General features: G+C 34.0%; 1 protein-coding gene across 1 annotated transcript; it reads left to right on the top strand.

Annotated features, from left to right (window-relative positions):
- The first annotated feature begins 61,611 nt into the window (after positions 1-61,611).
- On the top strand, positions 61,612-130,543 carry LOC129229534 (lanC-like protein 2). The gene is given in 11 exon segments (XM_054863855.1): positions 61,612-61,700; positions 80,140-80,247; positions 81,735-81,855; positions 98,908-99,124; positions 100,065-100,191; positions 100,193-100,216; positions 104,877-105,023; positions 106,991-107,173; positions 114,753-114,929; positions 116,468-116,540; positions 130,247-130,543. Coding segments are annotated over 10 exon segments (1,242 nt in total). The 5' UTR covers positions 61,612-61,700; positions 80,140-80,154; the 3' UTR covers positions 130,327-130,543.
- The last annotated feature ends 13,636 nt before the right edge of the window (positions 130,544-144,179 follow it).

The following is a 144,179-nucleotide window of genomic DNA, read 5'->3' as shown; positions in this document are numbered from 1 at the left end:
AAATCCCGACTAGGACTAAGTGAATTTTACTAAAATTTCGTTTCTACTGTTTCCCGTATTTTCTCGAATCTTCTATTAATTTCTGTATCTTTCCAAGTCTGGAAAGTTCCAGCACTTTCTCAAGTTGTAGATGTAACGTTCATTCGTGGTTCTGAATAAAGATCTCGAGTTGAGACTAACGAGTATTCGCTTCATTTGGCTTTCACATTGCCACGGAAATATAAGTTCGTTGCTTGAGGCACCTGGGGCCCTGCCCCTTATCCTCTGGTGTGGTATGTTGATAGTTCCTCGGTTGGGGCCATGGCTTTATTTTGGCGCAGAAGATGGTTGCGTGGATGTACGAGAGATGTGGCTTCCTCTAACGGGAGTACCATAATGGTTAGCCGAAGGCTCTTCAAAGTAAATTTCAACTAAAGTTCTTCTTTATTTAAATAAGTTTAAGTATTATTTTTTTTTTGCTTCCTACATATTTTTTTAAAGTTTTATACTTTTTTTCCCCGTGGGGGATTTCTAGGCTATTTGAATGAATAAAAATAAAATAAAATTAAGACAATGATAAAATGTTAACAAGAAATTTAAAAAGAAAATAGTGAAATGAAAATAGATAGGAGCATGCTCCCAGCCAGAGTGTAGCACAATAACTAGAGTCGAAACGAGGTATGAACCCGATAAGGGATTCACTCACCCCGTTTCGAAATTGAAACTAAGCTAGCAGAGCGCGAGGCCTGCGAGAATTTGCCGGATCCAATGGATCGTAATTTGGAAGGTTGTTAAGTAGTGGATTGCCAACGCGGGGGATGTTGTAGTGAAATCTCTTGGCGAGCTTTTTGCAAAAGTTGTGGAGCGTCGGGATGCCAACCTCTTCCACCAGCTTGTCCGTACGGACGTAAAGGCTTTCACATTGTCTTCGCTATCTTCATCTACGCGACAATAGGAAACTCATTGTTATAAAAGTTTGGTGCCATATAACAGTAACATTAATAGTAATTGTAATGATAATTTTGAATGAAGGCTTCTCTGAAGCAAGCATCAAATTTCTTCAAGGGATATTTCGATAATGGGGAATCTGGCGCTGTCGTCTCATTTTTGGCGTAAATAATTTTATTTTAGTAACCCTGCTGATTTATAGTAACCCTATGTGAATTATCAAAATCTTCCTTTCTTCAGTGATATTGCTCCATAGTAGGGGTAAACCTAACCTGGAAGCGAGGTGATGCACTGATTAGGATCTGCTTAGCCTTCACAATGCTACCATTAGGTTTGACTCAACTACTCTGTAGTATTTTTATCGTTATCATCTATGCCGATAACAGATGATCGGGGCTAAGTAAGAAAATACAGGATTGCATCATGAGCAACTTAGATGCTGTGGAATGTAAATTAGTTAGGAAAAACGTAATACTTAAATGGTTATAATTAAATTAACTACGCATGATTTCCAGAGAGGAACAAAGATAAGTTTTTAGTGCCAATCGCTTAAAGTTTAACGCGTGTCAATAGTTTTTTTTTTTTTTTTTATTATGGAGCATTTTTAAGAAAAAAATGTGAAGTTTCGTGATGGTAACTTCTTATTACTTCTGAAATACCTACATTTACACTAAAAAGAATGAAATAAAAAAATTTTGAAAAAAAAAATAGAACCGACTTCAAAATTGCTCTAAAAAGTGAAAAATAATTTTATTCTTTAAACACCATCGATAATGCTTTTAAACATAATTTTTGAAGTTGGCGCAAAAACGATAGATAAAATCATTCACAGTCATAACTCAAATACAACCATAAATTTAACCAGGACCAGTTTCTTCACTATCACATACATTATGCATTGATGACAGCATATTTGAATAGCGATATAAATGTTTCGTTCGTAACTTAGGATGCTTTTTCTGAAAAAAAATATGAACGAAGCATGGTTACACTGGATTTTACGTTTTGTTTTTGCGCCAACTTCAAAAATTATGTTTAAAAGCATTATCGATGGTGTTTAAAGAATAAAATTATTTTTCACTTTTTAGAGCAATTTTGAAGTCGGTTCTATTTTTTTTTTCAAAATTTTTTTATTGGGACTTCCCCCTGTCCTAAAGAGTTCTAACTTTTCATAAGCTTTCCGCTTTTTAGCATACTGTTTCATGTTCTTGTACTTGTTTTTTAGTTGTTTAATGGATCTTTGGGGAACAGATCCTACTGCATTATATTCGTTGGCCCCTCTGGCCCACGTGTCTTCTTTTTGATGGTTCGCCACAGTGTTAGTAGCCTTGTTTTCTATAATACGTTTAAAATCATCCATGGTGGATATTAATATTTCCATTTCATTGGCCGAGAAATTACATTTTGTCTCCGTCAGTGCAGACATGATGAAAAAGTCCACAATGCTCACAAGCAAAGTGCTCACGAATTCGTTGAAGAACTGAATTCCCGCGAGGTCCGATCGTCGGATTGTAAACAGTGTCACGTGAGGTAAAGCGACCAATAAAAGAAACTCTTACAACTACGGCTAGAAAATCCTGCGGTTCAACTATTAATGGTTGGTGGATAAGAACGGTGGATTATTCGGGATCGGACGATACTTCAATCAGGGAATTATACCGATAATAATCCATGATGGAGAATATGGGAGTTACAGGATTAGCGATTTCAGTTCTCGCCAAGTAAAGAGTTCATTATTAAGCGAGAAAACTGAATTTTTTGTTCAATTAAAAATGCTTTTTATAATTCCAGATGAACTGACATGAAGTACAACAAACTTATTACTGAATTAACTCATTATACCTTAAAATTATGCAGAAAAATTCACTTTTTGTGTCATTAAATGACAGTAATTGCACACTTGGCTAACACAGTACAGGAAAAATAATTTAAATAAAATTAATATACAGTAAAAACCACATCGAAAATTGCTCACATGTGAAAAGTAAAACTTCCTCCTTTGACAAATTTGTCATTACATATATTCATAAATTATAACGAGGATATTAATATTACGTTCCAGAATATGCTTCACAACAATGCAAAAATAAAAACATGCTTTGGTGTAAAAGTTTATGCAACAGTAAATTAAAAGAAGTCTTGCATTTCTTCAAATCCTTCTTTCTAAAGTTATTGTGACTCACCTGTGTAAGGTAATTCTCCAAGCAGTCCTGATTTTGAATCTGTTCATCATTACGAAAAAAAAAAAAAAATCTTTCTATTAGCTCCACCTCCATTTGTTATCCACCATGTGTTTAAAGGCATGTTGGGTCACGATCCACCCTTTAACCTCTAACGGGAACCTTTCCGGGGGCTAGTCTCCGAACCTCAAACTTTCGAAGAACTTGATATCTTTATCCTATTAATTAATGTGGATTGAATTCTACTTAACTGCAGATAGAAGGGGGTTTTTATGGAATAAAGTTCTGCTGTTGACACATTCAAATAGGTATTCATTAGCCGGCAAATGTCTCAGTATTTTTTTGCAGATGCTGGCAGTTTCCCACTTAAGATCAGTTTGCGAATCATGCCACCAATCCTGTTACTCATACCTGTGCAGAAAGTTTGACACTTAGTTTTGAGATTGGGAAGAGGTGGGGGGAGATAAATGTGTTTTGAAGCCAATTTGACTAGCATTCTCACTCCGTAATATTCCTTCGTGGTTATATCAAACAATACTGCTTCTATGTGTTTTTAGCCTGCAGTGTGCTGGTTACCGAAGTTTGCTGGGTATTTTTGTAAATTATTTTGGATATATTTCAGTAAATGAGGTGGATCCGAAATAGCATATACTTTCCTGCCGTTTACAAAGAAGTATGGCTCTTCTTTGCACATTCCCAACTCTTCCCAATCTAGTTTCTGGTTATGGGAACCTAAATCACGCACTGTTGTTACAGGCTCCCTACCAAAGTTTTGTAATTTGGTAATTCCTTACTCAAGCAACACTTTCAGTTCTTTGGAAGAAGCTGCTTCAAAGAAGAAAAAAGCATTCGGAGTTTGCTTTCAATTTTTTTCTGAGACCCTTAGTCATGAACATTAACGTAAATAGTAAAACATAGTTAAAGTGAGTTCCCTGTATTTTTCTCTTAATAAGTTCCTAACAAAGAGTACGCTTTATTTTTTTCAGCATTTGTATTTTTTTAAACAAAATGTGTTTGGAAAGTGTCAGGTTTTTGGAGAATCGCTCGTAAGTTAATTATTATGTTATTTGGCATCAATATGGCAATCAATAGGTGTCATTTGAAATCAATAACAAGCTTTATGCTTTTATTGATTTCAAATGACAAATATTTTAAACGCAACTTACTCATTATACCGAGTCCACTTCAGAAGGTAATGGATTTTGCCATCAATCTTCTTCTTCTTCTTTTTTTTTTTTTGATTATTTCTTCCACTTCATATACTTTTTTTGGCCGTCGCAGTTCTGAAAGAAATCTTTTGTCGGAAAAGCGTGATCAATAAATACATTTCTTATTAACTATTTAATTAACTATTAATATAAAGCTGAAGAAGTTGTTTAATTGAACGCGCTAATCTCAAGGACTACTGGTTCGAATCTAAAAATTATTTTTGTGTTGAATAGTCCATTTATTGAGGAAGGCTGTAGGCTATATAACATTACGCTTTGACTAATGGGAGTGGAGCAGCAATGAGAAATGTAATGAAAACGAAAAAATTTATATCATTATATAAAATGCTTGGAACGCCGAATATACGAAATATACGAATATTTTTGAAGTAGACCGTGCAACGCCGGGCAATGCAGCTAGTTATTACTACAGGAGACCAAAAGCACATAAAAAATAAGTTAATAAAAAAGTTTCCTCTTTTTTGAATGTTTTCAAAATAGAGGAAACATTTTTTGAAACAGTTCAAGATTTTTGAGACAGTTCCCCTAGATTTTGAAACAAAAGGCAGATTAAAGTGCATAATATTTTTTTCCCGGGCCGTGTCTCTTTTGCTGATCAACCTTAGTCTAGTACTAATTGGGTATTCACACTACTGGCTTTGAGCTTTTTGGAAGATAAAGGGCATAATTCATAAACTCACAGCTACACATCAAGCAAAGATTTGAGCAAAGTCCAAATTTGAATCTGCAACTAGGGTCAAGTTTTCAAACACTCGGTACAGCAAAGATCGGCAAACACAGAAGCTTAAATTGAAATGTGAACTATCGTTTGCCTTTCAATGCATCAGGTTTGTTTATAACTTTCTGATTTTTTAATTCATCACTTTCTTTTAATTTTGATTTGCCGGCAGTATTAATATCATCTGCTTCACAAGCAGTTGAAACTGTAAAATGATTGCCATAAAAGGATCGTTTTTTTTTTTTGTTTTGAGCGATCTGACTTAGACATAGTAGAAAGTTTCTAACCGGATTAAGATGATAAACTATAACAAAAATTAGTAATAAAGAAACAACTATTAACATATATATAAAATTAAACACATATAACGCTTCACGACAACAAAAATAACAGAACTAAGAGCAGAACTAATTGATTATCAAAGCATTGTGAAAATATCAACACAATTAAAATTATTAATTTTGTAAATAGTTCCACATCCATTCAAAAAGCTACGCTGAAAAATTATCAATGCAATTATTAATAATCTTTAGAAAAAATAAAACCTGGAATGCATTTAATGATATCTCCTGCAGTAACGACGGAACACGGTACGAAACCTTGAAATAACTGCAATGTTTACATTTTGTCGGGGTCTTTAAATTGAACTTCCGGTTCTCGCTATACCACTTCCGGTACATTTAATTGGCTATAACTTCGTTTCTAATTATCGCAAAGTCAGTAATGAAATATTTTTGGATTCATAAAAATCCATTCTTTTGGAAAATCGATTTGACAATGGCCATTTTTCGCCATTTTTCCACATGTCACAGCTTTTGTAGTACTTGGATAGTACTTCGGCGTCTAATACCTTTCCTGTCAAATCGCCAATAACTGTGCAAACCCCAATTTTCGATGTGTGTCCCCTGGTTTTCCAGGTTCCATCCTCGCTAATGGCTACTTCTGTGGATGTCGAAACCGTAGAATCACTCGTATCTTGGGCGATAGTCGCAATCACTTCTTCTGTTCCTGCTGTCCTCATCCATCGACTTTTCCGCTGCAGCTCTCGACGCAATGCGTATTCGATTCAGAACTAAATCGTAGGATTTACGAGACATCGGACGAGGTAAATAAATCCATTATAGAGCAGATTGTCGAAAGACCTGCGTATCCTTACCCAATGCAACTCATACACTGCTCTTCTGTTGATTTCTGCTACATTTTTTCTGTTTCGCAATCATCGGACAGCTTCTAAAAGTTGACAACTGTTCGCAATTGCTGCATGAAATTTCAAACTTGGAAAACAATCCAACAATTAAAACTTCCTAAATTTCTATATCACCACCACATATTTTGCAGCATATGTGATCGGTTATTTCTTCGATAAATGCAGAAATGGCAATAAGTCTATATATATTAAAAGATGTTTGTGTCTCTTCATACAACTCGTTTTTAACAGACATTTTTTTTTTTCGCATATGCACAAAGCGGAGTGAAGCGAACAAAGCTGATGAATTTTTAGCTTTAGTATGTGTGATATCTTTTGAATTTATGCTTTCTTGGTCTTTTACCAGAGTCCCCCCCCCCCCGTGTCCGTTTACCTTGTCGTGGTGGGGGGGGGGGGCTTGCGGTGTGGTGAGTTCGGGGCGAGTTCTTGGGAGGAGTAGTGAACCCAAGGTTGCTCAAACAGAATATCGGCGGGAGGGGATTTTTCTCCCTTCCTTCCCTCATCACACTTACCAAATGCGGACGAAAACCCCTAAGCCAAGGTGTGTCAACCGTGCCTATGGCTGCGTGGTACCGGGGGTAGTCGGTGCCTCAAACGGGAGGCTTCAGGGATAGCAGGCGAACCCTGTCGTACGCAGCCTTACCTCTGTGTAGGGGGGCTACACAGGGGCTAGACCCCACTTTTCCCCCTAGTTCTCTGGTTTTTTTATGGATATAAACACAAAGAACACTTCTCCCCCTTGTGGGGAGCGTCAGACTGAATCGAATAGCACCGCAAAATTTTTTATTATCAAACGTTCTGATCCTAATTTAAATTTAACAAAAGTATCTCCTTTTCTCATCAACAAAGCCCTCGTTAATCAAATAGGGGAATTTCAATCAGTTAAAAAATTGCGTAAAGGTGAGCTCCTCGTCGAAATAAAACATCAAAAACAAACCACATCCATTATGTCTGTCAAACAAATAGGATCCTATCTTGTAACCGTTACCGAACATAAAACCCTTAATTTTTCCCGAGGAATAATATCAGAACCTGACCTTCTCTTTACACCCGAGGAGGAAATCTTGGAGGAAATGAAGGACCAAAACGTAAGTGCAGTAAAAAGGATTACAATAAAACGCAATGGCGAAATGATCAATACTAAACATATCATTCTAACATTTAAAACACCCGTCCTCCCTCCACGTGTTAAAGCTGGCTATCTCTCTTGCCCAGTTCGCCCCTATATTCCAAATCCGCTCCGGTGTTTCAAATGCCAGCGGTTTGGACATTCGAAAATTGCGTGCCGTGGTACTGACACCTGTGCCAGGTGTGCAGAGCCCGGTCACGATAGTAATACATGTTCTAAGACCTATAAATGCGTAAACTGCAAGGGGGAACATCCTTCATACTCCAGATCATGCCTAAAATGGATCTCAGAAAAAGAAATTCAGGTGATTAAAACAACACAAAAAATATCCTATCCAGACGCAAGAAAACTGGTTGAATCTCGGCACACCTACAACAGGCCTTTCATATGCAGCAGCCATCAAAAAGGTATTTAAATCTGCAAGCACAAAAACAGATGCAGAAACTGAAACCTCAACTAATCCCAAATCCGTAAACACAACCAAATCAAATAAACAAACTAATAGTCCAAAATCTTCTTTTAAGAAAACTAACCAAAATCAACAACAAAAACAAATACTGTATCTGTTAATGAAAACATTCCAATCGCACAAAATTCGAAAAAACTAATTGAAAAAAAGAAAATTATGCAAACACGTGCTAAAATTGGGGTGGCCACTAAACAGAGAGGCCCCCAAAATATTATAATTTTAAAAAGGAGGACTTTTTGCTTTCCAGCAAAAAAGTCAAATTGACTAAATCCCAACTACTTCCTCCCCAAGAGGAAGACGAGGATGTTGAATTTGAAGATCTTCCGCCATCCGACGATGAAGGGTGGACGGACCATCCTCCTTCATGAGCCGCTCCCTCTTCTTCCGGCCGTTCCTCCTTCCTTTTTTATCCATGGCCCTGAGCATTCTTTCTTGGAATTGTCAGAGTTACTCGCATAATGTCACGGACATCAAAGATCTTGTCGAATATCACCAACCGGCCATATTCTGTCTGCAAGAAACATTCCTATCGCCCACTGATAAACCGAGGTCGAAAGGTTTCGACATATACCGCAAGGACTGCTTGTCAGGTGACCGTCGTTGTGGAGGAGTGGCTTTGCTAATCGCTAATGATTATGCATCTAGCCAGCTCAATATCAACACATCCCTGCAAGCAGTAGCTGCGCGCGCTCACCTTCACTCGCTGTTTACAATTTCTACTGTCTATATTCCACCTTCTTACGACTTGAGAGGCGTGGAATTGCAAACACTTGTAGATCAACTTCCTCTCAGATACATCATCTTGGGGGATTTCAATGGCCATAATTCTCTTTGGGGGAGTCCCGACTCTAACAGTAGAGGTTTAACAATAGAGAATTTTATCGAGGACAATGATCTTTGCATTCTTAACAACGGCGAAAACACTTATTTTCATCTTCCTACCCAGACTTACCACGCCATCGATCTCGTTATATGTTCACCTTCTTTTCTGCCACTTTGGGATTTCCAGGTGGAGGGTGGTCTCTACACCAGTGGCCATTTTCCGATCAAGATAACCTCTACTGCACGCTGCGGCCATCAGCAGCATCAGCAAGCCCGACTTCGCATTGATCGAGCTGATTGGGCAGCATTTACCCAGTTGGCAGAAATTAAATCTGAAGACGTGATTGATATTGATATCGATGTAGCCGTAAGCCGAAAAACCGACATAATATTGACGGCAGCGAACGTTGCAATTCCAAGAACCACTAAAGGTAGGATCAAATTCCCTAAGCCTTGGTGGAACTTCGATTGTCAGGAGGCTCATAAGGCACAAAGAAAAGCATGCAGCACTTTTCGTCGGTATCCGACCACACAAAATCTTGTGGCACTTAAACGAGCTCGTGCTGAAGCTCGGAGGATTCGACGAAAAAGCCAGCGGGACTCGTGGAAGGCTTATGTCAGCACAATCACGACGTCCACCCCCATCTAAGACAGTGTGGGGTAAAATCAAAAAAATTTCTGGCAACTACAATACGTCTTGTGCTCCCATTCTGGAGAAAAATGGTCAACTTTTGTCGGATCACAAAGAGGTGGCTAACTGCCTGGCGACTCATTTAGCAGAAGTCTCCAGTGCAAATAACTACTGCAAAAAATTTTTAACTATCAAATCACGCAAAGAACAAAGAGTTCTAGATTTTAATTCAAACATTTTTCATCAATACAACACAAAATTTACATTTCAAGAATTAGATATTGCTTTACAAAAATCAAAAAACACATCCCCTGGCCCTGACTAAATACACAATATTATGTTAAAAAACCTAAGCAGGTCTTCATTAGAAAATATTCTGAGACTATTTAATAGAATTTATTCTGAGTACAAATTCCCCAAATTCTGGAGCCAAGCAATAGTAATTCCTATTCTTAAACCAAACAAACAATCTGATAAACCCGAGAGTTACAGACCTATAGCTCTCACAAGCTGCCTTTGCAAAGTAATGGAGCGGATAGTAAACGCCAGGCTCATGTACATTTTGGAGTCTTGCCATCTGATATCTTCATATCAAAGTGGATTCAGGCGCGGCAGATCTACCATAGACAACCTACTGCTTCTCGAAACATCAATAAGAGAAGCATTTCTCAAACGAAAACATCTTGTGAGCGTATTTTTTGACATTGAAAAAGCATATGACCGTACCTGGAGATATGGCATCCTCAACACCCTGCACGAGTATGGGTTACGAGGTAATCTACCCATCTTTCTCTCTAATTTTCTTAGAGATCGAACTTTTCGCGTACGTGTCAAGTCTGTTTTGTCAGATACCTTCACTCAAGAAGGAGTTCCCCAGGGAAGTGTACTAAGCGTAACTCTTTTTGTAATAGCAATCAACAATTTAATCGAACAACTGCCTCCCGCTGTCAAGGGTACCATGTTCGTTGATGACTTTCAAATTTCTTTCTCTTCATCGAGCATGAGTATCATTGAAAGACAACTTCAAATCGCTATAAATAAAGTATCACAATGGGCAGAGGAAAATGGCTTCACTTTCTCTGCTCAAAAAACCTTCTGCATCCACTTCTGCCGTAAAAGAGGGCTTCACCCTGATCCAAGTCTTCTCCTTAACAATCAACCAATAGCTGTAAAAGACCAAGGAAAATTCCTTGATCTCACACTTGATAATAAACTTAAATTTATACCGCATATACAAGAGCTAAAAAAGAAATGTTTACTGAAATTAAATATCCTTAAAGTCTTAGCGAACACTTCTTGGGGTGCTGATACAGAGTCTCTGTTAAGAATATACAGGGCTCTTATACGCTCGAATATTGATTATGGATGCCAAATTTATGGCTCCGCGGCAAAAACCTACCTGAAAAGTCTGGATCCAATACATAATCAGGCACTGCGCATCTGCACAGGAGCATTCCGAACCTCACCTATCAACAGTCTCCATATTCTTGCTCATGAACATTCTTTAAACAATAGACGCCTCAAACTTTCCTTGAACTTCTTTTTCAAAACAAAACCTTACACTGATCACCCTTTACACCTTCATATTTTTAATCCATCTAATGTTGTCTTATTTCTTCATCGTCCTTCTGCAACCCCAACGTTTGGGATCCGAATGCGCCAAGTGCTCTTAGATTTGCAGCTGTCAGATTTAAATACTCTTAATAAAATAGAACTAATTGAACCATGGTGCGAAGTAAATATATCAACCATCAATGACCTGGCTAAATTCCCTAAAGAGACTACCTCTAATGCTGCTTACCAGCAAATATTTTCTGATACAAAATGTAAATATTCTGATTACCATGTCATTTTCACTGACGGATCAAAAGGAAACGAACACGTCGGCTTTTCTACAATAGTGGATGGTCACGTTAGGGCAGAAAAATTAAACCCATCTTGCTCTGTATTTACTTCAGAAATAAAAGCCATATCTACATCTCTCCAATCCATAACCCAATCCAATTACAAAAAATGGGTGATATACACTGACTCAAAGAGTTCAATGGAAGCCATCACTCACTGCAACAATAACAGCCACCCTATTGTCCTTCAGTCATATCATTTATACAAAAATCTTATAAAAAACCAATTTCATGTTCTCTTCTGTTGGGTCCCTGGTCATGTGGGAATTGCAGGCAATGAAGCAGCCGATTCAGCTGCCAGAGCCGCAAGTATCCTGGTTGATGACACGGTCCCTTTTGACGACATTAAAAACGTAATTTCTGAATGTCTTAACACGCATTGGCAGCGGTCCTGGAATCTTGAAACACAAAATAAATTACATTCCATCCAGCCCTCGGCTAAAGGTTTCACATCTTTACAACTTACCAGGAGACAACAAGTATTACTAGCTCGACTTCGCATTGGTCACACAAGGTTCACTCACAAATACCTCTTATGTCGCGAACCAGCTCCAACGTGCAGTACATGTAATGTGAATCAGACAGTGTTACATATTTTAAGTAACTGCCCTAATTTTAACCAAACACGTTTTAAATATTTTAATAATTTTAACCCCTCTTTGAAGGAGTTGCTGGGGGACCCACCCCATTGCAATTTGTACTTCTTCCTCCAGGAGATTGGATTCTCCCTTTTAATTTAGTGTTTGTGCCGTTAAAATGTGATTTGTCTTTTTCTTGTTATTCAAGGTGTTTTATCCAACATATTATTTCATACGTTATTTAAATGTTTTTTAATGTCTACTTGATTTTTATTACTTATTTTAAACTACCTATGTTTATAGCTCTCACCTGAAAACACGCTTACTCCTATACTTATCTATATATTTTATCCCAAAAAAAACGTTTGGCGCAGTATAGCCCTGAAGGGCTCTTGCGCCATAAGAATTAAACAAACCAACCAACCAGAGTTCCTTTTTGGTTTATTTGATCTATCCATGACTTCAAACAGAAATTTCAGATGCTTTCGAAAAAAAAAAAAGTACACACTAAAGATTGCAAAATGAAACTAATATCTTAGTTTAAAAAAAAAGTTTTAATTTTATGTCGGCCGCGAATCTCGAACAGTGAACAACACTTATAAGAAGTTGAGTTGTTCACTAATTACTTTATATTCAAATATTTAAACAACTGTTGGGAATAGTAAAAATAATCCATAACTCAAAAAATAAACTTAGCAGACGACATTCATACCAAAACAAATATCGTTTTATAAAAAACAGCGTTACTCCTTCGAAAATTCGAATACTTAAACGCGGTTTGCTTTAAAATATGTAGAAATAGTGTGGCTTCGCTATAGGACAAAAATGGAAAAATCGGTATTTTGAAGGCTTCAAGCCCTCTTCAAAGGCCTTAAACAATGTCTGCAATTCCACGCATCTCCGGTCATAAGAAGGTGGAATACACATTGCACACACTGTGACCAGCTAGGGAAAGTGCACACGCGCGGCTACTGCCTGAAGGGACGTGTTAAGATTGAGCTGGCTATATGCGTAATCATTAGAGATTAGCACTGCCACTACTACAGCTGAGAGTGCTTTACAGTCTCCTGTCAAGCAGTCCTTGCGGTATATGTCAAAACCTTTCAACCTTGGTTTATCAACGGGTGATAGGAATGTTTCCTGCAGACAAAAAATGCCGGCTGATGATATTCGACAAGATCTTTGACGTCCGTGACATTACGCGAGTAACTCTGACAAGTCCAAGAAAGAATGCTCAGGTCCATGGAGAGAAAAGGAAAGAGAAACAGCTTGAAGAAGAGAGAGTACCTCATGAAGGAGGATGGTCCGTCCACCCTTCATCGTCGGATGGCGGAAGATCTTCAATTCGACATCCTCGTCCTCCTCGTGGGAAGGTACTTGTTGGGTTTTTGTTAATTTCACTTTCTTGTTTGAAAGCAAAACATCCTCTTTTTCAAAATTATAAAATTTTAGGGGCTTTGTTTATTGGTCACCCCAATTTCTGCGCGCGTTTGCCTGATTTTCTTTTTTTTTTTGACAATTTTTTTTCGTATTTTGTGCGAGAGATTTGTTTTCATTTACACTACCGGTTGCAGTATTAACTTTTTAGCACTTGTTGATTTTGACAAGCTTTCTTAAGAAAAAAGTTGGGGCTATTGATTTGTTTATGTGATTTGTATGTGTTGACAGTTTTAGTATTGAAGTTTCAGTTTGGGTATATGTTTGTGTTCTTGCAGACTTAAATACCTTTTTAACGGCTGTTGCATATGAAAGACCTGTTGTAGGGGTGCGAGATTCAACTAGTTTTCTTGCTTCTGAATAAGATTTTTTTGTGTTGTTTTAATTACCTGAATTTCTTTTTCAGTGAGCCATTTTGAGCATGATTTGGAGTATGAAGGATGATCCCCCTTACAGTTTACGCATTTGTAATTCTTGATACATGCAGTACTATAGTGACCGGGTTCTGCACACCTGGCACAGGTGTCAGTTAGTCCTGGCCCCACAATATAGTCCCGTAAAAATTTTTAGGTCCAGAGAATTTCTCTTTAGAATCTTGATCTGTAGGTGTTCTAAATGCGAGAATATCTTGGGTAGACATGTTGAATCCTGCGCGAAATAATTTTACAGGCCATCAAAGATAGCAGCCATTTTGGTTCACTTGCTCATTACGTTTTTCGCAACGGGCGTACCTACAACTTTAATTTTAGTTTTGAACTGAGATTTTTGGGGTGTAGAGAGTCAATTAATGTAATAGTACGTTATAAAAGCCGCTCTGGCTATTTCCACAATTTTTACGTGAGATATCTCTGACGTTTGTTGTTGATTATTCTGGTTACTAAAAAGTGTGCAAAAATTAATAAATAATCCAAAATGCTCATTTTAAACTCGTGTTTATCACATACTTGTTTCTTCAACTACACAATAAACGAAAAATACAAGATTATTTACTTTTATTAAAGGTTACGATCCGTTTTTGCATTGCATGTTATTGCACTACGACGGACGTCTGTATCATTTGATGCCGCAACCACTCTTTTTGAACCATTTTTATCCGCCCAGTCTATGTGTGGAAAAATTCGTAGATCTGCATCTTATAATCAGTTATTCTAATTAAGCTCTTCAATGATCTGTCTCAAATCTCTTATGAAAAGTATTGCAGATTGCTTGTTAAACCGCTAACAATAGCTGAAAATGTAGCATTTTGGACATTTCTTCTCTTTCCTTGCGTGCTAGTTACTGTAAATTTTTCTTATTTGATACTGAAGACCAGAAATTTTCTACCTGCATAGGTACTAATGTTTTTCTGTCAATTACAGCAAGATTTGTTGTGCAATTAGTTGGTTCTCTTTTTATCCTTTCAGATTATTTCACAAAATGCTGCAAATAACTATCGAACACAACATGAAGTTCATGAAAAGAGCATACAGAAATGAATCCGTGCAGAACATTGCAGATAACTTCGCCAAAGGTTTTCTTTATTTAGCGGACTTGTGACATGAAATATATAACGAGTGCAGTTTTTATTGGGGATACTTTGCTAATTAAAAAAAGTTCTGGCAACAGATATTTCTGTAATCTAGCTTGGTAGGTGAATCACCATCACCAGGGGCGTGAAAAGGGGGAGAAGAGAAACCTGTTGACCCCGACCTGAGCCTGAAGGGGGGCCCAATATTTTTAAAAGTAGGGGTGAAATATATGAGTAAACAATATGGAAGGGGGCCCGGAAAAGTCATTTGTGACGGGTCCCAAATTTCTGTGCACGCACCTGACAATCACATAATCTTTTCGTTGGAAACAAAACATGAGCTAAAATATTTTTAATGCATTCTCCCCTTTCTTTCGCTATTTCCATGTCTCTGCACCCTTGTTAGAGTGGATTCTTTCCCATTAACTTAAAAGTGATATTTTATGAAGAACTGTGTGCATGGTAGGTTGACTTTCGAAAGCACATTAGACAATTTTTAAAACAAAATGTATCCGGTCTAAACTCCCGGTACTGTTCTAATCAATGATTTATGATATTCATGATGCTGAGAAGGCGAATCTTGACACTACCATTCACAAGTCTTTTAGTGGGAAAGCTGTCAAGTTGCCCTGTTTCAGAAATCTCATAGGGATTTATATGTTGATAGATAAAATCAACAAGTCTTTTGACATTTTCATCAAAATACTGGCTACGATTGCCTATAAAAATAATGATGCGGGACACTCTCACAGTGATCCATTAAGTGAGAACTAGTAAGACCACGAAACACATTGCATATCATTAAAGTTTCATGATACTCTAAATGCCACTCAGCAACTGACTTTTTCTCGTCTGCCTTGCAATTTCTCCGACACTTTTCTGTGACCATTGAATTGTTTCTTCCACAACTTCACCTCTGGTTTCAAAGAATTGAATTTACCATTCTATTTTTTAACAACAAATTTACCTTGAATAAATTTTTTCTACAGGTAGGGACACTCATTTTCCAGCACCCTTATCCTCTCTAAGTACCATGTTGCATATAGTAGATAAATGATGCAATCAAATATACGAAAGACTGGAAACAGTAATTCAACAGTCTGAATGTATTGTTTGTAATTTTCTTCGCGATCATCAATAATCAAGTGTTTTACAAGTGATACCAGTGAACGAAACACTTCCAAATACCTGAAAAGTTCCGATTTGTCACTACATCCCTTGACAAAATCTCAATCTCTGTTTTCAAGCTTTCAATATTTGTGCGTAGCGATTGAATCATTATTTGACTTTTTTCCTCATCCTTTGATCCAATAGCATCCTGAACCATCTTTACTCGCTTAGCAGAACTTCTCTTGTAGTCTGAAATCAACATTTTATAATGATTTTCTCAAGATTCTCAATGATTTTCTGCAGTCTTCACGGCTTCTTGTGAGCTAAAAGCAGCAGCAAGTACTTTTGGAGATAAATGTCTAGAAAAAACCAACAAAGGTTCTTTTTTTTTTTTCGGAATCACAGAAACGAATGCTTTACGTTGTTACGAGAAATAATTTTATTTCATTAATATAAACCAATGCATTTTCATCTGCATTGAGCATCAATTCTTTTATTTCAGAAAGAATAAATCCATGCCCAGAAATTAAAAGAGGCTTTAATATTTCATTTGCCCTTTTAAACAGTTCAAATTTTGAGGATAGATGTTGCGCAGACGGTGTATTGGTTTCTCGTTCATGCTTTCGATAAGAACTTAAACAGCATGGATATGCATATAAACTCGCAGCAGAAACATTCATATCACTGTTTCTGTCAAAAACTTCGTCTTGATTTGGATCTTCTTCAGTACTTTCTGATTTTTCTAAAACATTGTTTTCACTTTCAAAATAACTTGTCTGTGCATTTTATGTTCTACCATTTTGTTAGCGTTTCTTCTCGCGTGTATTTCTTGTAGCACTAGTTGCTGCAATGACACACTATATTTTCTTGCAGCATTTTTCAATATTGCGTCTTTGCGTATTTTAGCAGCTTCACGAACTCGTTTTTGTCGGAGAACATAATTTTTCTCTTGCTTCCTTTTGACAAACTACATATTCGTTTGTCAAAACTATCTTCAACAGTCTTCCATTGCCCACTAAAACTTTCTGAACTCAGTTTAGAAATATCAGCCATTGCTTAAATAATTATTGTCACAGAAAAACATGAAAAAAAGTTTTTGGAAATGTGAAATATTTTTACTTGAAAACAATTACTTTGATAGCAGACGATAAATAACCTTGAACAGTGGTGGACCGAAAGGGGGGGGGGGTGAAAAAACCCCTATAGCCCTTGGTTTTAACATGAATGCACATTTTAATACAGTAGCTTATGCATATGAAAGGGCTGTTTTGATCAACAAACCCCTTCATAAGGTATTTTTGATCCAAAAATCCCCGCCAGAAGGTATTTTTGATCGAAAAACCCCCTCCAGAAGGTATTGCTGGCTGCGCTGGTGACCTTGAAAAATATTGATTTACACAAAAGATTTTACACTTTAAAATTGTTTGGTTTCATTAAGAGTTATTAATTTTTGTACACTTTTTAGTAACTAGAATGGTAAACAAAAAAACGTCGGAGATATCTCACGTAAAAATTGTGGAAATAGCCAGAGCGGCTTTTATGACGTAAGTATTACATTAACTGACTTTCTTAACCCCAAAAATCTCAGTTCAAAACTAAAATTAAATTTATAGGTACGCACGCTGCGAAAAAACGTAATGAGCAAGTGAACCAAAATGGCCGCTATCTTTGATGGCCTGTAAAATTATTTCGCGCAGGATTCAACATGTCTACCCAAGATATTCTCACATTAGAACACCTACAGATTAAGATTCTAAAGAGAAAATCTCTGGACCTAAAAATTTTTACGGGCATACATTGTGGGGCCTGGAATATAATAGGCGTGCCCCCCCCCCCCAAGGGCAAGGGTACTTTAAGGATCGCAAAGACGCCCTCAAACAGCAAGAACCCCCACAAAAAATAAGAAAAATACCCCTCAAAACACCTCCCTCCCTCTAAAAATTTCAATGCCGTAGTCTGCGCCATGACCTTTCCTAGGTGGGCACCCCTGGTGTGAAAAAGTTATGCATTTACTGTCTGACCACGTATTGTATGGAAAGTCAAACATCCGGTTTACAGGCGGAAATGAATGCAGCTATTAGTTTTTAGGGATGTCAGCCTTTGCATAGTGATTAGTGATGTTCCGGATATCCGTATCCGCGGATATCTGAAGGAAAATAAAGATTTGTATCCGTATCCGTTACTTTTTGACGGATCTTAAACGAATCATTTATATTCTGAAATTTTTTAAATACTTGAATAAAAGACTCTTAAATTCCGTTTAAACTAGGTTTTATTCCCTATTTAAATTATAAGGTATCATTTCAGAAGCCAATATGTACCCACCCCCCTTCTTGTTGCAAAAAGGAAGGGGAAATAAGTTTTAAAAGTGTATCAGTGTATCTTTTTGTGGCATCGTAGCTCCTAAACTGATGAACCGATTTTGATAGTTCATTTATCGTTCAAAAGGTGACTTGATCGAAAGTGTTCTTAGCTTGGCCTCGTTTTTGTAGAACTTTAATTGCCACAGATATTAATTAAAAACCGATTTAACGTTTTTCACAATTATGGTAGTGAAAATTTACCCGTACGTTAAAAATGTTAGCTCTAATTGGGAGAACGAAGTTTTCTGCGTTTGATATTTATTTGAAACTTCTAGCTTGTATACAGTAGGAGCTATAATCTTGTTAAGTAAATTTTAAGTGCAATTCTAAGCCTTTATATGCGTGATTGGTAGCGATTTCATTGTCGGAAGATAAGGAGAAAAAGCTGTGATTTAAACTTTTTACTTGCTGTCACTTCATATTTGTTAACAAATGTGTGTTCTGACCCACGAAATTCATCTTAATATGAGGTCGACTCTCTGGGACATGTTTTGTTTTTTTAATTTTTAATTAAATATTAGTTTTTGTTATTGATTTGAGGTTTCTGTTATTCTTCATTTTTGTTTTTCTCGGAATCCTTCAAAAAAAAAGTGAGACTAAATTCTCTATTTACTGTTTGTAAAGGTGTTCCCGGCTCTGTATTTGGTCGGTTCGAAAAGTTCGGTGGAATGGGTCAGCGCTGCATTTATGCTGAAATAAAATAGGAAAAATTATTTCTAGCCTGTCCAGTAGCAGCTTTACACTCTTGCTTCTGTATCCTACATCTACCGAGTAAGCTAGAAATAATTTTTCACATTCCATCTGAGCAATTAATGCAGCGCTGACTCATGACTTCCAACTCTCCCTCAATTTTAGCGGAGATTTCTTTAAAGAGTAAATCATAGTCATGATTATTTTTTTGCCGCAGTTGACATTTTATGAAGAAACTGCCATTATTCTGACGGGAGTACCTTCGTAACAAATTTTACACTTAGATAATTGAATTGGGGGAGAGAAAAAAATGGAGATCCGTATCCGTATATCTTGACACTAATTATCCGGATCCGTATCCGTATCCGCGGATCTACTTTTTAACGATCCGGCACATCACTACCTTTGCAGATGTATGTTATCCTCTAAATTAAGCAGAGTCTCACTGAAATGAGCTGAACACGCGCATCAAATTATTACTTTACCCCCTTATTCAGATAGAATCACTTGCCCTGGCCGTTTGGCAGTGGAGTCATTTCCAAAATTTTAAAAGTATTTTTTTCTGAAAGAACATGCTTAAAAACATAGGATCTGACCATTTTTTAAATAATTTGTTTAATATTTTTAAAAAATTACTTAAATCGGAGCGCTTTCAATGTTTATGCTTCTGTCCGATGACATCACAAATGATAAAATTCCATTCTGTGTTGCCATTCACAGAGCAATATTTAATTCGCATCTTTACTCACGTGTATTGGCAACGATATGGTTGATAGCAAGCGTAGAGCGCAATTTTAATTCGCTTCTTAATTATCACAACGTGGAATTGCGGTAGAAAGATGCGGCAAAGTGCATCATTTATGACGTCATCAAGACCACGACTTGTTTCAAAAATTGGACATTTTAAAAAATTAATTAAAAAATAACTGTTGGGAAAATGAAAGTAGTTTTCTGGGTTCATGTTTTTCTTTGAGCAATCACGATTGCTTATTGCTTTCATTTGACTGTTTTGGGCGTGCTATCATTTTTCCCACCTGCGCGGCGCCACCCTCTGCCAGCACCACCCGTCGCGGCGGCCGGCCTCACGATGCTGCTCCTCTAGCGAAAACCGTCTCCAGGTTGCCGTCCATATCCTACACACACACGCATACATACACGCACCAACACACACGCACACACAAACACATACACGCACCAACACACAAGCACACACAAACACATACACACACATACACAAGCACCACCATACACACACACATACCCCTACACACATACACACACGCATGCATACAGACACCTACACATACGCACAAATACACACAACTGCTCACACATTCATGCCTGCACACAGACACAAACACATATGCTTACACACACACACACACATACACATACCCCCCCCCCACACACACATACAAACACACACTCGTGATTGCGAAAAAACATAATTTGAATTCAAGATGACAAAATTCAAATTAATTTTTTCATTATTTTTTTTTGCTTATTCTATCAATTTCCTTGACAAAAAGTACTATTTTTGACTGAAGGAAACAACTCCATTCCATACAATCCACGGTTGGAAGTGCACGCTAATCAGAGAAAATGTGTTAATTTAAAAAAATATATATATTAAGTATTGAAACTTCAATTTGGTGTGTGAGAAATGCAGTTTTGATTTGGGAAGTTCAAAACATTTTTTTTTCATGAAAAAGAAGTTCCCTCTAATCTCAAAACCCGTGTATGCAAACATAAGTTCCGTTGTATAGTATAGGCTTTAACAACGCTGATTTTATTGTTTGTTGTTTCCCTATAGAGATAAGTGCTTTTGCTTCCTACTTGCATAGGCTTCAAGAATGGTCCCCTACCTTTGTTTTTTTCATTGAGAAAATAACGTGACTGATCCAAGTTATTTCAAACCAACTTTTAACAACTTTTTGACAAAATAGTTTTTTTAATGAAAAAATATTTCTCATTTATGTAAAAAGAAAGCTAATATACAGGGTGGTTATAAAATAACGTGAGATGTTCATAGCCCTCTGAGCAAGTGAAGGATTGGACGAAACAGCCAAATTTCATGGGCGTACATTACAAACCATGGGATTTCAATTTCTATAATTAAAAAAAAAATAGTAACAAAAGTCACCACCAGGAGAGATTTTGGCGCTGTAAAAGTGCACTATTTGAAAATACAGTCGACTCCCGCTACAACGCAATCCGACTTACGCGAAATGGCTATAACGCGAATTTTTCACCATAGAAGAATTTTAGGCCTAACGCGAATTCCCCACCCGCAACGCGAAAATTTTCGGAGGGGAATCGTGGTGTGTAAGTATTGGCTTTGTTATTGGCTACTATATATTTTTCTTCCGTGAATCATCATCCCTTTCGCATCACTGGAGCAGAAGTTCTCACACCGTACTAGTCTGAACATCGCTTATATAAACAACTACCTCCTTATTTTCCATTTATTATTTTTTCATTTTCAGTGAGAAAGTTTTTGAAATATAATGACACCTAAAAGCGCTGTTTCATCTATGATAGAAAGAAGAAGTGGAAGTTCAATTGAAGAAAATCTAAAGCTTCTTAAAAAGCTGAATCTCAACTAAAAAAATGCATTGAAGGTAGCACGATTATTAGGTATGAGTGAATCTTCCATACATACAATTAAAAGTCAAGAATAGGAAATCCGTAAAAAGTTCACCGAGTAACATCTTAGTAAAAAATGCAAAAATTGATGAAAATGGAAGCTGCTCTTGTATTGCGAATTAAAGAAACTAGGAAGAGGGGTGTTTGCCATAGATGGAAACGTTATAAAAGAACTAGTGAAGCAACTGTATTTAAAAATATATTAGAATAACGGTTTGGTCACGCAGTATAAATCATTATCATCTTCACTTTTTTAAGTTACAAATATCATTACAGGATCTATGTTCAGTACAACTATAATGCATTTGCTTTTCTTACTATATATTGTACGTACCGTACACTAGTTTGTTTTATGTCTTTCTTTCCCACTGATCATTGATTTTGTGCATCGTAGCAGTAATTTATGCTGAATAAAACGGTTTTTTTAAAAAAAAATATAAGGTAAACATTCAGTTCTTTATGTAAGAAACAGTAATGTATAGTTAAGAAATGGTTTTTTAACAGTTGAGGGGGTGTTTACAAGTGTCTAAAATAAATGGTTTCGTTTATAAAAGTTTTTACGCATACCCTTTTCCACAACGCGAAATTTCGACTTACGCGAGGGGTCTTGGAACGCATCCCTCGCGTAAGTCGAGACTCGACTGTACTGAAGAATTAAATGCCAAAACATGCAGCACGAAGTTTTTTTACAGCAAATTTTTATTTTAATCAAATGAGGTTCAATGAAACCAAGAAGGGATTTCAATTTGTAATAAGAGAAGAACAATACTGAAAGTCGTCACAAACACATTTCGGCGCGGCAGCAAGGAATTCTTTCGTGGATAATATTCGTGTAGGATGGTGCTCCACCTCATATTGTGCTTTCTGGTACTGAGTGTATAGCGGCTTAGATTCCTTTAATAGCAGTTTTATTTTAGTCATGCATTTCCTACGGTATGGTCACCGTGGTCCCCAATGTTTCACCATGTAACGCTTGGCCATGGGGATATCTTAACGGTGTTGTGTATCTACGACATGTTCCCGAATCTCAACTTTGAAGACTTGAATAACGTTACAGGTAGGAGAATTCCCCCTCCCCCTGAATGTGTGGGAAATAGTGTGCATTGTATGCAGTACTTGGAAAATCTCGATGTTAGTCATGTCGAACCTTATTCGTAAGTAAAAATCTTATTTTGAGAACAAAATAGATCCATATTTTGTTAGTTGCCATTTAATCCTTCAATATTCACTGTAATACATATTTCGAAAGCCAAAATTTCCCCCCTGCTGGCGATTTTTGGTACTACATATTTTTATTTCAGAAATCGAAATCCCATGATCTACTGTGTGCTCCCATGAAATTTGGCAATGTTTCGCCTGACTATAGGGCTCTAAAACACCTCTCGTTATTTTATAACCATCCTGTATATCACCCATTCTCTTAAATTGTTGGTCATTAATTTCAAGAGAATTTTGTTTACGCTGCGTGGTGGGAAAAAAAATTAATTTGAACTTTGACATCTTGAATTCAAATTATGTTTTTCGCAATCACGAGTGTGTGTATGTTGGCGTGTGTTTGTGTGTGGGGGGATGTGTATGTGTGTGTGTTTGGGTAGTTGTGTGTGTGTGTGGTGTGTGTATGTGTTTTTGTGTGCAGATGTATGTGTGTGTAGGTGTATGTGTAAGTGTAGGAAAGTAAATGACGCAACCTGGAGACTGTTTTCGCTAGAGGAGCAGCATCGTGAGGCGGCCGGCCAACGGTGGTGTTGCAGAGGGAGGCGGGGGGGGGGGGGGATTGAAATAAAATCATAGGAAATCAAAACAGTCAAGTGAGAACAATAAGCAATGTGATTGCTCAAAAAAAGACATTCAAAATGATTTTTACGCAGCGTAAAAAACGTAGAAGAAACCAATTTTAGAATTCAATTGCAATAAAAATAGCCAAGGATGTAAAATTTTTGAATCCAAATAGTACAAATATGACATTATGTAATAAAAAATGTTTACATTCAGGAAAGGAAATACATTACGTAAGAAAAATTGTACACATTTCTTAGGTAAAACGCGGGAAAACTCACTTATTCACCTATTAACGGAGTAGACCGCAGTTAATCTGTAGATTAGCAGGGTAATGTGCACATTAATGACTTTCGAATTTTATCGGTAGCTTTAGCATTTTGGTAGATAACTTGAGACATCACATATTCGTCTCTTGAGCTTTTTGATTTTATCATTTTTTAGTTAGTTTATTTTTGATAACTATAAAAAGCAATAGACAATTGTAATTAAAAATGAAATTGCATTAATAAATCATGGTTAGTTAATTAACTTTCTTACTTTGTAATTTATCATTTATACCTACATTGAAAAAAAAATTGGAAATGAATTTCCATGATTAAATTTCTCTCGAAATCATCTTTTTTGTGAAAGTAGAGCAAAAGGCTATTTTTTTTTTGTTGCTGCTCAGTTTTTGGTAAATATCTCACTATGTTCTTTATCTACGCTTATTTTAAGTTATTTTTTATTTATATTGCCAAGATATCAGAATGTTTAGACCAGTTTCTTCAGGTGATAAAGTTCCACTCTAGTTTATAGAAAAGACATATCAACCCACATCTTCCATCTATAAATATTTATTTTTTAGATTTTTAAGTGAACTCATTATTCCAAAAGATTTCCAATAAAGATATTAATTTTTTTTCTTTTCATCTGGCACGCTTCATAAGATTCACAGTAGTCAGGGTTGCACAAATAGTGGGGGGGGAGGGGGTCATGGCGCAGACTGCACCATTAAAATTTTTAGGGTGCTGTTTTGAGGGATATTTTTCTCATTTGGAAGGCTTTCGCTTTTTTTGGAGGTGGGGTCATTTCGATACTTAGGCTGGAGGTTGCGCCCTTGCTCTGAGGGAGGGAAATGTATTAATGATAGTCAGATTCTAATTTAATTAAAGCACTGCAATAAATACAGGGTGATCCATAATCACACAACCTGTTATAAAATATTTTATGCACAAATACATAATACAATAATTTTAAATACAAATTATTTGCATAGGCGGATTTAGGACCGAGTTCCTGGGGGAGCAGGATTTTTTTTTTTTTTTTCAGCAATATTAGTTGTAATCAAGACTGGATTTATAATATAAACTTAATATGGCCCAAGCTGTTTCAGCTTTTTGGTATGTTTTGTAGTACCGGACAACTTTTCTGTCGGTGGCAAAAAAGGCCAAAGTGCCCCCCCCTCCACACTATGTTTTATACCAGGGGCGGCATTTCACCATTTTATTTGGGGGGTCGAGTTTCTTAAATATGTATAACCCCAAAGCGATACCAAACACACATTAGCTAACAAGAAGTTGTCATAAAATCGGTTTAGTATGAATAAAATTAGTGTTTAGAAACTATTAAAATTTTGATTCATTGACTAAAAAGTTATCATACAAAACATCTCGCTACTAAAGTTTTTATACCTTTTGGAAAAGTTATAATGCATGATTTTTGGAATTCGGAAGAGCAGGGAATCGTGTTACTAATCTATCAGTGCCCAATGTCGTGCTGTTTTGCCAATTCAGCTAATTAGAAAAGGTATTTTTTTTTCCCCTTTGTGCTTCGAAAATATTTCTCTAACCTCCTGAGACATTAAAAAAATCTTTCTCTACTAGCTGAGCTGATTGTAATAGTTAAAAAATAATTGAAGTAACACAAAGTTATGTATGAAAACACTTTTTTCATCTTGCTCTTCAAAATCACTCAGGCTATTTCAAAAACTGTGAGGGGCTTAAACTTTTCATCATTGAATAATCTAGGCGCTTTCAGCTTCAATGAGATAGCATCTGCTTCCAGCTCTGTTATTCACTATTCCAGTCCATAACAAAGACGAAACTGCAGTCTCTAGATGTGAAAACCGTTCTGTCGGTATATTGCTTGTAATTTTTCTTGCCTCATGCTAAAAATTTTACTCACAGTTGAAACATTTTATATTTTGTTTTCAAAATCCAATTCAAAAAACCATAATCCCAGTCAACCATACAGAAAAATGATTATCATCAAATCTTGTGTTAATTTCATTCGAAACTGAATCTATTACTTCATACAAAATATTCAAAAATCAATGTTTGACTTCACATCATCATGTGAATTTTTTTTTTTTTTTCTTTGCGCCGTTTTAAAATTGGCTCGGAGGAAGAATGTGTTTGAAAAATTTCACGATTGATTGAAATATACATCTATAAAAAATCTATTTTCAGTTTCAATTTTAAATTGAACTGTGGTTTGAATAGCCGAGTAGCGGTTGAAGATATAGATTTTGATAGAGTAAAGCATTTTTCAAAAATCTTTTCCCGATGCAAACAAATTGGATAAAAATTCAAACGAAGTCATACATGCTAAAAGGCATGAGCTTTTTTCACCATTGAAAGAATCGTTTTGCAATTATTCTTCCAGTCGTCAAATCACTACTTTGAAGTTATTGGGAAATGTTTTTATCATTTAACTCTTAAAGATTATCTTGTGTCACTTCGCGATTGCATAATTATAGAGTTGGTTGATATGTCTTTTTTTATTCAATAATCACATGCATTTTTAAGAAGTTTCTATGAAAGCATTATAATGTATTGAGCAGCTGAACATGTTTCTAGCAGAAGAAAGAGATGAACACTCATTAAATAAATATTCACTTAAAAAATATGCGTAAAAGTGAATGTAAAATATCAAGGAATTTTCTTGTGAAAACCATGCAGCCACACCACTTTTCACGAGACTCTCATATTAGTTGTAATATCGTTACACTGGGCACACAAGTGTGAAATATTTAGCCTATATGAGGCAATGTCTTCTTTAGTTAAAATTAACCATGGTTCTCTATCAGTTTTCTATGTTCTGAAAAAGCCGAAAATACTTTATGAATTTCTAAGTCATCATCCAAATAACGAAAACCCCTTTTTCTAGTCTGAGAATGTGTCGAGTTTCATCAAATAGTTGCTGAGAACCAGCGAGATTTCCTTTAATGAACAATGAACATTGATTTCCGACTTACATAAATTGAATTCACTCATTTTCTATCATTCTGTTCAAAAAATTTGGGGGTGCGACCGCCCCCGCTTGACCCCCCTATTTGCCGCCCCTGTTTTATACATATGGTTCATGATGGGAAATGGTGTCCCTTTTAAGTAGGGAATATACCTAATTTGATATACCAAGTAGAATATACCCAATTTTAGGGTGTCCGGGTGTTTCTCCCCTGTAGGAATTTTTGTAAAATAGATATAAATTTCTGCGTTTTGAAGTCTTCTGCAATTCGAACCACAAAGACCTCTGAAAAAAAAATAGCAAAATACTATTTTCCCAATTATAATAATACACAATACAAATCAGTGGCAGCAGTCCTCAGAGAGAAAAGATAAGACTATGTTTTGTTATTTGCTTACATCGGGCTGTTTAAATTCAATTAGTTTTTGGTCAAGCCTTTAACCCACCTACAAATACAACAATGAATTAAACACAAAATGATCAATACAGTAGGCGCCTCTTAGTGTGATCACTTTGGGACAAATATAATTTGATAACAATAACCGACTGATAACAATAACCGAAAAGAATCCAGGAGACACAAAATAATGATTTTTTTCCAATTAAGGTGCATTTATTTTGGCAACCTCAAATTAAAATCAGTGACTCAACTAAACGCACTTTCAAATTATAAATTATTAAATTAACAGAATGGAAATATCTGAATTATAAAAAGTTGAAGCTAAATTATGCAATTTTTAATCACATAGTAATAGGTGAAGTAAAATATGACCGTTTTCACTGACATTCGTAAACCAGTTTCAAAGCACATTCAGCTTTTCTATCTTTTCCAGCATGGTTTTGCTTGTTGTTTAAATTTTAATTTAACTTCGCTTTGTTTTCAATCTCGACACAATTCTTTAATAGTTTACAAAGTAATGGCAACAATGGAAGTCCTACATCAATGCCATGTCCAGCGACTGAATTTTTTTTAAGTGCAACAGAAAGTTTTCTTAGGGGGAGTCAGTGGTCACTGGGGGCGAACTTTCTGTAGCTTCATTCCTAGAAAAATTTTGAACTGCTATTGAAAACCACAAAATACTACACAGAAAGTTAGTCTCGTTAGGGTTTGCCTACGTATTTCTGTTAATTGCGGAACAATAACGGGGGAAAAAATTGAAAGTTTATGAAAAAGTGATAACAATAAACGAAGAGGCTGATTACAATATCCGACTTTTTTAACGTGTGTTAACATACAAGTGTTCCGGGACTTCATGATTCTGATAACATTAAGCGAATGATAACATTAATCGTGATCACATTAAGCGGCGCCTACTGTAGTAAAAAATGCTTTAAAAAATGGTGTACAGATTTAGAACATAGATAACAGGAGAGTACCATGCTGCCCATTTGGACAATTCGTCATTTATACACTTGATAAGAAATTAAATTGAAGCACCCTTTGCTTAGGAATTTCAAAGACTCATCTAATCCGTTTCAAGGACTTGAGAACAATTAAAATTATTTAATTACAAGCAGTGCTGAAAACGAAAAGGAATAGAGGTGGTGTTTTTTCCCCCGTGCTGAACAGATTAATAATATACAGTAGAAGTAAGATAGAAGCAAGCAATACAAAAGAATTTCCAAAATACAGCACTGCATTTGGGAATAAATAAACAGCAATATGCTAAACATGTGAGTCACAAAAATTTATCTCAAGTACTATGCTACAAAAACGTGAGAACCATGATTTTTACATTTTTGATGCAGGATGAGGCAAGGAACTGAATTTAACATATTTCGGCATTTATTCCTCTACCGTCTATCCCCTCCTATTTGTTATAAATGTTTAAATTTATGGTTTGTATCAGTACCTTTCCAAAATTTTCAAGGTTTTCAAGCACTTTAAAATGAAATTTATTTTAGTCCTTCCCATTTTATTTTGACAAGGAACAGACTATGAAATTTTCTGGAGTTGGAGTCCTTCAACAAAGTGAGTGTCCTAAGCTATATAGCTTGTTTAGTTTATAGGAAAATCCGCTTTTTTTAAATCTTTGTTTCAGTTTCTAATTTTCTGAAATAATCCTTGATTATTTTAAGTATTGCAGTTGAATACAGACCTTGTTCAATCGATATTTTCATTTATATACTTGCCCTAATAGATTTCAGTTCAAAGTAGTCGCTTTCAACACATTTCAGCATCCCAGTGACCGCTTTACTACTTGTAATATATTGTACGGATTTCTCCCCCCCCCCTCCCCGCAGAAAAGGACAGTCGCTTTTCTTTTCATTTTCGCTTCTGAACTATTCAAAAAAGAAAAAAAAACATGATTTTTTTCCTTTTAAGATTTTGGAAGGTTTATTGTTACTATGTATAAAATCCTCCCAAGACTGGGGGGCAATGCTCCCCCCCCCCCTCCGCCCCCCCAAAAATCCGCCCATGATTATTTGGCTGGTGGGAAACTCAATATTTTCCTTATTGAACACGCCATTTTAATTTTAATTTTCATTGCGCACTGACATTTTTAGTAACTCTTAGTTTGCAGTGTGGACATTTTTTTTTCTTTTTTTTTGACAGATCAAAAATATTTTCCAACTCATTTGTTGAATAATTTAGTAATAAACGTCCTAATGTTCCTTCAAAGAATCAGAAATGTGGTAACATAGATGAGTTTTCTGTTCATCATATGAGGCAGTGGGGGATGTAAGTGGCAAAATTAAAAATTGGTAGATAATCAGTACGAATGGTAAGAGAACCTCTCCTCTGTTTTAGGGCAAGAGATGGTACTAGTAACTCTGATGGATGCTGCTTTGCAGCAAGATTTAGAAAAAAGTATCTATGAAAGCCTACCTCGGATCTGAACTTTAAACGTGTTTTACTCAAAACTTTCAAAAATCCACTTATACATCCTTTTGCTTATGTGTTCACATCGTCGCCTCAGCAGCAACAGTAGGACATCTTACTATTGTTCCGGAGAAAAGATTTCTTGACGTTGTACAGAAACAGAACTCCCTGTCAATTAAGTTGTTGTAAGCTCCTGATCAATTTAAATGACCAAGTTATCGTTAATGGCCAGCCATTCTGCGACGAAAATGGCATTGAAAAACTTGATTCTGTATTTTTTGCAAAAGAAAACTATTTTCTTCTTTCAGGCTGTGTTGAAGTTGAAGTTAGAACGTAAAAATTTGGTCCAGTGAAGATCCATGCGCCCTTTTGCATTCTGCAAAACCACCTAATCTTGGCAAAAAAACAACTTGACTATACGACAAACTAAAAAGCTAACTAAAAGGGGCGCCCGAGCATGGAAAATAACAATAAAAATGGCGTCGCATTCCAAAAAATATAGAGTATCCAACAAGCCAAATAATTAGCAGTTAAAATTAATATAAATTTTAATAAAAAAAATATTTTACAGTGGGTTGTGTGATCTTCTGGATCACCCTGTAGCTCTGAATCATTTAGCTTTAGTTATTCTTTCAATTTTAATCTGTAACAATTATATCTGGGGCAAAGTTTATTATAAAAGTAACCTACCATAGTACTATTGTTATCCGAGATTTAGTAATAAATCACCAATTAAAATGTGACATACTGTCCGAGTGATCGTTATTTCATGCTCTCCAATTCTAAATTGTTTACTTGTCTAGTTTATAACAGATCGCTGTAACTCCCATTCTTTCCGCAACATTTTCAAACGGCATACAGCAAACCCTCATTGATTTGGACCATCTTAAACCGAACTTCACTTAAACCGAACAGCTATTTTGATGTACATACTGCATAAATAAAAGGCGAGTTAGCTGAATATAATGTATTTTTTGTAGGCCGTCTTTTTGCCATGCATTTTTGTAATTTTCTCTTATGCAGTTTCAAGTTTCATTCTCTTGAATTAAAAGTACAATTTTTACTGAGAACAGCAGTTTGCTTATGCACCTTGACTCAATTTTGAGGTAATTAGTTATTTTGTTTAATCTGTATTTTCATTAATTCGGACGCCCTGGATCCCCTATTAGCCTGGCTTAATGAGGTTCCACTGTACTACCGAATATTGCTCGGATTAGATAGAAATTATAAGAATGAGATTCAAAATGCATATAAAAAAATTTAAATACGCATGACCCTTCATATATACTTACTCTATTAAACCTGACCCTCTTAAACCGGACTTACTGCATAAATAAAAGACGAGTTTTAACTCAATATAATGTATTTTTGTAATTTTCTGTTATGCAGTTTCAAATTTCATTCTCTTGAATTCAAAGTACTATTTTTACTGAGAACAACAATTTTCCTACGCACCTTCGCTCAATTTTGAGGTTATTAGTTATTTTGTTTAATCTGTACTTTTTTTTAATTCGGACGACCTGGACCTGGATCCGCTATTAGATTGGACTAATGAGGTTCCACTGTACTTGAGAATATTGCTCGGATTAGATAGAAATTATAAGAATGAGATTCAAAATGCATCTAAAAAAATTTTAAATACGCCTGACAATCGATATATACTTTTTTTTTTTTGCTTTAAAACAGTATTAGTGCATATCAACGAAACTAATACATGACTAGGAATAAAGAGTTGGAAAAAAAAATATGTGGACGTAGTTTTATGGTTTCCTTCTTTTGCGGAATCATTAAAAGTGAATACGAAAACTCTTCTTAACGTCTACCTGATTTTCTTCGTTTCCTTCCAAGCAGAATTTGACAGTAAATATGTATTGAAATGGTAAGAAGATTTAACTTATCTTAAAATCACATTAATTTCACAATAATCGCGGAATCACAGTTGCAAGAAAAATTATTGCTACTAAAGATGAATAATTGCTATTTAACCACGTTTTTCTCAATTTCAATTTCTTCAACTGAATTTTTTCTTGAAATTTTTGGCGGTGAAAAAAACAGGTTATACACACGGTTCGACAAATCCCGGGTGACTGAAAAAAAATCTTGGCGGCTAGTTCTTCCAGAACAATAATATTTCAAACGCCATATTTACACTGATGAATTTTAAACTTTCGATGGGAAATTAAAAATTTTAAAACATTTTTAATAAATGCAGTGCTACGACCAACTAAAACTGCATTTTCAAAGCTACAACTTTGAAAAATTTCAGGGGAAGATTTTATTCTCACCAACACCATTAAAGATCCTGTTAATTTTCGGCTTAAACTTCAAAATATTCCAAGGTAGCCACCTCGAAAACTCCTTTCCTCACATCATAAAAGGGCGGCGAAAATTACGTTATTGGAGTTTCAATTTCGAAAAGTTACCGATTCTCTAACCTTACCAAAGATGGCGTAACAACCACGTCATTAAGACTTCAATATCCAAAAAATTCTGGGTCTGGGCCAAGAGTCTTTCCGTCTTCTTACATCACCAAAAAGTGTCTAAAACTGATTTTAAAACTACAATTTCGGAAAATTTCCCGGGGAAAGCCTCCCGAACCAGACTTCCCCAAACATAATCGAAGATAATCTACAATAGCGTTTTCGGAGCCTGAGTTTCGAAGAATTGCCGGTTAAGAGTTCCGGAACCTTATGTCCTTCTAATACCTAAAACATTACCAAAGATCGTCAAAAACTGCGTTTTTAAACCTACAATTTCGAAAATTTTACAAAGGGGAAAAATCTGGACCCTCCTATTTCTGAGTAAATATTATGCTTACAATCAGGTTCACATTGCTAAAATACTTGTATCTGGAAATAAAGAGTTTGCAGAACTCATAATACATCCTCATACTTACATCAATAGGTGTGCCACTGGTCATATATACATCAATTAAATATACATCAATTAAAATAAACAAGATAATTTACTAAAAACATATCTTTTGTGCAAAATGTTGAAATTTTTAACAAATTAAACATAATATTCACATTTTATTCCGCTTAAAATGATGATGTCTTTCAGGCACCAATTTGATTTGCTTAGAAACTCGGGAAGTTTTTTTTTTTTTTTTTTTTTTTAATTTCTTTTTGAAAACGTGGAGGGGGGGGGGAACCCCCACTGATCAGCGGAATTCTTTCGCAAATTTTTTCTAGTCTTCGGGTCGAACAAGCCTGCAACATGTTAAAAAAAGTCAAAATTTTCTTATCCCGTCATGACATGACTAAACAATTTCAATTTCTACAAATGATTCAAAAGAATGTTGCGTCAAGGAAAGTGTAGGGTCAGAGAGGTTATGAATGACTATCTTTCATCTTCTAACCAACCGATAAGAAGCATCGAAAGAGATGACCGTTTCCGGAGCTTGACAACGCATGCCACAAAAGTTTGCAGCTGTAAAACCAATGAAATTGCCTCACAGACACAAAACAGAACGTAAGTGAAACTTACGCAATATAAATCACTTCTGCAGAAACGTCCCGAACTTAAAGTTTTTGGCAGGGGGGGAATTCTCAATTTGCGGCAGTACATTAGGCAGAAGTTTATAGGAGGCCCCGACTTAAAATGGTTATTAAAAATTGAGTGATCGTATATAATTAGTTAGGTATTAAAATAATTCATCATATAGTAATTAAAATTAGTGTTTATTTTATAATTGGGTGTTTCGTTCAGTTGATTTTTTGTACTGGAACTGTAAAATAAATATGATTTATACGTTTGGGTAGGAAATCGTATGTAAGTATGACCAATTATTTTTTACTTTTTAGTTCCTCTTTGTTTTTTGAAGTCGGTTCCTTTTTTTATTTGAAAATAATTTATTTTTTGCTTTATAGTGGTGTAAATATAAACTAAGCACTTAGGGTATGTGGTACACTCCTTACTTTTTTCTCGAGTGAGAAAGCGTCGAGCACAGGGGTCTGAAAACAGCTAAGAAGAGCAAAACAGAGAAAGAAATAGAGAGTACATCGTCTCGGAGACTTCCGAAGATTTTGAAGAAAGGCTTTTTCAAATGAGCAATTATTTACAAAGAAAATTGTCTTCAGGAGACTTCCGAAGATTTTGAAGAAAGGCTTTTTCAAATGAGCAATTATTTACAAAGAAAATTGTCTTCATCATCAGTTTGACTTTATCAAAGTAGGCGCTCCGAAAAAAATTCACGAGTCACTAAAAAACAACAGAAATCGCTTTAACTTTGCCCAAGAATTTGAAGAGCTTTCTTGATTTTTCAAGGATCCCATCTTCAGATACTGACCTGATGACCATGGGATCACCTGGGAAGAAGCTTTTCAAACGAGAAAAAAAAAAAAAAAAAAGAATTTTCCAAATTGGTCTATGCGTGTTTGCGTTTAGGGGGGACATACATAAAAAGATTTCGACGAATTGAGAACGTCTTTTTTTGAAGTCGGTTAAAAAAAGAAAAATTCTTATTGCTCATAACATTTTATATGATTGCTTTGCTTGTCAGAACATTTTTAGACGAGAGACAGGCTTAAAAACTAGTGATGTGCCGGATCGTCAAAAAAGTAGATCCGCGGATACGGATCTCAATTTTTTTTTACCCAATTCAACTATCCAAGTGTAAAATTTGTTACGGAAGGTATTCCCGTCAGAATAATGGCAGTTTATTCAAAAAATGTCAACTGCGGCAAAAATATAATCAAGACTATGATTTACTCTTTAAAGAAATCTCCGTTAAAATTGAGGGAGAGTTGGAAGGAATGGGTCATCGCTGCATTTATGCTTAGATAGAATGTGAAAAAATATTTCTAGACTACTCGGTAGATGCAGGATACAGGAGCAAGAGTGTAAAGCTGCTACTGGACATGCTAAAAAAAAATTTTCCCATTTTATTTCAGCATAAATGCAGTGCTGACCCATTCCACCGAACTTCTCCGACCGACCAAACACAGAGCCGGGAACACCTTTACAAACAGTAAATAGAGAATTTAGTCTCACTTTTTTTTAAGGGTGCCGAGAAAAACAAAAATGAAAAATAACAGAAACCCCAAATCAATAACAAAAACTAATATTAAATCAAAAATTAAAAAAATTAATTTGAATTCTGAAATTTTAGAATTCAAATTATGGTTTTCGCAATCACTACAGGACCCTACTCATTGGTTATTATTTTATTGTTTCTGGATACGGTTCCTGTCCCCCTAAGCCTGTCCCTCTTCCTGAGTGCTTACGAGTGTCTCGTTGTGTGTGTGTGTGCAGAGGAGCGCTTGCGTGCATGTGTATGCTTGTGTGTGTGCGTAAACCAGTGTGTATGCACTTAGGCGCATGTGTATGTCTGTACCGGCGAGTGTATGTGAGTGTGTATGTGTGTAGCGGCGCGTGTGTGTATGTGTATAGCGGCGCGTGTGTGTATGTGTATAGTGGCGCGTGTGTGTATGTGTATAGCGGCGCATGTGTGAGTGTATGCGTGTAGCGGCGCGTGCGTGTCAGTGTGTATGTGTGGCAGCGTGCGTGTGTGTGGGACGTGGACGCCACCGACCAGGAGAAGCTGACAGTGCTCAGGACCAGAGGAGCCGGTGGGCGGTGGTGCTGCAGAGGCCCCTGGTCCAAGCTGAAAAAGGAACCACAACGCCAAGGACCGTCAAACGAGAACAATAAGCAATCGTGATTGCCCCCCCCCCCCCCAAAAAAAAAAAAAAAAAAACTTCCCAGAGAGCCGATTTCACATTAAGATGAATTTCACGGGTCAGAACACACATTTGTTAACAAATATGAACTGACAGCAGGTAAAAATTTGAAATCATTGAGCTTTTTCTCCTTATCTTCCGATTATGAAATCGCTACCAATCACGCGTATAAAGGCTTAAAATTGCATTTAAAATTTACTTAACAAGATTATAGCTCCTACTGTATATAAGTTAGAAGTTTCAAATAAATATCAAACGTAGAAAATTTCGTTCTTTCAATTAGGGCGAACATTTTTAACGTAAGAGTAAATTTTTACAACCATAATTGTAAAAAACGTGAAATCGGTTTTTAATTAATATCTCCGGTAATTAAAGTTCTACAAAAACGAGGCCAAGCTAAGAACACTTTCGATCAAGCCACATTTTGAACGAAAAATGTGCTATCAAAATCGGTTCATCTGTTTAAGAGCTACGATGCCACAAAAATGCACACTGATACACACTTTTAAAACTTATTTCCCCTTCTTTTTTGCAACGGGGGGGAGGGGTTGCAAATTGGTTTCTGAAATGATACCTTATAATTTAAATAGGGAATAAAACCAAATTTAAACGGAATTTCAGAGTCTTTTATTCAAATATTTAAAATTTTTTAGAATAGAAATGATCCGCTTAAGATCCGTCAGAAAAGTTACGGATACAGATCTTTATTTTCCCTCGGATATCCGCGGATACGGATACGGATATCCGGAACATCACTATTAAAAACGAACAGTTTTTAGAATTTTAGTTTCCCTTACCAGGTGCAGGTTTTCTTTTCTAAAAGAACAAAAGTAAAGCAAACAATATTATACCCAAAATATTTTTAAAAAATCATGCAAACTGGCAACAATTTGCCAGTTTAAGGGATTCGTTCCTTCCACCGTAGACACATTTTGATGAAAGGTCGCTTTTACTTTTTGTCCATATGCGTTACGCTTTTAAAACTTGTGAAAATGAAGAATCTTCCGCTTGACGCTATATGGAAAACACGTTAACTTAAGAAATAACCTAATGCTAAAAACAGTTTTCAAAAAATCTCGATTATAGCCCCCTTCCCCCCGTTAAATTAATCAGCTTCATTTTGAAAATAGGGCGGGGGGGGGGTTACTTTTTGGATTTTACTAACGTAACTTATTTATTGCGTACGGTTACATTTGTTAAAAAACGTGTCATCCCCCCCCCCCTCCCAAAACTCTGCTACGAATTTGGATTTTCAAAAGTTGGATGCTCTGTGTATATATGAAGATCAAAATACTACTAGAGCAATGATACTAAATGAATTTCCTGTTTGCGATATGATGTTGCGATATAATGTTTCTGACGGCGTCATGAAACATTAAATTTAGAATACATGTCAACCTTCAGAAATTGGACTCCAGTTACGATATATTCATTAAGAAATATAAATTTAATCGGCGGGGGGAGAGGGACATTTTGTCTTCAATTCCCTTTGAATTGAACACTAAATACATTTCAAAACTGAAATATTTAAAAAAAAAAAAAACTTTAATGACTAAATGAAGTTATTTTTAGCAAGAATATTTTTATATTGAATTATTTAATTCAACTATTTTCGTAGCAAAATACATTTAATTTACTGATTTGCTACATGAGTAATAACGACATTAGTAAGACTAAAATTAAAATTAACAGTCGGCGCTCTCAAAATGAAACTTCCCGATACGCGAGAATTAAATATTGTTCAAGACAAGATTCCTCCGTCGAAAAAATGCACCGTTCACACCAAAACACCGTGACCTGTGACGTATCGCGCAGCTGACAAAAGATGGTCTACGTAGCCACAACGCGTATGAAATTTAAAGTTTCTTAGATTTCTCCGGGATCCCTCATCAAATCCAGACCAAATTACCATGGGACCATCTGGAAAGTATACCCTTCCAAACAAAAAAAGAATTTTTCAAATCGGTCCAGTATTCTTGGAGTAATACGAAAACATACATAAAAAGTCGCAGACGAAATCATTATCTCTTTTCTTTCTTTCTTTTTTTTTTTTTTTGAAGTCAATTAAAAAGTAGACTTGATTCAGTATCTAGTTAGAAACATTTAAATGTTTGCAGTTTCCCATACTACAGATAAATGGTAAATTTTTTTTTTGTAAGTTGTAAAATTGTAAATTGTAAGTTCTAAAAATTGTAAATTATAAGTTCGAAAATAGTCAATTGTAAGTTGTAAAATTTTTAATTATAAGTTCGAAAGTAGTAAATTGCAAGTTGTAAAATTGTAAATGTTAAAATTGTAACATTGTAAATTGTAATTTCTATTTCGCAACAATACGTATCACACAACCCTCGATAAAGCTGTCTTAAATTTAGGAAAAAAAAACTTTGCTGAAAGGACAAGTATACGTAGCTTTCAACTGAGTCAAGACTTGGGAAGGAATAGCCCTATCTGATTTAGAACCCTCAAATATTTTAACTAAGTCTCACGATGAACGAGCATTAGCAGAATTGTAACAATTGAGAAAACTCATTTCTGATGAAAAGTAGACTGGATTCACACACAGTATTTTGTTAGAACCATTTAAATGTTTACGGTTTCCCAAACTACACATAAACTGTAAGTTGTAAAACTGTAAATTGTAACATTGTAAATTGTAGTTTATATTTCATAACAATACGTGTCACGTAACTCGTGATAAAAGTCGCACGTTTCTTCACATAGCCCTACTATAGATAAAGATGAAAAATTCCACGATGAATGAATTTTATGTTTGCTTCAGAGTATAATTTATTCAAAATGTTCAGTACTATTACTTATAATATTATAGTTTTTGGTACTTCCTTTAACTACGAGCAGGGTTGCCAGATTTCAGAACAGTAAATACGGGACAGGCTTCTAAAAGTTTAAGGCGGTGGGGGGTGGGGGAGGGGGCGGTATTTTTTTAAGGTTGAGGGCAATTACTGGATATGGTGTATTTTTAAGGGGTGCTTTCCGTCGTAGAATGTTTCTTTATGAAAAATTTGAGAAATTCAATCGTATCAAAGCATTAAACTTTACAAAATGTAGCCGATCAAAGCAGAAAAATCGTTTTCATTGCGATTGCCGACGCATGCATAGCGGTATATTTCCAACATTAGTCAATGAGCAAAGAGGAAGTAATCATTGGTCTGCCGCCCATGCCAAAGCAAAAACTAAGTTAAAACGAAAATAATTTTTGCGTTTGCTGCCACATGATTTTCTTTTTGCTCCTTTTTTCACATTTTTCGCTTTACTAAATTTTTTCCCTTAAAATGATGCCTCATTTTGTAAAATATTGTAATAAGCTGGAATACGGGACTTTAGCCGTCCCGTATGGAAGTTCCCCGGAACGCGGGACAATTTTTCAAAATACGGGACTGTCCCTTGAAATCCGGGACGTCTGGCAACCCTGACTACGAGTCAAGAAAGTAAACTCATTTGTTTTATGGCATTTTCTATAACAATGGGTTTACATACAATCGCTTGTGAGGAAAATTACATGAAACTTATAGTTTTTTTACGCATAACTTTTCTCTAAAGAACAAATATGGTTAATCAAAGATTTAGAACCTAAGTTAGGCCGCCCCCTAACCATTAAATAAAAAAATCATAAAAACCAACTCACTAAGTGAGACGATATAAGTTAATCAAGTACAAATCGTTTTAACCCCTTCAGACCTGGCGTCCGGTATATTAAACATGGGCTTTAAACAGCTGCTAATCAATTAATAATTGATTAAATTACTTGATTGTTTTTTGTAGTCGACTCTTTACATTCTGCTTATTATTATCTGTGAAAGGATATTGCGTTTTGGGATTGACAACATTAGCATGCAGGAATTAGAAGATAGAGAGTGGCTCCTTTTTCCATGAATTCTCGTCGCAAAGGCAAGGTTTTTTCTTTCTGATTTTTTTAAAAAATACAAAATCTTTTATTCTTCATTTCAAATGCTTATTATGTGTTGTATAATTGTTTGGAGAACATTTTACAATGAAGTTTATTTGAAACTTCATCGTTTTCTTGTGTGAAAAATTAATTTCAAAAATATTAGTCCGGAATATTGGACGTATCACAACTCTTAATTTTTTACCTAGAAACTTGGTATTTTGTTTCTTAGACACTCTTTACCGTAGAACACTGTGTACCAAATATGAACATATTTGGTTAAGTATTTCATGATTCCGACTAAAGGGGTTAAATGTGAGTATGATATTTGAAGTGTTCCCTCGATTTCATCAGACCCGGACTTGATTACCATTAGACCGCCGGGGAAGTATACCGTTTCAACCAAAAAAAGAATTTTCCTAATCGGTACAGGTGTCTTCGAGTATTTAGGTAACATTGTACAAAGAAAAAACAAATCCGACGAGTTTAGTACCTCCTCCTTTTTTTGAAGTCTGCTAATTAGTGTAACCCTAATTTCAAATTAAACTGGCGTCATCGTGAAATAGTAAATGTAGAATATTGGTCAAACTTCAGAAATCAGACACCAGTTATAATGTATATTATTAAAGAATGTAAATTAAATCGTGGGGGATGGGTGTTCTGTATTCAATTCCCCCTAAATTGAACACTAAACATATTAAAAAACTGGAATATTAAATAAAGAGATTTCACTTTAGTGCCTAAATAAAGTTATTTACTAGTAAATAAAATATTAAGGTAATTGATTCAACTATTAAAGTAGCAAAATATATTTATTTTACTGCTTTACTACGTAGCAATAAATACATTAGTAAAACCTATAATAAAAAAATAACAGACGGCGCAGCGAAAATTAATCATTCATGGCCGCGAGAATTAAATATCGTTCCAGACAAAGCCAAAATCTTAGGTGTGAAAATACACCGATCATAACAAAACCACGTGACCTGTGACGTATTCCGCCGTAGTAGTCACAACGTGTGAAATTTAAAGTTTCTTGAATTTCTCCGGGATCTCTTATCAGATCCAGACCAAATTACCATTGGACCATCTGGGAAGTATACCCTTCCAAACAAAAAGGAATTTTTCAAATCGCACGAGTAGTCTTGGAATAATCAGAAAACATACATAAAAAACCGTAAGACGAAATCATAACCTCCTTTTTTGAAGTCGGTTAAAAAGAGGAGGTACTGCCGTGCTGAGTGCAAAAGTCGTATCTGCAGTCGAGTTCAAAATGAGAAATTGACGTTCAAAGTTTTGAGCCTCCGTGTATTTGATTCAGAAGCAACTTTATCAGAATCTCTATCTCCCTTACATAACAGAAGACTACACTATATGAACAAAAGTACTGGGACGGTTTCAAAAATTGAGTTTTAAGGATTTCTCAAGAAATAAAAGAACAATTAAAAGATTAACTTTTGTCACGTAACAGGTGTGCTCCAGCTCTCAATTTCCAATAAAAATGATATCACCTTTGGTTTTGGGGGTCAGTAACAAATTTAGGAAAACAAAAATAGGTTTTGGTCATAATTCGTCGTTAATAGCTCATAATAAGCTGTCATTTTCAGAAATTAATTAGCTTACTATGTACAATTATGTTTGAGAAGGTATCACTGATATTCACAATATAAGCATTTCTTTAAAAACTACAAATTTTATTTTAAGGATTTTAGGCTCATAACACGTAAACTTTTTCATAAAAGCTTACGAAACTTTCAGAAAACTTGACAGCATACAAGAGAAGCTTAATGCTAAAATTTGAAATTAAAATGTTTAAAATTGGATAAAATGTAAACATTTAAAGCAATTAATTTATCACTGCGCATGCGCGAAAGATAGCAATTTATAACTTTCTTCATCTACTACCCAACTAAATTCCTCATGTCATAAAAAAATTCCAGTTCAATATCTCAAAAATTTTGAAAGTTATCAGCAAACTAATGAGCCGAATTTGAATGACTTTTTGAATAGGCTACGAACCGCGAGGGATCGTTCGCAAATAAGCTGTTTTTATCATGACTCACACTGAACGATTGCAAGCAACTTTCTGAATTTTTAAGATATTGAACTGGAATTTTTTTTATGAGTTGAGGAATCTAGTTGGGTATTAGATTGTAAAAGTTGTAAATTGCTATCTTTCGCGCATGCGTAGTGAAAAATTAATTACTTTAAATGACCATATTGTATCAAATATTAAATATTTTAATATTAAATGTTAAGTGTTATTTTTTTTCTTGTGTATGCTGTCAAGTTTTCTGAAAGTTTCGTAAACTTTGATGAAACACTTTGCATGTTATTAGCCAAAAACCCTTCAAATAAAATTTGTAGTTTTTAAAGAAATGTTTATATTTTTGTGAATATCAGTGATATACCTTCTCAAAAGTATGAAACTGATTTCACGTAGTAAGCTAACTAATTTCTGAAATTTACAACTTATTCCCAACTATTTACGATGAATGATGACAAAAAGACATTTTTGCTTTCCTCAAATTGTTATTGACTCCCTAAACGCAAGGGTTATATAATTTTTATTGCTAAAAGACAGCGGGAGCATACTTTTTATGTGACAAAAGTTTCAAAGCAATTGGTCTCATATTTCTTGGGAAATCTTTAAAAATGTGAATTTTTAAAAGTGTCCCAATACTTTTGGTCATATTGTGTATCTACAGTTGCTCTTCTTTTGATAGTTCAATTACGAAAAAAATACCGGGGAGGGACCACTGAATCGTTCCAACCGAAGCCACCGAACCTTCCCAATTAATGTCAAAACCCGTGTTTTTATAACTACATTGTCAAAATTTTTCCGGGGTAGAAACCCCCGAACTCCCCTATCTAACTGAATATTTTTCTTCCTACAAGGTTCAACTTGCTTTCATCCAGTAATGACTCCATCTCAAACCAGAAAGGCGAATCCAGTCTCTCTCTCTCTCTCTCTCTCTTTTTACACGTTTGAAAAAAAAAAAAAAAAAAAAAATCTTATCCCCCCCCCCACCCCCTGGTAATTTGCTTGGGAATTAGAAACTCTAAAAAGTGTTATCTGTAACCTTATTTGAAAGCGGAAATTTTTTTTTTGGGGGGGGGGGGGGGAGAGGAATTTGCGCCATTGAGCTTGGGGGGATGGGCACCCCTGTATGTTCTTAATGCGTATAAAACCGAAAAACAACGGAAACCACTCCCACATTTATGTAAATACATCGATTTCTCAAAGTCAGAGGCGCAATTGCCCCTTACGAACCTCCTAATTGACGGAAGGACTTTCCGGAACAAATTGCACCCCTACTAGTAAACAAGGGCGTGCTGAAAAATTGAAAACATCTTGATTTCGCATTGCTCGTTTTATCATCGTTTGATTAAAAATTAAAAAAAATAAAAAACACCTTTTTGAAACAAATTTTGATGCATAACTTCTTTACCAAGCAGCCCCTTCACCCCACTCAAACGAATATCCAGAGAAAGCTAACTTACATTTGCGGTGCGCTCTGTACTCAATGGCTCTTAACCCAGCATGGGGCGCTGACCATCAGGTTGATTTCATTACAAACTCGAGCTTGTTGCTGTTCCGCTTGCCAGGGAAGAATCATAAGACGTGCACACTAACAGTTTCCGAGCTCTGTCTATATTTAAACTGGCGCGTTCGCGGCCTGCCATCCGTTTGGCGACGAGCCAGCGGATTCCTCGTGAACCGGGCTGGGAGCCACTTGGGCCGACGTACGCCTCCGTGAACCATCCGCCGAGCACGAGCGTACACAGATCTTTCATCTTCGTCTTCCGCACAGGGGAGATGATGCAACCAGGCCCGTCATTTGGGCGATCAGGGGGGTCAATTGACCACTCCCGATTATGGATTTCAAAAACATAGGGTAACATCCCCAGTAATTGGCACTTCCAACAAAAATGTCCTAAAAAAAGACTCGTATCCAATTTTTTTAAAAAAGAAGGCTATATACCAACTGAATGTACATTAATTTTAAAGATTATAACTTCAATTCATATTACTAAATGACAGCAGTTCGTAGGAAAGAGAAACAATTGTGGCTTGTGTCAAATCAGCCATTTTTGTTGCAAAAGCTTCTTCTCTGACTTAAGGGAAGCATGCACATAAATCCATTAAAATCTGACTTAAAATATATTTTAAATTTTCGTTGTCAAAAGTTTTGTTTAGTTGAAAGGTGTTACTTTAATTGTGTAGAAGTATATTTTCGTCCCTATTTGGAATTTTAAAATAATGATGGGTGCCATTTACTGGTGCTTCAATTTTGCTTGTCCCCAGTAATTGGCATGTGTGCCAAGTACTGGGGAAATAGCGTCATTTCCGCGATAAAGCTGAGTGAAGTGTCATTATCTTCAGTTTTTTTGCGTAGATTACGAATATGATAAAGCGGAAATTGAAATCGATAGCTTTTGTACAGTAATTGTCAAAAAAAGCATCAAAATCATCAATTTTTGAAGTTGCGGCTTTTTGTCAATTGGAGTGACTTTCACCAGAAAAAAATCCAAATGAAAGTTAGTCAGTAATTAGTTTTATGCTGAGGGCTCCGTCCTTTGCTCGATTCGCTCGCTACTTTACATTCGCCACCCACGGTATCTCAATGCCGCCTGCAGCGGGTGGTTTTTCAAGAGAAAGAAAACCGACTTGTTGCACTTGATAAATAAAAAAGAGGAAAACTTATGCAAAAAAGTATGCTATATGAGTTTTTAACTATACTTGGGGCAAACCTAACTTGGTAGCATTCGTAAAATCAAAACTGTAAACCGAAGGATGAAACAGCATTAATTTCAATATCTTTTCCATGGAACATTCCAAATTTATGTTTTTATTTCTCTAAAATACTTTTTCAACATGAAGAAGAGTGATTTACGTTTAATTTATATAAAACTAGTGGTACCCTTACGGCTTTGCCCGTAATAGAAAAATTAAAAGGTCTTTTGGTTCGCCTGTGCGGCGAATTTTCTCTCCAATTGGCTTGTACCCATGTTACGGTTCCACTTTATGATAATTTCGTATCTCGCCAATTGGCTTGTGCCCATGTTACGGTTCCACGTTATGATGATTTCGTAATTAAATCGTCCATCTTATGATAATTTTGTTCTTAAAATTGGAATAGGAAAAGAACCACATCGAATTTTCGAAAAATCGCTTCGAGGTGCACACCCCCATGCTACAATCTAATTTTGTGCCAAATTTCATGAAAATCGGTCGAACGATCTAGGCGCTATGCGCGTCACAGAGATACTGACAGACAGACAGAAATCCGGACAGAGAGAGATCCGGACAGAGGGAGATCCAGACAGAGAAACTTCCAGGTTTATTATTAGTAAAGATAAAGAAGAAGAAAGATAAACATTCGTCCTCATATTATCAAATTTATATGAAAAATGGGCTTAAAATTGGAATAGAAAAAGAACAAAATCGAATTTTCGAAAAATCGCTTCGAGGTGCACACCCTCATGCTACAAACTAACTTTGTGCCAAATTTCATGAAAATCGGCCGAACGGTCTAGGCGCTATGCGCGTCACAGTGATCCTGACAGACAGAGATCCGGAGAGAGAGAGATCCTGACAGACAGAGATCCTGACAGACAGAGATCCTGACAGACAGAGATCCAGACAGAGAGACTTTCTGCTTTGTTATTAGTAAAGATTACCTACTTTACATAATCATTACTCATGTTTCTTATGATGATAAAATTTGTATGTAATTTAAAAGTAAAAAATAAAGTGATTTTCCAGTTCTATTAACATGTGCCAATTACTGGATCACAAGGTGTCATACACTGGGATATCAGGTGCCAATTACTGGGGATTTTGGTAACTTTTTATATACATATTTTTATAAAAGTATCGATTCAAATATTTTTGATTTTAGTGAACCAAATAGATGCACAGATGTGCAATCTTTGAGACAAAAAATATTTGCAAGAAAGTATTTTTTTTTCTAAATACTGAGAAAACAGAGGTAAGTTTAAGGACAAACTCTTAAAGTCCCAATTACTGGGGTCTTTACCCTAATCATTGTTTTTGAATTGTAAAAGTATTTTTTTTTTTTTTTTGAAACAGCATGATTAAAAACATAGGTTTTAACCACTTTTGAAATAATATGACGAAGTTTAATATTTTAAAAAGAAAGTTTTTTAACGATCGAAGATTCAATTTTATTTTGTACGCTTCAGCTCATGACATCATAAGTAATGAAACGCCATTCACTGATGCAATTAGCGCAGAGCGCAACATTTTGGCATTAAATAAAGGTAAAAATATTATAGCACAATGATAGTAATGAATTTCAAATTTGCTTCAGAATCGTCTTCATTCAAAATTATCATTGTGATTGCTATTAGTATTACTGTTTAATGGCAACCATTTTTTTTTAACAATGCATAAATATTAAGGACGTCAATGGTGTAGTGCGCCAAAGAACATCACTTGTGACATCATAAATACCACACCTTATTTCCAAAATCGGACATTAAAAAAAATTAAATAAAAATAACTGTTGGGGGAAATAAAAGTTTTTTTTTTTTTTGGACTCCATGTTTTTTTTTTTTTTTTTTTTTTTTGCTCGTTCTATCGATTTCAGAGACTAAAAGTAGTACTTTTGACTGATGGAAACAATCCCGTTATGTATTTTTGTATATATTTTGTTATTTTTTTCCCTATAAAATGTACTCCCCCCCCCCCGGAAGTTCTTGAAATGACGGGCGGAAATGCAGCATGCATTACATTACACCGAAATTTGCGGAGTCAAAGCCGGAATCAGCTGTCGAAGGCCTTGAAATTTCAAGAGCCGGAATCGGTCATTTTCCCTCAGAGTCCGCAACTATACCAACGCTGCGGAGTCGGAGTCGAACTGATTTTGGGGTATAGGAGTCAAAAGGTTCAACATTCCTGTAGTCGGTCATTTTCCTTCCGACTCCGCTGCTCCAATTACACCTGTTTCGCAGTTACGAAAAACGTCTTTCGCGGAGAGAAAAAATAGAATTAATCATAAAAATATCAAAATCGGGAAAAAATATCCCTAATGTGCAATTAATCCAGGCATGTTCTTCTCCTCCCCCCCCCTCCCCAGGGGAAAGGCTTATACCGAGCACACCCTCCAAATAGTACCAAGTAAACTGTCTGCGCCAAAAACCCTCCTTCAGGGGCCACTCCTGCTGAATCATAACAAAAGTGATAAAGTGATTTGTAACAATTTTCTCAGAAACACTTCTAGCGTGAGTGCCCCCCCCCCCCAAGAATAAGGGCAACCCCTCCCCCATAATACAAAATCCCTCCAAGAGCAAGCCCCCCGAAAAAGATAAAAATGCCCTTAAAAAACCCTACTACCCTTCTAAAAATTTCCATGGTGCAGTTTGCTCCATGATCCACTGATCCCCCTAGGTGGGCACCCCAGCTTCTAGACAGGAATGAAATGAAAAGACGTACAAGCATGGTGTAGTTACAAAAATGATCTTCCCAAAGCATCTGTGAAATGTACGACAACTTTGTGTCCCCTGTCAATTATGTTTTCCTTTTCTTCTTCTTCTTTTCTTTTCTCTTTTCGTGCTTTCTATTTAACATCCTAAACGATTCTGATTTGCAATGTCAGATCAGTTTCACGGTTAATACTGAACGAACCAATTGAAATTAATAAAGTTAACATACACCAGTTAAACTTTATTCAATAATGATTCATATAATTCACAACGGGTAGCTATTGAAGTGCTAATGACAGTAACGTGATTAACAGCATAACACATACACATATAGGGTAGGTGAGGGTAAAGCCCCGCGATTTTCAGTTTTTATACCACCACGGTCAATGAAGGGCATATTTTCCCATTTTTTCAAATTAGAGTCATTGCGTGGGTTATTACCTATAATCCTTCCAAATTTTAGCTACGTGTGATTAGTAATAGTTGAGAAAATTACAATTTAGCGGGAAAACAAAATTGCGGGGTTTTGCCCCACAAAATGGGGTAAAACCCCGCAATGCGGATCTTTACCCCACGGAAGATGAATGAATAAAAAGGGTGACTGCTTGATAAAAACACTTGAAAAACATCCTTGAATCATTGGTTTATTATTATTCAGCAGTACCAAACTTAAATATCTCACACGTTTAATCTTTTTATTATTATTATTATTATTATTATTATTATTATTTTTTAACTTTGTCACGAAAATATTTTTTTCTCCACCAAAGGAGGATTAATTACACGGGAAAAAATAACAGCCGCATTTAAAAAAATAATTTAAATGCCTGAAGCCTAAAATGTTATTGCGTCGTAAATGGAAATCGTGTCCTGCTGAAGTTATGACAATTTATTTATAACGTCTTCATTTCCAATGACTCTTCCTGTGTCTCAGTACATTTGCAGGCTTCTAGGTGTTTTATGTAAAAAAAAAAAAAAAAAAAAAAAAACTCTACATAACCTCTTCTTTCTTGTCATATTGAAGTTATCTTGGCCACATTGTGCAGGGATAAGCTTCGAGTTATTCTCTACAGTTTCACTCGAAATTATAGGGAAATTTGTTTCTTCTTCGAAGTCCCAAGCTTTTGTTCCATTTTTCAGAGATGTCTTCAATCGATATTTTTTAACCTAACTTTAATGTCTACCATACAGAACGAAGAGATGCCTGCAATTAAGTTTCGTGTTTCATTAGGCTCGACATTTATCATGGTTCTGAATTGTTTTTCTTCTGAAGGTACTAGAACAAAAAAGTAAACGTACGTAAACATTCAAAAAAAAAAAAAAAAAAAAGAAGAAGAAATTAATACATTAATGAAAGCACATTTGAATTGAAATGAATGTAAGATTTTACCTAACAAATCTTATCCAAATTAAAACCTCATGAGTAAATGTCCACCAACAATTAATTTTTTAAGATGAATAAGCTGTACAAAACACATGCTAAACAAAGATACTAATAATATTTCAAAAAAGAGACAGTTTTAAGCCGAGTGGAGAGAATCTTTGACCTTTTGGAGATGCGGGGTTTTACCCTAAAACAACTGCGGGGATTTTCCCCATTTTGTCACATTCTGGAAAACGCCCCGCATGTTGCTTTTAAGCAGCCATTAGAATAACTGTTTTCACACGAAGGTGAAGCTTTAATGTACCAGTATTAACATGTAATTCATTGATTCTTCTTTTCAAATTCTACATTTTACAATGTTCAAATAATATATTAGAAAAGTTAGATCAAAGTAGTAAAAAACATACTTATCCCCCTTTCTCGTCTCTGGAGTGCCTAGTCAAGACAAAATTTCATTGATCAATAGGTTTCCATAGGACAAACCCACCACCTAGAGGTAAATTTCATACATAAAATTAATCCAGTCAATGAGTACTAAAAACAGGGGTATAGCTAGCGTGCATGGAATATGCGATAAGTTTTGACTTTGAAGAATATTGTTAGGGGTAGTTAGTAAGTAAACATACTAAAAGCCCCCGCCCCCTTAGGGGTGAGCTAAAGGTAGGAGGCAAGGGGGAAGCAAATTTTGGGTTTTTCGAGTACATGTCGGAAACGGTGAAAAAAAAAAATGCGTTGAAAATAAAAATTCAAGCTAAATAAACTTACTACGAAACAGTTTCTACACATATTTGTCGGATTTTCGATAATTTTCCGGGTATATGTCATGAAAAATCAATAACTTTTGGAGAAATTCTCTCTTATTGTTAAACATTTGCTCTAAGTTCCTCCTACGATCAGTATTCTTAAAAATTGTCAACGATCAAGTTGTAGAGCTTTAAATTTCCTTTAATTTCATATGCTACTTTGTTACATTTTATTCAACCAATCAAAAGTTATAGAATTTCAAACACGCATCTTCATGGCAAGAAATGGAACACTTGCCATTGACAAGTATCAAACCAGGGGCCCCGACTTGCAAAAATTATTTGGGTGTGCGGTGACCAGTCGTCTTCGGGGATCTGAAGGGGTACGTAATCCTATGAGGCCTTCCCTCTCGACCCCCCCCCCCCCCACCTCAAAAAAAAAAAAGATAAGACTTTTGTACCTTGAAAAAGCCAGTTTACAAATGTTCTGGTACATAATTTTTCAAACCAGCAAGAAGTAACATATTGTTTGAGCTTTTGAAAATGAAATTTGCAGGTACCTCCTTTTTGCAGCAAGATATTCAATTAGCAACATGATCTCAGACGTAAGTCGCGCAAAAACAGGGGCACTGGTGTTCTCCCTCAGAAAATTATTAAAAGTGTAGCTTGAAGACACATATCCAGTGGCTCCCAAAAGTGTTCGTACACCTTGAAATTTTGTAGTAAAACCAAAATAACGCAAAACTGAATTTGAATATGAAGTCCAATTTTTTTTTTTTTTTTCACACCATTCTTATGCCATTCTGAATAAAACTCAGTAGTTTTTTTCAAAATATTGCCAGATTTTATTTTTGAAATTTGTCAAAAAATGAAGAGACGGAGAAATAATACGCCACAAAAGTCGTCGTACACTCAAATTTTTTCGAATAAATTCATGATTAAAACTATTATATGTCATTTTTTTTATTATTTTTGCATTGTGTTGACCCTTAAAAGTCATTTGGCTTTAATTTTTTGTTTATTTATTCCTTAATATTGTGCTTATTACTTTAAAATGACTGGTATTTGAAAAACACCACAAACACGGAATGGGACTATTCGGCGCGGCCGTTTCGGCGTGAAACCCATATTCGCGCTGCCGTTTCGGCGCGACCGTTTTGGCGCGGCCCATTTCAATACGACCTGTTCAAAAATCGAAATTGTCAGCATAAATCTGCCAAACATTGCTTCAAAATTCAAGATATCATTTGTTTTTTTAAGTTTTGTAAAAAGTTTTATGAAGTAATATTTTTAAAGGTGTATTTTGTTTTCTTTTTTATTATTAGTTGATAACATGTAAGTTTAAAAACATCTTCATAATTTTTCGAAGTAGATAAGTTAGGAAACAGCATTGACATTTTTCTATGAAAAGTAAATATAAAACTCCCCGAGTAGCATCAACTCATCGGCCGATCATCGGCCGTTCATCGAAATCCGATCAAACTTTGATCGGCCGATGATCGGTCGATGATCGGATTCCGATGAGTTTTCATCGGAAATTGCTCCAATATGTCTCATCGGCAATAGTAGAATCCGATCATCGGAATTCGATGAATTTTGCTCCCTATACCGATGAGATTTGGAGCAATATACGAGCAGTGCTGTTCCGAGGCGATGAATTTTAGATGAAAATACGATGAGATTTGGAGCAATATACGAGCAGTGCTGTTCCGAGGCGATGAGTTTTGGATGAAAATACGATGAGATTTGGAGCAATATACGAGCAGTGCTGTTCCGAGGCGATGAATTTTGGATGAAAATACGATGAGATTTGGAGCAATATACGAGCAGTGCTGTTCCGAGGCGATGAATTAAGGATGAAAATACGATGAGAAGTAGTAACAACTGCGATACAGGGAGAAGCAGGAGGAAAAAAAAATTAACAATGGGAAGGGGGGGTCCGCCATCTTGGATGATCACGTGACCCTTCCGCCATCTTGAAAACTTTCAGGAGGGGTATTTTTGGATGATGTCATTTGGGACAATCATTTTATGTATTTTATTTTTTTTATAACTTGTTTATTTTAATTTCTAATTTAACAACTTTTGATGAACGTGATTCATGAGCTCAAACGAAGTCGCTTTAGCCGGGAATCGAACCCTAGACTTCTGGAATACGAGATTCATATGCTAACCACTGGACAAGTAACAGTCTTTCCTAGGAGGAAAATAATGTATTAAATGGAAAATCATTTGTGGCGCCATCTATCGGGTGGCAAGGCCATGACAGATTTCTAAACGAAAAAGTGAGAACTTTATTCAGTGAATATACTTGTGGCGCCAGCTAGTGAAGAGTCGGAGTCGATCATTTGCCCGCAAACCGAGTCGGAGTCGGTAATTTTGGGAGTCAAATTGAACGGAGTGGAATTGTTCTGAAGATAGAGAGAAATCATTCAAGAGTCAAATCTCATTTTGTTCACAATTCCAGTGAGGATATCGGCGTTGGAATCGTGGAGTTAAAGTTGAATTGAATTTGCAGCAAATCGGAGTAAACCCTTCCAAAATCCAGGAGTCGGATTCGGAGTCAAAGTCTCAGTCATTTTTCCTCCGATTTTCTACCCTGAATGTTGATCCGTACGTTTGATAAATGACACTATCAATTGTCGGATATTCGAATTATAAAATTTATCCTATTTTAACATTTTTGAGATTTCCAAAAATTTTAGATTAGGAAAATTTTTATCGGAATATTTAAACAACCTCCTTTTTCAAGATGAAATGTAACTCGGCAAACTTTCATCGGAAAATTTGATCGTTACGATCTCTCTTTCCGGTGAAATGTAGCTCGGCAAATTTTCATCGGAAAATTTGATCGTTAAGATCTCTTTTTCCGATGAAATGTAACTCGGCAAATTTTCATCGGAAAATTTGATCGTTACGATCTCTCTTTCCGATGAAATGTAGCTCGGCAAATTTTCATCGGAAAATTTGATCGTTAAGATCTCTTTTTCCGATGAAATGTAGCTCAGCAAATTTTCATCGGAAAATTTGATCGTTACGATCTCTTTTTCCGATGAAATGCAGATCGGCAAATTTTCATCGGAAAATTTGATCGTTACGATTTCGTTTTTCGATGAAATTTCGCTCGGAAAATTTTCATCGGAAAATTTGATCGTTACGATCTCTTTTTCCGATGAAATGCAGCTCGGCATATTTTCATCGGAAAATTTGATCGTTACGATCTCTTTTTCCGATGAAATGCAGCTCGGCAAATTTTCATCGGAAAATTTGCAATCGAAAATTTTCCGAAAAATCAATCGAAAAATCTAAAATCTGATCGCGACGATATCAGCGTGCATTACGCGATGAGTTTAGGAGGAGTCGATGATCGACCGAGCAAAATCCGATGAGTTGATGCTACCTGGGATTCAATTTAAATTGATTTTTTTTCGTTGCTGATCATTAATTTGTGCACTTACTTAAATATCTTTTCTGTAAAAAATTTAAAAATGTCAACTAATAATAAGATGAATTTTTTATATTTTTTATTGGAAAACGTTAACGTGTTGAGAAACTCACACGTGTAACCCTGCTCTCTACAAAGTTAAGTTGTGTAAAGTGCTTTGAACACAGGATAGACAAGAAAAAACTTTAATATGTAAAGATTATTATTATTTATTGCTTTTAAGTTTCATAAAGACTAATATAATGAACAAAAAATATTTTAAATTTTTTTTAAATAAAAATAAAATATTTTGTGTCTTTTTAGTTCCTGTAACTGTTCTATAGCACTAAACTGTCAACTGACTATTTCGTAACAAAAAAAAAGGCAATTATGAAAAATAATAATAATAATAAAAATTAAAAAAAAAGTAATTTACAAAAAATTTATAAATTGAGTACAGAAAAATAATAGTGTTTAGAACTAACTTTAAAAAATAAATGATTTTTTAGTCAATAAAAAAAATCAAACAATGCCCTAAATTTACCTTGATGTCCGTACATGGGTTTGTAATAGTTAAGTCGAGCTTTTTGGTTAGTTTGAAACGTGTTTTCACGTGAAGAAGACTTATGAAGTTATTTCCAATAGCTGCAGCAACAAAGAAGTAATCACCACAGAAACACAAAACGGTTCAGCATTGATAAAAAAATAAAAAAAATCGACAAAGAGGTAGGACTGGTACTGGCATTATTTGCTAATTTTTCAAGATATTTTCTTTTATGTTATCGCAGTAAAACATACGTGGATCACATATGCCCCCTCTTTTCCCCCCACTGTAAATTTTAAAATAAATTTTAACTAGCTTCTAGAGCGCTAAATTCATTCTTCTTCCAGAAATCTTTTTCCTTCTTTGAACTAAAATTTCTGAAATTCATAAAGTTCAGAATGCAAAAATCTGGTGCCGAAAAGACCGGCGCCGAAACGGTCAGCGCCGAATCGGCCAGCGCCGAAACGGCCGCGCCGAAACAGCCGCGCCGAAACGGCCGCGGCGAATCGTAACAGACCCCCACAAACACCATTCGAAATTTGAATTGTTTACTCACAGTAGCGGTAAATTGGTTTGAAATGTCTCTAAATTAGGTAATTTATACCATTCTATAGTGAAGTGCTTGATAAAATGCTTTAAAGACAAGAATAGGATCGAAAACACGGTAAGAAAATAAGAAAAGGTCAACTGGCGAAGTTAACAATGCGTGATCGGAGGTTTACAGTTAAAAAAATTATGAAAAATACACATTTGAGTGCTGAAAAAATTTCTGCAGAATTGAATGAAACATTTTACGTTTAATTTTAACCTAAAATTGTTCGCCAAGTTCTCTGACTAACTGGATTAAATGGGACCTCTTCCTGCAGAAATTTTCTTGTTCGTGCGAATAACAGTAAGCTTACGCTTTCTGTCGCAAAATCAATGATAAATAAGCTCAAAACGTTTTGGAACAACGTCTTACTTATAGATGAAAATAAATTTAACATTTTGGGTTAAATTGTTGTATAATTGTAAATAAAAGAAAAAATGAGGAATTTAATCTGAAGAACTTAGTTGGATGGATCAGTTAATCAGGACGGTGAAAGTGTTTTAGTGTGAGTATGCATTACAGCATCAGGACTTGGAAATTTGGAATTTTTTGATTAAATAATGAATCATGCTGTTCATTTAAATATTTTAAAAAGCAATTTTAAACTAATAGCCCAAAATTTGGTAATCGGAAACAACTTTGTTTTTTATCGAGATAACGATAAGAAGCACACGTTTGCGTTTGGTGCCTCAAAAATTGTCCTTAAGCTTAGAAATACCCCCTAAATCTCCAGATTTGAACTTAATGTAACATATTTAGAGATATCTGGGGGCTAGATTGCGAAAATACAGCTTTAAAACGAAAATAGAGCTAGAAACAATAAGACTCAAACTGGGGTAGAACACTTACTCAGAAATTACGCAAAAAAAGAAAGAAAAAACAATGAAATCTATTCTCAGACGTTTAAAAGCTCTTGTTGATACTGCATGATGTTCTACTAAATAATAACTTTGTAAAAAGTTAGATTATTTACTAATTTTTTGACATTTTTTTCAAAGTGTATGAAGACTTTTGTGAGATAAAATTTCCGGCAATTTTTGGTTTTTGATTTTTCAAAATTATGCTTTAATGTTTTATTAAAAATTTTCATGTAGTTTTGTGTTTGTTCATTGATCTTATAATAAAATACCTATTCCGAAATATTAATTCTAACCAATGGATAATGGCCTATTTCACTGAAAATCGTAGGTATACGAACACTTGGGAGCCACACTGTAGAAGGGTGATGTTGGTGGAGGGGAGATTTAGATGCCCTTCCTGGTAAATTTGTCGAATTTAAAGTCTTAAACATGGTTGAAGAATATATTTAATAATTTTTGAAGAAACATACGACTTAAAAGAATTAATTCATCCAAGAAATTTTTCGAAATTCAAGTTTTAAAAATACAGTTTAACACCGTGTTCGATGATGTGAAGGAAAGGGAGCTCTCCTCTGGAAAATTTTTGGAAGTGATGTTCTTGAAAACGCAACTGTATTTTATCTGTGTTGATATGAGGGGAAAGAATTTCATTAGGAACTCTCCTTAGAGTTTTCGAAACAGAAGTTCCCGAAGACAATTTCAGACTATCTTTGGTGATATTAGGGAGCGGGGAGGTTTGGGGGCCTTCCTATGGAAATGTCTCGAAACATTACTTTTAAAAATATCGTTTTGGGCAAAATCGCAAAATCTGCAGTTACTGCTCTTTACCTACCCACGGCAGTATACCGCCACATTTTGAGGAAAATTTGCTCCACACGTGCATGCACCCGACCTCTCTCCGCGGTATCGTGCAATATTTTTGTTGAAATTTTTAAGATGAAATTTAAGATTTATTATTGGGGACACTTTTTTCAGGATTAAAATATTTCAATTTTTATAATCTCTAAAATTAAGTTGAGGTGTCACCCAACAGATGGGTGTTACCAGCGAGGGGCAGGGGGACCGCCCCCTCTCAAGAAAAGTTTTTTGACTTAGCAAAAAAGCTTTTTTTTTTCTCTGAAACTCTCTCCCACTCTTCTTTGCGCTTTCAAAAATTGAAAGCACAGGATTTGACCAACATCTACTTGTTAAACATTGAAGGAGAGTAAACTAATCCTTTTTGATTTTTTTAAAAATGGGATTTTCGAGTAATCTCACTTTAGGAATCGCAACTATTTTGGATAACTAGAAAGTCACTTGTCATGACGGGTGAAAATTGCTTCAACATTTGAACGAAACCATTGCCTGTTTGGTGATATTTTGATGGTTGACATTTTAACCCTAACTCCAGTGGATTAACCCTAAACTCCAGTAGATAGCGTTCATAGTTGACGGCTTTTTCGTTTTTTCATTCCCCTCCAATGACACAGTCTTACCAGTAAAGCAATTAAGTTACCGGATCGAGTTCAGCCTTGTCACAAAAGGGCCTTTCCCTGCATGTTAAACATTACCAAATTATCATGCCGTGGCGCGAGTTTCTTTGTTGACACACGGGTTACACTATCATCGGCTATTATTTATGTAAGGATTTGAATTCAAATTTAATTTCTAACGTTGTATGCATCTTAGGTTACAATTTAAAAATAACGCAAAAATTTCATAAAAAGGAATTAATATTTCAATCTATGTTTAGGGGTTTTCCCCCTTTCTATGAGGGGGGTAGGTGATTTGAAAAAAAAAATGTTGGAGTCAGAGTCGGATGCTCCAAAATCCTGGAGTCGGAGTTGGCCATTTTGCTTCCGACTCCGCAGCCCTGGTTGAGATGTCGCGGAACCAGTGACGTGACTCTACCGATGTGGCTTTCTTGGCGTAACGTCGGCAAAAAAAAAACATTTTTTTTAACTGCTTATAGAACAGTGATTCTCAAACAGGGTGCCGCGGCAACCTGGGGTGCCGTGGTAAAAGGCGAAGTGTCCAATGTGCAGGTTATCAATTGTATGTCAGAGGTGAGTATGCCAAAAATCAAGGCATCCCCCAATTTTTTTATTTTCCACAGATAAAACTCGTTAGATCGTGACTTCATCGTCATCAGAAAGTCTAACTGCTACTGCTAATATCTTATACATATAAAATCTGAGTATCTATCTATCTATCTATCTATCTATCTATGTCCAAGCTTCTTCTCCCGAACGACAGTGAACTGACCATCGAACCAGGTATCGATGGATTCGTCATCTTCCCGTCTTCATGTTTGGCTATTTAACATAATCCTCCGATAATAATTAGCGGAGATATCAATTAAAAACTATTAATTATGACTCTTAGATTTCAAAATCAAATCCCTATTTTTCGAAGGCTTTCCTCCATTCAAATTATTATTCAGTGCTTCATCTCAACTTTCCATAACAATGCTTTTATTAAAATGTATAGCGGGTGAAGAAAATCATTGAGGTGAAAGATCTGTTGCCATTTTTTTTCTCGAATATGAACAGGTAAAATTCTTGTTTTTATTTTGAGGCTTTTCCTGTAATCAGGGGATTTAAAATGTTTACTTTTTGGGGTTTTCCGCAATCTGCCGCAAAATTTCAGTGACTTTTTTTTATTTTTTTTTGGTTCAAGCCTGATTGTTAAATACGCGTCACATGACATAACTTTCATTTTCGAGGAGGACCGTGCACGTCGTAAAGTAAATGAGTGATTTACAAGTTATTTGAGTTCTTTGAGGGTTTGTACCTGGAAAACGGATTGATGTAATTCTTGTACGACCATGTGGATAGAATCCATCCAAATATTTATCTGAGTGGTATGTTGCATTAATAAACACCCGGGCAACGCCGGGTAGTAGACTATTTTATGTAAAAAGCGGATTGTTATTGTGCATAAATATTTCCGATATAGTCTATCAGATGTAATTCAGTTTAACGTGAGTAAAGATTATAGTTGATAATGCATATATTTTCCCCTTTTGTGCTGACTGAAAATGTACTCATAACTTGTATCATTGATAACGATTATTAACGTTGATGAGGTGTTTTGGCAAAAATATGTTTTACTGGTGTTTTGCAAACCTTGCTTTACGCGCATTTATTTATTCCTTAACGCGTTAGAAACTAGTGTCAGTGTACTACAAAAGCATCAACTGGACTGCTCTTACATTTTTTAGGTAGCCCGTGCAACGCCGGGCACGCAGCTAGTAGTGTTATAATTAATGAATGTTAAATCGCTTTTGGCTGCTGAAACTGCTGAAAAACATAATTGAACTAAGTTTTTATGACTCATTTGATAAATATACAAATGTTGGAGTAATTCTAAATCAGCGAGATATTAGGCTTTGAACAATGATATAGGATAAGCCTTATTTCCGATTCTTCAAAGGGCTTTATTACATTTATTTGATTTTTTTTCTTTCCAACGTGCAAAATGTACACAAGGAATTTACAGTAAAGAAATGTTTTTATTCATACTAAATGGTATACTTTTCTCCGCACACACCCCACCACTTATCTGTAAGCCTTAGGTTCACTAAATGGCATACTAACAACAAGGATAAGGAATATTAGGCAACAAGAATAAGGAATTATAATTATAAATATAAGAAAGCCAGTCGAAAAAGTTTGAGAACCCCTGGCTTAGGCAATTTTTTCTGGTTTACTGCATGTTTTATGGTGTAACTTTTAAACAATAACGATTACCCTTAGTGTTATTTTAATATGCCATTTAGTATAAATAAAAACATTACTTTACTGTAAATTCCTAGTCAGGGTGCCATTTTTCTGCCTAAATTGAGGTGGGAAATTTTGGAATGGAGTTTTTTTGCGAAACTAAAATTTTTACGGGGAAATTTGGGGTTTTATATCAGGCAAATTGTGTGGGATTTTTTTTTCTTACAGAAATTGAAAAAAAAAAAAAATAATTTGAATTTTGACATCTTGAACTAAAATTATGTTTTTCGCAATCACGAGTGTGTGTATGTAGGCGTGTGTATGTGTGTGGGGGGTACGTGTTTGTGTGTAGGGGTTATGTGTATGTGTGTGTAGGCATGTGTGTTTATGCTGGCATAAGTGTGTGATGGGTATGTGTGTGTGGGGGGTATATGTGTGTGTGTGTGTGTAGGCATATGTGTTTGTGTCTGTGTGCAGGCATGAATGTGTGGGTAGTTGTATGTGTGTGTGTATGTTTTTGTGTGTGTGTGTGTGTGGATGTCTGTATGTATGCGTGTGTGTATGTGTTTGTATGTGTGTATGTGTTTGTATGTGTGTATGTGTTTGTGTGAGCGTGCGTGTGTGTAGTTGTGTATGTATGCGCGTGTGTGTGGGACATGGATGCAACCTGGAGACGGCTTTCGCTATAGGAGCAGCATCGTCGACGGTGATGGTGCGGAGGGTGGCGGTGGGAAAAATCAAAAGACGCCAAAAACAGTTAAGTGAGAACAATAAGCAATCGTGATTGCTCAAAAAAAGAACATCCAGTAAAGCAACAGCTTGAGAGGAAAACTTTATTATTTCAGTTAATTATTAATAGCAAGGTAATAAACGGCATGATGTAAGAACATGAGTCAACTGCTGCATAATTCTAAAAAGGTTTCAATTAAATAGGAAACAAAAAGACAACGCTTAATATGCAACAGTGTACATTACATACCATCGTAGTGCAATCCCGCGCCCGTAATACGGAATGATTTGACGAAAATTCTTGTTTGATTTTATTAATTTCGTTTTAAGTTACATTATATGAATTTAATTTTATCGATTGCGTGCCTTTTGGAATGATATGTTGACTGATTTATTTTATTTTTTTACTTGCAAAATTTTTTTTTAACATTAGACAACCATTTGCTCGAGACCCACGTGATAACAGGCCAGACAACTCCTCCCCCCCCCGCTTCGTTACGCCACCAGTCGTCGATCTAAGAACTTGGCGCGAAACTTTGAAAGCAGTGCGTTTTACCAGTAAAGAGTAGTGCTCTGGCTGAAATAAATGAAGTAGGAAATATGTAACGTCGGATGCATATTTTTAAATACAATACTGTTGGATTTATCTCATCCTTTCCATGTACCGGAATGTAGAAGCAATTAAAAAATATATATATAATAAAAGTCTTGTGTCTGCTGAGTGAAAGTGAGTCAGCAATTTCCGCTTCCGAACAACCTGCATGCGAAGAAAAAAGTTGGGCTCCTCATGGAATAAATTTTAAAGTTCAGAGGTAAGTACTTTTCTCAGATAAACAAATTGACATTTTAAGCTATTGAGTTCATGCAGTTAAGATTACTTAACTTTTCCTCTATTACAAAAACAATTGTCAGTTTCCTTTCTGATATCTTTGTCTGTAATTTGAGCGTACTGCTTTAATATTTGAAATGGCTAACTTGCAACTTTTTATTTCTTTATTTTTTCAACCTTGTGCACGCATTTATTCGAAATAGATTTTCCAAGTTGACAATATACATGTGTCAAAATTTTCTGCAAATATACTTGTTGCTATCAGAAGCAACGTAACTTGGTGTTGATATTCAGTTAATATCTATGTAAACAAGTTAATTGAAACAGGCTTTTAACTGAACTAATCTTATATTTTCGGTTTCGATTAAATTGTTTCATACGCTAGCATGTGTTATTTTGATCAAAAAACTTTCCTTGATGGGCTTTCGTAGTTCTGAGGTAGAAAATTAGCTTTGAACGCCGGAGGTCGTGGGTTCGATACTCAAACATTTCCCCCCAACTACGCCCCTGCAAGGTTATTCAAACAAGCTGGTTCTGTGCGTAAATTTAAAAAAAAAATATATGCTTTTTTTCCACTGTTGTCTTTAAGTTTTATGATATTTATGCACAAACTGTGGTTGAGTTAAAGGTATTCATAATTTCTGGGCTTCCGAAAGATTAGTTTTGAGCAGTGGATACGCAACGTGTTTTTGCCAAATGCTATATGCTTGTTTGTTTATGCTTAAATAGGGCAAAATGTCTTGAACTACAAATTTTTTACTCCTTGGGTTTTCTGTTAATAAGCTTTCAGGAACTCTGAAACTGTAACATAAATTGAAATAAGGGGCTGTCCATAAAGTATGTTGCAAAATTTTGAACAAATGCCGCCCCCCCTCCTTGTTACACGTAACGCTGTTCAACATGAGCGTATTGTTATAAACAACGCGTGATGTCATACTTGTTATCCCTCCCTTCCCCCTGTCACAAAACTGTCACACTGAATTCCTAAAAGAGCATACTCTGCAAAATGTTGATCTAAATTTAACATATATGAGGTTTTAAGTATTGAAGAAAGTTGTTAAAATGGTCATTCTATGAAAAGTTTTTTGAAAAAGGTTACTTTGTCATCAAATAATGCTTTTTAAAATAATTTTTCAAAAGCCTAAAATGATGAACTATTGAAGCCCCCCCCCCCACACACACAAGAATCATTAGCAGCAGAAAAAGCTGAAAATGGAAGAGTAGCCAAATTCCAAAAAAAAAAAAAAAAGTCTGCTTAGATATTGAAAACATTTTTTTGATGTACAACATACAGTATTCATGATGTTGTATAATTCCTTCTTTAATTAACGTTTTTCAAGTTGAATTCCTGTGTAATTTTTCGAGAGTGCCCACCGAAGGGGGGGGGGGGTCGGAATCATAGTCTCATAGTAATGATAGCTTTTCAACGGCTAAGTTAAATAACTGTGCCCTTGAAATTTTAAGGGAGATGGGGGAGATGTTTTTGGGGTATTTTTCTTGAAGTTTTCATATATGAAGGGGGTAGGGCAGTGTTTACTTTAGGGTATGGCACCCAAACATTCATTTCTTTTTAAAAGCATAAATTTGCTCAGCTAAGTTAACATTAATAATCTGGTATTATGTACTTTAATTTGATGTTATGTCTTTGAAATATATATTGCAGTCATGTTTTCCATTTACTTAAGTTAAAATGTTTATTTATTTTTTTAAAATTTCATTTAATTCTTATTCAAATACAATGGTAAAATTATTTTGCGTTTTGATGTAATTGTAAAATGAAAGTTCATTTATTTATTTGAATACTTCTTAAGAGTTAATGTTTCAATACATTATACAAGTAGTGAAAATGCGATTAGTTTAAAAAAAAATTAAATGAAAAATAAAACTGTGTTTATTTATCACTTCGTTTTAACATGATTGTAAAATAAAATCGTGTTCAGTTATTGGAATACTTCGTAAGACTTATAAATGTTTTTATGTAAAATACTATGAATTAAGCTCAGTGTATTTTTTAGTGTATGATTATCGGTTCCTTTTTATGTTTTCAAATGAAAAAGTAGAACTTTTAATGCTACTAAAATAATAGAAGACAATAATAAATAAACCAAATAGTTTAATTAAACCAAAATACTAATCGAAGTGCTCACTTCCCAATATCATTGTGTATCGACGAACGATGACGTCATTTGCTAGTTGGATGGCCTTCCTATCTCGAAGGCCTCGATTTGCTTCCATCAGAATTCAGATATAACATTTAAAAAAAATGAAAACTTAATCACCGTCAAACACGTGATCTTTGAATCTACCATGTACGACGTCATTGAAAGAGGGTCACTTGACTTTGTCACGTGATTATTTGCCGGTTTCCATGCGTACTTTTAGGAGTTGGCCAACCCTGCTACTTTTGTTGTGGGTTGTTGTGGTTGTGGGTATGATTTTTCATCTGCCGCTGTGGGCGACTAATGTTCATTTGCGTCAAGTAACGTGCTTTTTGTTTTAACGAAGTTGCTTGATATGCCTGAATTTTTATCTTATTTTGATAGTAATCTTTAAAATAAAACCAAAACAGATTTTTAAAAAATTAAAAACTTTTTTTTTGAGTAAGTAAACATTTAGCGAAAAAAAGGTATTGAAGCAGTAAATTCGCGACAAGTAATTACATGTTTTATTCCTTAAACTTGGGTATAATTCCAAAAGATATGTCATTGCATGTATCGATGTTCTTTCAATTTTCAGTATAAATGATTTTTTTTAAGATCATTCAACTGTAAAAAAAATGAATTAATTAGATTCAAAGCCCCATACAAATTCAGATTATCGCTAAGGTTCGTGATTGTGAATTTTTAATTGTCATCAAAATGCATATAAGTTTTAAAAGGAAAATCTTGGGGTACACACCACGGATAACTGATCCACTAATTATTTAAATAATTTTATTGCTCTGCAAATTACGTAAACTAATGTGTAAGATGTGTTTGATTGGTAGCCACTCTTCATACAGAGTTGTGAGTACATGCATCCCATGTTTCTTCTTTTAAATCTTCCATGAATTTTGATAGATAATTAAAAATTCATGATCAAGAATTTTTAAGCAACCTGTATAGAGCCTTAAATCTGCATAAAGCTTTGAGAAATTATTTTCTACTTTTTAGTAAAATGTAGTTATGAAAACATTTTATATTTTAATGATTATTTTCTGTATTTTATTGTTGTGTGCTGAATATTTTGCATTTGACACTCATGTGTCATCGAAATACATTTGCTCTTAATCTTTGGTGTCAAAACATGTGCAACAATTGGGAAAATTGCCAAGACTTCCAGTTATCGACAGGGTCGAATTTAGCTTCATGCTGCCCCTAGAGGGATTGGAAATCTGCTGCCTCCTCTGCACTAAAAGAAACAAAACTAAAAAATATGCAAAAAAGCGTTCCCGAAATTTAAACTGTCAAGCTTATGAAGAAATGAAAACGTTTTACATCCAGGGACGGCATGATGGGAGGTCACAGCGATCTCCCAAAAAATTCCTTTTTTGGCAAATTTTGCTGACAATTCAGAAAATTTGGAGATAATATTGCAACATATTCTGTTTTCTTTTTTAAAATTGTTTTTTAATGGTCTCCAACGTTCATTCTTATTAGATGTTATGTACGTATGTATGATATGCATCTAAACTCATGTTTTATCACTGGGTAATATTAGAATTTTCCTCCTCCCAAAACTTTTAGTTCGATGTGGCTCTGTTTATATTATTTAATTTTGTACATTGGGGGGGGGGGGGGGGGGCGAGGTCATGGGCTCAAGTACTGCTCTTGGGCATGTTATCACGCGATTCACATTCGATCAACTTAAATAATATTTACAATATGTATATTTATTTACAATTATCAATTAACTGAAAAATTGTCCGTCAAGATATGACTGATGAAAATTGCTTCTACATTTGATGGAAAATTGCCTGTTTGGTGATACAGTGAAGCACCGTTTATACATTTCTCTTTTATACGTTATTATCAAATGTACGTTTTTTAAATTGGTCCCAACAGCGTCTAATATACATTAATGTATACCTGTAATACGTTTTTTCATACGTACTCTTTTTCATACAGTCCCTTCAAAAACGTATAAACGGTGCTTCACTCTATTTTGATTTGAAAATTTAACCCTAACTCCAGTGTATTAACCCGTAACTCGTGTAGATAGCGTTCATTGTTGACCATTTTTTCGTTTTTTCATTCCCCTGAGATGACACAGTCTTATCAGTAAAGCAATTAAGTTACTGGATCGAGTTCAGCCTTGTCACAATAAAGCCTCTCCCTGTATTTTAAACATCGCCAAAGGACAGTTCTCAAAAGGTAGGAGCAAAGGCAGATTTCAACTTTGAAGCTTGAACACCAAATAACTTTCATTTTAATTAACTCAAAAAATTTTCAAAATTTTTTTTGTATTAATCTCAAACTGAATAATTTTTTGATAATATTTTCCACAAATTAAAAAATTAAAGACAGATTATTTATTTTGTATACAATTTTAGAAAAAATGGAAGTTGAAAGTTTGATGTATGTCCAAAAGTTACGATCTTGACAATGCTACTATATGAGAACTAAATATATGATTTATATGTTTTAAAGGTATTTTCCGATCCTCAAAATCAATTGTTAATTATTTTAAAGTGTTTTCATATGTTTTTATGTAGTATCTTTGAATCAAAATCATTTTTCTTAAACGTACATGTAAGATGTCCAAATTGCATTACAGTGGCGTATATATGTTTTTATTTTGGAGGGGACCCAAACAATCAAGATTAGCTCCTCCCCACACTTTGTTTTTGTAATTTCATTTTTTTTGAGGGGGGGGGGGGGGAGTAACAGTGCCCTGATCTTCTCACTTTTTCGATGCGGGGAAAGGAATTCATACTGTTAGTCCTCTTTATACTGCCATACAGTGGTGCAACCAAAAAATAGTTTTTTGGGGGCATTCTTAAAAAATTCTCGCTTCTAGTGGGAGAATAGATCGGTGGTCCTCCTCCAGGATTTTTTTGGAATTGCAGTCCTAAGAATGCAGTTTTACACGGTCTCAAGTGATGCTACGGGAAGAAAGAATTCGGAGTTCTTCTGCGGCAATTTTTAGAAATTGAAATCTTAAAAAACGCCATTTTAGGCTATATTTGTTAAAATAGTGTAATGAGAGGAATGGGACTTTTTGAAGTTTCCCTGGATTGATTTTTTTTCAAAATAGAGAGAAATCCATCACCTCTCAGCCCATTTTTCCAAATTGAAGTTCTAAAAATGCAGTTTCAGACTGACTTTGATAATTTTACGGGCAGGGCAGTTCTGGAGCTCTCCCCGAAAACTATTCTGAAATTAAAGTCCTAAAAAACGAAGAGATATTCAATTATACCAGGTGGAGGGATTTAAGAGCCATTATTTTGAAGTTCAGACAAGGTATGGCAGTGACCATTTTTGATTTTTCTAATTTTTTTATATGTCAAAGTAGGTCATGAGAAGTGAACATTCTGAAATTTTTAGCCTTCCAAAAAATTTCTTTCGCTCGTTAAAAATTCCCAAAGTTTGAGGTTTTGCAGCGTTTTTTTAGAAAAATTCTAAAAGTCGCATTTCAATGCGCTTTAGCTCTTTACAGAAACACCACCCCATGGTTATGTTTATATTTATTGGTTGTACTGTATCTAGTGATGATGACTTCATAGTTATTTTGGTTGGGGGTTGTTGCTTTCTTCAGATAAGGGGTCGCAAAGTATGGATTTTATCCGTTTTCGCGCAAGTTTAACCTGCGTTATTTCCCCCCAAAAGCCATCCCCCCCCAAAAAAATTTAACAAATACTGAAAGTTTATACTATGAAGAGAGTAAATAGCACAAAATTTGTTTAAGGTTTAATTTGTTTTAGGAGAAAAATGCCCTGATATTTTTCAAATTTTCAAAAATTGTGCTTTTTTGATTGCAATTAACTCAAAACAGCATCACTAGGAAAATAAGCCTTTTATATATTATGGTACCCGGCTATGTGTAAAACATCATGAAAAAGGAAACAGCATGGGATCTCTTCTTGTTTTCTAGAAAATAATTTTTTTTGTAGCTCATTTTATGCATTTTCTCGTGCGAAAAACGTGTGTCTAGTATGCAGATTAGATCTGCTAAAACTTAAATTATAGTCTGACCACGGATTGTATGGAAGACAAACATCCGTTTTACAGCCGGAAATGGACAAATCTATTATTTTTTACCGATGTCAGCTTTTGCAGAAGCAGAGTCTCATTCAAATGAGCAGAATACGTGCATCAAATTTTTACTTTTCCCCCTTTTTCACATAGATACGTCTTATTTGGGCATTTGAAAATTCCATGCAATCCGTGGTTGGACAGTATTTAGTAGGAATGTATATATGTGTGAATAGAGAAAGAGAAAAAGACTAGCAATACTTTATTTTTCTGATTTTTACAAATTGTTGGTATTTTAATTGCAGGTACATCAGAAAACGATAAATCGATATCATATTTGTGTGTGTGTAAATATATATATATATATATATATATATATATATATATATATATATATATATATATATGTATATTGATTTATCGTATCAATCAAAAATTATTCTTTTTTATTTATGTCCATAGCAGTGGAAGAAATTTCATGAATAATAACTGCTTCACTTTTCTCTAAATGTCTATTTTCTATGTCATCTTCAAATACCTGTTCAGAGTTATGTTTCTTATGGTCTTGGTCAGGCATCTACCAGTCAACAAAGAGAAAACAAAGAAGAAAACATTTTGTCAATCTCATGTGAGGGGTGGGCTCTCCCAACTCGTAAAAGTACACGATTTTCAATGAAACAAAGAGAGTTTCTTTAAGAAAAGTTCCTTTATGGTGAGAAAACCAGGAGATATCAGACGCCCGACCAAGTAGAACATGCAATGAGAATAGAGATGATTGAAGACATAAAAATATTCCAACCAAACAATATCTGACAAAAAGTCAAATTCAAGCTGCTTTTATCCAAGCTGCTTTTATACAAAGCAAAGAAAAAAGGAAAATAATACTGATTACAGGGGTCTGGCCAGAGGATATTTGGGTCCGTTAACGGACCCTTCACAAAAATCCGATCAACCAAAACGGACCTTTCACAAAAATCCGATCAACCAAAACGGACCTTTCACAAAATCCCGATCAAACAAAACGGACCTTTCACAAAATCCCGATCAAACAAAACGGACCTTTCACAAAATCCCGATCAAACAAAACGGACCCTTCACAAAATTCTGATAAACAAGATCAGATCTGTCACAAATTGTTTATTGAAAAAGCAAATCTGAAAGCAAAATAACGCATATTTCTGTGTATAAACCGATAATTTTTGGAACCTTTTTTTAAGTCAAATTAGAGGGATCAGCTTATACAAAATCGGCTAATTTTGGAAAAAAAAAGAAAGAAAAAATTGGCACTCTTGCGATGCTCCTGCAAGGGATAAATAATTGCTACTGCCAAATAAATACAATGGTTGTTTGTTTTATCACAGCTAATTAACAGCGGTGTTGTAAACTTTTCTGAAAAGGCATTGGTAAGCACTTTTCTCCGCTCATGATTTAATAAACAATAATAATATATATCTGCGAAATGAACTTAGAACTGCAAAGGGATAGTAAGGGTGAGGAAAAAATATGATCGCTTCAGATAGGGTTACCAACTTCAAAACTATCACCACTTAGCGTCTGGCGTTGAACCTTTATAATGACTTGATTAGAAAATATTCTCATCATTTTGTCGGCTTGTCAATATTTGCGTTTTTACAATGCGGTGCGATGTTTAATTGTTATTTTTGGAGAAAATCATATGGGTTTTGATTTTTCGATGCTAACAAGGATGATTAACTTTAAATAAACTCTTTTAATTACCGTTTTTTTTCTCTTTAGATGTCTGCATTTTGAAAAATGCAATCTTTTAACATCCGATATGAGAATCATATTTTGTTTTTTTTTTCAAGCTAACTTCGCTTTATTAGGATTCAAAAAAATGAAAAGTCTCTTTATTTCTGTTAGAACTCTCATTTCAAGTTTTTAAAGCAAAATTCCATTTTCTGTTATGAGTCAAAAATTGAAATGCTGAATAGGTGGTTTATTTTATTTTATTATTATTTTTTGGGGGGGGGGGGCAACTATGTCCACAGATATTAATGATATATTATCATAGGACTCTAAAATGCAATTTTAAAATAATTTTATGGAAAATATTTCTTTTACAACCCGTTTTTATACTTTTGATGCCTTCACTTAGAGAATTGCGATCTCTTTGCATCCGCTATGGGAATCCGATTTTTCGAATTTTTGATGATTATTACGCTTTTTTAAGAGGTAAACAATTGAAATATCTTTTTATTTTTGTTAAAATCACGGAATTTATAAGTTTTAAATGAAATTCTGTGCTTTTTAAGAGTGTCTTGGGTCAAAAAGTTAAATGCTGAACCCTATTCTGAATTTTGTTTTATTTATTTATATTTTTGTTACAATTATTTTAAATACTGTACAGAAATATATCTAGTATAATTTAACATAATGAAGAATGGTAGATAAATATTGATACTTGAAAGAGCGATGCCCCCCCCCCCCCCCGCCAAATATCAGGAAAAAAATCCAGAATGATTTTCTCGTCATAGAAGAGGAAAACACTCAACTTTTAGTTTAATTGATGCAGTTTGTGCCATCTCTAAATTCTAAAATTTCGTTTTAACAAAGAAATTCCTTTTTTTTTTTTTTTTTTTTTTTTGCGAAATTTTTTGATTTTTCACAAAATTAATTCATTTTTCACAAAATCATTTGATTTTTCACAAAAAACGGACCCTGTGAAAAATCCTGGACAGACCCCTGGATTAATCAAGAACCGACAGCCTTTTAGAGGTATTTGAAGATAACATAAAAAATAGACATTTAGAGGAAAGTGAAGCAGATATTGTTCATGAAATTTCTTCTACTGCTATGGACATAAATAAATAAATAAGAAAGAATTATTTTGGGATTGATACGATAAAACAAATCAATATATATATATATATATATATATATATATATATATATATATATATCCATCAATTTGTAAAAATCAGAAAAATAAAGTAGTGCTAGTCTTTTTCTCTTTCTTTTATACATACATATATACATTCTTACTACATCTTTGTTTTAGCAGATCTAATCTGCATACTGGACACACGTTTTACGCACGAGAAAACGCATAAAATGAGCTACAAAAAAAATTATTTTCTAAAAAACAAGAAGAGATCCCATGGTGTTTTCTTTTTCATGATGTTTTACACATAGCCAGGTACCATAATATCTAAAAGGTTTTTTTTCCTAGTGATGCTGTTTTGAGTTAATTGCGATCAAAAAAGCACAATTTTTGAAAATTTAAAAAATATCAGGGCATTTTTCTCCTAAAAAAAAATTAAACCTCAAACAAATTTTGTGCTATTTACTCTCTTCATAGTATAAACTTTCAGTACATGTCACATTTTTTTTCCGGGGGTGGCTTTTTGGGGGGAATAACGCAGGTTAAACTTGAGCGAAAACGGATAAAATCCATACTTTGCGACCCCTTATCTGAAGAAAGCAACAACCCCCAACCAAAATAACTATGAAGTCATCATCACTAGATACAGTACAACCAATAAATATAAACATAACCGTGGGGTGGTGTTTCTGTAAAGAGCTAAAGCGCACTGAAATGCGACTTTTAGAATTTTTCTAAAAAAGCGCTGCAAAACCTCAAACTTTGGGAATTTTTAACGAGCGAAAGAAAATTTTTGGAAGGCTAAAAATTTCAGAATGTTCACTTCTTATGACCTACTTTGACATATAAAAAAATTAGGAAAATCAAAAATGGTCACTGCCAAAATTTCCGTTTTTTGTCTGAATTTCAAAATAATGACTCTTAAACGCTCTCCACCATTAATTTTTCTATTTCAGATTTCATACGGGAACAGTCGGACCCTCGTCCGAAATTTCTTCGTGATTGAAGTCTTAAAAGCGCGACTGTGGACTATATTTGGTAATGTTTGGAGTTCGGCCATTTTTCAAAATTGAAGCTCCATAAAAGCAATCTTAAACGATTTTCGATGCTTTTAGCCGGCAAGGCATTTGGTAATTGTTCCCTGGAAATTTTTTGACATTGAAACCCTGAAAACGAGGTTTAAGAAGCTCTGTAGTGGTTTTAGTGGGTGGTGAGGGCTCACGAAGTGTAGCACTTTGAAGACTTAGGAAAAAGAAAAAAAAATGGGGCGGAAGGGTTTAAAGAAATACGAGGTGCTGGACGTAATTACCTGATCAATAGTCAGTAACTTTTGAACATTTTATTTTAAGGTTCTTTTCAAAAGTAATTCAGATTTTTAGGCAATTTTTGGAACGGAATAGTTTGGGAATCTTCCCTTGAAAGGTAAAACGCAATTTCAGGTCATCTTTGGAGACCTATAGAGGCAAGGAGTGGTTTTAGAGATCCCTCATCCCTACGCAACTTCTCAAAATTGAAATCTTAAGGCACAATTTCAGACTATTTTTGGTTAGTAACCTTAGTGAATAGGGATTGGTTCGGGGATCCTCCTCCAGAAATGAACGAAAAACGCCTAAATAAATGCATTTTTAGAACATCCATTTCCATTATTAGTCCAACCGAACAACTAAAACTTATTTTAAATTTCTTGCTGGGGGCGAGAGTTAAAGAGAGAAATACTTTGAAAACCCTTCTTTTTAGAAAGACAAGGAAGAAAAAATTGGGAGGGGGGAACGAAGAGACGAGAACTTACTTTCCTAAGCATTAAACTGCATGTGTTAAAACCATTTTAATTTAAAGATTTATTTTGAAAGAACTGAGATTTTTCCCTAACATTATTTGCTTTTCTTTTTGTAAAAAATAACTTCGCTTTCCCAAGACACTTTCTTTTCTTGAGTATGGGGCACGGATCCCCTGACCCCTTCTGAACACCATTGCCTGTTGCCAACTAATTCAGAATTCCCAAACTTTAATGATTTGCGGCAGCCTTTGAAGAATTTGAATTTTCTCACGGACTCCTAACCTCGTTTTATGTACATACTAGTGGTACCTGCACGGCTTTGCCCGTAGTTGAAAATTAAAAGGTCATTCGTTTCGCCTATATATTTACAAAAAATTGGATGACGAATTTCTCCCCAATTGGCAATGTTCATTCGCTCTCCCATTCCCACGTCATGATAATTTCCTAATTTACTCGTCCATCTTATGATAATTTTTTTCCGGAAAATGTTCTTAAAATTGAAATAGAAAAAGAATAAAATCGAATTTTCGAAAAATCGCTTCGAGGTGCACACCCCTACAAACTAACTTTGTGCCATAATTTCATGAAAATTGGCTGAACGGTCTAGGCGCTATACGCGTCACAGACATCCAGACAGAGAGACTTTCCGCTTTATTATTAGTAAAGATTATTGTTACCATGGACCCATCTTCCTGCGGCACCCAGTTCGGAAATCTCTGATCTAACGTATTATAATAGTTATCACTATCATATTTATTTATTCCTTCTTCCTTTTTTTTTTGTAGCTAAAAGTTTGGAACTTGTTTGTAAACAGCTAAAACCAAAAATAACTATATACCTTTATTTAAATTTTTTTTCAGATTTTGGAGGGGGCCCGGGCCCCCTCAGCCCCTTCCTTATATACGCCCTTGTTGCATTACGATCTAGACACCGATAATCCTGTCCATTTATTCATTATTATAAATGATCTTCTGTCTTGTAACCTTAATAAAAAAGACTAATATAATGTTAATATCTTCAATCCATTGACATTTTGCACAATTAATACGTTATGCATTGAACATTACATTAATAACAGTAGAAACACAAGTTATGATCGTAATGGAACACATTTAAGTAAACAAAACGGCACAAAAATCACCAAGCAAATTCCGATTGGCGGCAACTGGTAGCGTAAGGTAAGCGAAGGGTTACCAGCCAGAATTCCGGTTCTCACCAACAGTGTCAGTTTTGGCAACTTATCACCTGCGCTGGCAAAATTATTGGTTTTTTTTTCGGATTCTACAAAACCATAACAAAATTTTATTATTTAAAGGCCAGTATTTAAAGCCATTCAAGTACTTTGAATCCTTTATTTTTCATTGCAGAATGTAAAAATAGATAAAATTTTCATTGGAAAAGTTCAAAAACTGAAACTTACATTATGATGATGTCCAAAATCTGTTACCTGCAGACCGATCATTAAATTTGCTATTTATTAATTTTTATAAATACCTGCTGTCTTTTTATGTTTGTATATAATGTTCTAGGTGTACATACTATGCAATAAAACAAAATTGATGTCAAATTTCAAATTTTTAAAAATTGCTCAGAATTGTCTTTTTTGTTCTCACCTTTTGAGAACTGCACCAAAACATATCAAATTATCATGCTGTGGTGCGACTTTCATTGTTGATGACATCAGGAGCATTACTCGATCATTGACTTTATGAGCATAGAGCATGGTTATTATTTTTTCATGGCCCTAGAGTTTCACAAACCTTGTTCTCTTTCATTCTTTGAAGTTTGAAAACATTTCCATACAACCTTGTTCTCTTTTATTCTTTGAAGTTTGAAAACATTTCCATACAATGGCAATGCAGATGAATTACTGAAAAATGAGATAGACGTGAGTTAGACCTATAAGGGGAAATATAATGACAGAAAATGTGGGGATAAGGAGTAACCAAGATTTGTCTTGAATGCTAAGCATGTTAGTATGTTTCACATAAGATAGCATCTTAATTATAAGAAAAAATTAGTTACTTCTTTGACTTCATTATTTTTTATTGTTTGCTCAAAAAGACATTTTGGGTTTTTGAAAGAAAAAAACCGAATACATTCCGAATTAATTCTGTTACCTTTTTTTTAAAGTTACACATTAGTACTCTTTTCATCAAAACTGTTTTGAAATAGAAACTCTAACTTAGTTACTTAATATCTATATAACTGAATCTTTAATGAGCTCAAAACTTGAATGGCTTGTACGTTAACCATTTTATCAGTTGTCATCTTTATGTATAACCAGGCCCGTGCTGGCCCACTGGGAAGAATCCCGGTGCGCCCCCTTCTGCGGCGCCCTTTTCCTCAATGAATGTAAAATTCTATTGAAAGTAGTTCGAAACAAAATATGTAGTTTAAAAAAAGAATAAACGTGTAGTACAAAAACTCAGTCATAGCGACAAATTTAATATTAAAACCTTGCGCCATTCAAGTACAATATAGCCAAAGTGAGAATAAGTATCTGCATCAAGATACTGATTTTCTGGTCTTCCAGTCTCAATAAAAGACAGTAAATTATCCTCTGCCATTCATCTCTGTTTACACCTGATGACCATCCCTCCTTTTCCCTAGAGAAACCAGATGGTTCTATTTAAATGTTCGATAAGAGTTGATATGAAGCACTGATGAAGTGAAGGAGGGAAAAAAGTAATGGTTATGGTCACTCAGTTTCAAACGTTTTCTATGAGGGATAGAGATTAGCTACAATAATGCCCACTTCAGACAATTCAGCGCCCTGGTGCCACGGGTCAACCGAAGCTTAGATCATTGAGACAATGGTCTAAGGACCGAAGGGGGGGGGGCAATCGCACCACATGCTAAGATCTGAGAGGGGGCCATAAACTAAACTTCTTCTGCATAACAATTAATTATTAATTTAAAATTTTATTCTTTTTGAAAAAAATGTTTTTTTTTTTTGAATAATTATACAATATATATAATATTCAGTATAAGATTTAGTTCCTGTCTTAATGATCGGCACTTTTTCTACCATTTTTTGTAAAAGAAGAGAGAAGGGGGGGCGGCACCAAAAATGTTTTCCCCGGACGCCGTCTGAAGAGGGGCAATCACCCTTGACGCCACTTATGAGAGAGAGAGTGCTATGAGCTAACCTTTCACTGCATTATAGCTATTTTTTTACATTTTATTCTTTAAAAAAATTTAAAAAAAAAGCTTTTAAGAAGCTAATACTATATTATATTTTTCCTGTCTTTCATGGGACACATAGACTTCGGATAACATGTTCAATTACCAAATAATTAATGTGAAAATGTTCGGTACTTTTCTCCCCATTCAGTATGAGGGGAAAGAAGCGCCATAAAATAAAAATAATAACCCAGGAAGCCGTCGTTTCGGAGGTTCTGCGAAATAATCTAATGGTAAATAACTCAATATTTTACCTACTTATGATCATTATCTCCCATTTTGTCAATTTTTTGCTGTGTAATTAGCCAATGTTAATATCTTTCTAAGTTTCTGTTAATTAATTATTTAATTTTTCATATTTTAATTTGAATACCTATCTTATTTAATAGTTCAGCTTTAATTAACATTCAGATTTGAAGTCTCGGTTTAAAAAGCTGTTTTTCAAATACGTTTTCAATTTTAGCAGTCGCTTATTAGTTTGTGGATAATATGTGTTTCTTCATGCTTATAAAAATGCCTAAAGAATTAATAAAATTTTAGACTGAATTTGTGAAACCAAATCGGAAATGAAACGTCAAACGTAATTTCAGTTTGAGACATGAACGTTTTGGTTTTGCTACACTAATAGTGTTTTGGTAGAACACAAATTTGTTTTTGAGAAGTTTGTGAAAGTAATCTTTGTAATGACACAATATTTTACCTACAGTCATTATTTCCCAGTTCGTCTTTTTTTTTTTTTTGCAATTAGCTAATGTTAATAGGGTCTGGTGGAGGAAAGTGGTCATTCGTCAAATGAATGGCTATAGCTTGGAAATAAATGTTCGAATGAATGTGAAAATTTTATTATAGAGTAGGGCAGTTCGAAACTACATTTTGAATACAAAATTTTACAACTGGCAAAATTTTATTTGGTAAAAAAAAATATTTTGCGTGAATATGAAACGTTTTTAAATCTAAACACCTTTTTTAACTTCCATGGGAAATTTTGTTAGAGTTATGAACAGATTGACTGAATAGGAAGCTTCCTACATATCTCAAGAAATCGTTCTCATTAGCAGCTAGCTGAATCGCTTTTAGATAATTTTTTAGAACAATTTAAGTAAGATGGGGTAAAGTGGTCATAATATTAGGCTTAACAAATATTGTTATTCTAATATCACTTAATCGTTAAGTATAAGGCAGATATAAATCAAATATTAATTTCACTTAATATGTATTGTTTTTACAGTAAACGGGGTTAAATATACGAGTATATGCATACGCATATACTCGTGTAGGCCCGTATATAGACGTATTCACATAAATGCACCAATAAATACGTATATGGGTATCTGCAAATATTTTTAATCTGTACAGATATACATTCGACTATACACGTATATACTCACTTATACTCGTATATATATAAACACTTATATACTCAGGTAGACACGAATATACGCGTACATACTCGAGTAGACACTTACATACAAGCATATGATATACAAGTAAACAGAGTGAGTTTAAACTTTTGGGAAAATTATTAAAATGTGTTAGAGGAGAGGATAAGAAGCAATAATCATGAGGAACATATGGTCACAAACACAATGCTGACGCGCTACATGCACGCAAAACCAGAAACTGATGGATGCAAAACAGGTCAAAAATTTATATTACACACAGAAAATTTTACACAACATTTTAGGTCTCAAGAAAGTTTTAATGTGATTGATGAAATTTGCGGCCTACAGCTATAATACATGTGCATCGCAATCACAAAGCACTCTCTGTTGCAATAACGAGACTTTTGAAAAAGTTCCATCTGTCGCTGCGCCTTTGTTGCGACTACAGGCCGTAACTTTTAACAACTGCTCTAAATATTTCTTAAAAACTGAAATCTTGGGTAAAATCATCTTTGTGTAACAAAATTGCAATTTGTTTGCATTCATCAGTTTCTGGCTTTGTGTGCATGTAGCGCGTCAGCTAGCGTAAGTTCCTTATAATTATTTGCTTCCTTAGATTTTACCCAAGAGCTTGGATTCATTCTGTAGGCATACATGTAATATAAGCTTAAAAACTCGTGTATACATACATGTACTGATATATGCACGTAAATGTACGTATATGCGTCTATACAGGTATATAATCGTGTTTGCACATATACATACGTATATACTCATGCTTCACAATATATATATATATATATATGTGAGTAGACACGTACCCAAACACGCAATGGATGTATCCACGAATTAACTCGTGTATACTTGTATATGTGTGTATGTACACTTATATAAGCGTGTATGCGTCTACTGTACACATATATACTCAGGTATGCACATATGTACTCGAGATACAAATGCATACACGCATATGATGTTCGTTTACACGCGTATATTCCCGTACGTACACGTTACACGTATATACTCGTAATCACGTATACATGCTTATATACTAGTGTATACACGTATATACTTGAGTAGGTACGTGCATGCATGTATCTGATGCATACATTAAAGCTCAAAACTCGCGGTCGCCAGTCGCCAAATGCGACCAATTTTCAAATTTTAGCGACCATTATTTTAACTTCAGTCGCCAATGTGGCTACCATTCGCCAATGCAACCTTCCCTGACCTATAGTCTTGACATATGACCTTTCCCCAAATTCTTTTGTCCACTAAAAGTTCGGCTATCGGATCGCCGGGGGTGAAGGGGGGCAGTATTGTCCAATTGTGGCTAATTGTGCTATGTGTTCATATTCTGAATAGAAAACAAAAATCGCAATCACGACGGCAAATTTTGATTGCTATTGAACATGCTATTTTGAAAACTCGGCTTTCTTTACACGCGATCGTAAATATACACAAATTTCATACTCCAATTTAGTAAATTATGCTTTTTTGATCTTAAATTCATTTTTCAACTTTATTTTATTTCTCCTTAACAAATGGCTATTTCTTCGTTTTGCGGTATTTTTAAACTACGCGTTTTCAAAATGGCGTCGCGTTGTCATTGTTTATTTTTACCAGTTAAGACGAAAATGTAATTTCCAAAATAAAAAGAATTTTAATCTTGTACATTGGATTTACATATGAATAAACAAAAATGGCGCCTTTGAGTCAAAATGCACCGAGACAAGGTAAAAACGATATCGCTAAAAAAATTTTTTTTTGCAAGATTTTTGATTTTTTGTTTTAATCTTATTGTTTGTTTTTCCTTTTTTTTCTTTTTAAAATATAAAACCTACTGGAGGAGAGGACATATCCGTTTATTTACTTTATTTCTCCTTAAAAAAGTTGTTATTTTTAAGTTTCGCGGTAAATTTTCAAAATGGCGTCCTGCATTTTCAAAATGGCGCCGCGTTGTAAACTGTCCATTTTCACCAGTTAGAAGAGGAAAATGTGTGCTCCAAAATAAATAAAGAGAAGTACAATCGTATTTATAAAACACATAAATAATATTAACAAAAATGGCACCCTTGCGTCTAGAGAAGGTGGAAAGAATACGGCTGAAACCCTTTTTTTCTTCTGCTGGATCTTTTATTTCATTTTTTTTTTTCGTTTTGTTTTATATTGTTTACCTTTTTTTTATTTATTCATTTTTTGACACTCAGGCTTCGATTTTTATAAAATTCTGCATGCATTTGTAAAAACAAAAAAAATATTTTGTAGAATCGCAAATGGTTTAGGTTTTACATTCTGTTCAAGTTTTTGGTATTTTGTTGTTTTCTTTATCAAGGAACTAACTCGTGTTTTGGTTGAAAGCTGTGATGTTTCTAGAAGTTTTGAAAGCTGAAAAAAAATTATTAATAATAATAATAATATTTTTTATTTATTTATTTTTTTATCGTGATGTGTTTTGCTTAAAAATGAATTAATGCAGATTATAGTTTGCAAAAGATGTGTTAAATAATATCTGGGCAGGGGTGCCCGTTCCCCCCAAGTTCAATCCCCCCCTCCAAAATTTTTCCTCAACCCTCTTTTCCTTTTTTATTTTTAGCTCGCTTTTCATTTTATTTATTCTTTTATTATTTTTAATTAACTTATTTATTTTTAATTATTATTTTATAAGAAACGTTCTTTGCTTCACCAATGACATATACACACATACTAAATAAATAAACGTAATAAAATAAATTAAATAATTTAAACTAAAATAAAGTTTGGCTATCATTTTTTGAGATTTGACTACCATTTTGTGAACATCTGGTAGCCATTGGCTACCAATTCAAAATTTGAGTATTGAGGTATAGCATACATGTATCTACTCATATATGAACGTGTTTACTAATGTTTACACGACACGTATATACTCATGTATACACACATATGCTTGTACATATACTTGTAATTATAAAAATAACAGAAATATACAAATATTAGGGTTGTTTATGATGGTTTTGCATCTGTTTTTAACTATGACCACTTTACCCCATGCTATGACCACTTTCCCCCACCCCATGGGGTAAAGTGGTCATAAATACAAAGGGAAAAGAAAGTGTTTTAAAACTACTTAAATCAATATTTAGTTTCCTAAAACTCAGTGTACTGTGTTCTTTAATAATGCAATGTAAAATAAAAACAAAAAAGTTTAAATGTTTAAAGAATTTATTGTATCTATTATTCACATAAGTTGAAAACCTACGATTTTATGACCACTTTACCCCACCAGACCCTATCTTTCTTGGTTTCGTTAATTTCTTTTTATTTTTGCATATTTTAAATGGTGTACCCAAGTTGATGTACAGTCAGATTCAATGTCTCAGAGTTTAAAAGGTTATTTTTCGAATACATTTTCAATTTGTGGTCACTTATTACCTTGTGATTATGTTGCATATTATCATGCTTATAAAAATGCTCTGTCATCAGTACTGTTATATTAAGAATCTGGGCTGAATTTTCCTATTAACTAAACAAGCCATAGTTTTTGTGTCCCTGCTTTGTTGGGGGTTCCCAACTCCCGAAAAATTGCATGATTCGTTCTTAAAAATAGCAAGTAGAAAAGAAAAATTTCATTTTAAAATGCTTGAAAAGTGTGGTTACAAACCTTAAATTTTAAAATTTCTATCAAATGGGATGGAGAAAAGGGGAGGAATAACAAAATATGTCAAATTCATCTAATTGCTACATCCTGCATCAAAAGTGTAAAAATCACGGTTATCACTTTTCTCTTACACATTACTTGAGGAAAACTCTTGTGACGCACATGTTTCATATCTTGCTATTTATTTAATCCCGAATGCCAGGGGTTCTTAAACTTTTCCGAATCTCAGCACCCTTTGGAGAATTACATTGTTCTTATGGCACCCTGTCTATCTCTATTAATATTTCTATTAATATTTATTTTGATACTATGGACACTTCGCGGCACCCCTAGCAGCATCCTCCTGCGGCACTCAGTTAGAGAACCCCTGCTGAATGCAGTATTTTGGAAATTCTTTTGTATTGCTTGCTTTTATCTCACTTCTGCAGTTGTCAATCTGTTCATAGCATCAACTCTACAAGTTTATGCATCAAAAGTATCAGTAACAGCATTATAGTTGTTATAAAGTTTGCAAAACTCACATTTAGCGTTACTATCTGCTCTGTGTCTGAACTTGATTTAAAGAACAATTGTAAAAATGCTTTCACTATAAGTGCAATGTAAAGCTTATTTATAAATCACACTTAAATCTAAAACTCAATTTTAATCTCAAAAATTATTAGACGTTATGGTTTTAACAGTAAACTAGTTGAAAAATGATATTTTAATTATTGTATGACTGGGTTTTGATCTGGGGTCTCTCAATAACCCCCCCCCCCCCCCCCCCGCATCTTAACGTTCTCCCAGGATGTGTGCGTTCTGTAACGTTTAAAACCGATAAACCGAGCAATTGGTAGGTGCAGGTGGTCTCTGAGGATGTAAAATGTCTATCAGAGGCTTGTGCAGAGCTTCAGTAATGGGGGTACCACTGTTGATTTTGATCTCTGCATCATGGCCCGTCAAAAGTACCAGCAACAGCATTATAGTTCTTATAAAGTTTGCAAAACTCACATTTAGCGTTACTATCGGCTCTGTGTCTGAACTTGATTTAAAGAACAATTGTAAAAATGCTTTCACTATAAGTGCAATGTAAAGCTTATTTATGAATCACACTTAAGTCTAAAATTCAATTTTAATGTCAAAAATTATTAGACGTTATGGTTTTAACAGTAAACTAGATGAAAAATGATATTTTAATTATTGTATGACTGGGTTTTGATCTGGGGTCACTCAATAACCCCCCCCCCCTCTCCCCGCGTCTTAACATTCACCCAGGATGCGTGAGTTCTCCTGGGTTAAAAAGCTTTGTTTGCCTATTTTCCTCCCATATTTTTGTCGTTCCAATTGCCCCTTGTAAGGCTTCAAAATATAGAATTTTGAATAAAATATAGAATTAGTTTTTCAAAATTTGGGGATATTGCGCTCTCCACTTATAGGGGAGCCATCATTTCACTGCTCTCATGATACCATTATTCCCCCTCTTAAGGTCAACCCAAAAAAGACACCAGGCAAGAAACACCCCCCCCCCCCAGAAGCGATACCTTTCTTCTTGAATAAATTGCCCACCCCTCCTCCAGATCTGTGAACATTCACCTGAAAATATTGGCACCCCCAAAACTAGTCCTTCCACTGCCCTCTTCGGAGGCCCAGCATGGGCCTGTGTATAACAGCATCTTTATCTTTTTATTTATTTATTTTTCTTTTTCATCTACGAATCAACAATTTGAATAATTCCCTCTGTTTTTATGTTCACTCAGTTGTGTTCTTACCACACCTCACTTTTTGATGGTACTTCCAGAGGCATGTGCACTGGGGTCACCAGGGGTGCCACCTGTAGATATATATATATATATATATATATATATATGTATGATATTATTTAAAATTTTAAGTGTTTTACTCTTATTGTCATTTATTATTATTATTTTTTTTTAACTAGGCTTCTTCATAAAAAATGACAGATAAAGAAAGCAAAGAAAGAGAAATCAAAAATCCTTATCCTGATTATAATGATAGAGTTAAACTATATAATTTTGAAGAAAACAAGGTAAGTTATTAACTTGATGTTCAAAAACTTAGCTTGTTACTGACTGACTTCTTTAATATTTAATTTCATAGTCAATTTTTCTTAAGCATGTAGCATCATGAAATGAGAGATGGAAAACTGCAGTTTAAATGTTCTGAGCTGTACATATAGCTTAGAAATACAAAGGTGATGTCCAGTGATGTTCCCATTAATTTTTCTGAGGGTATACTCCCAGTAATCCATTATTATGCACAATTTGTGTATATGATCATATACATAGTATGTCCAAATATGAAAATTTATGAAGCTTGAGGGCAAACGCCATATGTCTAAAAAATGTTTGAGAGTATACAGCGTAAATGGAGCATACCCCATGGGAACATCACTGGTGACGACCAGCTGCAAGCTCTTAAAACCAGCTATGCTAGCCCTAGTCAACTTATTAAATTATACTTCTTATTTATGTCAAATTATCCACCCCCTTGCTCCTTGCCGCCTCTTCTTTAAGCTGTGCCTAGTGCTCACAACCCTACTAAAGTAGTAGTTTTTCCTATTTTCCATGTTAGCCTGAGATTTGAATAGCTTAAAACAATGACCCCTTGTTCTGTGTTCCGTTCAAAAATTTAATCCATTAACATCTTTCATTTTGATAAATTTAAACAACTGAATCATGTCCCCTCTGACTCTCCTTTGCTCTAGGCTATACATATTAAGCCTGTTAAGTCTGGTATCATAATCTGAATCTGAAAGTCCCCTTACTAGTCTATAATCTATAATTACCCTTTTTTTGAACCCTTTCCAATAAATAAATGAAATTCTGTATTGAGAAAGTGGATTGCTATCGGATTCACGAACTATATTTTCCGAACTTCAAGGAGAAAGGAGCATAATTCATTTAGAAATGAGCCATATATTTTTATCTCTTTTATAATGGAAAGTTTATTGTGGAGATATTGTAAACATTGCTGTTGATGGTTTAAAAAAAAAAAGGCTGGCAATAATTCAGTGGCATTAGACGGTGATATTGATGTCTGTAGCAGAAGTTTAAATAGTTGACTGAGCAAGAAGTTCTGCACAGGGCTGAGGAGTCGAACTGATTTTGGGGTAAAGAAGTCAAAGGATCTAAAATAACCGGAGTCACTCATTTTCTTTCGGCTGCCTTGATTTTGCAGATAGTTGGCATTACATGCTTTCCTAAATCTGTGACTCCTAACCTCAGTTCGTGTTTAGAAAAGGATTTTTGTTCTTTTTAAGCCTTTTTTTTCCTTCAAAATATTTATTTTTCCATTCTGTTCACAATTTTACTTTTAATTATACTTACTTAAATGAAAAGTGTTTATTGTTCAATAATCTAAATTAAATGTTATGAAAATAAGTTTTTTTTAGGTTTATCCTCATTAAACTTTTTAAAAGTTCTTCCTCATTAAAATCAACTATGTGTATATTACCTGCTGATGATTTCAGCTAACTTTGATATCATCTAACTCATTTTTTTTTTCTCTTGAAAGCTAATTGATGAAATACAAAAGCCACTTTTTGAAAATGTATACATACTGCTTCACACATTAGAAAAACATCTAAGTACTGAACACGATTGGAATGATCACAGTGTTTATACTGGAACTTCAGGTGACGTATATATACTTTTATGACTGTTTTGAAATCTGAAAAAAAAAAAAAAAAACTTTTTTTGTATGAAGTATTGGATTACTTTTATAAAGTTTCAGAAATGTATTTAAATTATGTTCCAATTTCTTTAGTGGAAATGCATAGTTAAAAATTTCAAGTTCTTCAGGGCTCCCAAATGGTCCGCTTTTCCCGCCAAAGTCCGTTTTTTAAAGTAAAGTCCGCTTTAGACCGCTTTTTAACATTTTGGTCCGTTTAGTCCGCTTTTATATTGTTTTTACTCAAAAATCAGATTTTAAAAATTTTCATTACACTAAAAGATACTGTGTGCTGACGTTTGTTACGCCCGAACACGCGGCCGCGGCATCATTTTTCGATGGAACGTGATTTTCTGGTATTATTTCGCTTCAGATTGACGTCATCACTCCTTCTTCAACTGCTGTAACATGGAAATCTAGCAAATGGAGAGGTTTGAGGGGGGGGTTATGATTTCAAATCAAAGCATTTTGCTGCCGATATTTCTCACGGGTTCGTACGCCCTTGAAAAACCTTGAAAAAAAATCAAGAATGTTTCATCAGTGCAATTTTCTGAACTTGTGTTCGATATGTAGCATCGCGAAAAATTACTTCCTGTGTTTGCGAGTTCAATCTTTTTGCATCTTGTTAATATTTTGATATTTTTGGCAATCGGAAGTTATTTTGACATACGCGACCATAGATTAGCATATTTTTTGTATAATTTTAATAGATAATAAACTATTTTTTTTCGAAACCATGGCAACATTGAACTTACTCGCACTTCGCGGAAAATTGCTTGTCGTGTTTGAGATTTCAATCTTTTTGCATCTTGTTAATATTTTGATATTTTTGGCAATCGGAAGTTATTTTGACATGCGCGATCATAGATTAGCTTATTTTTTGTTTAATTTTAATAGATAATAAACTCCTTTTTTTCGAAACCATGACAACATTGAACTTACTCGCACTTCGCGGAAAATTGCTTGTCGTGTTTGAGATTTCAATCTTTTTGCATCTTGTTAATATTTTGATATTTTTGGCGATCGGAAGTTATTTTGACATACGCGATCATAGATTAGCTTATTTTTTGTGTAATTTTAATAGATAATAAACTATTTTTTTTCTCGAAACCATGGCAACATTGAACTTACTCGCACTTCGCGGAAAATTGCTTGTCGTGTTTGAGATTTCAATCTTTTTGCATCTTGTTAATATTTTGATATTTTTGGCAATCGGAAGTTATTTTGACATGCGCGATCACAAATTAGCTTATTTTTTGTTTAATTTTAATAGATAATAAACTACTTTTTTTTCGAAACCATGGCAACATTGAACTTACTTGCACTTCGCGGAAAATTGCTTGTCGTGTTTGAGATTTCAATCTTTTTGCATCTTGTTAATGTTTTGATATTTTTGGCAATCGGAAGTTATTTTGACATAGACCAACATAGATTAGTTTATTTTTTGTTTAATTTTAATAGATAATAAACTTTCTTATTTTTGGAATCATAGCAGCATTGCACTTACTCGAACTTCGCGAAGAATTGCTTGTTGTGTTTGAGATTTCAATCTTTTTGCATCTTGTACATATTTTGATATTTTGCGCAATCGAATGTTAGTTTCACATATGCTATCCTAGACTAGCATATTTTATGTTCAATTTTAGTCGTGCTTAGTTTTAGAGAATTTTTTTTTTTGGAAATTATACCAACTGTGAACATACTTCGCGAAAATTTGCTTCTTGTGTTCAAGATTTCAATCCTTTTGCATCTTGTAATTATTTTAACATTTTTGAAAATTGGAAGCTATTTTGACATGTGCTACCTTAAATTATATTATTTAATTTTATTTTTAAAAACTAAAACTTTGTATCCTTATTATTATTTTTTTTAATACTCATAATGAGTATTTTCAATTTGAAAATATAGCTCTATGAATCTGAACTTACACATTTATTTATTACATTAAGTTATCCAGTAAAAGCAGGCTCAAATTTACATTCAGTGTATTTATCGCTTAAGCAGCATTTGTATATTTTTGGGTGTGGTGACTTTAATGAAAAATTTTCTTTCTCACTAATTTTTATATATACTTGAAGACAGTTACAATATTTTTTGGTGCCCGAACAACTAATACATACATATGAAGAAATGATTTGGATACTTAGCATACTAATAAATGATTTGAAAACCTCTAATATTTTTGAAGTCAGTAGCATAGCCAGAAATTACCTCCTGCTTTGGTGTTTGGTATTAAACTCTCATATGTGTATAAACTAACCATATTTAGGTTGGAAATATGTGTAAAAACCAAGGACTGTGGAGGGGGAGGGGGACCCACTGGCCTCTAAACTATATCTTCTTGTCTTGGGGTACCTTATATCAACATGAATTCTCTTTAAACTGGTTATGTGAAAAATTTTGTAAACTATTATGTGCTAAGGTGTTTACTGTAATAACTGTATCTAAAAGGTCTTTATTAGGTATGCACTGATTCTTCGGTCACTTAGATGATTATTTTTGATTAGCCAGTTTTTATCTGTTAATTAATAGAAAATTTATTTTGCAATTAAAGTTACTCTGTAAGATGATCAGTTACATGCTTGCTTGTCACCCCCCCCCCCCCCCCCGCATCCATATGTTTGTGTAAATAATATAATTCAATGGATAAAAAGTTCAGTTGTACAAAAGGTGATAAGGGTTTATCATTAAAAATCATTCAGGGTTCGTACGCTCCGGGAATTCCGGGAAAACCGGGAATTGTCAGGGAAAATGACACTGTCAAAAATGTCAGGGAAAAGTCAGGGAGTTTTCAAATTTTGTCCTCCAAAATTTTTTTTTCCCAAGGAATTAAGTACTATGAGATCTAGTCTTCGTTTTTATTGTGATTTCACGAAAAAAATTGTAAATTTTTATCTAAACCGACGCTGGCACTTAAAAACTGCAATCGAAAAATGAATGTTTTTTTTTCACAACGAAAAATGCGCCAAAAGAGCGAAGATTTTCTTGCATGGAGTCAGTGAGGGGAACGCATTTCTTTCTACTGCCTTAAGTTTTAGATGGGTTGCCACAACATTCTGTTCGGTTCAGGGTTCGTACGCTCCGGGAAAACTTGGAATTATCAGGGAAAATGACTTAGTCAAAAATGTCAAGGAATTTTCCAAATGTGTCCCCAAAATTTTTCTTTTCCCAATTTTTCCCAGGGAATTTCGTTTTATAAGATCTAATCTTCATTTTTATCGATGTATTTAAAAAAAATTGTAACAATTTTAAAGCAATGAAAAAAGTGGCGACCCAAAAAATCTTCAGCAGCCGCCATTTTTGGCTCTCAGTAGTTCCCAAGGGAAAAAAAATCAGGTGAACAGCAATTATGCACAAACTCAACAGGAGAGAAGACAATTTACTGCTTCGGAAGCACAACCTGTAGATGGGAGGGTCGATCGGGGAAAATGTTTTTTTTTTTTGTTGATCGGAAAATCATTTCAGCTACGTGTTAAACGTAGTCGCCATCTTTGGTCATTCACAAGATGGAAGTAGATACGATCCAAAAATGCCTAAGTTTCTAAAAACAAAGCAGAATTGGATGTTTTCTTTAATTGAAAACTGATGAAAACAACAAAAAATGGTCTGCAAATTGTTTTTGTATTATTATTTGAAATAATTTTCTTGAGAAATGAAAAATTTTGTTCTTAAAACTTAATCTTATCCTCACTGCCTCGGACGCAAATGTGATAAAACTTTTCAATGAATTGTAGTATCATGAAGATTTATTATTTTTTAACTGTCTTCATGCAACAAATTAAAAAAAAGTTATTTCTTATTTTTGGGCATAGCCGCCATATTTGGTCATTCCCAAGATGGAAGTACACAAGCCTTTTTCAAGTGCCTAAGTTCCCGAAAACGGCATTGGATGTTAATTGCAATGCAAACTATTGAAAACAACACAAATTGTGCCCTTTTTTCCGGATAATTTGTAATTATTTTCTGGAAAAATGCAAAATTTAATCTTCATAACATTTTTTTTGTTTTAATTGATTTAGACTCTTATGTGCTAAATACTGACTATTTTGCTTTTATTGTAGTTTTTTAAGGATTATTAATTATTTATTACTACTTTATACTACAAATCCAAAAATCTACTTATTATTTTAAATTTTTCACTTTGTCGCCATATTTGATCGTTTGCACAATGGAAGTAGACTTAAACTTCCAGAAACAGAATTGGACGTTTATATCAATGTGTAATATTGAAAATAACATTAAATGTGCAAAAAGTTATGAATTTTTGAAAAATAACTATTACTTTCTGGAAAAGAAAGTTTGAAATTTTAATGTAAGCATCCTTTAATATGTGAAAAAAAAAAAAAAAAGATTATTGGCATTGACCTATGTTTGGCGGATGTTGATTTTTGTTACTATGCATTACATGGTATGCCGATTGATGCAACAAGTTAATCATATTTATACTGAAATTTAGCTTTGCATTTTGCTCAATATGTTTCGTGTAACCTACTTATAAGAAAATAAAAAGTATTGAAAACCAAAAGCGGATGCTAGAAGGTTGCTGCAGGACTACAGCAAAATGCTATAATATTACGCGTGACATCAAAGAAACGCTAAAATAAGTTGAAAGTACTCCGTTTTCAACAAATAGTAAACAAATTAAAACAATTTTGAACAAAATGTTGAAAAAAAACTTAAAATTTTGACAGAGAAAACAAACGAAAAAAAAACCAAGTTTTTTTTTTTTAAATCTAAGGGGAGAAGTTTCAGTTCTTCTGCATCGCTACTTTAAACAATTTTAATTATTCTGAAAATATTACTATTTAAACTTAAATTTTGAATGAAGCGAGTAACCTGGAATTTTCTAAAAAACAACCTGGAAAACCTGGAAAAGTCAGGGAACTTTTTTTAACCAAAAGTGTATGAACCCTGTCATTATTACGGTTAATTAATAAATTATCTTCACATATTTAGTGCCAGGCAGCTAATTTGCCTTTTGGTGCTTCCCTGGGTTTAACTATGAATGGTCCTCTTTGGTCCCCTTTTAGATTTAAAGTGGTCCTCTTTTACCCTTTTCTATGGCTAAAATATGTTGGGAGCCCTGGTTCTTAATTTGAAAAACTAATACTATGTTTTGAATTTTTGCTTTGTTTCAAGAATCAAAAAAAAAAAAAAAATAAATAATTTATTAATATTTTCTCTTAAAGCAGTTAAAAAGTTAAAATTTTGAAACAATACCATGTAAAACCCTTTTTTTCTTTGCTTAGAAAGTTATGTTTCTATTAAGTATTTAAATAAAACTTGTTTGTAAATAGCATTGAAATCTTGTTTATGTTTTGTCTGCCCAAGGTTTAGTGTTTTTAAATCTTAAATTTGAATGATATATGCATTCAAAATCCCCAATGTATTGTTGAGTATAATGCATGACTGTCAGGCAGGTCCAGGCAATAAGTTACAAAATTTTAAGAGGTGAGTTCGAATGAAAATCACATCCTTCTTCAATCATTAATTTAATTTTGAACAATTAGTCTCTCATATTTTATTTTAAGATTAGAAATCACCCCATAAGTTCATTCCTCCAAAACAGATATACTGTCGGCCCTGCTTTATCAAATATTGTCAGTATTGTCGGTTCCAAGAATTTTTATTCGATTAAGCGGAGATTTTTTTTTAACCTTTCTAAATTGACAACATTTGTTTAAAGCGTAACAATAATAAATCAATACCTATATAAAAGAAATAATTAATGTTAGTGGCAAAAAGTTTTTGAAATAAGTTAACTGAACAAAAAAATATATTAATAAATTAGTAATGAGAATTTTAAAAGTAACTTACAACTTGAGTTATGAAATCTATTTTGGCCCCTTTTTTCTGTCATCCTTTTTTAAAAAACTCCAAAATAGTGGATTGCTTGCTCAAGGTCTCCTGGGAACACTTTTCCGACTCCTTTTTTTCCCCTCCTTGTCTACCGTGTTTTACATTTAATATTTATTAATTTATTATCTTCTAAAATGTATATATTTCTTTGAGTTATTTAATTAAATTATCGACTGTGTTATCTTTTTTTTTTTGTAATGGCAAAGACAAAAGAATTTTGGTAGAATATTCAATATTGGAAATGTTTTGATAGAATATGAATCCTTTCCTTACCCGTTGTCGGCAAAAAATACTACTTTATATTTTTATGTCAATGATTGTTCTTGCTTAATTTATTTCTAATTTGTTCAAAATTTTTCTCAGCAAAAATGTATGCGAAAGCTAATTAATATTATTCGTTTATCTTGGTAAAATATTCGATTAAGCTGGGATCTTTATCATTGCGTCTATGGGGAAGCTTTTGGTTCCGGGAGGTTTTATTGGTATAAAGCGGAGTTTTCGTTTATCCGTTACCTGATTCAGCGGGAATAACAGTACAAAAAGTTTGTATAAAAGTGGAGAAATAACTGAATCTTCGATTCTCAGATGTATCCTACTATGGGTCCTTTAGAAAGGAGTTCATTCGGGGGGGGGGGATAAAACATATATAATATGGCTGAAAAAAATTGTAAATACAAAAGGGAAACATTTTGATTTATAAGTATGAAAATATTCCCTTTCCGATAATTTTCCCTTTTTTCAAATGTCAGTTTTCTTGGGGTCCTATGCTATGATTTCCCTCTTTTAGCAAGCCAATTCGTTATTCTAACCTATTTCTTACAAATGTTCTCTTTCAGTTTTCAACCATTTTCAGTTTTGAGCATAAGGCATTAGTATGAATTTAATCCTAAAGCAAAATTCCCCACATAAAAATAGTTACCTAATGACTACATTTCAAAAGTGCAAAATAAATGTAGGTTTTCTGACCACTGTCAGTTGATAGGCGCATTCATTAAGTTTATGCAGTTTTGTTTCACAAAAGCTGAAGATATTTTATGAGCCTTTGTTAGTTGTGTATCTAGATAAGAAATAAGTGAAATTAAGGGATGATGAAAGTGCAGTAGAACTGAAAATAGGAAATCTTCAACCTTGAAAATTTATAGTGTTCACATTTTTTTCAAAAAGGGGCAGGGTAAATTTCTCAGAGAGGGCATTTTCGATTTAAAAAGGGGCACTTTTTAGGAAGTAAAAAGGCACTCGGGGATGACCCAGTAGGAAGTCAACACAAGGGGTGCCCCCCCCAAGAGCAAGGATGCATACCCCTCCAAAATCAGGAAGACCCCCCCCCCCCCCCGCTCGGCCAAAAAAGAAGAACGTGAGCTTCTAAAAATTTCTGATTCAGCAAATTTGTTGACAATAATGCAACATACTTTTTTTTTTCTTTTTAAACAACACTTAATGACCCCCTATTAGATCTAGGTATGAGTGCATGGTCGTATTTAATAATTGGGTCAAATTTAAGTTGAGTAAATTGCGAATTTCTTCTTCCTAAACAATCGGGTTTGGAGTGATCCTGAAGACACTTTTGTGACATATTAAACCATGTACTAACTATGTGTATTACAGTCATGAAATTAAAAAGAAGAAACTCACAGGAATATACTCATAATTTTCAAATTTAGATTAAAATTATATATCTAGTGATCTGGTCTAATCAAATTGTCTTGGAAAATATTGATAGCTGATTCTCTTATGCATCACATCAATAGGAACATCACTTAAGTTTTATGAAAGTTGTTTTATAGATGTGGTACATCCATCAATAATTCATTTTTACGACACTAAGTAACTCTCAAGATGTAAGCAGAGATTGTTACATTTTCTTCAAAAGGACGTTCTGGGCAATTCTATGGTGTCGGACGTAAAAAATGAAGAACAATTTCTCAGTTTTAATTCTATTTACCAAATATAAACTGTTCCAAAATAAACAAATTTATTTACAAGATACTTACTACATCCCCCATTTTCCAAATAGTTCCCCCCCCCAGCAAGGGCTCACCCCTCCCTAATTATCGCAAAGACCTTCCACTCAAAATAAACAGTCCCCCCCCCCAAAAAAGAAAAATGCCCTCAAACAACCCCACTTAAAAAATTTCAATGGCGTGGCTCAATCTGCGCTATGACCCCCCCCCCCCAGGGGGCACCCTGCTAAAGTTCACCTTTTATTACTGTGCTTTATACAAATAGCCAATCAATAAAAGAAACAAAAATAAATATGCGAAAAATATTTTTGTATTTTAGTTCAATATGCATAGTATTGTACACTAAAGTGCGAAAATAAAAAGTTTCGTAAACCCAAAGCGGAGATTAAAAGATGACTATACGATTACACTAACATGGTAATGTTAAGCATGACATGCGACACATGCAGCATTAAGGAATTATGCACTATTACCGTGTTTTCAGAAAGTTATTGCTGAATGTTAACGGTTTTGAACAAATGAATGAAAATAATTGAGGTCTTCATGCTTTGGTTTACATCATGATATCATTGCAAACTGAAATATAAATTTTGTTCACAGTGAATGCTTTTGCTAAGAGATTTTTTAAGACAGCTGTTTCAAAAAACATTTTGGGAGTATCTCCAACAGCCCCAGTGGCAAAAAGTTTTGTAGCTGTCTGCGAAAAGCTTTCATCGACAACTACATAATCTGTCTGCAAAAATCGTGCATAGTTCAACAACTCTTTGGGTCAATACCTTTCAGAAAAACTAGCTTCCATAAATGTATCACGAAAATTGCCTCCCGCCTCTGTATTGTTGTATCGCAACCTCCTCCTCTTCCCCACCACCATTTTTGAGACTGGCGACATCCAATTCTTTCTCTTTGGGCAATGACTTTCAGAAAAACTTAACTCCCATATGCATCACAAAAATCGCCCTCACTCCTCCCTGCATAATTGCATCACAACCCCCCCCCCATGCCCTCCTGCACCATTTTTAAGACTGGTAACATCCAAATTCTTTCTCCTTGGGCCAATATCTTTCAGAAAAAAATAACTCTCATAATTGTACAACAAATATCCCCCCTCTCCCATTATTGTATTACAAAAATTTCCCCCACTCCCCCCTGGATCACTTTTGAGACTGGCAATTTCCGAATTCTTTCTCTTTGGGCCAATACCATCTAGAAAAACTAATTCTCATAATTGTATCACAAAATTGCATCCACTCCTCCTTGCATATTTGTATCCCAAAAATCCCCCCTCCCCCCCGCCCCATTTTCGATACTAACAATCTCCCAAATTCTTCCACTTTGGGCTAATAACCTTTCAGGACAACTAAGTCGCACAATTGTATCAGAAAAAAAAGGCTGTATTCAGCTTTATAAAAAAAAAAAAAACGGAACGGTTGGACTTAACACCTTCTCCCTACGCTCATCAAAGATCTTCGCAATTAGCATTTCGATTATTGTTCGGGAGACTGTCTCCGTAGCCCAAAAATAGCGTTTTATTAGGACTTCAGCTTGGATAAGGGAAAACCCCATCACCAGATTCCACGAAGATGACGTCATGCGTACACTCAGTTGCCATGAACTTCGGCGTGCGCGTAAAGATTGCAGAAAAATAAAAAGGAGAGAGAGAAAAAAAAGATAGTCACATGTGATTAAGAAATAGGGAAAAAGATCGAAAATACACGAAATTTTCAAATAGAGACATAAAGAGACTAATTTTGAAAAATAGCGATAGTATAAAGAGCTTCCCCGTGGCTTACAGCGCTGTGCTAGAATTATGCATTTGTAATTAAAAATGAAAGTGAAATAAAGCAGCGTAAATAAATAAATCAAATGGTTATAGAAGGGGTGCTGAAACTTACATTTTCAAGAGAGGGTGGGGATTCTAATTTAACCGAATGAAATTTCTTGAACGATGCACTTATACCATACTTACATTATACTTAATTAGAAGAAAATCATCCAAAAAAGGAAAAGAAAAATCAAATGTTACGATTTAGATTTGATGAATAAGGACCTTTTGGGGAGATCTTGGCGATCTCCCATCACTGATTCACGCCCTTTATTCACGACATGAATGATATTACGATATAAATGCGAATGGTTGCAAATATTTCATTTAATAAATATTTTCCTGAAAACGATTGTGGGGAAAGAAACATTGCAATATTATAAAGCAATAAATTTTAAAAAAAATCGCTGCGATGTACCCTTTTAATGAGAAATATAAAATACACACTTATTAAGTCAATTTTACTTTTGTTAAACATATGAATTCCTCAACAGTATTATTTTTCGATCGATCTATAGTTTTGAAATTAAAAAAGTGGAGGGGTAAGGAGTTTTGAGAAGTGAGATTGAGTTGTCCCGATGTGCGAACCGCTTGTAGCTCCTCCTAAATTAAACCCCGGCTACGCCATTGGTCAACGCCTAAGGAAAAGCAACTGAATACAGAGTGCTAAAATACTGCACGCGTTTTTACCACATGCAATCAAAAGCACGTGTTCAAAGATTGCTGCGCACTAAGTATCTAGTAAATGAAACTCATCCTTTAAAAATTAAATTTAACTCTGAATTCTCGATAAATACCTTTAATTTTGTTCACTAATTTGGAATATGGAAAATTGTCCAAAAGCAGATGTTGAAAGATTGTTGCAGCAAATGTGCTCAACAAACGAAGAAAGCAAAAATCAACTTTCATTCACGATTATAATGAAAAGAAAAAAAAAAGGAATTACTCATAGTATTTGTTTCGTTTGGGACACAATTAAAATTTTAAAAAATGATGATCACAACAAATTGCAATAAAATACTTTCGCATCACCAAGGTTCGCACTTCTTGCGCAAACTAGTTCCTTTTTCTATTTTACTTTTTAAATCTTAAGTTCATTTTTCCCCTTTTCTTTATTTTATTTGTAGAATGATAATTTCAGGTATGTTAAAGAGAAATATTGTAATTCAATTTCTACTTTATAACAGCACGTGGCTGCTCCGATTTTCGACACTAATTGAAGCGATGTCGATCCTAAGATAGTATTAAAAAATTAATGTAAAAATAAAATTCTTGCACTTACTTTGACCATATCTACTATTTTCTTACAGAATGCTACTTCCTTTGTTCTTGCATCTTCCCGTTTGCGATTCATAGAAGGCATGACGGAAAAAATCAGAATAGCGGTCTCAGAAAAACGTAGGCAGAGATCGGGACCGCAAATTCGCACGTGCTTTGTCCAGTTCACCGCAAGGAATTAAAAAAAAAAAAGGGTGCAAGATGTGAGATGCTGGGTCGGTCAGTTCCCGCCCCTCCCCCTCCCTCCTTCCTTCCATCGACGTTCGATGGGGAGCGAAAGCGCTGACGTCATGATGATTTTGAATCTTCCTTTCGGACATCGTTTCCTCCTTTCTCCCCTTCGGATATCGTAAATATAAATTGTTTGTACACCAGTAAAAGGGCAGGGCGCATGATTAAATTCTACTGCAGGGGCAGGGGCGCATTTCTTGCGGTCTAAAGAGGGCAGGGCGCATCAGCTCTTAAAGAAAAGGGGCAGGGCGCCGCGCCCTTTGAAAAACGCATAACGGGAACGCTAAAAATTTAAGCATATTGTGTTTTATTTATAAAATCAACCAAATCTTCAAAAAGAGCTCTGAGTTATTTGCAATAGTAGGGGGAATGTTTAGATACATTACAGTTACAGGTTAATCAACATTTTCATTTAGCTGCCATAAAGTCAGTACAGTCAAACCTGTTATCTTGAACCTGCCTATCAGAGGAGCTGTTTGCAACGCCTAGGAGGCGACTGGGGGATTCAAATGGCAGAAAGAAGACTGATTTACACTCAAATTTTTGAAAGTACTATACTTTATGCAGCAGGATTGTGCCATAGATGTTTACCAGTTAAATTAGAAGAGCAATTACTAACTTTTCGACGCAGGGCACTTCTCACTATAACTGGAGCATACAGAACTTGCTCGCATGCCGCTTTGCAAACCTTGACTGGTATTCCTCCAATAGAACTAACAGTAAGGGAAAAAGTATGGATTTGGAAAATGGGAATAGAATCAGCAGAGATTACTCTAGATGGAACTACTTATTCACCTTCAGATTTTGAAACTCCTGCACCCAAATGGTTTTCCAATTCACATTTACAAATTAAAGAATTTCCAATCTCAACAAATTCCAATTCTACAAGTCTTTCATTTCATTACTTTTCAGATGGTTCTCGCACTTCCCCTAGTACAGCATCAGCATATGCTTATTTTGAGGGCGAAACTCTTTCACCATCTTGGGAGTTTCCATCTTCATCCCAATAATAGTATTTTTCAAGCAGAATTATTTGCTATTCTTCAAGCATTAAAATTCTCATATTGACTTAAAATGCTGACTACATTCAAATTTTTTTTGGATGGTCGGTCTTCTATCTTAGCTATTAAAAATCCTCTTCCATGGAATAAAACAATATCTGATATCCAACAGTCATTATTAGGTAATTCTTCTGTCTCAATTCATTGGATAAAAGGGCATTCTAGGGATGTCGGCAATGATCAGGCTGATCGCTTAGCAAGAACTGCTGCTGACGGCCCGCAATTTCCTTCTTCATCTATTCCTCTTCCAAAATCTTCATTAATTTCATACATTAAAAAACAAATATTAGACGACTGACAATTTAGGTGGAATGAAGCGGATACTGGACGTAGAGTTTTTTATTTCTTCCCCATCGTTCGTTTTTCTCCACGCATTAAAAGTAGGTTTGAGACAATTTTCCTTTCAGGTCATGGAGCATTCCCACAATATCTTCACAGATTTTCACTTTCTGATTCTGCTAATTGCTCTTGCAGGGAATTAGGTTCTTTGGAACATTACATTTTCTTATGTCCACTAACATTGCATTTGCATATTCGTCTGCACGTGGAAATTAGGCTTAGCTAATTTTAGCGCATTGCTATTGATTGTGTAGCAATCTTTTCACATCTGTTTCTGGAAAGTTAACTTTCTGAATGTTTCCTAAGAAGAACATAGTTCAAAACTTACTGGGCTAAAATGCAAAGGTATTTTTTTAATATCTTGGATTTTTAATCCCCATCCCCAGCCCCCCCCCCCCAAAAAAAACGTTTGAAATGGAAACATCGCATTGACAGGGCTTTCATTCAATTCTTTCCTTTTTGCTAAGTATTTTTATTATCTTTGTATATGTGATTCATATAACGGATTTTTTGAAACACTTATTGACGTAATAAAAAGCATACTTTTGACATACTTGTGCTTTTTTCTGACTAAAATAATCTTGCACGGTTTCTTTTTCTTTTATAAATTAATATTATACAATTGATCTTAAAAAAATCACAAAATTAAAATGCCAAAATATTAAATTTTCACAAAAATTGTCTGAGCTAAAAAGCTTAGCTTGGCCCAAGCTGCTTGCATTGCATTTAGGAGCGCATACATCTGCCAACACATTTGTGTTATGAATTTGAACTCCAAGACTAGGAAATAGAGTTCAAATAAAGTCTTTTTAGTTTTGCAACTTGCTACCACTGCATTCTTGAAGCACTGCACACAATAATTTAAGTTAATTATTCTATTTGAAGTGTAATATATTTAAAAAAGGAGAATTTACACTCATCACAATTTTTATGTCTACTAAAATACTTAATGGCACAATGCGCATTACTAAGCAGTTTCTTTGGTAGGAAGGGGAGATCAGTAATTAAATATTGTTCTTCTTAAATTAAAATTCAAAAGGTTTTGAAATGCCTAGAATTTTTTTTTTTTTTTAAACTCTAATAGGTAGTTAAAATTATGGCCTGAAAAGTGTTGAAAAACACACAAAACCAAGTTTCAGCATTAGCTAAAGGTTCTTATGGAGCGTGGAAAATGTGCTTAGCTTAGTTGGCATTTGTATGGGGGGGGGGAGGGGGGTTGAGCGAACCCTATTCTGAAGACAAGTGCGTTTTCTGTATGAAATCATTTTTAACACTAAAGTCAGTGGTGATGGCGATCAAGGGGGGGGGGGGGGTAGTCATGGTGCAGACTAGAATGATTGAATTTTTGCAAGGTGTTTTAAGTGTTATTTCTCCTCTTAATGTTTTTTTAGGGGGGGGGAGGGGTGCTCAGTACTTTTTGAGTGGAGCATCATTGGTCTTGGGTGGGGGGACACTTCTTTGAAATAGTGCCCTTTTTTCAAAATGTGCCTCTTTCAAAGGCCAGCAACCTGCCCTTTTTTTTTTCTAGAGTGAACACTAATGATTTCCATTGAAAAACAATTCCAACACAAAAAGTTTCAAATTAGTACAACTAATATTCATCGAGATATGAAACGCAGCGTTTTGTGACTTACACCACTTTTCATTCACCGTCATAACACCATTTGGCTGAAATATATCCGCTAACAAGTGTTTAAAATGATATGTGTATTGAGTAGTTTTTCAAATTGTTCAAGGTTTTGTTGTGTGTTTTTGCATATCACGACATAACATTTGCATTTATTTTTAAATAGCAATGAAAAATATAAATACCTTGTTTTCCTTTCTTTGACAACCTGTCAATTTTCTGAAAGAGCGATAAGCTCCAATCTCATCTTCTGTATGGTCCCTTAAAACTTTGAACTGGAATATCTCCTTGGGTTTTGGTCGCACAAATGTCAAGTTTTTTTTGTGTCACTAATAGTTTTCAATGGAAATTATTTCTCTAAATATTAGTTTGAAGATTCAGTTAAATTTTGTTAATTAAATTTTTAAGTGAAATATTGTATTTTTTGACTCATTTTTATTTTTGCTTCAAACTTTCAATATCTTAACTCTGCATCTGAGTTTGAACATTTTTGCAATTGGAAGTATACATCTAGGACTAACGGTTGGGAAAATAAAAATCTTGCAGGTTAAAATGGAACATCCTGTGTGTGTGTGTGTATATATATATATATATATATATATATATATATATATATATATATATATATATATATGTGTATATATATATATATATATATATATATATATATATATATATATATATATATATATATATATATATATATATATATATATATGTGTATATATATATATATATATATATGTACTACTATCAGTACCTGCACAGAGATGGCCGTGCTAAAAATTTAATGGAAGTCCGTTGAATAAAGAAAATTGACGCCCCCTCCCCCTCTGATGTAAAATGATCGTTTTTCTTTGTCTAAAATCCGTACACACCTTTTCAAAAAAAAACTATTAAAGTTTCTTTGGAATTTAAAATTTTGTCAAATCATTAAATTAGATTTACAGTTGCTACAAAACTCTATTTAGCAAATGAAGCGGTTTTTACTGCAATTTAAAATACTTCACCAAATGAACAAAAAAAAAAAAAAAAAGACATCAAATAATATCTTTCAAATGTAAAAATGATTCCTCAGCTCTATTGTTTATCGCCAAACTTGCAACCACGCTATCATAAACCATCCAACGAAAAAAAAACATCCCGTGGAACATTCAAAAATCATCGTCAGAAAAAAGGAAGAAAATGTTGTACATTTCACTCGGATAAAAACAAATCAAAAGTTTCTTTTCTTTCAAAACAAATTGCCAAAACAATGAATTACATTAACGGTTGCCTTAAAACGATAATCCTAGAAGTGAACTGCTCAGTACCGAACATGCCAAGCAACCACACTACCAGAACCCAGCCCTTTTGCGACTGAAGCGGATGTTTTTTCTTCGGCAATAATAAATGTTTTGTCAAACAAATAAAAAGGTATAAAATCACATTAACAGTAGCTTTCAAGTCTTTATATTAAGAGCTGCTTTGCCCGATCTACCTTGAGAACAAAAATTGTGTCAAGTGACATATATTCAACAATTAATTAAAAGAATAACTTAATAACTTAAAGAATAACTTAAATAAAAGAAAAAAACACCATGCAAAATTGTCCTTCCAAACAATGACGACAGATATTAAAATACTTTAAAGAAATAAAAATGCGAAAGATGGATTTTAAAAGCGTAACCATGGAAACGCGAAAATAAAATGGTTGACAACTTGAATCAAAATGACATAGTTCGAAATTTATTTGAAAACGCTTGTAACTTTTTTCCTTTGAAGATAGAAGCTAATTTTTTCGACCATAGGTTGAGAGAGATCTGGAGTAAAAAATCTCGCTTTTTCCAATGCTGTCAAAAAGAAAGCTGTCGGACAATTCCCTCACTTTTTATTGATCGATTTAATGAAGAAAGTAGTGCCAAAATTTCAGCTAAGCCTAAAAAAGTTCGAGGTAAAACCGCAAATTACACCCGCCGTAATTAAGTTAGATCATTGAAATAAATTGTTTAGAAAGCAGAAAATTCTACCCTTTTCAACGATATATAATATTAATATGTGCAAGTAATTTTTCACCCCTTTAATAGCCAATAATAGGCAATTTATGTGAAATTTGGGCCTAAATTTGAATAAAAAATGGAACTTTTTATTGGATTTTTTCGAATTATAGCTTTTGTTACTCAGTAAGAAAGCACCTTTCATGTAGTGAAAGAATTTTTCAAATAGGTGCAGTGGTTCCGGAGATTACCTCAAACATATAAACACACAAAAATCCTCCCTCTCTCTTTATAATATTAGTAAAGATGTATCAGCAGTCATGTAGCCCTTCGAGTCTTGTGAAACATGTAGCTCTAGGAAAATACATGTACAAGGTTCAAGTTTTCTAGGAATTGCATCCATTTGAAAACTGGGGAAGAGGAGGCATTGTTTGATTTGGGGAAGAGCTTTCTGAGTTTTATTTTCAAGTCTTTGAGTAGTTATTTTGTTGCATTTTCTTTTATGCTTTCAAATGCTTTAAAAAAGTTTGATTAATGAAAGAGTAAAAATCTCTAAAAAAATTTCAACAATCATGAAAAAAATTTGCTTATTTTTATAACTTTTGCAAAAACCCTTTTTAAAGCCTCCGTATCTTGAATTTTTCTTCTATCGTGTAAAATTTGAGACGGTTAGGTAAAAACATTTAACTTTGAAAATAATATAACCAGGTCACTAAGTACAAACTTATGGAGTATAGGAATAGACAAAAGCTTGATGCAAAAAACATAGCTTCACTCCTTCACCTATAGTTTTTATTGCTGCTACAAATTAAGCTTTGAAGAGGTTCCCTTTTCTCATAAAAAGTTTTTCTTATTTTCCTTAGGTATTGCTTTATTGTACATGCGTTTTGCTGATATCAAAGTATGTGAAGGAAAAAAAGACTATTTAAAGGATGCTTTGTCATATGTTGAGCCTATAATCCCATACCTGAAGAAGAAACGTTACTCCTTCTTATGTGGTGTAACAGGTCCACTAGCAATTGCTTCTGTATTGTTCCATAGACTGGGCATGGAAAACGAAAGTATGGATTTATCAAGGAGGTGAGTGCTTTACTTAATATTTTGCTTATGCATAAAGTGATAGTTTTTTCAATACAGAAACACTTTTTTAAAAATAAATGTATTGTTTCGCGTTCGTAGTAAATTCAAACTTTCTTTGAAATGAGGACACAGTTCTCAAGAAAACACTGAAGATTTATTTACAGCTATGTACAGGAAATGTAGTTAAAACTGCTAAATCAATCATCAGCAATTAAACAAATATCAATTACCACCATAAACTCAACGATCACACACGTATTTACATCAAAATAGCAAAGCGCAGCGCGAAGGCTAGTACACACAGCGCTAAATGCATGCTCTCCAGCACACAGCTGATACAATTCACAAGCAAAAACTAACTCTCCCATTCAAATGCCACAAGGCATTTATACTGCTTTGGAAAGTTTGACAAAATTCCACAACTTTCTCATATTTTCTTTTTATTCCATTCACAAATCTTATTGTTCAGAAATGAAGGGACCATGTACTTCATTCGAATGTAAGGAGGTTGTATATTCATTACAAGAAACTATTTACACATTACTAAGAGAATTTTAGATGAAAGATAATGGAATAAACGCCAAATTTAGCCAGATTAGAACAAATTTATCATAAAAATAATTACTATTTACAGAATTTGTAACAATATATTTATCGCTCGTTTGGAAAAAGAGTGCCACAATACAAAATTTTTAATTTTCTTTTTCTTCAAATGGCATTGTTTTCTTTGGAAAATAAGGACAAACTTTGTGTTCTAATATTAATCACTGTAGAGCACAGCAAATTTCATGAAGAGTTAAACTTCAAGCGCTTCTCCTGTAAGACTTTATTTCTTTGTGTTATGGCACTCTTCTTCCCAAATGAGCAATATATATATTTCTTTAGTTTTCAGAATAGTCTGATTTATTTCATTGCAATATTTTGAATTTCTTTTACATAGGTTAGAAAATCTTGAACGAGATGTATGCTCTCCATCGAGTGATTGTCCCGATGAGCTTCTTTATGGGCGTGCTGGTTATTTATATTCTCTTTTGTTTCTCAACAAACACGTGCCTAATGCTGATGAATTTCAGAGAAGATTCAATTAAAGAGGTATGTACCTGTGTTAAGGTTTTTTTTTTCTATGCTTAGAAAGAATATTTTCCACTTAAGTAAAAAGTAGGACATTCATTGCTAACTTTATTCTCAAAAATGAAAAGTTGAACAGAATTGTAATTCCTTGCATTCCCTACATGTTGAATACTTATATTTGTTAGGAATTTTTAAAACAGGAGGAAAAATAATATATATGAGCGATTCCACAGGTAACTGACTGAGGGAGTTTTTAGGGGACAACAGTGTATTTTGCAACATTCAATGCAATGTAGCCGTTATGCAACCGATCTTTTTTTCTGGATTGTTTTTTTTTTTTTTTAAGCTGAATTTAATGTTATATTTGAATTCTTTAAATACATTTTGGATGATTTTAAAAATTTTTCAAAATTATGGTAGCTGACTGATATGGTATTTTTAAAAATATCAGTCACTTACTATGTTTTTAAGAAATTTTTAATAATCAAGCAAAATGTATTCGAATACATTTTGGATGGTGTACAAGAATGATCAAAAACATGGTAGCTGACAAACATGGTATTTTTTAAAATGTCAGTCACTTATTGTGTTTTTAAGAAGGTTTTTAAAATCAAACAAAATGTATTTTGAGAATTATATTAAGCCATTGAATTCAGCTTAAAAAAATGCAATAATCCAGTCGAAAAGATCGTTTACACAACATATATGTTGTGTGGTACTTTACAAAATACTTATCATTTTGCTCTAAAAATGTCAGTTAACCTTTAGCCAACGGCGGTACATATGCTGTACCGACAAAAAGTGCTCTCTTCCTACGGCTGTGGTACAACGTCTGTACCAGTCCTTCCCTTCCCCCTCCAGTTACTTCCCGCAGTTGATAATCCTTTCACACACGCCTACGCAGGGAGAAAATGAATGAAACGCACTACACCCCTTTTGGGGGTCTGTCAATCAGAGACGTTTGGCATAGTTTTGTTCCCAGTGAAGGAATGTGTGGCGAAGTTTCGAAAAAGAGGGGAGAAAGTTAAGCAGAAGTAAAATACTTGAAGGAAAGAAATTTTTGATAGCCTTTTTCTGTTTAATAACCCAATAGTAAGGCTTCCTATAATTAATAACAGCATATTTTACTGAGTGAGTGAAAACACTTATTTAGTTTAAGCAGTGTAGATATTTAGGGAGCAGAGCGCAAGAAACATCATTCTCCAAAATATTTCTTTTGTTATGGTTTTATAAAAATAATTAAACACTTGAAAAGCATATCTTATTTTGCTAACTTTTCGAAAATGAATATCATGCTGAATAAGAAACAACTTATCAATTTGCGATTTGCCACGTTTCATTTATTTCTTTATTTACATTTTAACTGAAAATTATTTGTAATACCGTTTCAACAAAACATGGAAAACATTCTAAAATCAATAAATTTGAAAGAGAGGTTCAATTAAGAATCTGTGTCGTGAATCTTTTGGTTTGAAAATTGAAAGTTAGACTAAATGCTCATTTTTTTTTTTTTTTATAAAAAGAGTCACTAGCACAGCCAGAATTATCTTCTGGAGGGGGTTTTCTGTTCAAAACGAGCCTTTTCATATGTAAAAGTTATTGCACTAGGGATTTCAAGAATGTTAAAATCAAGGTCTCTGAGGGGTGTTTCCCCCCCCCCCTTCGCTATGCCTCAAAATCTATCTAATTGATCACTTATTAAGTGAAAAGCATAAAAACTTAATTTTGATATTTTAGAAAATATAAATGTATTTCCTTGATATTTTGTCTATAGCGAATATTATTTCAGTAGAAAGTCAAAAGGACTAAGGATATGCTGAATGAAACAAAATAAGTATGGTACACCGGGGCACGTTTACGAGGATTTTTTTTTCGCTGAATTTTTCAATTTTATGGTTCAACTTAGGAATTCTTAAATGTTATGGCCTTATAAAGCAGTTAATAAAGTATAAATGTGTGCATTCAGTTTTCCCCCTGTTTGTATTTAAGGGGCTTAAAATGTTAATTTTTAAGTCAAAGTCGGTTGCTCCTCTTTCTTCCTTGCGCAAAAAAAAAAAAGAGGTTAAGTGAAAAGATTTATAAGAGCACCTGATATATCTTACTCAGTTTTCAATGAGAGTCTAATGTCTGTTTATTTTTTTTTTCTGTTAATTAATTCTTACATTTGGAACTGTTTATGCCAGTAAAAAATGGAAGAAAGAGGTTGGTTTTCTGTTTACTCATGCGTATTTTTTTTTACTTATCTTCTCTTACTCACAAATAACAACGTACTGTGTAGTGAAAATGTATTATAAAGATAGTACATAAATATGAAATGTTGAAAAGAGGAAAGACTTGGAATCTAAAACAAATTTGCCCAGATATTTTTCTTGTGCATTGTGAAGGGAGCGGAACTTAATCCTTCAACAATTACTAGAGGTATTTCAACCACAATTAGAAGAAAGAGTGAATGGGGATATCAGGGGATTTGTAGGCTGTCTCTCCATATTATCTCACTCGACAGTGATTGACTTTGAAACGCCAGCTTCATATACAAAAAGGGTGCCTTGCATGCTCTAAAAGATAGATAAGCGCTAACGTTCTTTATGTAAATGAATACGGTGTTCAAGCATATTCCGCTTGCACCTGCTCAGAAAAGCAAAGCAAGGAATTGTTCGCTATTATTGTGGATTCTTTCTTGGACACACGTATTAGTGTCATCATTTTTCTGAATAGCCAAGCTGAAAAGCGAAGTTGCCTCCCTTGAATCTAAGGTATTCTACATTGTATTTACAATGGCTTTGTCTCAATTGAACGCTATTTACCTCCGCATTTTAGCGCATAGATAAGGACATCTGGCATTTATTGAATCCAGTGGTCTACCTCACAAATAGAGTTTGATATTTATTATTTTGTTGTCGTTAGCCTTAGGTTAGATGAGAAGCGTTATTTCAGTGATTTCAATTTTAAAACTGAACCAAATTAACTTACAGAAAATCTAAACCTAGAGAACCCCATAAGGAACAAGGAGGGAAAAAAATTATTTTCAAACCATTGAATAAGTGATGACTAGCCAAGTATAGTGTCCCACTATAGTAACCCTGTATTGCGGAGAGCTCAGCGGTCGAAGTGGACATCGCCCCCTTTATGCTGTCCTATTCGGGGGGGGGAAGGAACTAAGAAAGCTTTGAGCCGTAGGGAGAGGAAAAAGATAATTGTATAGTTGCCGTAGCCTAAAGGTTAATTACCCGGGAATTGCCCATATGCAAGCAAGTACAGTGAAACCTGTGTAAGTTGACCACTTGTGGTCAGTGGCGTATCCACAGGGAGGAGTGATTGGGGTGGTTCTCCCCCCATCCCAAGGTATGTAAATTCAAAAAATTTCCAGGAAAAGGTCACCAAACTCTCTCTCCCCCCCCCCCCCTCCAACACATTACAAAAAAATCACCTACAACTGTATTTTTGCAACTTTAGTTCCAAAAATTTTCCAGGGTGGAGTTTTTCAACCCCCTCTTTCCAGTAGCATCAAAAATCATCAAAACTTTTGAATTTTTGGAGTTTCAATTTCGAAAAAATCGTCAGAATCGAAAACTTTTTCGCAAATGTCGTTAATGAGGGCCTTTAATTACATTTTTAGAACTTCAATTCTGAGAAAATTCCTGGGGAGAGTGCCCTCAATCTTGAGTCCTTTCCCTAACGTCAATGAAGACCCGCTAACCTAACGTTTTTGAAGTTTCAATATTGAAAAGTTGAACTCTTGACTCCATCCCTTCCCTTAACACTACCAAAGATGGCTAACCATAGAATTTCCAGGGTCTAATTTCGAACGATTTCCAATGGAAAATTACAAACCCCGTTCCTTCCCTCTACTTCATAAACGATAGCTTACAACCAATAGTCTGACCAAATAGTCTGAAAATGGGTTCCTAACAAAAAAAATTTCGGGCGAGAGCCTGTTAACGCTCCTACTTATGCGCAAATATTAAACAACTCAATCAACAAACAGATCCATAACTATCTTTAAATTTCATTTACAAATGCAATTTTAGTACTTCATTATGTTTGGTACGGAAACTGGTAAAAAAAATGATGCCATCTTGATGCTGCAACTTTTCTTTTATAAGAAAAAAAGTACCATTGAGGACCTGAATAGCTACTGAAAAAATGTCACTAGTCCTCAAACGAATAAAAAGTTGGAGGGTTTATTTTAAATTATAGATCCAGAATGTTAGTAGAAAAAACTCTTTTTTTTTAAAAAAAATTTTATTCTTGTGTGTGTGTGGTACTCGAAACACTTATAACTTTCAGACAAACTCTTTGAATGATACACATTATTCGAAAAAATAAAAAATAAAAAGTGCTTCAGTTCTTAATCTTTTTTAAAATCTTTATTTCATTAGTCCTCCCTCTCCCCCCCCCCCTTAATGCATTACTCAATCACCCCTCCCAACAGGATTGTCTAAATCCGCCACTGCTTGCGGTGCAATCCTTGACAGTTCCAAAAAAAAAAACATTAGTTTTTTTTTTTGGAACTGTCTCCATTATTCCAACTTATGGGTACATTCCATTAATTTTTTTTTAAATTTAACACTGACTGTTGAATACACGTCACTTGACTTGACTTTTCTTTTTGAAGTAGACTGTGCAATGCAGCTAGTCATTTTATACTTAATGAACATTTTACTTCTATTGTATTTTGTAGGTTGTAGCAGCGATCCTTCGATCAGGAAAGAGAATGGCCCAGAAATTTAAAAACACTGATAAAATTCCCTTATATTTTGAGTGGCATGAGAAACCTTATGTTGGAAGTGCACATGGCTTTTCAGGGATACTTTATATGCTCTTGCAGGTATGTTTCCTAGATTCTATTTTGCTTAATTCGTATTATTCAGTTATTTTCCTGCAAAGATATTTTGAATCCTTAAAATAATTGTCAAAGAACTGTATTACTTCAGATCATCCAGCATCCAGTAAAACTCAGGGTTCATAAGGTTTTTAATAACCCTTGTGCGCTCCTCTCTAGCATGCCATAAAAAAGCGAGGTTAGAAGAATATATTTAATATAATTTATGTTTGTTTAACCTAAAAAAGCATATGAGTACTATACAGGGTGTTTCGTTTTAACCAGCAACGGTTGCGAAAATAAAGGTATTGCAGGTTAGTACCGTTAGTCCTAGATGTATACTTCCAATTGCAAAAGTGTTCAAAATCAGATGCAAAGTCACCCTTTCAGAGGAATGTCAGGTTGTCGAAGGAAATAAAATAGGTATTTATATTTTTTTCATTGCTATTAAAAAATAAATGCAAATGTAATGCCACGATATGAAAAGTACACTAAGCAACCTCGAACAATTTGAAAAATTACACAATATGCACCAGGGCTCCCTGATATATATCATGATATATATCCGATATTTATTTTGAAAATATCATGATATTTTGCTATTTTCAATATTTATTTTTTCAACTACGGTTTTTTCAATATAAAAAATATATTAATCATAGTAATATTGTTCATTTATTATTAAGAATAAGTAAAACATTATGTACTATATTTTTATGATGTATTAATACATCAATAATGTAACAAAGTATTATAATATTCCTTTTTTACTTGTATTTTATGTTCATAAAATTATTAGTAATGTAAACAATTTGAATTCATATTAAAAGTGCCTAATTAAATGTTAAGCGTTGCTCAGAAAAAAAGTAAATATCTTATGATTGTGCACTGACTAATGCATATTATTTATTTCTGATGAATCATATAACTGTAGAAGTAGCTAACAGAAGAAAAATGAGTAAAACAGCAATTGCTAAGTTAACTCTATTAAAATTAGTAGAAATGTAAAATGAAATATTAGATATAAACAATGAAAGAAACCTTATTTTTAAGTTTACATATTGTAATTATAATCTAAGAAAAAAAAGATGATTTGAGGATGCATTTACTATTTTGGAGACTTTAGTCTGCTAATTGAAAATATCCGATATATATCAAAATATCCGATATTAAACTCTGGTTAACCACTATATTCTCCCCCGAAAGGTGTTATTAATGGGGAGTGTAAGGTGAATATTGGTAGTACTAATGTCAAACTTTTTTTTTTGTTTTTTGTTTACAATTAAAAGTATACATCTAAAACATACGGTTGCAAAAGTAAAGGTCTTGCAGGTTAAAACAGAACACCCTGTATATCTTATTAATATTAATAAATGGTTCAAATTTGACAAAATATTAATCAACTAATCAGCAATGTTATTATTTATCTGATGAAAAAAATCTAATTAACTACAAAATTAAAAAAAAAAAGAACCAGAGTAAACATTTTTAGTTCTAAATATATACTATTTTAAAATTCCATAAAGAATTTAATGCAGGTGTTTAATAAATGAAAAATTGTAATTTAAAATAATTTATTTAAAAAAAGAAAAGTGAATGACAATTACTATGATTGCTTCTGAATCTATCCTTTTCTTGGCATTATAACTAAATTAATAATGAAGACCTACAGTAATGAATAACACATATTAATTTTACCTTGTTTCTTGTTAAACTTTGACTATTTTATTCTTGACTAAATAAATAATATTTTTCCGGTCTTTTTTTTTTTTTTTGTAAAACATTCTGAATTATCTGGCATGCTATAAATTTGAATTTCTTAACATGAAGGTCAACCTCACTTGTTTCGGGCGTGCTGGCTGATGAGGGGTCATATGGTAACTTTTTTGTTTATTTACTTTTAAAAGGCTCTATTTCTTGTATTTCTTTATTGTTTGTATTGCTTGATAGATAATAAGCCCTTTTTATGATAGGCAAGACATTATATTAGTGATGAAGATTTGAATCAATATATTCGTCCAACAATTGAATATGTATTGAATCTGCAATTTCCATCTGGAAATTTTCCTTCATCTCTTGGAAATACTACAGACAAATTAGTTCACTGGTGCCATGGAGCTCCTGGTGTAATCCACCTGCTTTTACTTTCTTATGAAGTATGTTTGTATAGTTCTGCAATTAATAGTTTTTGTAAAATATTCTTATTTTTTATATATACTTACTTTAATTAACCTTTTAATTAACCTATAACTTCAAAATGAAATAACTTGGCAGAGACTCACTACATTGTGCTGCTGATTAATGCAGTGGCAGAGGGTATAAAAGGAAACTGTTTTATGCTGGTTTTACACCACTTGAAAATGTCTCCCAAAGGACGATGATCTACCGAATCCTCATATTAATTGTTAAAATTTGTTATTTATGTGATGAAGAGTGTTTGACACCATTACCATTGTTTTTGGATACAGGATTATTGCTTATCAATACCCGAACAACCATCCTGGGGCATCATTACATTGTCCATCAAATTAACCGGACATAAATCCGTGCGACTGCTATCTTTGGGGTCACATGAAAGACTTAGTGTATCAGAAGAAGCTGACTGACCTCAAAAGTCTCAGAAGTCCATAACGTACTCATTTGCAAAGATTAAAAGAGACATTTGAACGAGTTACTGATGACATCATGACCAACGTGTACTACTGTATCATCTCTGAAGATTTTCGTTTTGAAAACATTTTGGTTTATTTTCCTTTTTGATGTTCATTTCAATAAAAGAAGTATTACAGTGCTATCTGCAAATATTCATGTGTTATTTCATTGTAAAGTTGTAGGTTAATTAAAAGATACCCTGTAGTTCATTTTAATGAAAAACTTTTTGGTACTTTATAGTGTTAAAATCGTTCATGTTAGCTCTTTCTGTGTCTGTGTCAGTATTTATAGTAAAACCTCTTTAATTTTAACTGAGGAAGTTTGGACTATCAAATTGTTTAGATTAAGATGTACTGTACATAGCAACAGCTGGAAGTCTAAAATAGATCAAAAACTTTTCAGCAAAGAGAGTAATGCTTTTCAGTGTAAAATATTGTTTTAAACATAAAATAGTAAAGAATGATATTTGCTTCAAACCATCTCGTTGAGCGATACGCTAAATTAATTTTAATTACGCATACTTGCCAACTCTACTGTTTTTCACGGGAGACTCCCGTTCTTTGCATCCATCTCCCAATTTCACGTCTTTTACCATTTTCTCCCATTTTTGCAGTTGTTTCAGTCAATCATTAAAAAGTTTCACTTTCTTCTCAATAGATGGCACCCTTTTCTAGTCATCCATCAATGTCATGGAAAAGAACTCCATATAGTGCATAAAAATATGGAATGAAACCTATATTCTTCCCCCAGGGGCTGGAATTCTATGACAATTATGTTAGAGAAAGCCAAAATAAGTTGTCTGCATCAACTTGCAACAAAACTATATTTAAAGGCGATTCTGCGCCATCCCCCCCCCCCCAAGTATAGTTTGTAGCTATGCCAGAAAAGGGTAGCTGCTAAATACTCCATTTTTTCCCCTTATTAATTAGTATGCTACAAAAATTCTTTTTTTTTTTTTTTTTTTTTTTTTTTGTTGAAAAATCTGACTACTTCCAATTTTTTTCTTTTTTCGAAAAAAAAAATCATTGTCCTCAAAGAAGTGACTTGTTTAAGAATTTTGCAAAAAGAATTTTTCCAATTAAAAACTCATTTAGTAAAATTTTATTTTTGGAAGCTTACCACATCGCATGTTCAACAAAGCACGTGCTTTGCCGAAAATGGCAGCAGATTTCAATCCTTTTGCATCTTGAAAATATTTCAATTATTTTAGAAGTTTGAGTTTAATTTAACATGTGCTACCCTATACCTACTTGTTTTATATTTTATTTTCATTATATATTGTTTTTTTTTTTTTCGGATTTTAGTAATTAAATTTTTGTAGCTACAATTTTGATTGAGACTGGGGAATGTACAAAACTTTAAACAAATCCACTCCTTATTCTTTGGTTTTTCCTTTTGCAGTATTTTTCGTTTTTCTTGCTACTACCAATCAGCTTACATCTGCAAAAAAATAAAAAAAAATTGCGAAAAATTGAGTTTAAATTTAATATTCATGTTATTTAAAAGCATAATTTAATAATTTTGTTGTGAAATATGTCGCTGGTGAATCACCTCTAATGGAATCTCCTGTTTCTTTTTCTTCTATGGTTAGCAAGTATGATTATGGGTCGTGTTATCTTCTCCGCAGCTTTAGAATTAAAGAGATTACACACATATATGTAATGTTCAAACTATTTAAAAAAATGCAACAAAATAGGTTTGCAAACACATAGAAAACATTGCAAAAAAAAAAAAAAAGCGTGAGAAAGTATTAGCACTAAACAGGCGTCCATCCCCCCCACATGTTCAATGGCGCAAATTCCCCCCCCCCAAATTTCTCAACCCTCTTTCCCTTTTTTATTTTATTATTTTTTAAAAATATTTTTAATTTATTTTATAAAAATATTTTTTATTCCATTTATTTTTAAAATATTTTAAAATTTATTTTTAATTTTTCATTTTTTTTAATTTTTAATGATTATTATTATTATTATTTTATTTGAAAAGTTCTGTGCTATGCCAATGACATATTTTCACACGCAAACTCAATAAATAAATGAAATAAAATAAAAACAGAATAAAATAAAATAAATAATTTAAATTAAAAATAAATCAATAAATAAATTTTATTACTATTTTATTAGAAAAATTCTGTGCTACGCAAATGACATACACACACACACACACAAACTAAATAAATAAATGAAATAAAATATAAACAGAATAAAATAAAATAAATGATTTGAATTAAAAATAAACCAGTAAATAAATTTAAATAAAATTTAAACAATCCACCCCCCAACCTTTGATGGCACAACTTGTACCATAATCCCCCCCTGTTTGCACCACTGGCACTAAAAGCTGCTTTTTCGTCAGTAAGTGAGAGCAGATGTGAGCCTAATGGAATCTCCAAGATTTCGGTTGAAAGTCGCAAGACAGCAAGATAAAAAAATAATCAAATTTAACATTTGTAGCACCCTTGAATACTACAGGGGTAATTCTCCAGAAAAGGTAACTTTTGAACGCAAATATTTTTTCATTTCAAAACCTTTTGTTTTGTTTTTTTTTTTTTTTTTAAATTCTTATATGAAAGTTTTACCTACTAGAAGTAACCATAAGCAATAGCCCAACTAAGCTCGAATTATTTTATTCATAAATAATAAAAAAAAATTAAAAAATGCCTTGTTCCGGAAAAAAAAGAAACTTTTAATGTTTAGAAATCAAGGCCAATTTAATATCAAAGTAGTAATTTTTGTTAATTGTGCAAACAATGAGCTATTTTAATTATTAGTGGGAATCTAATATTAAGCACTCTTAATTAAAGTACGACTTAATTTTTAGGTATCCTTTTAGTGGATAATGTGTGTTAAAAAATATATTTAGTAAATTTGAGAATATACCGGCAATTTATAATGTTGGTAGAATGCCTAATATTGATCTATTTCCCCTTCATCATTTATTTTCACCTCAGAAATAATGACAGAAAATAACCCCTAATCCCATCCCTTACTCTAACGTAAATAAATATCGCCTATAATAGCATTTTTGATACTTCATTTTGTAAAAATTTCCTCTTAAGTCCTCACGAAACTTTCTTCCCTGTAACATCAACAGAGACACTCTAAACTTGCGTTCTTAGGACAACAATTTCAAAAATTTCTCCGGGGAGATCCCCCGGACTCCCCTGTAAGACAGGGAAAATTTTAAGTGTGTCTCTTTAAAAATATTTTCTTGTTGCTTCACTGCCAGGTTATTTTGTGTTTTCAACAGTAAAAAAGATTTGGGCCAAAAAGAACTTACAGACATGTGCAAACTGATTTTGTTGCATTATGTCCATTTTAATGAAAAAATTTTTCATTTTGACATGCTTAGTATAAAATGAATTTTTAATAAAAACTCTGAGAAGTGTAAAATTTTCTAGCAATGCTCAACAAACGCTCAACTAGAGCAGATTATGTGCAAAGGTGCAATTTTACTAAGCAATGGGTACACATAAATGTTTGATCCCCAGTATTTTAGGGGATCAATATCATGCCCATTTGGTCAGCTGGTTTTGTGAGCTTTTAGTTCACTTTCAATTTTTCTCTTTTATGAAAGAATTATCACTTTTGGAAGTGTGGGACAGGGCCCAATTTCCCAATAAGCAGAGTAGGCAGCTGCCTAGGGCAGCAAAATTTTCAGGAGTAGCAAATTTTTTTTAACTGCACATTTTTTTAAATTAATTTTTTATTCTTGAAAGTAAAATATTAGCATTCTTTCATTTTTCAGAGACAATTTTTTCTTGTACCTTAATAATGATTACTTTCACACATCTTACGAAAATCAAATGTATTTCAATCATAGTACTTGCGAACGTAAAACAGTTGGTGAAGACGAAAAGCGAGTGTCGATTTCAGAAAGTGTCATTGAATATGAATTTTTTGGGGACCCTCCCATCGGGGCGTCCTTGGATTGTGAAACGTCATCATTTTTCATAAGCTTGACAGTTTATGGGGACACTTTTTCTGCGAGTTTTAAGTTTTTGCTTCTATCAGGGAGTAGGGAGCGGCAGATTTCAAATCTGCCTTGGAGCGGCATGGAGCTGAATTCGGCCCTGGTGTGGGCAGGATTTTCCAAAACTGCTGTTTCTATCTTTTTTTTTTTTTTTGAAGGCAGTTTTGGTGACACATCTGTGAATGAAAGTAATAAAACACCAAAAGGCATACTGTTTTTCAAAACTTACACAAACTAGAAACATATGCTAGTACTGCTCATATTGTTCTCTTTCCGAGACAGTAGCTTTGCTTGTTTTCCTGTCAATTGAGTGATGAGATGAAAATTGATGACCAATCCTTAAAACCCTGCCCTGCGTTCCTGCAGGGTTTCTGTCAATGACACCTACAGGGTACAAACCACTCACAATACAGCTCGTTTATGATCCTCATTTTTGACGTCAGCAGTGCCTAAAGGCCTTCCTTTTTACGCTTCTGTTGAAGTCTTATCTTCTTCTCTGTCCGCATCCCATCTCCTTTATACCATTGTAGAATCCTAGCTAACAAGTTTTCACTCACAGCAAGTTAGGATTACACGATTACAAGACTTGATTACAATTATTGAAATTTAGATTACAGTTACGATTATGCAAGAAACAGTTAATTAAGATTATGATTACAAGATTATGAGTGTCTCATTGCCAAATTATGATTATGATTACAAAAAATAATCGATTACACAGATTACGATTACGTAATCGGCAATTACTCCAAACCTGCATGTAATAAATAAAAAGTTTGTGTCTGTATCTATGTTTGTGTGGGTGTGTACTTGTGGTACACTTCCAAAGAAAATTGCAAGGCTTAAAAAGGTAACATTTTGTGCACAAGGGAAATTTAAGCATTTTCTACTTCACAGGCCAAAGATTATTTGAGTCACAGAAATATTTTTCATATCTGAGTGTAGGAAACCTTATTTAAATCAAGATATAAAAAAAACTTTGAAAAAAGAGTGATTTTTGCATTTTTTAGGATTTTATGAAAAAAAATTCTTTATTTTGGACTTTTTCCTGCCTCTGGCGCTTACTACAACCATCCCACAAAAAGTATGAAAGCTTCTGTTTTAAAACTTAGGTGCTTTATAGTACAAAACATTTCTCTCTCTTCTTTTAAAAAAAATAGTTTTCCCAATAATGCTAGTTTTTCGAGGGGGGTGGGTCACGGTTTTTCGAAGCAGAACAACCACAAATCTCAATGCCACAGATCCTTCACGCTTGGTCAGTAGAAAAAGAAAACGATCTTCACGGCTTCTAGTCATGACGTCACAGCTCCAGTTGGATTCTGAATCGAATACTACAATTTCCATTTAAGTCCCACATAAAATGTACGGCATTAGAATTTTTAAAAACTACACATTGTTAATAAAATAATGTTAATGCCGTACAAAAATTTATGACAAAAACATACCCTTTAAAATCGTTGAAAAACACATCACCAAAATTAACCCTTTAGTGAAAAATGTACAGCATTATTATTATTTTCTTTTTCAACCTTAGGTGAGCTCATAAAACGTATAATATTATCAATTTACTCCTTCAGTCAATCACACTGAATTTAAACTTTTTTTTTCAATTTATCAATTTTACCTCATTGTTTAAAATTAATTATTATATTGTTGTACCACTCATTTTAAATGGAAATAGTATAGAAAGATAATATATTCCGGCCTGTATTCAAAAAGAAATAAATTAAACTAACGTAAAAACTTAATTGTTATTATAAAATTAGCGTTTTTTTAAATAATATTTTCATGGACCATAATTTTCAGATGGCATTATTTTAAAACGTTCTTTGAAATATTTAAGAATGTTTCTCAACTAATGCTGTACATTTTCAAATAACCAGTAACCCTTGATCTGAAAGGGGGGTTGGCACAACCATATATTCAACCCCGTACCAATTAATTGGTACTGCATTGAAAGAAAATGAAATTATATATAAAAAGAAAAGAAAATGCACTAATGCCGTACATGGTAAAATCATTGAAAAAATCAGTAAAATAATTTCAAAAGCAAAACTCTGGGCCTTTCCAGACCTATCTTTTTTGTACGGCAATAAGTTAAAAATGACTTTTAATTGATCATCTTTAGAAACAGCTATATGCCGTACAAAATCTTAGTAGTGAGAAATAACTGGTAAAAAAATTAGGAAAATCAAAGATGTTGAGCAACAAATTTCATTCTTTTTGGGTGATTTCTAATGGATTGACCCACAAATTTTCTGCAAGAATTCTATTGATATCTGTGAAATTTCTGCAGAAACTGCAGATTTTCTACAAAAATCTTCTAATTTAAGATAGAATTTTGCACAAATTCTGCAGATTTCTTTAAATTAGAAGAAAATCTAAAATTCTCGCAAATTACGATAATTCGTCAGAAAACTTGTGAAAAATGTTGAATTTGATAAGTCATCTGCAGAAACTGTTGGAAGATATTTGCAGAAAGTATGCAGTTTCTGCAGAAATTTCATATTCTAAATCTGAAAAGATTCTGATTTTTCTAGCGTTTTTCGTTCTCCTTCTCTTTATTTTTTGCAATCGATCTTCATCCACTGCAATGTTATCCATAAATGTATGTTTTGGAAACACGTCCATCGCCGAAAATTGCATGTCTTGTTTGAGATTTCAATCTTTTGGCATTCTAAAAATATTTCAGTTATGAGGAAAGTTTTGAAGTGTTTTATTATATGCTGTGCTATAACTTGACTCATTTTATTTATTATTTTAGTAGTTTATTTATTTATTAACAATATTTTAATTCCTCCTTCATTCCATGAAGTACAACTGTTTTGAATGGTAAAAATTAATTAGTTTTTGTAATTTCTTTCATTTAGTTTAATTGTAAGTCAATTTTATAAATAATCTCATCTTACTTTTTCTTGTATTCTTGTATTAATTTTCTATGCAAAAACTCTTTTCCTTTTTTTTTTCTTTTCTTTTTTTTTTCTTTCTTTCTTTCTTTTTTTTAACATACAATTGAATAGAGTGAACTTTGGATTAAAGTTTAGTGAGACATATTTAGCAAGCTAAATTTATTAAATTAGCACCTCAAGTAATTCTTTTTTTTTTTAATAGGTTTTTAATGAAGACAAGTATTTAATAGCTGCTAAAAAGTGTAGTGATATTATATGGGAAAAAGGACTCCTTAAGAAAGGTTATGGTATATGTCATGGCGTTGCAGGAAATGGTTATGCTCAGTTACGACTTTTTCAAGTGACAAAAGATGAAAAATACTTGTATCGAGCAGTGAAGGTATGTATTTTTTGTTTAAAAGTCCTTTGTATTGCTTTTTATCAGTAATTTGTTTCTAGAGCAAATATTTGTGTGTAAGTTAAATAAGATATTTTAGCGTTGCATTTCATTCAGCTCTATAGCACATTCACAGATAAGTGATAGTGGTAGTAAGCAAAGAGAATTGCTGCTTGTTGTCAACAGTTTCCACTTTCACGAATTACCTATTAGATTGGCAATTCCGTTTATGAACATTTATTACAAAACAAAAACATTGGCTTAAAATAAATGTTGCGTGTTTAAAAATATTGTTCCTTTCATTTTTCTGAAAGAAGATTGTTGCTTAGGCATAATACATTTATATTTATTGCTGAAAACATTAAATTGTTGTTTTAAAATATTGTATTTTACATTGCTATATTCACACAAGAACTAAAATCATATCTATGTTACCTTTTAAAACCGAAATTGGAAAATGTTGATTTTCACCAGAAGTATGCTACCTTTCGCTGATGATTTCTTTATGCATATGTTGTTATTCACCAGCAAATATGGACATTTACAAGATTTCAGGCTTTAACAGTAACAATATATATATATAATTGGTATTCACTTTAGATATTTGCCATTTTGTAGTAGAGATATGTTGTTTGAAAGCATTTCTTATTCACATGTCATAGAATGAAGGCGGGGTAAAATCAATTGCCTTACTTAATGTCCTGTGTGGAAGAAATAAAATTTATAACTAGTGTACCTACATTTATTTTTCATTCTCTCTCTATTTTGATTTCAGAGTCTGAGAATAAATTGAGTTTTCTACTTTCATACTTAAAATCTTTCTTTCTGTCTCTTTTTTTTTTTTTAATAATGGAAATTCTATAAAATATAAACTTATCATAATCTAAAATTGTTCAACTCAAGCTCACATTTTACTTGAAATATATATGAAATAATCTGTAGCATTGTACTGTCTTAGGCAGGTTAATTACTGTAACTAAGTTTTTCTCTTTTCCTTTTGTTTTACATTTTTGTTATCTATTTTACTTCAATTTCAATTGAATTAGCATCCATATTTGGTTTTCGCTGAAAAGAAAGCTACTTTTTTTTTTTTTTTTTTTTTTTTTTTTTTTTTACCACAGGCCTTGAAAGCATGCTTTGACATTTTTTCAAAATATTAAAGTTCTTGTAGAATGAGAGAGTAGAGTTTAATGCAACATTTTTTATAATAATAATAATAATAATAAAACATGCATTGTTTATTAGGCTAAGGAAAATTCCTCTGAAGTCAATTTTTAGGAGTACTATTGCTTCCTCAGAAATGGCCTGAGATGAAATACCCACTGATTCCCTCTCCCCCTTCTAATTACTGCTTGTATGCCTCTTGGTTAGATATAACATATGCAGTTTTCTTTTGACACTTACAGCTTTTACTGTTAATCAGCAAAAAATGTGTGGACTAATGGGAAAAGCTTGCAAAAAAAGATACTGCATAAGATTTGTAGATTAACTGAATTTTGCATTCTTCAAGTTATAATTTAATAACCTTTTATTACTTATAGTTTGCTGAATGGTGCTTTGATTATGGGAAACATGGCTGTAGAGTTCCAGATAGACCTTTGTCACTTTTTGAAGGTATTTTATCTTTCCCGCATTTTAGCAATTGTTGATTGTATTGTTTCCGGATGGGCATGTTTATGTTAGTTATGTCTATAAAATTAACTACTAGGATGAGTCACAAGTTTTGCAATAACTTATTTCATTTCTTCAGCAATACATTGTCATTTTTAGAAACTTACTATTCAAAGTACAGGCCACCATATTTTACCGCCATAAATCATCTTTTAGCCACTTCTTCAATACCATGTTAATAATAATGTTTTATTATGATTATTTTTATAATAATTGTAACTGTCATAGTAATTAATATAATTATTTACAATCCATCTTATTGCAGTGATGTGGTTTGCCAAGCCTTCGCCTTTAGCTCAACATATGTTTTGCAGTGCTGCTTCTGAGTTACTAAAAGGGCAAAAGCTCTGTAATTAAGTTCGTTTATCTGTTTCTTTTCAATAAATGTACTTACCTCATATCAGAAGCCAATGGCATTGTGTGATAAGCAAACCTTAATGCTGTCTTTTTTGTTGGTTGCAAATATTCTCATATCAAAGATTGCAAAATTTGTGAGTCATCCAATGGCCGATTCACAGGGGGGGGGGGGGGGATTCCCCAACCAGAAGGTTTGTGAATTCAAAAAATTTCTGGGAGAGGACCACCTCTCCCTCTACCCCCCAATTCACAAAAAATCGGCTACAACTGCATTTTTACTACTTTAATTGGAAAAATTTTCCATAGGAGAGAACCTGAACTTCAATGCCTTCAAATATGTGTATATTTTTAGCTTCAATTTCAAAAAAATCGCTGGGGAAGATTCCTTGAATCCCATCTCTTTACCTAATGTTACCAAAGTTATCTTACTATTACATTTTTAAGACTCCAGTTCCAAAAAAACTTCACGGGAAGACTACAAAACCTCACCTCTTCCTAACATCAGAAAAAAAAATCTTAAACTATGTTTATGGAACTCTAGTATCAACATATTTCCGGGAGAGAGTATGGAATCTCACATCTTCGCCTAATGTCTTTAAAGAAGGCCTTCAAATGTGACTTTAGGACTTCAATTCCCAAAAAAATTCTGGGGCAGAGCCCCCAAGCTCGAGCTCTTCCCCTAACATCAATGAAAATCCACTAACATTGCTTTTTTGACGCTTCAGTATCGAAAAGTTGAGGGGCAACTCTCGACTCAATCCCTTTCCTCAATGCTGCCAAAGATGGCCAACCATCATGTTTTCCATTTGTTGACTCCATTTTGAACAACTTCCGATGGAAAGTTCCGAACCCTGTTCCTTCCCTCAATGACATAGAAGATGGCCTACAACTGCGTTTTCAGGACTTCAAGTTCAAAATTTTTTGGAGAGGAACTCCCATGTCCTTCTTTCCTCCTCTTTCAACAAATCATCGCAAGGTCCTCTACACATGCGTTTTTGGTTCTTCTACATCAAAACATTTCTGGGGGAAAAGTTCTAAACACCATGTCTTTCTCTACGTCAACAAAGGTAGGATAAAATTGTGTTTTTAGAACTCCACCCCCAAAAATTTTTCCGAGAAGCCCCAACCCCCTGCTTTTTAGCATCACTAAACATCTCTACCATTGCACTTTTGGAGCTCTGATATCAAAAAAAGACTGGGGAGAATTCCTAAATTTCATCCTATCCATTCAAGCCATCGAAGAAGGCAAACTATTGTGTTTTCGAAAATTTACCCTTAAATTTAAAAAAATTTCCAAGGTAGGACCTCTAAACCTCTCTTCCTCCTGTTAACCATAAAAGAATATCTAAAAGTGCGTTCCTAACAAAAATTTTTGAAGGAGAGCCCTCAAACACTCCTACTGTTTGAATGTTAAACTCTCAATCAACAACAAATCCATAACTATCTTCAAATTTTATTTACAAATGCAATTTTCGTATTACCTACTAAAACTGGTAAAAAGAAACGCCATCTTGATACTGTAACCTTTCTTTTATAAGGAAAAAAGTACAATTGAGGACCTAAATGGCTACTGATTATAGAGATCCAGAATATTAGTAGAAATTCTTCCTTTTTTTTTCAATATTCAACTTTTTACTTTCTTCTATATCTAATATATAGAAGAAAGTATTGGATTCGTGCAAATTTTCGAATTTCGAATTTTGACGGATTCGTACGTTTTGAGGTGTGCTGAGTCCATTTCGACCATTTTTGGAAAATGTCTGTCTGTCTGTGTGTGTATGTGTGTATGTGTGTGTGTGTGTATGTATGTGTGTCACGTCTGTGTGTGACCAGTTTTCTGTGGCCGTTCTACAACAAAAACTACCGCATGAAATCGAACGAAATTTTGTACACATATGTGCCCCTATGTGAACTTGTGCCCATTAGTTTTTGGCGCGAATTCCTCCAAGGGGGGTGGAGCAATGGGACGTTTTTCGAGTTACGCGTGCTTGCTATTCCTCAGGAAGTAACTGGCGGAATCAAACAAAACTTGGTCCATATGTTGGTATTAACAGGAACAGGTGCTGATTCAATTTTGGTGTCAATAACTCAAACGGGGCTTGAGCTATAGAACGTTTTTTGTCGTCAATTGTGACTGCTGTATCTCAAGAAATAATTAACAGAATGAAAGAAAAATTTATCGGCAAGTAGCCCTTAGTGGGTATAAGAACTGATTTTATTTTTGTGCCAACAGCTAAAAAGGGGGTAGCGCAATCACCCGTTCTTTTTTTCCATTTTGAGTGCCCTGTCTCAAGAAGTAATGCTACGTTCTGGTTGAATTTTGGAATATATGTGAATCCATATGTAAACAGGCTCTGGTTCAATTTTGACGCCGATCGCTCCACGAGGTGTTGATTTTTTTTTTTTTTTTTTTTTTTTGCGAATAAAAATATTTTTATTAATGCAACAATAAGAAAGATAAATCGTAATAGATTGTCGTCTGCGTATTTCTCGTAATTTTAATTGTATGGAAATGATAGGAAATATTATCTCAATGATTTAAAATTTTTAACTGTTGCCATCTTATGTTTGTTAACAAATAAAATATTTGTAATTAATTCAAGCAAGGCTTTTAAAATAACTTTCAATTTTCGCTCTTTGCTTTGCTTTTGCAATAATTCAGACATTGGGATAGTCGTCAAGTTTTTGCATGTGTAATTTTGTTTTTGTTGGGAATATTGCTTCCTCGTCAAGCATGGGGAGGGATCAGAAAAAAAAAAGAAAAATATAGAAGAAAGTTTCGTGATGGCCACAACATACTAGTTATTCTTTGTACTCAAAACGCTTTTAACTTTTATTCAAACTTTTTGAAGCATATACATTATTCGAAAGAAAAACCCCTAAAAAACATCATGCTTCAGTTACATTTTTAAAATTTTAGTTTCATTAGTCAGCCCCCCCCCCCTCCCATATATTGCATTAGGGGTGCCCACCCTCCCTAAGGGCAAGGGCGCTGCCCTTCCCCATATCACAGAAACCACCCCAAAAGCAAGAACCCCCCAAATGAGAAAAATACCCTTCAAAACACCCTCCCTTAAAATTTCAATGTTGCAGTCTGCGCTTTGCCCCCCCCCCTCCCGGTGGACACCCCTGCATTACTCATTTGCTCCTCCCAAAAGGATTGTCTGGGTCCATGAGTGCCCATATAGGGGCGCAAGTGGGGGTTCAAGCCCTACCCCCTTAGAAATAAGAACTTCCTTGCTTTTAGTACTTTTTTCTTTGCAAAATGTAAAAATATTTCATCTCCAGCCATTCATGATAAGTTATTAAAAATTTCAATCTTTAATAATCTGTTTCCATGGAAAAAATTTCCTGCTAAACCATGGGGAAAGTATCGGAGCCCCCCTTTAAAATTTTGCATATGGGTACCCTTGTCTGGGTTTGCCACTGGACTCACCCTAGTACAGAGCCGGCCTTATGATGATGAAAGCAAAAGGGTCCAATAGGGCCCCGCGCTAGTAGGAGACCCGCTCTAGAAGATTTTTTTCCCCATTAGATAAACAAAAGAAAAAATGCATGAAAATAAAAAGTTAAAACTTTTTATTTAACTGATACTTCTGGGAGTTTGGAGCTACTTTTAGTTCAATCAATGGAGTAAAGAAGGCTCCTGCAGCTTTTAGCTAATTTCAAATTCACCAAAAGCACCAGGAGTTATGGCTAGCAAAATATATTTCCAAAAATACTTGTGTGATATAAATTATCTTGAATACAACTTGCTCCAAATATCAGCAGTACTCTTATTATCGTGCAATGTTAAAGAACCTCTGCCCATCAAATAACAGCGTCATTGATGCTTAAAGCATCTTTAAAATAATTCCGTAGAAAACAAATTGTTAACAGCTACTTGTAAAAACAGTGTAATCAGTGCAGTCCCACAATTGGTTGCGGGTTAAAACCTTCAATTAAAATCCGAACCCCTACCCTTTTTTTTCTCCTTTTAGAAAAAAGATGCTTGTGGGATAAAGAATAACTTTTTTCATCAAGGTCTTATCTGCAGCTACTAGTTGTTTATTTTCTGATTTTGAAGGTTATTTTACTGAATGAAAAATATCCTACAAAACGAACTCTACATCAATATGACAGTAAAATATTATTACTTTTGATTATCTATATAAAATCGTTTATTCCCCTTCAAAAAAGAAAAACAAAACAGAGAAATGGAAACAAAATTACCAACTGAGAACTAGGTTATTATTACTTAATATTAATGTTGGGCTAAGTTTGTATCTGCTTTCCAGAAACCAATTTCTGAGCAATTGGTTCCTAAGTTGTAACAGTGTGACAAATCGTGGTTTTCATTTTGTAACCTTGAATAAAAGTATATTCCTAAAGTAGGAGGTTCCTCTCTCTCCTACTACCTCCAAAGTTGTTTTTTTTTTTAATTCCGAATTCGATAAATTTCCAGGATAGCGGCCCCGAACCTTTTACCCCCCACCCCCCCCAAAGCTTGAATACTTGACGATGTTCTGAAATGCAAAATAAAATTTTTCATCAACCAAAAATGTTTTGCAAGTACTTTAAGCATTGTATGCAGAAGCAACCAATGTGTACTTTTCCACAAATTGGGAGCTCTAAATCAAAATCGTTTCATATAGGAGTTTTTTTTTTTTTTTTTTTCAGTATTTAAAACTTCACTGTTGCTATGCATTTCTGTAGAACCTAAAATGATTGAGATTCTCCAAAAGTATTTTATATGCTTTCTAAAATGCATAGAAAGAGCAAAGATAGAAAATTTTATAAAAATCTGACCCTAGGTGTGATACCACGTTCATTTTACATGCCATGAATGCACAATGGAAAAAAATGTTAATAAGTAAATAAAATGAGTCGAGGTTAGAGTAGCATATCATAAGACACTTCGAAACTTTCTAAATAATTGAAATATTTTCATGATGCAAAAAGATTGAAATCTTAATAAGACACACAATTTTCGGCGACCGACTGTTTTAATGTTAGCATGTTTTCCAAAACATACGTTTATGGAGGAAATTGCAGTGGATTAAAATCTATTGGGAAGAATAATTAAAAGAGGAACTAAAAACGCATGAAAAATCAGGATCTTTTCAGATTTTGAATATGAAATTTCTGCAGAAAATCTACAGAAACTGGCAATTTTCTACAAATATCTTCCAACTCAAGATACAATTTTGCACAAATTCTACAGATTTCTTTAAGTTCAAAGTAAATCTAAAGTTCTTGAAGATAACTTAATAACTTATCGAATTCAACATTTTTCGCGAGCTTTCCGTCAAATTATCCTATTTCTGAGAATTTTAGATTTTTTTTCTAATTTAAAGAAATCTGCAGAATTTGTGCAAAACTCTATCTTGAGTTGGGAGATATTTGCAGAAAATCTGCAGTTTCTGTAGATTTCCTGCAGAAAATTTGTCTGAGTATTCCTCTCTTTTTTGAACAGAATTGTTCTGCAGCTCAGGCATCTGTTCTGCGACGTGCATCACAGATTTAGTAGTATTCTGCTTTGGGGTTTACCCCTTCCCTTAAGGGTGCTCTTCACTGAGAGTCTGAAAGCTTCGGATCCAATGCTAACCTACGGGGAAAGTTAAAGGTTATTTTACAATATTCCTTTGAAGTTTTCGGGTCAATTTTTTTTCTGAGTATTTTTCAAGCCTATGTCTGTGTATATTAGTTTTTACTTTTTTGATACGTCCATTCTTCGATTTTTTAAAATTCGAGAAAAAATGAATTTCTTCGAAAACGAGGTACTGTTGGACCTTTCGCTCTGTAAAAAAGCTGCAAATCGTGCTATCGAAATTTTAAGAACGCCCCAACACGCAAAATATTTCCAGCTCTCTTTTGAGACTAAGTTTGAAATGATGCGACCATTTCTAAAAAAATATCGGAGTTCCAACCATCTGAAATATTTTCGAAAAAGCTCAATTTCTCTACTAAGCCACGCCCTTCACTGGTCCCCTCCTTTCTTGAGGGGAAAAACCGGGTGAGGTGTATAAGATTTACGATCATTAGCGCAAACGACCGTTTCCATTTACTACTCCCCTCTTTTCCGGAGGCATTTTTCAATGAAGGAATGAATGAGTGCTTTTGAAAGTGAATCCACATGCCACAAATCTTCACGATTTGATTTGTGTTTAGAAAGGATATAGTTTTTAAAGGGTGCTTCTGAGATAATTCTTGTGAATTCTTGTGCTAAATGACCTCCTGAATCCAAATATGACCACCTTTTCCCATTCACACGTCCCGCTTTTTTGGAAATGTCGCCCGCAATTTTTTTCAGTTTTTGAGTTTCATAGCCATTATTTTTATTTGGAGGGGAAGTTATCGTTATATTATACATTAATACTTTTCTGAGGGGCTAGAGAGGTGCTACGTTTGTACGCAAGAACATATGAAGGAAATTGGTTAACTCATGGGGGGTATTACCACTTATTATATTTTTAAAATCATCAAAATCCATCCTTTTTTCTAGGGGTTTGTTTTACAATTTTTTCCCTTATTTTTTGGCATGAAACCAGAGTATAGGACTCACACCTATAAACCCTATATCCGAAAAAAAAAATTTCACGTTGTAAATTTAAAAAAAAAGGAAGTATCGCATTTTGCGTAAAGTTGCATCGCAGACCTTCAGTGAAGAACCTTTTCGTGTTATTCAAATTCATTCACGGATATAATTAAGATTAAAATTATCTTAAGTATGCTTATAATATAGCATTAATGAATATTTCTATTTCTGGGGATGCACTACCCCCATTACTTTTCACAACATCAAGAAGGCATAAACAATGGAGCTGGTGCATCCAAAGAAAGATAAATATGTATATTAATGCTATTTTATAAGCAAATTTAAGGATGCTTTTCACTGAGAGTCTGAAAGCCTACGGATCCAATGTTAACCTGCGGGGAAAGTTGGATGAAGATTTTACAAATTCCTTTGAAGTTTTCATGTAAATTTTTTTCCGAGTATTTTTCAAGCCTCTATCTGTGTCGTGTACTTTTTCCTTTTTTGAAATATCCATTCTTTGATTGTTTAAAATTCGAGAAAAAATGAATTTCGTTGAAAGAGGTGGTAGGTACTGTTTGATATTTTGCTCCATAAAAAATCTGGCAAAATATTTCCAGCACTCTTTTGAGACTTTGTTCGAAATAAAGCGACCATTTCTTAAAAAAAAAAAAAAAAAAAAAAAAAAACCGAGTCCAAAACCGTATTCTAGATACTTACTAGATATTTGGATTCTATTTTTGTCTATATTATACTATGTTACTACAAATGTAAACGCATAAAATGCTTTCCACAGCTCAACAAACATTTTTGAAAATAATTTCTCGAGCCAAACTCGTAAAAAATTCTTTACAAGGTATGTACACATTGATCATGTAATTCATAATACAGTGAAATCCAGTAACAATGAACTTCAAAATCGGGACTGAAAACTTATTTGGTTGAAACGGGTACTTCGTTATACTGATATACGTTGTAACAGAATTTCACTGAATTTTTCTTTTGAAGACTTTCTAAGGAGAAAAATGATACATACCTGCATTTCTTTAAAGCATGAATGAGTATAAAAAAATTGTTTTAAAGCAGGGTTGGGTTCCCAGGGTCGTGTAGCGTTTCTTCTTCGGTCGAAACATTATTCCTACCACAGTATAGTTGGGGGTGGATCGAATCTAACATAGCAGTTTTGTAATGTAGGATCTAACGTAGCTTTCACAATGTTGCCAGGTTAGGTCCACACCTTGCGATACTTTACTGACATGTAGGCTACGTGATCACAGGTCCTTTACTTAGTCAAAAAAGGGTCGCAACGTGCAAAAGATTGGGAACCACTGGTTTAAATTTACAGATAATTAGAGAACTGATGGGGGAAGGGGGAGAACACTGACCATTTTGTTTTTAACTGGATGAATACACCATGTTCTAAGAATCTTTCGGTAGTCGTGTTACACTGAAATTTTCATAAGCTCAGACAAATAATTTGTCTGACGTCTAAAACATTTCCCCGAAACCTAAGGTTTTTCAATTTTAGCCGATCTTTATCAATATATATTTGTGTGTATGCACTGTGCAGTCGCGTCTGTTCATAGTGAAGTCTAAGGAACCGAATAACAATTTCGTATATAGCCTCAATTTCGCTATAAAAAGGTAAACAACAAGAAGGGAACTGAACCATAAATACGATATATACGGCTTGAATATTAGTACGAAAAACCAAATTTCTAGTTGAATTTTAATTCAAAGTGTCAAAGGTCAAAGTTTTTTAATATCCTGGATAAAAAAACAAATACATAGCCACAAGTTTTCAATCAAGCAATGCATTTTCTACACTTATAATTTACATCTTTTACTTGTGCTTTTAAGACGTTGTTTTTGACTTTTATCTATTTCTTGCACAAAGCTCATGCTTTTTGAAGTGCATATTTTATTTACAATTTACACATTTAAAAATTGAAGCTATTTTGGAACACCCGATTTAAAATGGTGTTAAAGCTTCATTGAAACATTATCATTATTTAATATTATTCATAAATGGGGGGAAAAAATTCAAAAAAAAAAAAAATTAATACCAAACAGAAAAGAAAGAAACATTTAGCATCCAGCCCATAGCTTTCATTTGAATTTTGATGTCTTGAATTTAAATTATGTTTTTCACAATCACGAATTGTGGTAGAACCCTACTCGTTGGGTTTCTTATTTCTACAAATGGTTCCTATCAGAATTATATTTGTAAAAGTCATGATTTGAATACAAGACGTCTACATTCAAATGAATTCCAGGGGCTGGATGCTGGACATTGTTGACTGAATGCTGTTTTTGTCTGAAAAGTATTGTGTAAAATCGAGAGGGTCGGGAATAAGTAAAATTGATGGCGGGGACATGAACTTCACCGCCCAGGAGGAGGGACATGCTCGCGAAGACACGTGGAACAGACGAGTTTGCATTAAAAGAATAGAAAATTAAAGTCGAAAGAACATCAACTACGGACAAGTGAAAACAATAACCAACTGTGGTCGCTCAAAAAAAGAATATATTTGGTCTTGGTCAAGCAATAAGGTATTCGAGGGCGAATGATTGGTATTAGTCTCACGCAACTTTGCGCACATCTCTCAACTTTTGTTGATTTTAAATGTTAACATTTATTGACATAGAAATTACACTATTTTAATGTAAAAACGTGCAAATTAAATTACACTTGTTTCGGGGTTATTAAGAACATCTTTATCAATAGAGATAGATACATGTGTTTCTGCCTTTTACATCATTCAAAAAGTTTTTATTGGGCCTGACAGATTTCTCTTCCACGTTCTGGAGTTATTTGAGTTACCCTAATTTTGCTAACAGTTTAAAATTTCTCCGGGAAGTCGAGAAGAGATCAAAAAAAAAAAAAAAAGAAAAAAAAAGAAAAATTAGAAAAATTAGAGCAATAAATGTTAGTACACTCAACAATTTATAAATTATGCTTCATGAATACTTTTATACAAAAAGAGAAAAATTAAATTGAAATATTTTTAAAATTTAAAGGATAGTATACTAATGTGTGTGATTTGCAAATGTGGAATTATATTTTCAATTCTGATATTTTTTTCTGAATATAAATTACGTATGTAAGACATTGTTCACATTCTTACAAGCAAACAATTGACGTAAATAGGGAATATTCCACGTAATTGTTACGATTGTTTGATTGATTGCAATAGTTTGCATCAATGAAAGCTTGATTGAGTGCAGCTATCAAGTTTAGGACTTCGTTTGCACGAAGCTGTCAACATTGTGTGGTAATAAAGAGGTTTCATTTAATTTCGAAATGCGAGCATGAATGAATTTTCTGAAAATTATGCTTTTAGCCGTTGCTTTTCTCACCATAGTATCCGCAGAAAGGAAAGCATTTCTGATTATGTTTATTGTTATTATTACTATTTTGAATCGCAGAAAGCAATGCATAACTAATGTAACCAAAAATTGAAAACCGTTAGGAAAAAAAAAGACCTGAGAAGAAAAAAAAAATCAAAAGTTTTAAAAAGTTATTCTATTCCTCCTAACATTTTGCATTTGAATAAGTCGAAGTACATTGTTCCAAGTGTACTGCAAGTAAACTGCAGCTTGTATTTTTAATTTAAGTACATTATTGCAAGTAATTCCCTGTTGCTCGTGTAATTCCACCCACGAAATGTATTTTCAAATGTTCTCAAACATCATATAACTGCTGCTTCGAAAATACACTTCAATAAAAGACTTACCAACTACTTATTATTATAGCCTGTTGCACTTTTCGTCTAATGCGTAAAATATTATTATTATTATTATTATTATTATTATTATTATTTTTGAAAAAGAATTTCAATTTTAAGAAGTATATTAATCATTTAGTCTTGTGTATGCTGCTCTAGTCACCATGCTGATTATCTATGTTTTTGCGGGATGATTTGTTTACTGATAGTAAACAAATGCAGCCCTGCGCATGATGAATCACCAGAAAAATATAAATAAATATCTAAAACAGTAATTGATTAATTAACAAAAATGTCAGTTCAGCGTTGCATATCCTCCATCGAATTGCAGAAGTATTCCTTTTTCGACCATATATATATATACATATATACTAAAAATAGCGGGATCCCCCCCCCCTCTTTGAAATGTAACCATATCCTAATATGAAATTGTTTTCTGATTACGACATTTCTGCCGTTCTCACAATAATTAAAAATAAAATCAGCATCGTTCCACCTCTTGACTGTAAATATCCGATAACCGATATGTAATCTTCCCTCCTCACCCCTCACCCTTTTTTTCCGGGACTACACCACAGGTTTACACTAAGCTTATACCTCTTGTTATATATATATATATATATATATATAATCATATCCTAACGCAAAAAATTGCATTCTTTAATTAAACATCAGACAAGAAACTAATTAGCTTTATGAACGAAATAAGATTCGGACGTGGCAATTGAAAACATCGTTTAAAAAAAAAAAAATAAGACAATCGTTTTTCCTGTTCAATTTATGATAAATTTTCTTTTCATTCATAAATTTTTCATGAATATAAAATCTGGGAACGCATATCCAAAAAAAAAAAAAAAAAAACTTTGTTTCAAAAATTACGGCAGACCCTTTGGTACTGACTTTATTTTCTGTTCTGTTCAACCTTCGCATCGGTACTGTTCAAGTGGGGTTTCGGCCGCCAGCTAATTTCCTTGATTGCTCTTCACGACGGGGGTCATTTAGGGGTTTCTTTCCCTCCAGAACAATGACAGCTGTGACAGGTCACGTGTTCCTGCCTTACATCGATTACCGTCCACTCCATTGGCTGTTGAAGTGTCAATCACTTGATTCAGGTTCACGCCCATCGTTCAAGGAAGAAAGTCATTTACACCCTAACTTCAAAGTTTTCCCTCACTGAAGAGCAGCCTTAAAATTACAAACTGAAAGCTAAAAATTTAGGATTTAGAAAATTCCACGGTACAGCTTCTCTCTTCTTTCCTAAAAACAGACTGAATTTGAAGTCAGTTTCGAAAAACAAAATGTTCTAAAGGCTGTCATCTCCTCTTTCCACTGCCTGCATCAAAATATCTTACAGTCTTAAAATAAATTTAGTCAAGAAAATCTGTTCCCTTTCGTTTACTTTTACCGGAAATTGCCTAAATTTGAAATTTTGGCTTTAGTTTTCCTAATTCTTTCGAAAGAGGACTTAGAACTTCTCTTTTCTCAAACTTCTTCTCCAGCCTAAACTGGGCTTTTAAGAATTCAATTTAAAACATTTTTATGTCAAGTACAAAGGTCAGGTTCCCTGACCTCAAACCTCTGTCCGATTGCTGACGTCACCAAACACAGCCTTAAATATCATTTTTAGGTCTTGTAGCTTTTGCTATACAACTTTTCTGTCAAAGCACTAAATTGCGAACGAAGAATTTCTCAGTGTTAAACTTGCATAACATTTTTAAAATTCACTCTCATTCTTTTTTTCGTGTTTCAAATTAAATGCAATTATTCTGTAAAGGTGCCCACCAGAATTCTCTAATTCGGCCCTGAATGAGTTAAGGCCGGCTCTGCCCTAGTATATAGATATATATAGGAGTCTGCTCTTAATGTTGTCACAGTTAAGTTATCAATCACTTGTTGTTATCAAAATCACTGGGTTTGATTTTCTGTTTGTTTGTAAAAATTTTCTCTTTATGTGACTGTTATAACATTTAATATTATCAATTTTTGAATCAAGAATCGGGTGTGAAAAGATCAGAAACTGTTTCATTACTCAAAAGGTTTTGAAAGAGTTGACCAGGAAACTAAAATATGATAGCAAAGCCTTCAGATATGACATCTGAAGAGTTAAGACCATGAATGAAAATCAATCAAACACTCTGTGTATCTTTTATTAATATAATCTGAAGTTTGTCAGATTTTTGCTGGAGAAAAATAGATGGATGATAGAACTCATAAGTCAGATGAAGAAGGCCTTGATGATGACACGCATCCTACAGATGTTGAAATGCTTAATGCACTGAAAGAGTGAGAGGTGGAGTACAATACTGCTCCAATGAGTTTAAAAAACATTGCTTTGCTTTGCTACATTTTTAAACTCATTGTTTTGTTTTGCAAACCTCTGCTTTGGGGCAAGAAATAGTACCAGTAGCCCTGGTAGATGCTGCTAAACATTGTGATTTAGAACAAAATTTCAATGAGATCCTTCCCTGGATCTGCACTTCAAACACTATTTTAAAACGTCCAATGTCCTCCCTTTATGCTTCTCACTACCTCAATAGATGGTTTTTCAAAATTATGTATATTTTTTTATATTTTAATGAAAATAAAAATGTCATAAATATTTTTTGTTTTATTTTGAAACCCTGTGCTGGACTTAAATTGCTAAATTTATGTAGTTTGGTGAATCGTTTATTGTTTTCAAAATCATTGGATCTCAAAGTGCTCACATTAAGTGGAGACATCTGTGTGTATATGTGTGTGTATATGTGTGTGTGTGTGTATATATATATATATATATATATATATATATATATATATATATATATATATAAATTAAGCAAACAGAATTACAAATATTGAACAAATTAATTATATATAATTTGTTCAATATTTGTAATTCTGTTTGCTTAATTTTATATTTACTTGGCTTTTTAGTTTTGCTGCGTTGCGCATCTATGGGCTTTTGGTGTGGTCTTTTCAATATTTTTCACTTTTATTATTATTATTATATATATATATATATATATAAAATATTTGCTGATAAACTTGTAAAATCTTGCTTTGTTTTGCAGGATTTGCTGGCACAGTCTATTATCTGCTTGATTTACTTGAACCATTAAATTCTGCTTTTCCAGCATTTCAGCTGTTTTAGATACTCTGTTAAAAATGTTGAATGCATGTGTAAATAGCATTATTTGTTACATCCAAACTCATTCCATTAAACTTGTGTTAATTGTGTGCATCAATAATTAATGTGCATTCGACTTTCTTTGAAAATTTAGATTTTTTTCCTTTTTTTTTTTTTTTTTTGCTCTTCAACTGCTTTGATTTGTATCAACATAAAAGCTTTAAGTTGGGAGTTCATTGTCATAATAAATGCCCTCATATATAATGCTAGCTTGTTTTCAAAGATTTTATAAAAATTTATTATTGTTATTATTTTTTAAATTATTATTTGTTTAAATACACATCAATATGTTGGATATATTTTTGAAGAATGGTAAATTCTGATCTATAATCCAAGTGTTTGTACAATTTCAACACTTGGATCAACCTCAGGAGTGCAGAAATATTTCAGGGGGGAGGGGCATAAATGTTTGAAAAAAATAATGAAGTAAAACTAAGTACTCTTAATTTTGAAGTAATATTTAAGTATTAAATAAGAGCAGTGTCTTTCATTAATATTGTGAAAGTAACTGGCGTTGTACACCAACCTCACTTAGACCCCAGATTACCTCAAGAGCAACGTCTTTCATTAATATTGTGAATGTAACTTGCATTGTACACCAACCTCACTTAGACCCCAGATTACCTCAAAAAGTTTTTTTTTTATTTCTTTTAGTCTTGGGTTTCATATGTTCCAATAATAATCTGTCCTAATACACTCTATAACAAAAAATTGACACACCAAGAAGGAGTGATCCGATTGAGACGAAAATTAGAGGATAGGAAGACAATGCACAGAATGGTAAATGATTAAATTTCAGAACAATTGAATAATTTATGTCAGAGTTACAGTAACAAGTTCAATAAGGTATTGCCCTGCATCTAGCCTAGATACAAGCTGAAGCACGGCGTGGCAAACACCGATAAAGCTCCTGGAGGGTGTCTTGAAGTATTTCCGGCCAAATTTGCTCCAATTGTCGGACGAGGTTATCAGCATTCCTTGCAAGATGCAATCGCCATCCCATCGTATCCCAGACATGCTCAATGGGAGAGAGATCTGGTGATCTGGCCGGCCACGGAAGAGTTTGACAAGCTTGCAGACAGTTCATAGCAACACGTGCCGTATGTTTTCTGAAATTGTCCTGCTGAAAATCAGCCGAGTTTACTGCAAAAGGAACGGTAGCAAGACAGGTTTTAGAATGTTGTCAATGTGCCACTGTGCAGTAAGTGTACCTCGAATTACTACCAAAGGGGTCCAGTTATCAAAGGAAATGGCACCCCAGACCATAATGCCTTGTTGAGGGCCAGTGTGGCATGCAAAAGTGAAACCAGGATCCCCCCTCTGCCCAGGGTGTCTCCAAACACGTCTTCGATGATCGTTATGACATAGTTGGAAGAGGGATTCGTCGCTAAAGACTATATGTCCCCAGTCGGCACCATTTCAACCTGATCGAGCGATGCACCACTGTAATCTGGCTCGGCAGTGTGTAACCATCAGTGGCAGGTGGCGTAACGGTCGGCGCGAGCGTAGATTTCGTTGTCCCAACCATCTGTAAATGGTCATGATGGACACTGGTGTTTGGGTTGAATGTCTGATGGTTCATAGAGATGAAGAAAGTGCTGCAACAGCTGATCGGACAATCACTCCGTCATCACAATCTGTTGTGACCCTAGGTCGACCGCTACCATCTTGACACTGAACTCTGCCATCTTCCAACCATCCTTGCCAGCATCTTCAAATCGCTACATCTCTTTGACTCAAATGATGAGCGATTCTCCGATTTGACCAACCGGCCTCTTTCAATCCAATAATATGGCCTCTTTTAAACTCTGACATTTGCTTGTAAAGAGCACGAACCATGCGGCGAGGCATTTTTAAGTTGTTGAAAGGTAATGTGAATCACAATCGAACTGAAAGTTTTAACAATTGTTGAAGAACTGCTCTTTATATATATCTGCTGGATGCGAAGTTTTGATGCACTGGAGATCAAACTACCCATTCTTTGGACACCAAATTTTAATCATTTGCCTATCTGGTCAAAACACTTATGCATACAAAATTTCAAAGCAATAGGATGATTGCTTCTTGGTGCGTCAATTTTTTTCATTATAGAGTGTATTATGAATGAAAATAAAGTTACCTGTTATAAAGTTAAATTTTGTGTCAAAAATTATCTAGATTTTTATTTACAAACCAGCTTCAGTTTCCAATTATTCTGTTTGTAAAATAAAAAATAATATCATCAAAAAGCATGAATTGCAGATAACTGCTGACGTGTGTCGGCCAAACAAGGAACACCTTTTTCAATGCAAAAGAAAGCTTTTGGAAGATGTCTTTTCATCCATAAGCTCATTTCTTTTGCATTGAAAAAGACATTCCTTGTAACACCGAAATATGTGTCTGCAGTAATCTGCAATTTGACGTTGTTATTTCTTATTTTACTTTTTGTGCACAAAGGTATTTAACTTATTCCAAGGGCGCCCATATAGGAGGGCAAGAGGGGGCTCGAGCCCCCCCCCCCTTTGAAATTAGAACTTCCTTGCTTTTAGTACTGTTTTCTTTGAAAAAATGTAAAAACATTTCTTCTCCAGCCATTAATGAATAAGTTATTAAAAATGTCAAATTTAATGACTCTAATCTGTCCTGAAATCAGTTTCCACGGAGAAAATATCCAGCTAAACCACGGGGGAAATATTTGAGCCCCCCCCCTTGCAACTTTGCATATGGGCGCCCATGGCTTATTCTACTTGTGTTGACCTCATATGGTAGAACTCAAATCAAGGTTCAAAGGGGGTTGTAGAGTCTAGTCTAAAAAGTTGGTAACCACAGCCTTATATAACTCAGATTCTTAATTTTAGTAAATGTTAATTTCATCAGTACAAATATTTCTTTTATTTTGTTGTACCTTAATTTTGTTTTAATGTATAAACCTTCTTTTATATTCAAATATAGACTCAAATAATAATAATTAAAAACTAATTATCTTCTCACTGATATAATTAAAACACGTGTCTTAATTTTGCAATTTGGTAATCACGTTTCCTGCTGCAATTATCTTTCTCTCTTTTTCTTCACTTGTTATTTACTGAAATATCATTGCCAACAAAAACTTAAGATTTCCTTTACATGCATGTTTAAGACCTTCTTCATAAATTGCTCAACCGAAATAAATATTTATAACTGCACCTATTATGAAGACAATTAAGAAATTGTGAAATAACTTTAGTAATGTGTAAATAATTAATCCAATGTTGTTCATTGTGGTGCCTTTTCATGTACATAGAAACTGCTAATAGACACTCATTGTTTGCGTTCGACGACCTCGGCTGGTCGGTTGATCATATGACAGCTAATGATGTCAGACGAGTAACACACAGTGAAACAATACTTATTATTGGACAAATAGGTCACGTACTTCAATCAACCAATCGAAAGTTTAAATTGCAGTCGACCAGTAAATCATAGAACACTGCGGTTTGTCACCGGTCGACTGGTTGAACTTGTTGAAAGCAACCATTGAGACATTTATTTCCACAATAATGGGATGTTGACTGAAAATTATGTTAATTGAATGCATGATATAAGTTAAGTGTCCCAATCACTAGTCATCCCACCAGTGTTACCATTTCCTGCAAATGCATTAACCGTTTACCCGCCAATGTTCCAAAAATGGAACATCATATTTAAGTGAAAATTTTCCCAAGAAATAACGTTAAAATAAACAAGTTTTTTTTAAACACAGTTTAGTCTTATTTCAAAGTATTTTTTTATTTCCTGCTTGATTGTTTATATGTTTTCAATTATTTATTGCGATTTTTCAAAGATGAGTGTTTTTTTAGCTTTTTGCAACTTTTTCTTATAAAATTTACCAAAAATTGACTTTTTCAGAAAATGTGATGATATTTATTATAGTTGAGAAAAATACTTCAATGTACGATTTTAAAATGCTTGTAGAAATGTACATTGATATTTCCGAAAGGTGTGCCCCTTCAAAATAGCATGTTCCAATTTTGGAACATTGGCACTTTTAGGGAGTCAAATTTCCAAGAAGTAAATCGTTCGACTTCCAAGGGGAAATTTCATTTTTCGTAATATATGTTTCTTTTTTTTTCTCATTTTGAATGTACTCTGATGTAGATGTTGGCAAAACCAAGTAAGTTTATATTTTGAAAGGATATGACATTTCGTTAGCAAAGGAAATAATAACAGTCTTCTGTTTGACGGACTATATGGCTCCGAATCCACACATGCTCGGACAGCTGCATTGTCACGTGATAATAAGAAATAATATTAGTGAGCGTTTTATTCTTCATATTTTAAATGCAGTTCAATAATTCGCTAGCTTTGTTTTCGAGCGAAACGAAATTCTGTTTGACATATACCAACTGTTCATAAATGTTAAAAAATGTCTACAAGATTTCTTACTGTAGAACAAGCTGTGGCTTATTTAGAGACATTGTCAGATTCGGATTTGTCAGATGTAGATATATGCCAATTACCCCTGATGAACTAGGCAATATCACTGAGGAAGAATAGATGTTGACAGAGATGAAATCCTACAATTTTTTGGTTTGTTGCTTTTGAGTGGGTACCATATTGTTCCTTCTGAAGATATGTATTGGAGCAGTGCAGAAGATACATCTGTGCCAATTGTACCAACAGTTATGCCTCAAAATTGTTTTCGAAAAATAAAAAACAACTTTCATTTGATGGACAACCATGAATTAAAACAAAATGATAAACTAAGAAAAGTTTTCCCTATTTACGAAGAATTGTGTAAAAACCCTCAACAATTTGGTGTATTTTATGAAAAATCGAGCATAGATGAATCTATGGTTTCCTATTACGGTCGGCATTCATGTAAAATGTTTATTAGATGAAAACCAATAAGATTCAAAAATTGGATGCTGTGCTCTTCAAGTGGATACCCATATTCCATGGAGATTAATTCAGGCAAAAAAGAAGGATCCCCTGATGTGCAATTAGGATCCAGAGTTGTAAATGATCTATTATCAGTTTTGACTGACACGTCTAAGCATGAAGTATACTTTGATAACTTTTTTACATCATATAACTTAATTTCTCAGCTATCAAAAAAAAAAGTGTACGAGCAACATGAACAATTCGTGAAAACCGAACTGGCCATTGTCCACGGAAATTCAAAGAAGCCCTTTCTAAAGAAGATCGAGGAAATTTTGACTATCGATCTGATGGATCAGTGTACATGTGCAGCTGGAATGATAATGCATTGGTTACAGTAGCATCTAATTGTTATACACATGAGCCACTTGCATCTGTAAAATGTTACTCAAATGCGCAGAAATGCAAGATAGATATGCCACAACCTCATCTTATCAAGAGATACAATGAAGGAATGGGGGGTGTAAACGTCTTGGATAAACTTTTAGGGAGCTACAGACGTCATTTGAGGAGTAAAAAATGGTGGTGGAATCTTTTTAGTAATGTTCTGAATGTTTCAGTTGTAGCTAGTTGGTTACTTCATTGTGAGTTACACGAAGTCAAGATGAAGCATTTAGAGTTCCGAAGAGGAATAACAACTGACCTCCTAAAAAGAGAAGTACTAGTAGAAAGTCATCCAGGGTCTCGTTGTCATTTACATAAACGATCAAGAATGTCTGACGGACATTATATTGTATCTGCATCCCAAGGACGTTGCGCGGTGTGCAAAAAGATACGACTAAGAAATGTGACAAACGACTTCACCAGCAATGCTTCCTTTCATATCATGGGCATTACATATTTCTGTATTGGATTTTCTGAATTCTGATATGTACATAAATGCAATTTAAAATATTATTTTTTCCGTAATAATGTATGCTAAGATAAAAACCGCATTCAAAACCTCTTAGTTTAAAAAAATTCTCTGAAAAAAAAAACTTCATGCAAAGCGCCAATGTTCCAAAAATGGAACACACTGAAAAACATAGTAAAAAAGTTTTTTCTGGAAATTTTATTTTATTTCTGTATTTACTAGACATAAATAGACATAATTTCAAAAAATTACTCAAATTTGATCATCCGTCAATAGTTCGGCGGTTAAACGGTTAATCTAAGCTTAGGTAAAAATTAGATGATTTTATTAATTTAGCATTCAGAGGATTTTAGGGTATGAGAATTCATCCATGATATATCTACAAAACAAATAAAATTTAGATAGTTCAGTAAGATTCTTTTAACTCATTATAGTGTCTGCTTGTTTCAGAGTAATCCCTGACTTACTTGATTTAGGTATCCCATCATTTTGTATGATGCTAATTTTTAGTCACTTAAAATATCATCACAATATTTAAAACTCATAACATCCTTGGAAGCTTTGATTATTAATCTCATATGGTTCAGTGGTTCTTGCATTTACTACTTTGGGAAATAAAACAATTTTATGGTTAGTCAATACAAGTATTACTGAACTGTCAATAATTGGGCTGTCAGTATATTGCAGGTAGTTCTACCTTAGCTCTGGCTTAGGGCCGGTAACTAACTGCTTAATACCCAAGCTTTGCCTTCAGTTTGTAAGTTAAACCGCACCATGTATGTGGACTCTCGCTAGTGAGGAAAATTTACTTTATCTACCAGTTTGTTGGCACTCTCGGCTTCAATAAGATGGCATCTGCCTTCAGCTAGGTTATACCATGTTCCAGTATGATGAGTCCATAAGAAGGACGAAACCGCAGTCTCTGGATGGGATAACCGGGCTGTTGGTATATTGCGGCAAATTTTGGTCATTCTCAAATTGAGTAGGTAAAACATGTTTACAGGATAACTCTTTTTATTAAAAAAAACTGCCATATACGTTTGTTATTAAACATTTGACCTAATTAAAATTCAGTCAATATAAAATCAGTGTATAAATGCAAATTAATTTCAAAATTTTATGTATAATTTTAAAGAACTTGTAATAAAATAAGATTGTCCGATAACAGAGTTTCCTTTGATTATCATGTGTAAAGGAAGATGGTTAATTGATTATTTACCTTTACAAATATCTTACATACCCTGGAAGCTGAAAATAATAGATTTAATTCAAAAAGGTTTAAAACAAATTATTTTAAGATTTTAAAAGAAGAATAAAATCATTTGAAGCTTTTTCTGTCATTTTGTAATTTTTTTCCTTTATTTAATATTTCGAAACTTTCTGTAAAGTAAAGAATGGTGTTGATTACTTGACTTGCAGTTAGTTTTCAATTCTTATATTTATGAGAGAAAATAAGCAGAGCAGACAACAGTTAGCTTTTCATATTGTGACACAAACTGCTGCAAAAGATTTTACTGCTAGGTATATATATATATATATATATATATATATTAGAGATTTGATAGATCGTTACAAGAATGTAGGTGTCTAGAGCCACAGATACGTACCTTAACTCGAATCCTGGTTCAAGTGTAAAATGAGTTAGTAGAGGAGAGCCTACAGGCTCAGGAGAAATGAGACAGCAGGAAGAATGGGGACAGCGCTGCATTTATGCATAAATACAGTGTGGCACAAAAGTTTAAACACAACCCAAATTCAATAAGTTACCGCCCTATAGCCAGGGCTAAGGCAGAAATACGTGAAATACACCGCCAGCTGCCGGGCTGATGAGTGCTAATAAGCACGAAACTGCAGTCCTCGGCTGGAAATGACTGAGCTGGCGGTGTATTTCACAACCCAAATCTTTAGATAAAAAAAAGTATACACTGAATAGTTTTGAAATTTTTACTGTGTTTAAAAAATAACTAACAAATTCATGTTTTGAATTTGGAAACATTTCATAGAAATTAAATAAGATTTCATTAAAAAATCAAAATTTTGCTGTCTCAAAAGTTTAGGACCAAAATCAAAACATTTACATTTAAGAAAGCATAAAAGTTTTTTAGTAGTCTGGTGTTACCATTGCATCTAATGAGCTCAAATACGCAATTTTCCATTGATAGCACGAGACATTGGAATGTTTCTGAAGTGAGTCTGTACCAGGCTTCCTCGATTGCTGATTTGAGCTCTTGCACAGAGCAAAACTGCTTCCCATTTTGGTATACCTCACGTGAGAGAAGTACCCAGATGTTTTCTATGGGGTTGAGATCTGTGTGTGTGAGCTGAGTGCTGGCCAGTTCATTAGACTAATATTTTGAGAAACAAGCCATTCTTTTGTGCTATGGGAAGTGTGTATTGAGCTGTTATCTTGCTGGAAAATTTAATTAGGACCCCCTAGGACTTCACCAAATGGTAACAAATGCTAGCTTGATTTGCTTCTAATTTTTGTCTGCTCTTTAGAAAGCTAAGGGAAGTTAGTTCATTGAAGCAAAAGGCGCCCCATACCTTGAGCGAGCCACCATCTTCAGGGTCCGCAGACCTCCTATTTTTTCCTATTTACTGGGTGGTCAGATCTTTTTTTCGAAATGGAGGAAATAAAAATAGAATTAACTAATTCAGAGGACCAACAAGCAGCAAAACGTTAGATGAGATGCATTTGCACGAGAGAAAAATAGTGTTTAAAAGCATAAATACATTAAAAGGCTTAGAAAATTGAGTTAACCTGAGAGCAATGTCTTTAGCATGTCTGTTACTGGTGCTGTTACTATAGTTTGAAAAAAGTTCTCTTAAAAAAAATAATAAAAAGTTGGAGAAATTGTCTTTAAAATTACAAGCAAATACCAAACAGCTCAGTCGCAGCATCCAGAGACTGCTATTTCACACATTTTTAGGCTCATCAGTCTGGAATTGTTATAAACAAGCTGAATATATCTTCAAATATACTCAGCTTGTATATGAGGTTATTTACATGCAGCTCAGTTATAGCTATTTGCTGAGTCAATGGCAGTGATTCTGGGGAAAGGGATGGAAGCAACTCCCCCCCCCCCCCACCTTTTATGGTTTATTTATTTTCTTTTCTAATTTAGAAACCAAAACTAGAAATTATAAGAGAAGCAGAAATGTCAAAATTTTCAGATCATAATTATTTGTTTTACTTTGTATATATCTGTTTACGAAACATGATTTAACACAAGCAGTAACTTTTAGTTAATGTATTCACTGTTTAGATAGTAATAAATCAATTGTTTTACTTAAACAAGCCATACTTGCTTAATGAAATTTTTACCGAAGGTGTTTGTGGCATCTCAAAATACTTTGGGATTAATAATGTAAGTCTTAAGGTTTAATTTTTCTTTCTAGAAAGCTATTGTGTACAATCCATCAAAATCTTAAGAAAAAAGTTTGTTACGCTGTTAGATTTACATCAATTACCATTCATATGCTCTCAAAACCAGCCTTCACAATTTTTTTTGAGCAATCACGATTGCTTATTGCTTTTATTTGACTGTTTTTGGCGTTACGCTGATTTTTCCCACCAGCACCTCTGCCAGCACCAACGTCGACCGGCCGCCTCATGGTGCTGCTCCTCTAGCGAAGACCGTCTCCAGGTTGCGTCCATATCCTACACTTACACGCATACATACACGCACCTACACACACACCCATCCACACTACACACAAACACATACTCAAACACACATACACACGCATACATACAGACACCTATACATACACACACGCATACATACAGACACCTACACATACACTCATGCCTGCACACAGACACAAACACATATGCCTACACACACATACACATTCCCCCCCCCCACACACACAAGCACTCATACACACAACTACCCACACACTCATACCTGCACACAGACATAAACACACATGCCTACACACACATACACATACTCCCTACGCTCAAACACACATACCCCCCCACACACACATAAACACACACGCCTACGTACACACACACACACTCGTGATTGCGAAAAACATAATTTGAATTCAAGAGGTCAAAATTCAAAAATTTTTTTTTTTTCATTTTTTTTGTTGCCGCTAAAAATTCTATGGCTTTCAGTTAGCTTTTTTTTCTTTTTTGCCCCCCCCCCACACTTTTCAGACGTGCCCATGGGGGGGGGGAGAGACACCTGTTGGCCCGAGCCTGATAGTGGCAGAATATTTTTTAAACCAGGGGCGAAATATAGGGGTTAACATTATATAAGGAAGCTCGGAGAAAGTCATTTGTGCCCCAAAATTTCTGTACACACCACTGGCTATTTGTACTGATGAGCTCAAACCAAGAATAAATTGCAGGCTCTGAACAGTGTCCTGTATTTTCTTGCAATTCTGACTTAGCTCCGGCTATGGGGCGGTAATTTGTAGCCTTATATCTTCAAAATGGCCTGCATTTTACTTTGGACTGCTACAAAACTTATGTTTCAGTCAGGGATGCCCCTCCCCCCCAAGGGCAAGGGCGCACTCCCCCTCAATATCGCGGAGACCCCCCACCCCAAAAATATTCCTAAAAATTTCAATGCCCCCTCCTGGTTAAAGTAACATAATTTAATGCAGTATTAATTGGAAGAGTTTTTTTTAAACTTAATAAGGCAAATTTTTAGTTTGTTATCCATGAATAATTAAACTATTAATGCAATAAAATTTTGGTAACTCAGAATAGGTATAAACCTTAATGTCTTGAAAGTTCAAACATTTCATTTTTTAATACAAGACAAAAGGATAAGAAAAAAAAGGAGACCAGTCCCTATTTCTGTAATTATTCTTTTGAGTTTTTTAAAAGACACAATTAAAAAGAGTTATTGGTTATTCTTATGAATAAATCAGATTTAGTATGTTTTCGATATGAAAACAAAAATTGTAAGAATCATTGGAAAAAATCTTTCATTCCCTTCAAAAGAGTTGAAAAGCAGGAAGAAATTATATTCTGTAAAAATCTATGAAACGTTCGACTTTCGTTGCGAAATTTTTTCGAATTAATCCAATATCGTTTTGTTAAAAAAAAAAATGTTTATTGAAATCAGATTTGTTTCCCTACAACTGATCTGTTTGAAAATGGAAGAAGAAATAAAAAAACGAACAGAAATAATGACCCGCTCGAAAAAATGTATGCGAACTAATTGATTGTTTAAATTATAAACTGCAATCGTTTGGAATCTAAAATATAGATGTTTTGGCGACATTCTTCCTCCCCATCAATATTTGTTCATCTGGCGTTGCCGCTTCCACCAATAGGGCACTTGAGAAAGGCGGCGTGATTACGTAATATGAAATCCAACCAATGATATGCTCAGAATGGCTAGATTCGCGCAGTAATACATTTTCTATGCAAGTGACGAGACACGGTTTTCAGTGACGAAGTCGAAGCATCTTGACGTGGCTGCTACGTTTCTGCCAATTTATCCAGTCGGGTTGCGGCAAAGTTTGTGACGAGAAATACGTAACTGGTAAGTACTCAGCTGAGCAATAATAACAATCACACATGGTCACAACGTGGATGGAACCTATTTTTAATGTTATTTTGTCAAATTTGTAATTACAAGTAATTAAAAGCTTAAAGCGAGAAAAATGTAGCCTGTGTTATGTGGCCTTGAATACTACCATAAATGGCAAAGAAGAAAATATAATGTACATGTGTTGATCAATTTCAGCAATGTCGGGAAAAGTTGATCCATTAGAATTGGGTATTATTATTTTTTAATAAGTTAATGTACTAGTAATTTTGATTTTGAGTTGTTTCTTAAGCCTTTTCAGATGCTCTGTTATTGGGGAAGGTAGAAGCTAAAACCATTTTCCTACCTCGTGTTGTATAGTTGCTGCATCGGTCTTGTAGTTTTCTTTCAAATGCATAAGCGGTTTTCTCCTATCATTTTCAAAGCTTTAGCTTTTTTGAAAAGAGTAGCATTGCACGTTTTTCAGAATGCATCTCACTTTATATTTCCTGATATTTCTCTCTTCGCGATAACAGAGTACATTTTGGTTGTCTGGAGCAGATATTATTTTGTTTCGTATATTGTTGAACGATATGAAAATATAAATTACGGCGGTTTTTAATTTTATCTATTTCAATCTATGTTTCGATTCTTACATTCCTTTCACTGTTTGCCAGTTAATAATAATACTATCTTAGGCGTTCTGTTTTAATCCAAAGCTATTGCTTTCAAGGTGCAAATATCAAACAAATATAAGAATCGAACAAGAATTTTGAATTTCCTCTCTGTTGTAATCAGGTGTACCAGGGTGGCGACAGATCAGGGAAAAGTCAGGGAACTTTATTAATCAGGGAATTTTGAAAAAATAACAAAAAATCAGGGAAAATTGATTTTTTGAAGGAAAAAAAATTTTTTTTTTGCTTTACAAAATTAAGCACTCTTAATTCCCTACGCATTTTCCGCCAATTATCTGTTCAAGAAAAAAAAAATAATAATAAAAATAAAATTAATGAGGTGCGATTATACACTGCCGCATATTTGTGCATTTTTTTTCCTCAACGTCAAAGTATTGAATCTTACTTATTAACCAAAGGATGAACTTCCTAAGATTGCTTCTGTGTCTGTTAGATTGTTTATTTTACCTAGCTTGAAATTTCTTTTTACGCTTTCAATGCTACGTAAAATAAACAACCATACAGGCAAAGAGGAAGCCTTCAATTATGCCTTAGCTCCTTTGCCTTTATTCTATTGTCTCGAAGAAGTAATTAGCGTACTATAATCACGATTTCAAGAAGAAATCTTTGGTTTTTGAATTAATACTATAAAAGCTTAAAAGTTATTACTTCTTTGCGTTTTTAATTTAATTGCTAAAATTGAACTTTCAATTAAAAAATCTTTGTTTTTTGCCATTATACTATTTGTTGTCACCGCAGATTATAAAGGTTTTCTTTTCTTCAGACTTTAGTGATTCTTTAATTTTATAACCAAGTTTTATTCTTCTTTTATATATTTTGAAATTAACTAATTGCTTTTTTTTTTCCTTTTTTCCCCCCTTGCATTTCAAAGTTGTTTGTTACAAAAGCAATCTAAGATTTTTTCTCGTTACATACTGAAATCATTTGAAATAAAGTTAACTTGTGTACTTAAGAAAATATCTTTATTTTTTTTATTGTTAAAAATGCTGTATTCATTCATTAAAACCGATTAGAGAAAAGCTTCCTATGAATGGGTGTCAAATGGTTTCATCTGTTTTGCATAAATATGTCAATTAGTTATATAAGAATAATTACATTAATTCTATTCTTTCACTATTACTTGTTATTCTTGCAACAATTATTATACTGTTTGAAAACTTAGAACTAAAAAGTAATTGAAATTATTTTGAACTATCATAAATACACATGTTTTTAAAAGTAATTTTAATAGTTTATTAAATTCTTATGCTAAGTAGTTTCTGGAAGTAAAGTTTTTTTTTTTTTTTTTTAAATTTTCTCTTTAGTTCTACAACTTTACATAACTTAAAACGTTTAAAACACTGCATTTTATGCAAACATACAAGGGATTTCAAGTAAAGCAAAGAAAGAAAACCATTATCATTGGTAACGTAAATCAGGGAAATTTGGTGAACTTAATCAGGGAAAAGTCAGGGAACTTTTTTCCACAGTTCCAGTCGCCACCCTAAGTACCCAAACATTTGCTAAAAGTAGTTTTAGTTGAATGAAATTAAATGTTTTTGGACAAAACGACTTTCTTAAGCTATTCTGCATTTGTTTGATTCAATCATGCAAGCAATTTATTAAACATTGTTAACTAAAATGATGCATGTTATGACATTTAAACATGGAGTTCAAAAAAGGCAGGCAGAATGGATTTTAGGCTGGGAGGCCATGACTGAGCCATTTAAATTTTTAGAGGTGGTGTTTAAAAAAAAATTTTTTTTTTAGTTGAGACGTGGACACTCCCTTTTTAAGATATTTATTAAAAACAAGTTGTACTATTTGTGTTCTTTTTTGTGTACTACCAATGGTCATGAATGTCATTTTCTTTAAATGCCTGCTGTTATTTAC

Source organism: Uloborus diversus, chromosome 9, assembly GCF_026930045.1.
Source record: "Uloborus diversus isolate 005 chromosome 9, Udiv.v.3.1, whole genome shotgun sequence".
In the NCBI taxonomy this organism is placed as follows: domain Eukaryota; kingdom Metazoa; phylum Arthropoda; class Arachnida; order Araneae; family Uloboridae; genus Uloborus; species Uloborus diversus.
This window is presented reverse-complemented; position numbering and strand designations above follow the sequence as displayed.